At 46.0% G+C, this 140,723-nt stretch overlaps 6 protein-coding genes across 16 annotated transcripts; 1 reads left to right on the forward strand and 5 right to left on the reverse strand.

Annotated features, from left to right (window-relative positions):
* Positions 1 to 10,197: 10,197 nt before the first annotated feature.
* Positions 10,198 to 17,516, reverse strand: Mrm1 (mitochondrial rRNA methyltransferase 1). The gene is made up of 5 exons (XM_045158985.1): positions 16,901 to 17,516; positions 16,578 to 16,671; positions 11,175 to 11,307; positions 10,948 to 11,067; positions 10,198 to 10,806 (listed from the first exon to the last, which is right to left on the reverse strand). Exons 1-5 carry the CDS (start codon positions 17,440 to 17,442, stop codon positions 10,640 to 10,642), a joined length of 1,056 nt encoding a protein of 351 aa, XP_045014920.1. The 5' UTR covers positions 17,443 to 17,516; the 3' UTR covers positions 10,198 to 10,639.
* Positions 17,517 to 19,610: 2,094 nt separating this feature from the next.
* Positions 19,611 to 27,750, reverse strand: Dhrs11 (dehydrogenase/reductase 11). Its single transcript, XM_004664539.2, has 7 exons — positions 27,552 to 27,750; positions 24,752 to 24,961; positions 22,689 to 22,783; positions 21,437 to 21,566; positions 20,584 to 20,676; positions 20,328 to 20,393; positions 19,611 to 20,218 (listed from the first exon to the last, which is right to left on the reverse strand). The coding sequence occupies exons 1-7, from the start codon at positions 27,696 to 27,698 to the stop codon at positions 20,177 to 20,179; spliced, it is 783 nt and encodes a 260-aa protein (XP_004664596.1). The 5' UTR covers positions 27,699 to 27,750; the 3' UTR covers positions 19,611 to 20,176.
* Positions 27,751 to 31,241: 3,491 nt separating this feature from the next.
* On the reverse strand, positions 31,242 to 77,917 carry Ggnbp2 (gametogenetin binding protein 2). Of its 4 annotated transcripts, none has more exons than XM_004664536.2 (14): positions 77,764 to 77,917; positions 65,067 to 65,147; positions 59,758 to 60,011; positions 57,353 to 57,451; positions 55,007 to 55,132; positions 54,801 to 54,914; positions 43,636 to 43,839; positions 42,201 to 42,375; positions 39,090 to 39,284; positions 37,539 to 37,686; positions 36,038 to 36,163; positions 35,807 to 35,955; positions 33,183 to 33,431; positions 31,242 to 31,538 (listed from the first exon to the last, which is right to left on the reverse strand). In XM_004664536.2, the coding sequence occupies exons 1-14, from the start codon at positions 77,854 to 77,856 to the stop codon at positions 31,335 to 31,337; spliced, it is 2,217 nt and encodes a 738-aa protein (XP_004664593.1). In that variant the 5' UTR covers positions 77,857 to 77,917; the 3' UTR covers positions 31,242 to 31,334. The 4 variants fall into 4 exon arrangements, with proteins under 4 accessions (XP_004664593.1, XP_045014519.1, XP_004664594.1 ...); XM_045158584.1 differs by having other exon boundaries at positions 43,630 to 43,839; XM_004664537.2 differs by lacking the exon at positions 55,007 to 55,132.
* Positions 77,918 to 88,637: 10,720 nt separating this feature from the next.
* Pigw (phosphatidylinositol glycan anchor biosynthesis class W) lies at positions 88,638 to 91,349 on the reverse strand. Of its 4 annotated transcripts, none has more exons than XM_045158678.1 (2): positions 91,331 to 91,349; positions 88,638 to 90,311 (listed from the first exon to the last, which is right to left on the reverse strand). In XM_045158678.1, the coding sequence occupies exon 2, from the start codon at positions 90,301 to 90,303 to the stop codon at positions 88,795 to 88,797; it is 1,509 nt and encodes a 502-aa protein (XP_045014613.1). In that variant the 5' UTR covers positions 90,304 to 90,311; positions 91,331 to 91,349; the 3' UTR covers positions 88,638 to 88,794. The 4 variants fall into 4 exon arrangements, with proteins under 4 accessions (XP_045014613.1, XP_045014612.1, XP_045014614.1 ...); XM_045158677.1 differs by lacking the exon at positions 91,331 to 91,349 and adding an exon at positions 91,051 to 91,272; XM_045158679.1 differs by lacking the exon at positions 91,331 to 91,349 and adding an exon at positions 91,101 to 91,220.
* Positions 91,350 to 91,810: 461 nt separating this feature from the next.
* On the forward strand, positions 91,811 to 124,514 carry Myo19 (myosin XIX). 5 transcript variants are annotated; one of them, XM_045158620.1, is made up of 25 exons: positions 91,811 to 91,929; positions 94,267 to 94,395; positions 97,485 to 97,623; positions 97,952 to 98,100; positions 99,725 to 99,838; positions 105,406 to 105,538; positions 106,245 to 106,314; positions 106,997 to 107,099; positions 107,876 to 107,972; positions 108,081 to 108,157; positions 109,748 to 109,838; positions 110,594 to 110,765; positions 113,015 to 113,088; positions 113,798 to 113,919; positions 114,102 to 114,215; positions 114,847 to 115,023; positions 115,379 to 115,531; positions 116,498 to 116,605; positions 117,439 to 117,509; positions 119,146 to 119,249; positions 120,579 to 120,745; positions 120,849 to 120,978; positions 122,024 to 122,109; positions 122,516 to 122,809; positions 123,863 to 124,514. In XM_045158620.1, exons 2-25 carry the CDS (start codon positions 94,384 to 94,386, stop codon positions 123,989 to 123,991), a joined length of 2,886 nt encoding a protein of 961 aa, XP_045014555.1. In that variant the 5' UTR covers positions 91,811 to 91,929; positions 94,267 to 94,383; the 3' UTR covers positions 123,992 to 124,514. The 5 variants fall into 5 exon arrangements, 4 of the variants coding, with proteins under 4 accessions (XP_045014555.1, XP_045014557.1, XP_045014558.1 ...); XM_045158621.1 differs by lacking the exons at positions 91,811 to 91,929; positions 94,267 to 94,395 and adding an exon at positions 94,578 to 94,593; XR_006638926.1 differs by lacking the exons at positions 122,516 to 122,809; positions 123,863 to 124,514 and having other exon boundaries at positions 120,853 to 120,978.
* On the reverse strand, positions 124,366 to 133,972 carry Znhit3 (zinc finger HIT-type containing 3). Its single transcript, XM_004664534.2, has 5 exons — positions 133,845 to 133,972; positions 133,700 to 133,731; positions 132,000 to 132,083; positions 130,549 to 130,626; positions 124,366 to 124,941 (listed from the first exon to the last, which is right to left on the reverse strand). Exons 1-5 carry the CDS (start codon positions 133,928 to 133,930, stop codon positions 124,760 to 124,762), a joined length of 462 nt encoding a protein of 153 aa, XP_004664591.1. The 5' UTR covers positions 133,931 to 133,972; the 3' UTR covers positions 124,366 to 124,759.
* Positions 133,973 to 140,723: the final 6,751 nt, after the last annotated feature.

The following is a 140,723-nucleotide window of genomic DNA, read 5'->3' on the forward strand; positions in this document are numbered from 1 at the left end:
CCCCTGGGGTAAGAGAGGAGAGGAGAGGGACAGGCAGGGAGTGCAGACACTGGTCTGCCTAGAGAGGGGGCAACAACAGAGAGTCCCAGTGACCAACTAGGGCACACAGACTGGACGGAAAAAGCAGAGACAGGGGTGTGTTAGTCTCAGAGATCCCTACCCACCCCCCCTCTCTCACCACCTAACCAAAACTGGACCGAAGGTCAAGCCCATACCTCCACAGGCCTCCCCTCCACTGCGCAAGTCAGCACACCCTAAGGGCATGGGCATGAAAGTCCTCACGCCTCACCCGCCTCTCTCTCTCTCTCTCCCACCCTCTCTTCCTCTCTCTTTCCTGAAGTGTATGTTCTCTGATCTCTGTGTCTCTCTATCTCTGATCTCTGTCTGTTTGCCTCTTCTGACACATACACCTCTCATTCTCTCTCTCTTCCCTGGCTTCCAGGCTCATACTTGGCTCCCCTCTCCGGCTAAGCCACTGCTGCACATTGTTACTGTCACTTCTGGGCTGGCAGTGCCACAATCCACCCCCCAGTTTCCCCAGTTCCTTGCCCCTCCCCTGCTAAGACACACGCTCTGAGCCACGAGTAAACTCCCTGTTCCCGGGAGAAATGTCTGGTCTCAGTCCTGTGACTCCAACCCTAACCTCCCAACAGGGTGAGGAGGTGACAGCCACTGAATAAACAGGGCCATGAAGCAGCCAGGAAGGAGGCCCTGAGAAAGAGAAGAGGCCAGAAAGGAAGAAGCTGGGTGTGGTGGCACATGCCTTTAACCCCAGCACTTGGGAGGCAGAGGTAGGAGGTAGCACTGTGAGTTCAAGGCCACCCTGAGACTACAGAGCAAGTTCCAGGTCAGCCTGGGCTAAAGTGAGACCCTACCTCAAAAAACAACAAAAAGAAACAAAGAGGGAGAGGAAGGGAGAAAGGGAGGGAGCAAGGGAAGGAAGGGCTGTCCAAGCCAGACCCTGAGAGAAACTCCCACCTCACAGGTTGGAAGCTAGGCTCAGAGCTAAAGAAACTGTAGGAGCACAGCCAGGATGTGAACCCAAGTCTGGGGTCTTCAGGGTCAAGGCTCCTTGCAGCATCTCAGCTGGCCGTCACCCCTGGTCTCATAGCCTGGTGCCTTGCCCTTACTCAGCCCAGTGGAAAGCTGTGGAAGTGTCCTACCTTCTAAACTGGGAAAGCCCAGCTTAGAGTGCCTCAAGATGGTTTAGAGGGGACAAGGGGTGAGGGTTACGAGGAGGTAGGAATCACATGATGCGGCTTGGTCTCAGAAGCGGGCTCTTAACTGGTGATGGCTAGATGGTCCCTCCTCATCCCCTGCCCTCTCCCTCTCTCCTTCCCTCCCAAATCCTTTTCATTGCCACAGCACGACCTTGGACAAGTTCAGTTTCCTATCTACAAACCAAAGATGCAACAGCCGATAATCCACGGTTCTGGAAGGACTCCGTGAAAGGAGCAGGCCACCCTGTGAGCGCTGGAAAGCCTTAGTGAGAGTGTGCGCCATCAGGACCTTACCGTGCCTTGGGCTCCATGTCTCAAGGTGAGATCAGCATGGGTGTCAGGGCTCAGAGGAGAGGAGATCCAGTCCCTGGCACTAGGGTCCGCATCTCCGGGAGGGGTCCTCTGTGCAAATGGTCTCAGCAGAACCAGGGAGGGGCCCCAGGGGTCTACCGAGCTTCCTTTCAGCCCTCAATTAGCCCCCTTCCTTCAGAGAATCAAGAGCAGCTGCAGCCGGGGGATAATTTATGACTCGCCTCTTTGTCTGAAAGCAGAAGGTCAAGGCCAGCTAAAATGTGCGGAAGGACTGGCCCCTCCAACTCACTACAGAGAGGAGACGGGGAGGCAATAATTAGTATCCAACCTCAGAACTCCTTTGCTTATCCAGTCATCATTTTAAACACCCAGGATGTGCCTGTATTGGGGCCTAGAATATAAAATGAGAAGAGCTAGGTTGGGGATGTAGCTCAGTGGGGAACACTGCCTGCCTACCATGCACAAGGCCCTGACCTTTGACCCACACCACCACAAAAACTAGGTATAATGGTGCATGCCTATATAATGATCTTAGTACTTGGGCAGTGGAGGCAGGAAGATCAGAAGTTCAAGGTCATCTTTGGCCACATAAGACTGTCGCGAAAGAGAGAACTAATTCTGCCATCATTGTCTAGAGGAATGAGGTGTTTTGTGTGTTGTGGAGGCCTGTGGGAACTGATGAAGAGCTTGGAGGTCTACTTACAAGAAAGGACCAAACCTAGCGTCAGGCGTGGTGGCGCACGCCTTTAATCCCAGCACTCAGGAGGCAAAGGTAGGAGCGCCACGAGTTCAAGCCCACCATGAGACGACAGAGTGAATTCCAGGTCAGCCTGAGCTAGAGCAAGAAGACCCTACCTCGGAAAAATGAAAAAAGGACCAAACCTTACTGTCAGTTTCCTCTAAGGAAAACTAACTCATGGATAGATATTCTTTTGGAGTGGCTGATAAACTATAACAGGTACTGCTTTTCAGGGAGTCTCACTTCTGACACCCATAAATCTAACAAAATGCTGGGAGCTGGGGGGACAAGGACCTGGTTGCAGAGGCGGCAGGAGGCAGTGCTGGACCCCTACTCCAAATCCTCCCCCACCCCAGGCAAGCTGGTGAGGGTGTGAGGGAGCGGCCTCCAGCAGAGACAGGAATTCCATCAAAGTCCTTCTTGGAGTGCAGTCTGTAGTTGAGAGCAATTTTGTTCAGAAGCAGTGTCTTCCCAGTCTGGCCTCAGCTCAGGAATGGGCCCCCTTTTCCCAAACAAGGAGGAAACTGGACAAGTGTACCTGGGACGGAGCTCTCAGCCTTTCCCGCGTCTCATGATGCATTTGGTGTTCTCGGGCTCTGGCCTACTCCCCCTCCATCCACCCTGGTCCGCTAAAAGGCTCTGCATGTAAGGAGATAATTTTAGCTGGCCATTAGTCCCAGCACTCACTCGAGGCAGAGAGGTAGGAGGATCGCCATGAGTTCCAGGCCAGCCTGGGACTACAGAGTGAGTCCCCGGTCAGCCTGGGCTAGAGTGAGACCCTACCTGGCAACAAAGAAACCAAAAAAAAAAGGAGATAATTCTAAGAGCAATTTGTCCATAGTAAAATAACAACCATCGCTTCCAGTTATTGAGATGGTACAATTTATGGAATACGACTGTTCCCCTGCAAAGTAGTTTCATTCTACAAGACAAATGACAAACAACTTACAGGGGTTCAGTGGCTGGGGATCAGAGCCCAGGATCCAACCATGTTCACACCAAGGGTTCCAAAGGAAAGTACCGGGATACAGCCACCAAGTGGGGAAGGGGGCTTGAGCCTATGGATGAGTCTGAAGGGGAAGGGGAAGAACGGGCCACCCCAGGTGCCGTGCCCCTGACCAGAACCTCTCCTCGTGTAAAACCCACTCTGTGCACATCTGGAGCGCAGGACTTCCTTCAGTGAGGGGCACTGAGCTCAGGCTGGGTTGGAGGCGGTTAGAACTTTCTGGAGCGCCTCCCCCCGCAGGATGAGCCCGAAGACCACCGGGGAGGTGTTAATGAAACAGGGAAGCTGTGAACAGACCCAGGAGTGATTCCAACCTGACACCTCCACCCCACCCCCCACCAGTAATGAGCTGGGACCTGCCCTTCTCCCCCGAGAGCGGGTGAGGGGGAAGGAGGTGTGCTCTGGCCATCTCCTAGCCTTGGAAGCCTCCTGTCATCACTGCTATTCTCTTTGCAGCAGAAAGCTCACATTTACTGGGCATCTACTGTATCCTAGGCACTGTACTAAGTCTTTTTCATATAGCTGATTATTAATCCTCACCTATAACCCTTAAGCCTATATGGTAAGTGCTATTCTCCTCTCCGTTTCACAGAAAAAAGAAACTGACGCTCATTCAGGTTAAGCAATTTGGCTAAAGTAATGCCAACATTGGCACTAGAACGGTCTCTGTTCACTGGGTAGTGCACGTCTGCAATTCCAGCACTCAGGAGGGGGATAGAGAGCTCAAGGCCAGCTTGGCAATATAGTAAAAAATAAGTAAAAAAATAAGTAAAATCAATTTTAAAAAATCTGTTCTTTGTACTTTTGGGATAGTACCCCTGACAGGAAACCAGGGGAACTCACAGAGGGAGGCAGGGCTGGGTCTGTGAACAAAGGCACCATGTCCACCGCGGGCTCTTCAGAGTTCCAGAACTGGGAAGACAGAAGGGTGGGTAGTGCCCCTGCCCCATCACAAACCTAGCAGTGAGGGAGGGGAGGGGGTCCAGCTCTGCTCACAGCCTGCAGAAGTTGGGGGTGGGAGGCCTATGGAAGTGGGGAGGGGTTGCTAGGAAGACCCCCAACTCCCAACTGCAGGAAGGAGGGGGTTGAGCAACTCGTGGAGTCTTGTGTTTGTAAACACCATTAATCAGGGATTAGCAGATGGGCATGCTAATTACACCTGTGGAAGTGAGAGACCTCAAGGTTGATTACATTTACAAACTGTGGGTACCCCTGGCGCCTGGCCCTGCAGGAGCAAATGTATGGGGAGGGGGTAATCCAGTATGGGGGTCCCGACTAGGAGGGGGGAACTAAGGGGAGGAAGGTTCACAATTTAACTTTCTGCTCCTGTCCCTCCCCCCGCAAAATTCCAGCCCTGGATCTAGGAAGGGGGAGGGGCATTTAGGATGTGGCCATTCTGCAGCTGGGAAAAAATATCGAGTCAGCCTCAGCTTTTCTGAGACCATCCTTGGGCCAGAGTGAGGGGGATGACAAAAAGGGAAATTTGAAATCTCAACCCAAACCAACCCCCAATGTCTCCCTAGAGTCCCAGGGTAAATCATCATGGTATAGCTGGAAAGGACCCAGCTGGGAAGGAAACAGGCTAGACTGGCACGGTGGAGCACACCTTTAATCCCAGCATTTGGGAGGCAGAGGTAAGAGGACCAGGATCGCCATGAGTTCGAGGCCACCCTGTGACTGCCTAGTGAACTCCAGATCAGCCTGGGCTAGAGTGAAACCCTACCTAGAAAATAAAAAAAAAAAATAAAAACTGAGACCAGGCTGAAAAAGCACAGCCCAGTAAGGGATCCTCAAGGTCTGTCCCCAAGTATGGCAAGGAACAGAAAATAAACTCTGATGTTGTAATCCATTGGTTTGTGATCCTCATCCTGTAGATGATGAAAACAGAGGCTTGGAATTTATTTACGTATTCAAAATTTTTATCTTATTTATTTGCAAGCAGAGGGAGAGATAAAGAGTAGACAGACAGAGGGAGAATTGGTGTGCTAGGACCTCCAGCCACTGCAACTCCAGACACATGTGCATCTGGCTTATGTGGGTCCTGGGGAATCGAACCTGGGTCTTTTGGCTTCACAGGCAAGTGCCTTAACCACTAAGCCATCTCTTCAGCCCCAGAGGTTTACAATTACTACACTTACTCACAAGTCACACTGTTTAACAGGTACAGGCCGGCTCCTAGCCATCATTTCTCTGTCTCTGAGTCAAGGTCTCATGTAGTCCAGGCTGGATTGGCCTTGAACTCATGATCTTCCTGCTTCCACTCCCAAGTGCTGGGAGCACAGTCCTGGGCCACTTAACTTGGGTCATTAACCACTATTTTATCCCCAGACTTCATCCCAGCCAATTCCTAAACTGTGCTGGGAGAAACCTAGGCACAGTTCCCATCCAGCAAGCTGAAGAACAGGAAGACCTGATGTTTCAGGTGAACCCGAAGGCAGGAAGACTTCTCACCTGAAAGTTGGTGGGTGGTCTTTTGTTCTATGCAGGCCATTAGCTGACTTATTATAAGCCTTTACTCAGTCTGCTTTACTCATTCTACTTATTTACGTGCCAACCTCCTCCACAAGCAGCTTCACAGAAACACTCAGAGTAGTGTTGGACCAAATATCCGAGTATCCAGTGACCCAGCCAAGTTGACAATAAAATGAACCATCACACCTAGGTTTGTGTTAATATGAGCTAGTCCTGGGATACATGGTCATTTACTTTACATGACATTCTTTTTGGTTGTTTCCCTCATGCGTGGTAACAAACCCAGAGTCTCATACATGCAAGGCAAGAGCTCTATCACTGAGTTGCCTCGATATTCTCTGATTTTATGACCCCTGGCCGGGACTAGGTACTCAGAACCAGTATTAATGGCATGCTTCCCATTTCACACTTGAGACTGGGGCGCCATCTTTTTTTTTTTTTTTTTTTGGTAGAGTCTTACTCTAGTCCAGGCTGACCTGGAATTCACTCTGTAGTCTCAGGGTGGCGTCACACTCACAGCGATCCTCCTCTGCCTCCCAAGTGCTGGGATTAAAGGAATGCGCCACCACACCCAGCCCTGAGAAGCCATCTTGATATTACAAGGAGCATCTTTCAAAGACCTCCAGAGACAGAGGAAAGGTCCTCTTGGCTCAAACCTTCAGGTTTCAAAAGCACAGTGGAAGTGTGCTTCTGAATGTTTTGGGGACATAAGCAGGTGACTCAAAGGCCATGTTTTTTGTGGGCTTTTTTCTTTCTTTTTGGAAGTTTTTTGTTTGAAGTAAGGTCTTGCTATGTAGCCCTGGCTAGTCTGATATTTGCTATGGAGCACAGGTTGGCCTTGAACTCATGGTAATCCTCCAGCCTCAGCCTCTTGAGTACACGGAGTACTGACATGAACCACCCACACCCAACAGGCCTGGTGACACAATCTCAGTTCGGGAGCTTTGAGAAATGCTAAGCCATGAAGAGTCTGCTGTGGCAGCAGAAGCCTATAATCCTGGCATATGGGAGACTGAGGCAGAAGGGAAATGAGTTCCAGGCCAGCCTGGGGTCAGCAGGCATAGTGGCACTCCCTGTAAATACCATCCAGCACTTGCAAGGCTAAGACAAAAGGACTTCAAGCCAGGAGGGGCTGCACAGGAAGTTCCAGACCAGCCTGGACAACATAGGTATAACCTGTCTTTAAGAAGGAGTGGGGGGAGGGGCGCAGAGAGATGGCTCAGTAGTGAAGGCGCTTACCTGCGAAGCCTAAGGACCCAGGTTCAGTTCCTTAGTAGCCATGTAAGCCAGCTGCACAAAGGGGCCCATGCCTCTGGAGTTCATTTGCACTGGCTAGCGGCCCTGGCGAGCACATTCTATCTCCCTTCTCTAATAAATAAATAAAAATAAAAACCAAAAAAAATAAAGAGAGGCTGGAGAGATGTCTCAGTGGTTAAGACTCTTGCCTGCCAAGCCAAAGGACCCAGATTCAATTTCCCAGTATCCACATAAAGCTAGATACACCGAGTGGATCATGCGTCTGGTATTTGTTTGCAGCTGCTAAAAGCCCTGACACAAATCTCTCTTCTCTCTCTGCATGCAAATATATATAGATTTTTTTGGGACGGGGATTGGGTAGGTTCTCAAGGTAGGGTTTCACTCTAGCTCAGGCTGATCTGGAATTCGCTATGCAGTCTCAGGGTGGCCTCACACTCACAGCAATCCTCCTACCTCTGTCTCCCAATTGTTGGGATTAAAGACATGTGCCACCATGCCCAGCTTTATACACACACACACACACACACACACACACACATACATACATTTAAATTTTTGGTTTCTTGAGGTAGAGTCTTACTCTGGCCCAGGCTGACCTAGAATTTACTATGGAGTCTCAGGCTGGCTGGAACTCAGTGATCTTCCTACCTCTGCCTCCCGAGTGCTGGGATTAAAGGTATGTACCACCATATCCAGCTCTTGGAAGGAAATTTTGACTTTAAGGTAACCTTGGGTCCTATTATGGTTGAGCTTCATTGTAGACTTGACAGGATTTGGAATCACCTAGGAGATACACCTCTGGGTATGTCTGCAAGGGCATGTCCAGAGAGATTTAACTAAGAAGGGAAACCCTCCCTGAATGTATCACCATTCTATAAATTGAGGTCCTGCACTGAATGAAAAGGGGAAAAAGAAAAGTGAGCTGTGGGCTGGAGAGATGGCTCAGTGGTTAAGGCACTTGCCTGCAAAGCCTAACAACCCGGGGTTCAATTCCCCAATACACACGTAAAGCCAGATGCACAAAGTGTCACACGCATCTGGAGTTCATCTGCAGCAGCTGCAGGCCCTGGTGTGCCCATTCTCTCTCTGCTTGCAAATAAGTAAATTAAAAACAAAGGAAGAGCTAAACACCAGCATTCATCTTCTGTTTCCTGACTGTGGACACAATGTGACCACCTGCCTCTCACTCTGACCACTATACCTACCCCACAGTGATGGACTGTATTACCTCAAACTTGAGCCAAAATCAACCCTTTCTTCCTTTAGTTGCTTTCTCAGGTATTTTGTCACAGCAACAAGTAATACAGGCCCCTGGTAAACAAGTTTATATTCTTTATCAGCTGGGCACTGATATTAGCATTCCACCATATAGCCATCAGATGAATTCTAGAGAAAAGGGGGTACTATTTATTCAGATTTACTACATGTAAAACACCAAATTCCTGTTACTTTTTTTTTTTCCAAAATATTTTATTTATTTGTTGGAGGGGAGGGCAGAGAGAGAGAAAATAGGCACATCAGGGCCTCTAGCCTCTGCAAATGAACTCCAAATAAATGCTCTACCTTGTGTATCTGGCCTTATGTGGGTACTGGGGAATCAAATCCAAATTGTTAGGCTCTGCAGGGAAGCTCCTTAACTGCTGAGCTCTCCCTCCAGTACTCTGTTTCACTTAAAAAAATTTATTTTTATATCTAGGGGCTGGGCATGGTGGTACACACCTTTAATCCCAGCACTTGAGAGGCAGAGGTAGGAGGAATGCTGTGAGTTTGAGGCCACCCTGAGACTACATAGTGAATTCCAGGTCAGCCTGGGCTACAGCGAGATCCTACCTCAAAAAAAAATTTTTTTTTGTAGGGGGCAGTTTTTAAGGTAGGGTCTCACTCTAGCCCAGGCTCACCTGGATTCACTATGCAGTCTCAGGGTGGCCTTCAACTCAGGGTGATCCTCCTACCTCTGCTGGGAGTAAAGGCTAGAAATTTTTTACTTTATTTGCATGTATGGATGTGGAGGGGCCCACCAAGGGCCCTTGCCACTGCAAATGAACACTAGACACTTGCACCACTTCTTGTATCTGATTATGGCTTGGGAATTGAACACTGGCTGGAAGGTTTTATAAGCAAGCACCTTTAGCCATTGAGTCATCCTCCCAAGTATCCAGTAAGGTATGTGGGCAACTTGTTTGAAGTCATGCGGTAACCAGAATTACAACTCAGAGGTTAATATCCTCAATCCCCACGCTGGATTGTTAAATCAGACAAGATCTGGTCATATCTGGATACAGTTTGGGTTTTGTAGGTGGGGATGGCGCACAGGCTCCCGGGCATCTTGTGGATGGAAGCCAGGAATGCTCTAACAGCAAAGAACAGCCTCTCCCCCAGACACCAGACGTGAGACTGAGAAAATCTGCTTTAGGGTTCTCAGCCTGGCTGCACCTTCGGCGCATCTGGAAGCTCAAAAAAACAAAACAATCCCTACTTCACAGGCCCGAGGATACATCTTAGTTGGTAGAGGCCTTGGGTTTGATTCCGCACATAAAACCTAGCATGCCTCTCATCCCAGCATTAAGGAGGAGGAGAATCAAGAATTCAAAGCCAGCCTGGACTACTTGAGACCCTCTCTCAAAAATTAAAAAAAAAAAAAAGTATATTGGTTTGGGGAGATGGCTCAGTGACCCAGGTTCAGTTCCCCAGTACCCACATACAGCCAGATGCTCAAAGCAGTGCATGCATGTAGTTTGTCTGCAGTGGCAAAAGGCCCTAGTATGCCTATTCACACTCTCATAAATAAGTAAATTAATTCATTTCCACTACCCAGGATGCACCCACATCCACTGCGGCACTTTGGTGGCAGTGTGGGCCTCTTTAAGGTTTTCTAGATGGTTCCAATGTTTAGCCAAGGCTGAGGACATTTGCAACGACACACTGTCTCTTCTGCTCCACTTGTGGGGCCCTGAGCAGTCCAAACCTGTCTGGGTTGCATAATACACTGCAACGCTGTCCTCACCTCCTCTGACTCAAAGGCAAGAACTCTGGGTCATAGGTTCCTTCCACTGAGATGGACAGGCCAGTGGATGGGGGAGCAGTTGGCTCATTTCCTCTCTCTGGTGGGGTTACAGTGATGGGGTCCCTCCAAGGTGGCTGCAAAAGCTGTGAACCGATAACCTGTAAAACCAAAGAGCAAGGCTGCCACCTAATGGAGGAACTGGATAGAACACTCCAGTTTTATTTTATTCTCTCAACCACCTGCGAGGGGATGGATGCATAGCTGTCCACGAGCCTCCCTCTACATCCTCACCCTCACTTCCACCACAGGCAACAGCTGCTCCAGGCCTTGGACTCTGCACTGGGCTGCTCAATCCCTTTGATGCCAAGTCGTCCCCTGACTTCCACCCAGGCAGGACTGAGGATAGACACCCATGCTGTCCTATCCCACCCAGGGACATGAAGAAATTACCGACTCCAGCATGAAGAGAGGAAACTGAACTTCCTCTGGTCTGTGTTGCAAAGTCCCCTGCTCCAGGATCTACTGTGAGCAGTAAATGGGTTCTTATAGGCAGAGAACCCAGAAGTAGCAGAGCCTGGGGCTGGATATGTAACCCGCCCTGACTCTCGGGCTTATCCCTATAGGCCGCATCAGCCCCCGTCTGGTCTCTCTTTTTCTGATCCTGAGGACAGTCCTGTATGCTGAGGTTGGAGTCCTCCGGGTGTAGCTGAGGGTTCGTAAGGGATTCGGAGACGATGCCCTCTCTCTTCGGCAAGGAAGCCCTTCCTCTGGCTGCAGATGGAGTGGAGCAGAATCCCTGCAGGGGAAGGTGGGGGGCTGTGACACAGGCCAGGCTCGCCCTCGTCTCCTTCTCAGGAGGTGGCTGCACATACAGCCTAGTGAGAGGAGACCAGCCATGTCTGTGTGGTGGAATGGGAATAAGGGAAGAGATGCTCACCTGTAGCCACGGACACATTCAAGGACTCGAGTCCGGGAGGCAGCTGGCGCCCGGGCAGGATGGTCAGTAGGAGGTGGCAGGAGGCCAGCACCTCCTTGGACAGGCCAGAGCCCTCGTTCCCTGCAGAATACAGGACAGAGGGGTTAAGGTGCCCCAGCTCGATGTCCAGGTGCTGAGAACAACGGCCACTTGTGTACAAAAAAAAGAAAGCAGGGATGTCTACCTACCCAGTACAAGGAGAGTAGGCCTGTCCCAGGTAAACTCCAGGCAGCTAGTGATGGGGACTTCAGAGGACTGGGAGATCTCAGGCTCCAGGTAGCCCACTGTGCCCGCTACAAGCCAGCCCTGCTGGGCTTTAGCCTGCAAGAGGAGACACCATGTCCCAACTCATCAAATCTAGTTCTGAGCCCTGGCCACAAAAGCATTCACTCATAGACCCATTCAACTTAGTCAACAGTCAGTCAGCACCTCTACCTGGCCAGGTGCTGTTCCAGGCACCAGAGACAGGGCCAAGAACACAACAGACTAAAAATCCTAGGCCTGTGGAGGAGTGGTTGGGGAAGGCTTCCTTGAAGATGGTGAGAGCACCTAGTAGTCAGCTGAAGGAAGTTCTGGGCAGAAGATATTCAAGTGTAAAGGGACAAAGATCTTCCTTACCTGACATAACATGGCCAGTAGGGAGTCATCCAAAAAAACAAACAAAAACAAACCCCAGAATGGTGGCCAGAGAGATGGCTCAGCAGTTAGGGCGCTTGCCTAACAAACTGAGTTTGATTCCCCAGTACCCACATAAAACCGGACACACAAAGTGGCACATGCGATGCATCTGGAGTTTGCAGTGGCTAGAGGCCCTGGCATATCCATTTTTCTCTCTATCTTCACTTGTGAATAAAGTAAAATTTAAAAAACAAAAACAAGGGCTGGAGAGATGGCTCAATGGTTAAGGTCAAACCTAATAAACTGGGTTTGACTTCCCAGTACCCATAAGCCAGATACACAGGGTGGTACATGCAACTGGCATTCACTTGCACTAGTTGGTGGCCCTGGCCCGCCCACACTCTCTCCTTGCAAATAAATAAATAAATAAATAAATAGTAAGAATGAACAACCACAAAAGTAGGGCCTCAGAGGCCCCTGGGAGGATTTGGGCTTCTACTCCGAGACACAGCTTTCAAAGGAAAGCTAGGAGAGTCAGCTGGGGTTGTGGGTCAGTGTTACAGATGACTATTATCATGCAGGAACACCTGGGTTTGAGCCCTAGTACTGCCAAAAACCAACCAGCCAGGGACCATCAAGTCAAGCATTCCAGGGTGAAAGGAGAGGCCACCTGTGCCAGATGCCGTGAATTTATCAAGTCAGATAACTGACACTAGAAGCAACAAGGACAGCGATGACTTTGCCACAGGCCTCGATTCAGTGTGTGTGTGTGTGTGTGCGCGTGCGCGCGCTGGGGTGGGCGGAGGCGGGGGTGACTGTTGTGGGATGAAAAGAGAAAGGGAGGGCTGGAGAGATGGCTTAGCGGTTAAGCGCTCACCTATGAAGCCTAAGAACCCAGGTTCAAGGCTTGAGTCCCCAGGTCCCACATTAGCCAGATGCATAAGGGGGCGCACGCGTCTGGAGTTCGTTTGCAGTGGCTGGAGGCCCTGGCGCGCCCATTCTCTCTCTCTATCTGCCTCTTCCTCTGTCTGTCACTTTCAAATAAAATAAAAAATAATAAAAAAGAAAAGAGAAAGGGAGCTGGCTCAGCAGTTAAAGGTGCTTGTTTGCAGAGCCTGCCGGCCCAGGTTCAATTCCCCAGTACCCACATAAAAGACAGATGGGCAAAGTTGTGCACACATCTGGAGTTTGTTTATAGAGGTAGGAGGCCCTGGTGCATCCATTCTCTTGCAAATAAATAAAATTAAAATATTGAAAAATAAAGTGGCTTTGAGAGAGACACCAGGAAGAGAAGGTTGGCATGCTGGAGAGGTGTCTTCGCAGGCAGGAAGGGTGGGCTCCAGGGCCAGCCGCTGGCCTCCACACGGGTACCTGCAGCTCTTTCACAGAAGCAGAAGGGAAGACAGCTCTCTGGCAAAGGGCGGATGGGATTAAGTATGTGCTCTGCATGGTGTTTTTGTATTTGCAGGAGCTACTTCTCAGGGGCCAGAATTGTGGGGTGGGGGAACCCCATTTCCTGTCAAGCTTGTTCATAGTTCCTCTGAAGGGGGTTACCAGAAAATGCATGATATAGTAACCATGAGCTTTATGTGACTATTAAAACAAATGAAATGCCTAAATTGAGGTATTCTGAATACAAACTTTTTTTTGTTTTTTCAAGGTAGGGTCTTGTGCTAGCCCAGGCTAACCTGGAATTTACTATGTAGGCTTAAGGTGGCCTCGAACTCAGTGATCCACTTACCTCTGCTCCTGAGTGCTGGGATTAAAGGCATGTGCCCCAAGCCCAGGTGTATAAACATTTTTTTTTTTAAGCTGAGCGTGGTGGCACACACCTTTATGAGAGAAAACGAGAGAGAATTGGTGCACCAGGGTCTCAGCCACTGCAACCAAACTCCAGATGCATGCACCACCTTGTGTGCATGTATGACCATGCAGGCTTAGGTCACCTTGTGTGCCTAGCTTAAGTGGGAACTGGACAGTGGAACATGGGTCCTTAGGCTTCACCGGCAAGTGCCTTAACCTCTAAGCCATCTCTCCAGCCCTGTGTAAACTTTTCCTTTTTTCAAGGTAGGGTCTCGTGCTAGCCCAGGCTATCCTGGAATTCACTATGTAGTCTCAGGGTGGCCTCGAACTCACGGCAATCCTCCTACCTCTGCCTCCCAAGTGTTGGGATTAATAAAGGCATGCAACACCATGGCTGGCTTCAAATTTTTTTTTCTTTCATTAATAATATTTAAAATAGGGGTTAGGGAAATGGCACAGTAGACAGGGAGTATTTGCTAAGTATGAGGACCTAAGTCCGATCCCCAGCAACCACATTAAAAGCTGGCATGGGGCTGGAGATGGCTTAGCAGTTAAGGTGTTAGCCCTCAAAGACAAAAAGGACCCAGGTTCGATTCTCCAGGGCCCATGTAAGCCAGATGCACAAAGTAGCACATGCATCTAGAATTCGCTGGCAATATCTAGAGGCCCTGGTGCTCACACACTCTCTATCTTCCTTTCTCTCTCTCTCAAATACATACATTTTTTTTTTTTTAAATCACCATGGATACATACACTTGTAATCCAACGCTGAAGGGGGCAGAGGCAGGACGGCTGGAGCTCATTGCTCATCCAGTTTAGCTGATAGTCTGCAAGCTGCAGGCGCAGCATCAGAGGGCGTCCAATATCCTGTGCATCCGCATATCAGGTATATGCACCTGCACACGTGCTGCACACACGACACACCCACATTACAACACACATAAACAGGGCTGGAAGATCAACCACTCAGCTCATTGCCTTCCTTGCAAGAACGTGGACCTGGGTTCAATTCCAGAATGCATGTAAAAAAGCCAGGCATGGCGGTGTTTGCTTGTAATCCATGCACTCAGGAGGTAGAAACAGGAGGATCTGAAGGTCAGTCATCTTAGGTGGGCTGAAGCCAGCCTGGACTACATATGATCCTGTCTCAAATAAACAGGGCTGGGAAGAGAGCTCCCTAGGTTAAATGCTTGCCCTGAAAGCATAGGGACCTGGGCTTGGCTGGACAGTTAAAGGTGCTTGATTGCAAAGCCTGCCATCCTGGGTTCAACTCCCCAGCCGCTCACATAAAACCGGACCCTTGTGTGTGCACACACACACTGACACACAAATATATAAACAAGGACCCAAGTTTGATCCGCAGTAACCACACAGATGCTCAGTGTGGTGGTGTGCACCTGTAATCCCAGTCCTGTGGAGGTGGAGACATGCAGATCTCTGGAGTTCATTGCCAATGAGAAACCCTCTCTAAAAGGGTGAGCAGTGCCTTGAGGTTGTCCTGTGGTCTCCACATGGTTATGCTCACATACACAAAATCATATTTAAAATGAATATATGTTGAAATGGTAGTGGTTTGGATATACTGGGTAAAATAAACTGCCAAATTTCATATTTTTGCCTTTCTGAGTATTGTTTGTTTGTTGAGGGGATTAGGACAAGGTCTCACGTAGCCAGACTGGTCTCAAAAGCCTCATCCTTCAGCTTCCACCTCCCAAAAGCGCTCAGATTACAGATGTGTGCCACCATGGCCAGCTCTTTTTACTTTTCACAGAGGTCATTAAAAAAAAAAAGGAAAGGAAAGGAAAGGAAAAATCTAAAATTACGCATGTGTCTTATATATCTTTATTGGGCAAAGTTGTCCTCAATCCATCCCACTACTCTCCCAGTTCTTTTCAACAGGGTTCTCATCAGCTAGGGATGGCTCAGGGGTTAACAGCACTTGCTTACAAAGCCTGATGGCCCAGAGTTCAATACCCCAGTACCCAAGTAAAGCCAGATGCACATGGTGGTGCATCCATCTGGAATTTATTTGCAGTGGCTAGAGGCCCTGGCATTTCTATTTTCTCTCTCTCAAATAAAAATAAGAAAGAGGGCTGGAAAGATGGCTTAGCAGTTAAGACTCTTGCCTGCAAAACCTAAGGACCCAGGTTTGATTCCCCAGTAGCCACATATGCCAGATGCACAAGGTGGCACATGTGTCTGGAGTTCATTTGCAGTGGCTGGAGGCCCGAGTGCACCCATCCTCTCTCGCTATCTGCCCCTCTCTCTCATAAATTAATAGTATTTTTAAAAAATAGGAAAGAGGGCTGGAGAGATGGCTTAGCGGTTAAGCGCTTGCCTATGAAGCCTAAGGACCCCGGTTCGAGGCTCCATTCCCCAGGTCCCACGTTAGCCAGATGCACAAGGGGGCGCACGCGTCTGGAGTTCGTTTGCAGAGGCTGGAAGCCCTGGCGCGCCCATTCTCTCTCTCCCTCTATCTGTCTTTCTCTCTGTGTCTGTCCTTCTCAAATAAATAAATAAAATTTTTTAAAAAAATAGGAAAGAAAAGGGCTGGTCGTGGTGGCACACACGTTTAATCCTCAAGCACTCAAGAGGCAGAGGTAGGAGCATCACTATGAACTCGAGGCCACCCTGAAAGAGACTACATGATGAATTCCAGCTCAGCCTGGGCTACAGCAAGTGATCCTACCTCGAAAAGCCAAAAAAACAAAACACAACACTAGGGGAAATGGGCAAAGGAACTGCCAAATGTTGGGCAATGCTGCCCTCTTGTGTTCAGCCAGGAAACAGCTGGGGGCAGCCACATTTACTAAAGTTTTGCCTTTTTCTAGATATCAAAGCTATGTCTCTTTATTCAAAATGCTTCTAGGACTGTAGGGATGGCTTAGCAGTTAAGACGTTTGCCTGCGAAACCTAAGGACCCACGTAAGCCAGATGCACAAGAGGGGCACATGCGTCTGAAGTTCATTTGCAGTGGCTAGATGCCCTGGTATGCCCATTCTATCTGCCTCTCTCACACTCAAGATAGACTAAAAAAAAAAAAAAAGATAAAATAAAATATGCTACTACTTTGTCGTCCCCTCCTTTCCCCATCCACTGCTGGCTGAGTTCACTCGAGGAGGCTGAGTTAGCCTCGTTTCCTCTCCTGTCCCTTGCTGGTCCCCCATTACCTGCAAAAACCCGGCCAGGTCATGAGTGGCGAACACGTCCATCACCTCCAGAGCCCCGGCGCTGGCCTTGCTGACTACCGGAGTGAGCGGGCAGCTGCAAAGGTTTCCCATGACCCGAGTCAGCCCGGGGCAACCCTCAAGCCCGGTGCCCTTACCTCCCCGCACTCCCGGGGTTAAGGGCGAGAGCTCTGGCGATGGGGGTAGACTAGCTGAACGGGCGGGAGGAGGGTGTCAATCACCCAAAGGGCTAAGGTGCTTAGGAACTCGGTTCCGCCTCCAAGTTGGGCACATAAGGAATAAAGGGGGCGGGGGGGGACTCGTGCCTGTTTCTCCGGCTGGTGATGACTGTGTCCACTCCGAGGAAGTGAGCGGAGCGCAGCACGGCCCCGAGATTGCGGGGATCCTGGAGCCCCTCGAGGACAAGCCACAGCCGGTGGGGGTCGTCGCCCGGGCTCTCCGCCGCCGCCTCGTGGCACGGTCGGGGCCGCAGCGGGCTCACTTCCAAGCAGACGCCCTGGTGCAGCTGGTAGCGGCACAGGGCGTCCAGCTTGCTCCGCGTGGGCCGCAGGACGGGGACGGCCCGCGCCTCGGCCAGCCGCAGCAGCTCGGCCCGCGGCCCGCGCAGCCCCGCCGGGCCGGCCTGGAGCAGAAGCCGGGTCACGCGGCGGCGGGCGGCCCGCAGCGCCAGGAGGCACGGGGACAGGCCGAACAGAAGCTCCAGGCGCCGGGTGGGCGCCAGGTCGTCGAGAAGCAGGCGGCTCAATTCCTGCCCGCCGGGACGCGACGCTGCGGACAGACGGCGGGCCGCGAGGAGACCCCGGCCACAGCGGGTCGCGGTCCCCGCGACAGTCGACGGGAGTCCCATGGTCTCGGCGGTTCCACGGCCGCCCTCACCCCCGTGCCCCCGGAGAACGGTGAAGAGCCCAGCCTCCCGCTCCAAGGCGGCGAAAGGGACCGGCGGCCCCCTCCCGGGTTCCCACGTGGGTCCGCCAGCTTCCGGGTTCCAGCAGCCCCGCCCCTCCCGGTGACGCGCGGCGCACGCCCGCGCCCCTTGGCGCCCTCTAGAGGACTGGCGCGGCGGCGCGCTCGGGCGCAGGGGGAGCGCTCGGAGGCGGTGGACCCCGCTGCTGGCTGCTGCCTGGGCGGCGAGGTCCCGGGAGGTTGGGGGGCCCGCGCTCACCTAGGCAGCACCAAAGGACAACTGAAGAAGTCGGGGTAGCCCTTTCTGTTCAACCTAATCCGTCTTGGTGCCTTTCTTCCTACATGCAGGCACAGTGATGCTACAATTTGAAATTTCTCCTAAAAGCGTGCTCAGACTCTCGTCCCCAGCCAGCAGGACCTCAAGGAACGTTTGGAGCCATAGACCGCGGATACTTTTCTGGAACTACAATTCTGAGCCCGGTGTATCGCTGCTCTTGGAGCACACAGGTAATGGAGGAACACCTTTGTTTTCTGCCCAAACCCCAGTGATGTAGGCAGGACCCGCCTTTTCTTCTTCTCCCCTTTTTTCTTCTTTGTATTTTTACTTTATTTTGTTGGTGGTGGTGTTTTTTCCAAGGCAGGGTATCGCTAGCTCAGGCTGACCTGGAAACCTGGAATACAGTATGTGTCTCAGGGTGCCCTGGAATTCTCTGCGATCCTCCTACCTCTGCCTCCTGAGTGCTGAGATTAAAGGCATACGCCACCAGGGCGTGGCTTGTTTGTATGTTTGATTGGGTTGTCATGAAATCTGTGCTGGCCTCAAACTTCACATGTTAGCTGAGGCTGGCCTTGAATACTTTAAAAATATTTTTATTTACTTGCAGCGGGAGAAGAGGGCAAGAGGTTGTAATAAAATGAATGGGCCCGCTAGGGCCTCCTGCTGCTGGCTTTATCTGGTTACTATGGAACTGAACCTGGGCCTGCAGGCTTTGCAAGCAAACACTTTTAGCTGCTCAGCTATGTCCCAGCCCACACACCTTATCACCACCTCCCAAGTTCTGGGTGATAGGATCACAGGCTTCTGCCACTACACTGACCCCCTTCCCCCTTTCTTCTGTTTTTGTTTTAATTTTATTTATTTGAGAGCAAGAAAGCAGGAGACACTAGGAAGGCAGAGGTAGGAGGATCGCTGTGAGTTCAAGGCCACCCTGAGACTACATAGTGAATTCCAGGTCAGCCTGAGCCAGAGTGAGACCCTACCTCGAAAAACAAAACAAAAAAAAAAAAAAAAAAAGAAAGCAGGAGAGAAAGAGAGAATGGGCATGCCAGGGCCTCCAGCTGTTGCAAATGAATTCCAGACACATTCACCACATTGTGCATCTGGCTTATGTGGGTCTTGGGGAATTGAACCTGGGTCCTTTGGCCTTGCAGACAAGTGCCTTAACCACTAAGCAATCTCTCCAGCCCTATTTGTTTTTTGAGGCGGGGTCTCATTCTAGCCCAGGCTGACCTGGAATTTACTCTGTAGCCCAAGCTGGCCTCAACAGGGATCCTCTTACTTCAGCCCTGAGTGCTGGGATCATGAAACATGCCCAATTTATCTTTTTCTATATAAGAATTTCATTATGCTACCCAGGATGGCCTCAAGCCTAAATCCTCCTACCAGAGCCTCCCAAGCACTCAGCCCTGCCTTGCTCCTGCACCAAGTTACATAATGTCTGTCAAACCCTGCATGCTCCTGTGGGCCTCCCAACCCTGCACACCCTCTTTGCCTTCTCTGTGACAAATTCACCTTTTTTGTTGTTGCTTTTTGTTTTTTGAGGTAAGGTCTCACTCTAGCCCAGGCTGACCTGAAATTCACTCAGGGTGGCCTCAAACTCACAGTGATCCTTCTACCTCTGCCTCCCAAGTGCTGGGATTAAAGGTATGTGCCAACATGCCTGGTACAAACTCACCATTTTTAAGAACCAACCCACACTTTCCTGCTCCCACTCCAGGAGTGATTCCCCTAATCGACTCATTTCCCCACTTACCTGGACAAACTTTAGAGACAAAATCACTCTTATTTCATGGAGAAATAAAAAGAATTGAAAGACATTTCTGAAGCCAGGGTAGGTTTGTTCAATCTTTTTTTTTCTTCCCCTTTTTAATTATCACAATGAAATCTACTGGGATCCAGACTGGTATTCTGTCCCCATATCACAGTGCAGTGATGACACCCCCCCCCAAAAGGGCAAAAAGCCAAGATTGGGCAAGAGAGATGGGAGGGATAAGAAGAAAGGGGCTAAGGGGAGCCTGGAGCCCTGGGTGACCATGCAGATAGAAGGTGAGGGCCCATCTCTGCTACCCCAACTCAGAGGGGCAGAGGGCAAGGTGAAAGAGGATGGAGATGTGCCCTTTTAGCTATATCCCCTTTCCCAGGTAAAGGGAAGAGACTGAGGACAAAGGCCAAGGAGCTCAAGAAGGGGCTTCGAACAAGTTAACGGGAAACAATCAGCGACCCTGCCTTCCCTCTCTTGCCCATTTTTCACATTTGCCATGGGAATAATTTGACAATTTTTCTATTCCTTAGTGGGGTGGAAAGTAAGATCTAGGGTCCAGAAGCCAACACCTAAAATCCAGAGTCAGAAGGCAAGCCATGGAGGGTGGGAAAGGAAGGAGGAGCTCCCCACAGGACACTAGGTCACCTGCTCTGTGGGTCTCATCTGAATGTCTCCAACCTGTGGAAGGCACAGGGCTTGAGGCAGCCATCCCCTTAAGGCCTCCCTGCTGCCCTCTTCTGGGCATGGCGGGGCTACCCTGGGGTTGGACAGCCAAGGCCAGACTCACCTGGACGTGTGGGGGTGTGCTGAGGACGTAGACGACAGCCTCAGCCACATCCTCGGGTTGGAGACACTGAGAGCAGTAGGGAGGGGGATGAGACAAAGGCGGGATGGGCCCAAGTTCCTCCCCACGGCTGGAACCCTCTCTAGTACCCACATGCCCACCCCAACCCTCCAGGAGCGGTGTGACAGGCTGGCTAGAGGTGACAACCTGAAGGGACTTAGGGACTGAGTAGCTTTCCAGGCCCAAAGGGAGGCCCCACCTTTATGTGTTCATAGGTGGCAGCTGCTTTCTCAGGGTCCTTGTCGTGGAGTTTGAAGGCAAACTGTGTCTCCACCAAGCCTGGAGAGATGCACTAGTCCAACAGAGAGGGCCTGCTCAGGAGCTGGGGACCACAGAGCTCCATTTCACAGTGATGGCTGCCTAACGCCCAGAACCGTGCCCTCCCTCCAGAGTTGCCACTGAACTATCACAGTGCCCCATACTATCTGCAGAGCCTTCCTGTATGTGAAGCCAGTGCTTTACAAAACCGTGTTCCTTAGGGCTTCACAACCAAAGATAAGACCAAGGCTTGGGGAGGTTCAGTGATGTGCCCAAAGTGACACACACTTCTAGAGTTCTGGTATCCAGCCCTGATGCATAGTTTCCCATAAAGTTTTTTTTTTGTTTTTTTTTTTAAGTTTTCATTTTTTTTTTTTTTTTCGAGATAGGGTCTTGCTCTAGCCCAGGCTGGCCTGGAATTCACTATGTAGTCTCAGACTGGCCTCAAACTCATGGCAATCCTCCTACCTCTGACTCCCCAGTGCTGGGTTAATAGTGTACACCACCACGCCCGGCCTTCCCATGAAGCTTTTGCTTTCCCTTAGTTTCATCCCCTGTTCCCTCCAAGTCAGCCCTGGCCCACTCAGAGTCCAAGTCTGGTCACTGACTCCTGGATGAGTGAAATGAGGAACCTCAAGGAATGAGCAGGGCCATGCAAGGAACATCAGAGCCCAGGAGTTTTGCACTCAGGGTACCCAAGTCCAGGGTCTCTCAGTAGGCCTTCCTTGGCTGCATGTGTAGAGAGAGGACCTGGGCCCAACCGTACCCCCATCAGGGCTGGGCCATTGCCTTACCGTGGCCCGGATATGAGTCTGGGCCTCTAGAAGTTCTTGCCTCAGTCCTTCTGTCAGCGCAGTGACAGCGTACTTGGTCGCAGTGTAGAAATGGATCACAGACTGGGGTGGGACTCGGTGACCACACATGCTGGGTGGGAGAAGGAAGGGGAAAGAAGAGAGAATGAAGCGCCACAGAAACCGGCAGCACCCCTTCCATTCGAGTCAGCTTCACTACCCAGACGGCGACGGGGTAGTCATCCCCACAGCCTACTGAATGGGTCGTACTTCTGTTATCCACATGGCTCCTGAAACCTGCTCTGCCCTGGAGCTGTCCTTTTGCTGACAATGTTAGACACTCATGGTCATGCAGGATGCCTGAAGCCTCACTATTTTATCTGTGAGCTCACTGAGATGGATTTATTGGTAGATCTCTGAGAGTGGGCAGAGGCTGTGTCCTGCTCAGACAGGACAGCGCCTCTGCGCTCTGTGTGTCACAAGAGATGTTCACCTCAGGGCCTGAGGAAGAGAGGCACACAGTAGCGCCCAGTCCCAGGAGAGTTCCCAGGCTGTGACTACAGAGGGAAAGGGCTAAGCTCCCACTCAAGACAATCAAAGCCAGGCATCACAATCATGTCATCTGGGTATTAAATCCCTATTTTAGGGCTGGGGAGATGGCTCAACAGTTAAAGGCCCTTGCTTGAAAAGCCTGACTGCCTGGGTTCGATTCCCACGTGCCTACATAAAGCCAAACGTAGAATGGCATACGTGTCTGGAGTTCATTTACAGCAGCAAGAGTCTGTGGCATGCTCATATTCACTGTCTCTCTCAAATATTTTTTTAAATCCCTATTTTAAAGCCAGGCATGGTGGAGCACACCTTTAATTCTAGCACTCAGGAGGCAGAGGTAGGATCACTGTGAGCTCAATGCCACCCTGAGACTACATAGTGAATCCCAGGTCAGCCTGGTTTAGAGTGAGGCCCTACTTTAAAAAAAAAAAAATCCCTATTTTACAGCCAGGCATAATGGCACATGCCTTTAGTCCAAGCACTTGGGAAACTGAGGTAGAAGGACTGCTGTGAGTTTGAGGCCAGCCAGGGGCTACAGAGTGAGTTCCAGGTCAGCCTGGGCTACAGTGAGCCCCTGCCTTGAAAAATAAATAAATCCTATGTTACCACCAAATAAACCAGTCTACAGGTCAAGTGAGCTATAGGTCACCCTGTATGGAGGCCCAGTGGTGATCCAAACTTCCCAGCGGCCACCTAGCCTCACCTGTTGATGTTAATGATGTGCCCGTCATCCACATTCCGCTCCTTCATGGACTGATAGGCTTCTCGTGTGCAGATGCTGAGGGCCAGCACATTCACCTACGAGCCAGGGAGGCAATGGGATGTCTCCAGTTTGGGCTCAACTGGTAGGTGATGGGGACACAGAGGGGAGTGACCCAAGACAGGATTTCTGTGGGAACTGTCCCATCCCAGCTGACAGCGGCGGCAACTCCTCTCCTGGCTGAACCCCTGTATGACAGGGTCTCCCACCCAAACCCGGGGGATTCTGTCAGCCATATCTGAAAATCACAGCCTCAGAGAATCATCTCCTTTTTTCTCCAAATTGCTCACACTTCACAGGGACAGTGTCAAGTCCTGGTTCCTCCTAAATGGACTAAAATCCTTCCAAAATAGCCCAGAGCTCAGCCTGTCACTGCTTTCCTCGGCCACCCTGCTGTCTTGCCATCCCTGCCCACAGACTGCATGGATGAGGAGGGGCCCACACTCTTGCTTTCAACCTGTGTCCCAGTAGCAAGCCCCGAGGTAGGGACTCTTTGGAGGATGGAGTCACTTGACACTCCCACTCCTTTTGACAGAGGTTACCCCAAGTCCCCACCCTTCATGGAACAGAGGTCTGAAGTGCCACCTGTGCCTGCTGTGAAGCACCTGCCAGCCCTACCCTTTACCCTTGACACAGAGGGCAGCAGAGATAAAGCTTTCAGTGGGTTCCTGGCCACTCCTCTCCAGGAGAGAGACAGCTGGTAGATTAGCTATTTCTCCTTATCAGGTGTCGGCCATGCATCGGCGCAGAACACCCTCAGTGTGAACCTGCCTCCGTGCTTACAGCAACAGCAGGACAGGCGTACCCAGACACGGTTTCTTGTCCCCTTGGGTTGTGAGGCAGACAGAGGAAGGCCAGTGGAGCCCCTGAGAACACACGAAGAAATCCTCCTAAGTCTAGGGGAAGAAGGTATCTCCTAGGATGAGACTAATGGACTGAGGACATGTTCAAGCTGTGAGAGCCTCGGTTAACAGATGGGCAAGTTGAGGTACAGGTTTGGAGACAAGCTTGCTGCATGGGAGGGCTATGACTCTGATATCCAGAATGTTCTCTGAGGAGAGGGCTTGATTTTCACTGTGCACAGTTTCATTTGTAATCCTAAGCAACTATGAGATAGCAAACCATCGATGTAAAAAGGGTTGTGGCATTACTTTCAGCTTCTCAGAATACCTTCATACCCTTCTATTAATCAGCTCACGGTGCTGGCAGCCCGCGCCCTGCAGGCTGTGCTTGGCTTTCACATGCTCGACAACACGTAAGGTGTGTTACCAACATGTATTCCATTCCTTTAGTCAGCATATTCTCTGTGGAGGGCTTAGGAGTGGAGCCAGAGTGGGGGAAAACACATGAAAAGCTCTGCCCTTGCAGTGTAGTGACATTTCTGTCAAAGAAATCATAAGATCTGGCCATACTGCTGTGGAGAACATGCAGGGTTTGAGCAGTGGGCACCTCCTTTACATGGCCATGTACTCGCCCACACACTGCAGAAGGTAAGACCATACCTGGGGACACTGGACATTGGTCATATAGATGTGTTCATCCCAATTCAAGGTGACAAGACTAAATCTCAGAGACAGTAGCAAACTTGCTGAAAGCCCCAGTTACCAGTGGGGCTGGGTGAGAACATGAACTCTCATCTGTTTCTTTTTTTTTTCCTTCTCTTAAGACCACGTTCCCACCCACATAGCACAGTGCTGACACAGCAGGGACATTCAATAAACAATTCTGCCCCCTTGTACCCTTCCTTCCAGTGGGAGGAAGCCAATCTAGAGGTCAGAACTCCCCCTAAAGGCTCAAAGGTAAGGAGAGCTGAGATGTGGCCATTTATCTGCTCACTATCCTTAGAGAGCAGGAAGAAGCAAGGGGCAGATCAAGATGCCACAGCAGGACACCAAAGCCCCCTCTTCCTGGATGTCCTCTGCTTCACAGACCTGCCTCCCCGCCCCAGCTCCTGCTGTCCCCGCCCACTCCCCACCTCCAGCCTCCCCCAGGCCCCAAACCCTTACATTAAACATTTCTCTCCAACCACTGGTATTGCCTGACAGCAGGGTGTCAGGCCGGGCCAAGCCAGCGTTGTTGATGCAGATGTCCACACCGCCGTGCTGAGAGCGAACAGCAGAAAACATGGAGAGGATGTCCTCCTCATTTGACAGGTCACATCTGTAGGGGATCAAAGTCCCGGGGTAGCCTGCACTCTTACATTCAGCAGCCAGCTCCTATGAAACCCAACAGGGGTCTAACTGGGGTGAGCTGCTCACTCCAACACCTCCCAACCGAGTCAGATTTCCCTCCCCAGTCACCACTCAGAACTCTCTTCATTAGCAGCCACCTTTCTGGTCGTATAGAGTGGTTGGGACTGCCCATCCCCAAAGCCTGTCTTGTTTGACCAAAGTCCAGGGGTTGGGGACACTCCCTGAGTAAGGGAGAGGAAATACTGAGCAAATAAGTGGAGGAATCTCCCGTATACACAGCAGCCTTCCGTGACAAGGAGGGAGAAGGGAGTAGGGATCCATCCTGGAGATGGAAGGAGATTTCTTTCATGTATCTTGCCCAACAAGAGCAGCTCCTCTGCATGGAGGTAGATGTGCCTGCCCCATCCTGAGTTCTTTCCGCTAGTGCTGAGAGTCCCTGGGCTAAGTCTCTTCTCTCTAGTATTGATCAGTCCCTCCCAGAAGGGCTCGGCTCTGAACCACGGCCTGCCCCTCACAAATGGCAGTCTGAGGGACCTCAAAGGTAAGTTCTCACACAGTTTTCAATGGAGCCCAACTGCCAAATCTCCCCTCTCCCTCCCTCTAGGAAGGGTCAGTCAGAAAGTCAGGGCAGACTTCTTTTTCACTAACCTCTGATGCTCCACACCAAGGTTTCTCCCACCCACCCTCAGTCACTTCCCGCTGGAAACCCCCTGTGTAAGTTCAGGGTCCTTAGCACAATGAGGAACCCCGAGAGACCCGAGAAAGCAGTGCTACCAAGAGGCTGTGTGAGGGGAGCTGGGAGAAAGCAGGCTGCATGGCCTGGGAAACCAGTGGCTGGGCACTTGAGCCTTGTGAAGGTGACTTGTGTGTAAGTGTGGGAGGGGGAGGGTGTGCAAGCTGCCCTAGAGGAAGGCCAGTTTGGCCAGCTGCCTTGGCCTGGAGCCCCTTCCTCCTCCCAAGCCAAGCTACAAATAAAAGACTGCATCAGGTGACTGGGGAAATTCTTTCCTGCTTTAACGATCTGCGAGCTCAAAAGTTGTACCCCCTTTGGGGCTCAGAAGCCCCCTTGCACCTCATTAACTGTTCATGACCACCTTGAGGAATAAGATTGCTCTCTGTAGAAAGCCAGAGCCCAAACTCTGCTTTACTACCAGTGAGTGAATCAATAAGAGCAGTTGGTGGACAAGAAAACCTGGAATTCTCCTCAGCCAGACTCAAAGTCCCCTACAAAAAGCCAGGAGGTAGGGACTGAGAGTATACCCCTCCCTGTAACGACCTCTCTCAGTTTCCATGGGCCACCTGGACCTTCTCCATCTACCTTTCAAAACGACTGGAAGACAGAGTGAAGGGGAGAAGCCGAGTGATTAACCTGGGGAATCCTCTTGGGATTCAGGGGTCCCCTTTACTGGCTAGCCTGGGGTAGAGAAGTAGCAGAGAAGACAGAGTTAGAGAATTCTCAGACTGAAGGAATCCAAAAAAGAAAACAACTAGGGGTCCAGTTATCCATTCCCTGGCTTAATCCTCTAGGCTCCAAGACGGGCTGGGCCCCGAGCTTCTCAAAAGGGAAGAAAGGGAGGGGCAGAGTGGTGCCACAGTGGAGCATGGTGACCTTGGGATTATCTAGGAGGCTGTAAAGTGTACCTTTGGTCAGCAGGTGGGAAGGGACAGTCGTCCTTCTTGCATACCTTCTCCTGCTCCCACCCAAGGCCTCCTGACCCTTTCTCATCTACCTGGGGACTTTGGGCAATGGTGGAAATTAAGCCCAGAAGGTAAGGCCCAGCCCACACCTGAGAGTGGTCCTGCCAAAGAAAATAATTAGAATTTCTCTTATCTTTCTCCATGTTCCAAAATGGCCAATTTCATTTTTATCTGAGGTCTTGTTGTTCACAACTGTGGGGACCACCAATCCCATGTTAAGAGATAAACTAGATAATTATGGGAGTTGTCAACAAAAAAAATTAATTTTCAAAAAGAAAAACTAGGAGTTTGTGGATACACCTTACTTTGTTCCCTCGACCAAGACTTTTAAAGACCTATCTTCAGTGACTCAAATATGTCCAGGGCGGGATTACATCTATTGCGTACCAAATAGGAAAGTGGTTTGGAAATTAAGTCTAGAAGGAAATACTGTATCACTTAGACTTACTGGATATGAGTTAAGACTTAGATGTGAGTTAGAGGGAGAGCACTTCCAAAAAGCTTACACCCCCAACACCCCCACCCCCGCCCTCTTGGGCCAAACTTTCAAACACTAGCTCCTTGCTCATTGGTTGGCTTAGTGTGACTGGCTGATGTCTGGGGGCAAGAAGAAAGCAACCTAACCACCGAGGCTAGAAAGCTTTCTTTCCTTCTCTCCAGCCTTTAAGCTAGTCCCAGACCTCGGCCTTCCCTTCTCCTCCAGACTGTCCCCAGGGCAGGGTGAGGGTCAGGAGCAAAGGGGTTCTTAAAACATGGGACGAAGCAGGGAGGCAGAGCCTCTCGTACTGGACATCCACCACGCCTGCCTCCAAGTCCCTGGCGAATGTGGCAGCGAGCACAGGGTCGCAGCCGAGCTCGGGCCCTCCCCCGCCCCCGCGGAAACAACAGCGCCCCTGCTCCCCAACCGGGACCCTACCTCGATGCTGCCAACGGTGCGGGCACAACCCACCACCTTCAGTCCCTGCTGGACTAGTGCCCGGGCTACGGCCGCGCCGATGCCCCCCGAAGCTCCTGTCACCAGTGCCAGCCGGTCGCGCCACCGCTCCATGCCGGCCCTGGCCATGGTCCCGAGCCGCGCTGGGATCACGGAGCCTCGCCCGGGGTCACCGAGGCTCGGCCGGGCCGCTCCCTTGTCAGTGCTGGGACCGGCGCCGGCAGAGAACTTCCGAGCATCGCCCGGAGCCGCCCCCAGGCGGGCGGGCCTCCAGCCCGGGCTCCGCCCTTGGGTCCCCAGCGCTGGGCCACAACGTGCCGGGCGACTGCGGAGGCCCCGCCCCTTCCGGCTCCTCCCCGGCTGGGGGCGGGGCTAGGCGCGGGGGGCGGGGCCGGGCCGGAAGCGCAGCGCCTGCCAGCGAGCCGTGCGGGACGGACCAGGTTCCCTGTGGTCCTGCTTTCCCCGGTGAGCTCTTCCAAGCGAGTTTTAGCAAGGCTTCCTCCAAGCCCAAGGACGCACATACTGGAGGCCTCCTGCTCAGTCAACCTCCCTTCCTTCTTCTTAAACTCCTCAGGCCAAGACAGGGTCCTGAAGTTGACTCCAGTGCCTTCCCAAACCAGTAGGTGGGAAGGATTCATTCATCCTATCTGGTCCCTTGGACTTAACTAGCCAAGGCACACTACATGGTTGAAAATGTAAACATACGGGGTTGGGGAGATGGTTCGATGGTTTAAAAGCGTTTGCTTGCAAAAGCCTGCCAGCTCAGGTTCGCTTCCCCCAGTATCCGCGTAAAACAAGATGCACAAGTGGAACACGCATCTGGACTTTTTGCAGCGGCAAGAGGCCCTGGTGTGCTCTCACTCTTTCTCTTTGCTTGCAAATAAATAAAAATGTAAACATACTGCAACTGCCGGAGGAGGATTTTTGTCCGTACGTGTCAACTGTCCTAGTCAGTCCCCACCCCAACCTCATGCCTGGACAAATGTTTCAGGATGTATACCAAAGTTTACAGGGGCAAGAGTGTTAACTAGTGACGACTGTGCGTTCACCAATATGCATGCACAAGCTACCCTGTGAGACAGTTCCCCCAGCTTCCATGCTGGAGATCCAACGCAGGCTCTCCTCATGCTAAGGAAGGACTGATTAGTTCAAGGCCAGCCTCCATTAAATATTGAGTTCTCGGGCAGCCTGGACTACCTAAGACCCTGTCTCAAAAAACAAAACAACAAAATGGTCGAGTGTGCTAACACAGAAAGTGGCCAAAGTATGGACTGCAGACCAGTCTTAGACCAGGTGTGTGCTGAAGTATCTTCCTTCTCCTTTCTTAGGTCGTCAGTGTTCATAGTAGAGTTCACTTTTTTCTCTAGCCACTCAGGGTTTCCCACTAAAGTTTTTTAAAATACCTAATTTCTACATCCTTCCAAGACAAAGGATAGCTGGGGTTGGACATGTAGCTCGGTGATAAGGTGAAAACACTTGCCTACTGAAAAAATGGTAAGGAAAGGGGTTGGAGGGATGGCTTAGCAGTTAAGGCATTTGCCTGCAAAGCCAAAGGACCTAGGTTCGATTCCCCAGGACCCACATAAGCACAAGAGGCATACACATGTGTACACATCTGGAGTTCATTTGCAGTGGCTGGAGGCCCTGGTACGCCCATTCTCCCTCTCTCTTTCTCTGTCAAATAAATAAATAAATAGAAGTAGTAAGGAAAGGCCAGGTACATCCTGACATACTTTTGTAATGCCAGCACTGGAGAGGCTAAGGCAAGAATGCAAATTGAGGGCAGCCTGGGCTACACAGCAAGAACCTACACATAGGCCCCATCTGGGTGGGTAGGGCAAAATGAACAAAAAAAAACCCACCCTCAGAATAGACACTCAACAAGCATTCGTCTTTCTGATGGACATAAGGGCAAACATTAAAACAAAACCAGCTCTTTCTTCTTAGGGATCTCAAAAGAACAAAGCTGTTAAAATGGTAGAGAGGGATCACCACAAAAGCAAGGGCTGTGGGAGGTCCAGAATCATTTTTTATGGATTCTACTATGAAAGCCAAGGAACACCGGAATCATTATTCATTTTTTTCTCTGTCCTAATTCTGCCATCCTTCCGAAGAAAAAGGATTGCTGTAGTTGGGCATTTATCTCAGTGGCATACAACATTTACATTCTAAAGACAATTTAGAAGGCTGATGAAAGAAAAGCTACCAACTGGCTGGAGAGATAGCTCAGTGGTTAAAGCACTTGCTTGTAAAGCCAGATGGCCAGGGCATGATTGACCAGTGTAAAGCCAGATACGCAAAGTGGCACATGCTTCTGGAGTTTGTTTGCAGTGGCAATAGGCCCTGGTGTATCCATTCTCTTTTTCTAGCTCAACTTAAAAAAAAAAAAAAAAATTTACATAGTAACTTTGTCTCAAAAAACCAACACCAAAAAATGCCACCAAAGACAAAAAATTAAGTGTAAGAATCATTGCCATCCACACAAAATCTTACAAATCTAAGTGGTTAAGAAGCCCATAAAATTCACTCCATCCCCACTGCAGAGGTGCTGATGGCCTACCACCTGGTAGCTGTCTCCCAAGTCTTTAAGATGCAGACACAAAGCTCTAAGCACCTTTTAAATGGCAGTAAAATGCTACTCCTGTGGAACCATTGCATTCAGTACTCACACAGCTTGTGATAGCCATACATAGTGAGTTCAAGTTGGAAAGTAGGTAAGGTTGAACATGACTTACATAAACCACAGTATGGTTAGCTCTTCCCACCCCATCTTACACACTGAGTAATTACTTATCAGACAACACTGAAATTCTGCTGCTTTTTTTTTCTTTTCATTCTTCTAAGTCAATATGAACTTCTGAATTTAAGAGATGTCTTATGTTACCTTTTAGGGAACTTTTTATTTTTTCCAACGTGTGTATATTGTGCACCAGGGAGTCTTGCTACTGCAAATAAACACCAGACACTTGCGACACTTTCTGCATCCTGTTCAGGTGGGTGGCTTGGAAACTGAACCCAGGCCAGCAGGCTTTATACAAGTGCCTCTGACTGCTGAACAATCTTTCCATCTTCTTAGGGAAGACTTTTAAAGTTTCAGTCAGTATTTAAAGGTATTTCATCTTTGATAACAGAACTAGAAGCATCTTTCTTCAGTTGTCACCTCTGATCAAGGGAAGACCTGTCTTCAGTAATCTCTTTCCTCATTTGTTCTTCACCCTCTCTCCATCAGTACTGGTCAAGTATTGAGCTCACAAGTGGCAAATACTGAAGTACTGCCACACATTAAGTAGTAAGTAACATGTACACCAAATTCTACTATGCATATTAATAAATATTCTTTATTTTAAATTTTGCACATTGCGCTTTAACATTACATCCAAACATTTCGCAGTGGATGTCTACTTTGTAAAACCATATATTCAGCTCATTGTCATTTCTGTACAGAAGTATAAGTACAACATTACTTTTTGCCACTAAGTTGCTTTAGTAAGTCTCACAGGAAGAGAAACATGTAATGAAAAGAGATGGCTTAAATCATATGGCAGGCCTGCACAGCCACGCAACTAAAGACACAAGCCCGGAGAAAGAACAAACTCATGAGGTTACCTCCACCGTCTTCCCAAACAAGAAGGAATCACATTGATTTAAGATAAAATTTTGCCAATAAGTCACTAAATTAAGAGTTGTTTTTTTTTTTTTTTTTTAAAGAGAAGGCGCAGTAGTCATCTTGAGTGTTTCATTGAAAGACAGAGCTATTTTATTTATTTAATTTGCTCCAGCCGTTGTCAACCAGCCACTACAAATGGGCCTCTTGTGGTCATTTAAGCGGCAGTATTTATTAAATTTCTCCTTCAGGTGCTGTCGGTATTGTTCTCTATTGCTGTAGAAAGACTGGTTATTAGCCATAAATGACTGTATTTCATCTTGTGAGATAAAGATTTCCTCATCTGAAGTACATTCAGATTCATCCTGCAAATAAAGCAGCAGTTAAGACCATGGCTTAAAAAATGCAAAATATTATGCTGATCGAGAATGGCTAAAAGTAAAGTATTCCAGCCTTTCAGTTTCAATTCAATACCACAAAGCCTTTATTTAAGTAACTCTTCACAGTATAAGTACCATGTCGTCATGTTTCAGAAAGTAGTGAGATAAAAATTCAACTGAGCTTGGTTTGTAATCCTAAATCTACAATTTACCCCTAGAAGGTTCTAGGCCTACCAAGCTATCACCATACCATACTTATTCTTCCCTAAAAAAATAAAAAAAGACTCAGGATGGATGCAACTGGTATTCAAGTTACAAATAATAAAATTACCTCTATCTAGAAAACTTTTATCTCCACTAATTAATATTGCCTTTTAGTTAACTTAAAAGCATTAAACTTTACAACCATATACAAAAACAAAACAAATATCAACAGCAACAACAAAAAACCCTAGTAGTCCAAAAGATTTGGTTCCACTTGGAATGATTATTATAGAAATGAGACCAATCTTCTCTTTCCTCCTCCTCCTAAGCACTAATAGTTTATCCAGAAGTCTTAGGTGTTGGTAGCAATGTAAGATTTGCCAGACAGGTGTGATGGTGCAGCATACACCTTTAATGCCAACACTTGGGAGGCAGAGGTAGGAGGATCATTTTGAGTTGGAGGCCACCCTAAGACTACATAGTGAATTCCAGGTCAGACTGGGCTAGGGTGAGATGCTAGCCTGGGGGGAAAAAAAAGGGACTTGCCAAGGCTAGTTATGCTTTTATCCTGAGGGAAGTAACCTAGAATGCAAGCTCTGGTTCAGGTTCTTTTTTTGTTTGCTTTATTCATCCATTTGGGAAGGGGCTGTCTTGGTTTTAGAGACAAGGTCTCATGTAGTCCAGGCTGGCCTGGAACTCATTAAAGTAGCTGAAACTGGCCTTGAAGTCCTGATCTACCTGCTGAGTCAACAATGGGATTGCAAGGCATGTGCCATCACATCTAGCTGCTTTTTTTTTTTTTTTTTGGCCAGGCTGACCTCGAACTCACAGTGATCCTTCTACCTCACGCTACTAAGTGCTGGGATAAAAGACATGTGTGCACCACTATGCCCAGCTTTTAAGTGATTTCCTTTCCTTTTTTGGACATATAGCTTCTAAGTTGAGATTCTACATTCTTTCCTGGTCTGGAAGGGTGGGTACTATTGTAAACTGCTACTGAGGCAAGATTTGCTTACAACTCAAGAGAGACAGACTCCTAGACATAATGCTACCTCTCAAGTTCTCCCAACCAAGTTTCCTCTAACTTTTCTTTTGCCCTGAGGTAGGGTCTTGCTCTAGTCCAGACTGACCAAGAAATTAGCCTCAGGCTGGCCTCTAATTCATAGTGATCCTCCTACCTTTGCCTCCTGAGCGCTGGGATTACAGGTATGCACCATCATGCCCAGCTCCTCTAACTTTTGAGTTACAGGAAAACATGAAAAAATGCCTGAGAGCAGTTGCATAAACCATGAGTGGAAAAACAGAAATATAGGCACCAAAGAATAACAGAACTAACCTTCACTTCTTAACAACAATATTTCCTACCTAAAACCCTCAAACACTATCCCCTCACTCACAATAAGGCATCATACATAGACTACTTACAAGGAGTTCAACTAAGCTCTTGGCACCTTTTCCAGAATCAGGACCAAATGACGTTTCTGTGGGTTCTGCAAACTGTGGAATATTTTTCCTATGCTCAAACCAAGGCAGGGGCTGCCCACCCTTTTCAGTACTGCAACAGCTTTCAGGGTGTGCATCTTTGGTCTTGTCCCGGTGAAACACTGTGTGCATGGTATTTCCTGAGGTCTCTCGACTGCCTGGATCTGTAATACAACTTCCAAGTTTTTGGATCTGAAAGGAGAGCAAAAAATTTCCCAGATTAAAAGGGGGGCAAATAGTAGCCATTATTATCAAATAATAACTAACAAAAAATGCCCAGGAGGTTAGTAAGCTCCAGGCTAGTCTGAGCTGCATAGCAAGACATTGTCATTAACAGCAAAACAAGGTGTTAAGTCCTTAGAAGGAGAGTAAGGGGAGCCAAGGGCTTGTATAAGGCACCTACCCCACCCCAGATGCTGTACTAATCTACCATCTAAACTCACTTCATCTCCATAAAACCTAATATAAGATCTATTATGGACTGGAGAGATGGCTTTAGTGTTAAAGTGCTTGCTTGCAAAGCCTAATGACAAGGGTTCAATTCCCCAGTAGCCATGTAAAGCCAGATGCATAGAGTGGTACATGAATCTGGAATCTGTTAGCAGCAGCTGGAGGCCCTGGCATGCCCATACTCCCTCTCTGCTTGTAAAGTAATAAAAATATTTTTAAAAAGGTTTATTATCCTCACTTGGCAAATAGGAAAAAAATGCTCAAATTACATAGTCAATTAAAATTACAAGATTTTACAAGGCATGGTGGCATGTGCCTTTAAATCCCAGCACTAGGGAAGAAGAAGGAGTATCAGTGTGAGTTTGAGACTACCCTGAGACTACAGAGTGAACTCCAGGTCAGCCTGGGCTAGAATAAGACCCAATCTCAAAAAAACAAACAAAACAAAACTATGAGGTATTATGAAAAGAATGAACTGGATTTATGATTCATATGGCCTTTTGGACAAATTAACACTCCAGTCCTAATACATACACTCAAAATGAGCAACCAATGGAATTATAGAAAATACCATTTTTGCCAGGTGTGTTGGCACATGCCTTTAATTCCAGTACCTGGGGTGCAAAGGTAAGAGGATCACCATGAGTTCGAGGTCACCCTGAGACTACATAGTGAATTCCAGGACAGCTTGGGCTAGATGAGATCCTCCCTCAAAAAAATAAAAAAGAAAAGAAATGAAGTACTATCTTTTTTACCCCCATTTTTTCTTTCTCCCCCCACCCCCTTTAGTTTTGGTTTTGAGGCAGAGTCTCACTCTAGCTTAGGCTGACCTGGAACTCATTCTGTACTTAGTTCCAGGCTGGCTTTGAAATCACAGTGATACTCTGCCTCCCTAGTGCTGGAACTAAAGGTATGCGCCATCATGCCTAGTCTCCATTTTTGTTTGGTTTTCTCTTTTATTTATTTATTGTTATTATTATTATTAATTTTATTTTTTTGCTGTGATTATAGGCACCCATGCCCAGTTTATATGGTGTTGGGAAACTCAGGCTTGGTGCATGTTAGTCAAGCATGCTATCAACTGAGCCATGTCCCAACCCCTAAAATTCTTTTCTAAGAAAAGGAAAAAAAAAAATCTGATCTCTAGCCGAGCTTGGTAGAACACGCCTTTCATCCCAGCACTTGGGGCAGAGGTAGAAGGATTGCCGAGAGTTCGAGGCCACCCTGAGACTACATAGTGAATTCCGGGCCAGCTTGAGCTAGAGTGAGACCCTACCTCAGAAAACAAAACAAAAACAAAAACACAACAACAACAAAAAACTGATCTGGGAGATGACTCAGTGAGCAGTGCTTCCCTTGGAAACATGAGGACTTGAGTTCAGAGCCCCAGTACCCATGTAAAAAGATGGGCATGGCCATACAGGCCTATAATCCCAGTGCTAGAAAGGTAGAAACAAGAATAGAAACTGGGTTTTACTGGCTAGCTTTCCTTCCTTCCTCCCTTCTTCCCTCACTCCCTCCCTCCCTCCTTCCTTCCTTTCTTTTTTTTAAATTTGTTTTTGTTTTTTAAAGATAGGGTCTTGCTCTAGTTCAGGCAAACCTGGAATTCACTATGTAGTCTCAGGATGGCCTCAAAATCATAGCAATCCTATCTCAACCTTCTGAGTGCTGGAATAAAGGTGTGTGCCACCACACCTGGCAGCTGGCTAGCTTTTTCTACCAAAGTGAGTGAGCTCTGGACTCAGTGTGAGAATCTATCTCAAGAAATTAAGGTGTAAAGCTGGGCATGGTGGCACATGCTTTTAATCACAGAACTTGGAAGGCAGAGGTAGGAGAATCGCCATGAGTTCGAGGACACACTGAGTTTACATAGTGAATTCCTGGTCAGCCTGAGCTAGAGTGAGTCCCTATCCGTGAAAAAAAAAAAAAAAAAAATTAAGGTGTAGAGGGATAGATGGAGACACCAACATTGACCTCTGGCCTCTGTAAGTACACACCTGCACATGCATCTGCACATATACCACACACAAAAATCCTAGCAACTAAGCTGCACACAGCACTTCAAAGAAAGTAGATTGTTTCCAACAACATTTAAAATTGCAAATTATGACACTTACATGTTCATCACATTTCAACATCTTGCTTTTCTTTTTCTTCTTTTTATTTTTTCCTTTTGTATTATTTTCTTCAGAATTTGCCCAACATTCAACACAACTATCACCATCATCTTCTTTGTCTTCACAGTGATGAACACAGGAATCGTCACCTGCAAATCAACAATCCTCCTTATTCATGCTGCTAAGTCAACCAGGTAGAAGGAATCATTGGGAAGCTTAATCTGAACCTACCATGTTCATCATGGTTACAAATTCCTTCAGTGCAGGCAACATCTGAACCTTCTCGAGAACCTGTTTCACTCCCTTCCATGCTAGATGAATATCCACAATCACTACCATTACAGTGTGGAGACATGCCTGAGAAAACATCAAGTGAAAGTAATACGTAATGAAGGACAAAGACTGAACCATTAAGACCAGAGAAAAATATCACAATCAATAGCTTATTCAAAGTAGAAAGTAGCTGGGAATGGGAGAGGCAGAAGTAGGAGGAATGCTGTGAATTCGAGGCCAGCCTGAGGCTACAAAGTGAATTCGAGGCCAGCCTGAGGCTACAAAGTGAATTCGAGGTCAGCCTGGGCTAGAGTGAAACCCTACCTCGAAAAACCAAAACATAACAAAAAAGAAGGAAAAAAAAAAAAACAAAAACCAGAGTAGTAAGTAAATTAAGTAACAAAAATATGTGGGAAGGGGGCAAAACAGGATAACAGGTAGTAAGTATGACCAAACCACATTTATATACATGTATTAAAGTGTCATAACATGTAGCCGGGTGTGGTGGCACACGCCTTTAATCCCAGCACTCGGGAGGCAGAGGTAGGTGGATCGCCACAAGTTCAAGACCACCCTGAGATTACATAGTGAAATCCAGGTCAGCCTTGGCAAGAGTGATGAGACCCTACCTCGAAAAACAAAAACAACAACAAAAAAAAGTCATAACAAAACCTGTTGTTATAATATATGCTAATAAAAAGAAAACATGAGAAGGGAGTTATGCTTTGTTCCTTCAAACAATAAAAAAAAAATCAAAGAACAAAAGGAGAAAGGAAATATCTGACCAAACTATATGGTATTTTTGAGGCTATAAATCTGTTTTCATTTTTTGTAATTTTTTAGTTTTTTATTTAATTGAGAGAGAGAGAAAGAAGCAGAGACAAAGGAAGAGGTGCACCAGGGCCTTCATACACTGCAAACAAACTCCAGATTTATGTGCCACCTTGTGCATCTGGCTTACATGGGTCTTGGGGAGTTGAACCTGAGTCCTTTGGCTTTGCAGGCAAGTGCCTTAATTGCTTAGCCATCTCCCCAGCCCTATAAAGCTTCTGAAATTCTAGATCCAAAAATCCAAAAAGAAAGGATAGTTAAGCATAGTAGCACACGCCTTTAATCCCAGCACTTGGGAGGCAGTGATAGGAGAATCACCATGAGTTCAAGGCCACCCTGAGACTACATAGTGAATTCCAGGTCAGCCTGGGCTAGAGTAAGACCCTACTTCGAAAAACCAAAACATAAAAATATATAAACAAAACATAAAAAAAATAATAAAAAAGGATAAACTTGACGGGTGTGGTGGCAGAGGTAGGAGTATCACTGTGAGTTTGAGGCCACCCTCAGACTACATAGTGAATTCCAGTTCAGCCTGGGCCAGAGTGAGACCCTACCTTGAACCCCCCCCCCAAAAAAAAAGAGAGAAGAATAAACTCAAGAGCTAATTCTAAAATTATTTACTTACCTTTCTTTATTTTAGGAGACCCCAAAAGATTGGCACTACTAGGACAGGTACATGATGCACTCTCGCTGGTAACAATTACTTCTACACAGCTGTTACCGTCGTCAGTGCTGCCACAGGCTCGGCAGCTGTTTTCTATGAAGTCTGTTTCCTTTAAGGACCAACATTAAGAGAGAGGAAAAAGATTTACTTCATGCTTAAGCCTTCCAAGAAGTAGGATTACCCACCTGGCTATAACATGACTACTCTAATGAGATCGATAGTGATTTATTTTCATTTTTCCTTTCTTTCTCTTCCTCCCTTCCCTTCTTTCTTTCCCTCCCTCCCCTTTACTTCCTTTCTTTCTACCCTTCTTTCCTTCCTTCTCTTCTCTCTCTCTCTTTCTTTCTTGGTAAGGTCCCACTCTGAACTCCTTGAGTTCGAGGCCACCCTGAGACTACATAGTGAATCCCAGATCAGCCTGGGCTAGAGTGAGACCCTACCTTGAAAAATCACACAAAAAAGCAGGATTTGATTAACATATAGTGTGGGTTTATGATATTTAAATAGTCTAAGATTTCTATAATTTATAATACAGTAAACATGGATTAATTCACACACACAAAAGTACATTAGGGGGGTGCAGAGATGGTTTAGTGGTTAAGGTGCTGGCCCGCAAAGCCTAAGGACCCATGTTCAACTCTCTAGGTCCCATGTGAGCCAGATGTACAAGGTGACACAAGCATGTAAGGTCACACATGTGCACTAGGTGGCACATGTGTCCGGAATTCAATTATAGTGGCTGTGGTCCTGGTGTGCCAATTCTCTTCTCTCACGCATTCTAGCTCACACTTTCTCATAAAAAAAAAAAAAAGGAGTGCCCCGCGCCGTCACCGCTGCTGCTGTCGAGACCAAGATGGCCGCTAGTCTCTCCACCTTCCTCAAGAATTCATGGGGTCCTTCACCATCGCGGGTGTTGCTATACTTCTGCCCATATTCAGCCCTTATACCAAGTATGCCATCATGATCAATCAGGCCACACAATACAACTACCCAGTGTCCCTCCTAGATAATGGGAACCTACCTGACATGCCCAGTCACCCCCATGATCCCCATGCCCAGTCACCCCCAGGACCCCCAGGGCCCCAGCCTGGACTGGCTAAAGAATCTGTGAACACTTCTGATGGTGGAGGCCCTCCACCCTCTGTCCCCAATAAAAATGTGAATACAACCCCCCCCCCCAAAAAAAGACCAGTCTGTTGGACTTGCCTTAAAGAAAAAAAAGCACACTAGGTATTTTAACTTTTAAGAGGTAAGAGGATTTTGTGACCCAAATGATGAGAACTGGATAGTCTTTGTCACACACAAAGAAAATACCCATGTTTTAACTTTGATCTAAAAATTAGAGTAATAGGTATCAACACTGTCTTTATAAAACAAATACATGACACAGTCAACAGCCAATACACAAACTGCAGGAACTCCTATCTCAAAAAGCACAGTAAAAATAACAATCTACCAAAAAGTAATACTGTTATCCAAATGAGTTGATAATTAAAAAATACTGAGTACTACCTTCTCTTGGCTTACTTCCTTTTCATCCGCTGTTTGTAAGGAAGTAGGAATATCACACACACACTTATTTTTTCGTCTGTTCTTTCTTTTTTGGCGTTTCTTTTCTTGCTTGAGTTCTCTTACTCGTTCTTCCTCTGAAAATTCCTCACAAAGTTGTTCCAGGCGGCTAATACCTTGCACTTTTTCCACAGTCATCTATTATAAAAACAAAGTTGACAGTAAATATTGATCATAATTTTCTGTATTTTTCTCTAAGAATTACCATGTTAAATTTATTTTTAACTTCTTATTGATAGCTTCTATTAGTATAGACAATAAACCATGATAACTCCCATCCACTACCCTTATTTCCTCCTCCCAAATCCACCCTCCACTGAATCCCTTCCTCTTTCCAATTAGTCTCTCTTTATTTTGATGTCATCATATTTTTCCTTATGTTATGAAGGTGTTATGTAGCTAGTATAAGACACTGTAAGATCCTGAATATTGAGACTATTTTTTTTTAAGGTTTGAATTTTGTTTATTGTTGCTTTTTGACATTTTTTCTGGTTTTACTTTTTATTGGTTTTTAAATCTGTTTTTAATTTTTATTTTATCTGAGAGAGAGACAGAGGCAGATAGGTAGATATATAGAGACAGACACAGAGAGAGAGAGTGCACTAAGGCCTTCAGCCACTGTAAATGAACTCCAAATGCATGTGCCACCTTGTACATCTGGCTTATGTGGGTCCTGGGGGATTGAACTTGGGTCCTTTGGCTTTGCAAGTAAACACCTTAACCACTAAGCCATCTCTCCAGTCTTGTTTTACTTTTTAATATATGTATTACAAACACACACACCTTTACTTCCAGAGACTGAACCAAGTAGGATCTTAGAGCTATATTCCTATTCCTTTTATTATATGTTTTGTGTGTGATAAGTCTTGCTAGGTTGGTAAGTTGGCCTTGAACTTGCAATCTTCCTGTCTAACAGCTTCCCAAGTAGCTGAAGTTACATGTGTGTACTGCTGTGTTAGGCAATGTTCTATTTTTTTTTTTGGTTTCTCGAGGTAGAGTCTCTCTCTCTAGCCCAAGCTGACCTGGAATTCACTATGGAGTCTCAGGGTGGCCTCAAACTCATGGCGATCCTACCACCTCTGCCTCCCGAGTGCTGAATATTCTAGTTCTAAATGTGCGAACTTTAAGTATAACAGAATAAAGCATTTATTCCTTAGTGGGATGATCTATTCTCTGAAGATACAAACATACTAAGAGAAAAATAACTGTAAAAATCTGTTTACTGGGCTGGAGAGATGGCTTAGCACTTAAGATGCTTGCCTGCAAAGACTAAGGACTCACATTCAACTCTCCAAATCCTATGTAAGCCAGACATACAAGGTGACACAAGCATGCAAAGTTGTTCATGTGCACAAGAGAGTGCACATGTCTGGTGTTTGATTTCAGTGGCTGGAGGCCCTGACATGCAAACTCTCTCATAAAAATCTGTTTACTAAAAACTAGTATAGAGCTGGGGAGATAGCTCAGCAGGTAAAGGTGCTTTCTTGCAAAGCCTATGGCCTGGTTTAATTCCTCAGCACTCACATAAAGCTGGATATACAAAGTGTGACACATACATCTGGAATTCTTTTGCAGTGGCAGAAGGCCCTGGTCCATCCATACCTACTCTCTTTATGTCTACCTCTTTTTCTCTGTCTCTCTCTCTCTCTCTCAAACAAGTAAATAAATAAAATAAAAATTAAAATTAAAAAAAAAAAAACCTAGCTGGGGATGGTGGCAGCATGCCTTTAATCCCAGCACTTGGGAAGCAGAAGTAAGAGGATCACTGTGAGTTCAAGGCCACTCTGAGACCAGTGAATTCCAGGGTAGCCTGGGCTAGAGTGAGATCCTACCTTGAAAAACCAAAACAAACAAATAAATAAAAAAGAAAAAAAAACTAGTATAAATCTTCTTAGAGTCTCTAAAACAAGGAGCTTTTAAAGTTCATGGATAAGCTTCTGAAAAAAAGTTTCACCCCACTTTAAAAAGGACAGATAATCCAGTTAAAGAGCTACAACCATGGACTATAACTGAAAAATTGTCAGGGATAGGGAGCTAGCTCAAAAGAAAAAAAAAAAAAAAGAAAGAAAGGAATAAAGTTAAAAGGATTTATTTTTTTCTTTTCCTTTTTTAAGCAGGAGGACAAGATTCTATAATCCCAATGTGCCTATGGCAATGGGAGGCAGTCAGGAAAATCCTGAAGCTCGTGGGTCAGTCACGACAGCAAACTAGAGAAACAAGATGGAAGGGAGGATCCACACTGAAGTTAACTGACCTCCACACTCACATACACCCATGTCACACACCCCAAAAAAACAAAAAAAGGGCTAGAGAGATGGCTTAGTGGTCAAGGCACTTGCCTGCAAAGCCTAACGACCTGAGTTCAATTCCCCAGTTCCCACATTAAGCCAGATGTACAAAGTGGCATATGCTTCTGGGGTTCATTTGCAACAGCTGGAGACCCTGCTGCACCTATTCTCTCTGTTTCTCTTCTCTCTCTCTCTCTCTCTGCTTGCAAACACACACACACACGGATTACCCAATCACAAACACTTAACCCAATAAATAACAGAGTCTTCAATGTGCTTCTAAAAGCAATTCTTTTATTTTGTTTTGTTTTTGCAGTTAGAGATTAAATCCAGAATCTCTACCACAGAGATTCTACCACTGAGTCCTACTCCCAGCCCTAAAGTAGTTCTTACATTAGCAATTTAAGTTTTCTACTCTAAGAAAAATTTAAAACTACAACTGGAGTAAACAGGATTTAAAGATGAAGAAAAATCTACAAACATCTAAATCTGGTTTCCCAGTGCTCCTCCTTGACCAAAGCTGTGTGGGTCCCAGCCGTAGGAGGAACTGTTGACCTCAACATGGTGGCCCATGCCTATAATCCCAGCTCTTGAGGGGTAGAAGCAGGAGGGCCACCTCAAGTTCCTGGTCAGTCTGATCAACATAGTGAGTCTAGGCTAGCCAGGGCTATACAGCAAAAAGCAAAAGCCTCCTAAAAAAAATAAAAAAAAAGATACAGTCCTTGATTAAACAATCTTGGAGACAGACACAGCACACTGTTCTTACCTCAAAACTCTTACGTAAAGCATCAACACCAAGATAGAAGAGCATCTGCCATGTCTGTTCTTCTGCCCGTAGTTTCTGCCAGATTCGATGCAATCTTTCATAAAGATGAATTCCCAAGCAGGTCAGAACTTCTTCTTGAGCTATATCTATTGTCTTAGCATGCCTTTCTCTTCGCCTATACAAAAGAACATATCACACAGTAACTTCTAATGATCTTAGCTGAAATAGCAAAACCTGCAAGCTCAGTTTTTAATTATAATCTGCCTACCTAAAATAAGAACAGTTACATATTTACATGCAGATGTATAAGCATGCATACATGTATATAACCAATTATACATGCAAGTATACTTAATCTGAGTATTTATAGAAATAAGGTAATTCAGGAACTGGCTCTGAAGAAATAGTTTTTAGGGTCTAGAAGTCACAAAAGTTTCTACCTCATAGTAGACATGGCAGTTCCTTTTATTTTACAGTATAGCAAAAACGACTACTGCTTTTAAAAAAATTTTTGTTTATTATTTATTTGAAAGTGACAGAGAAAGCAGACAGAGAGAGAAAGAGGCAGAGAGAGAGAGAATGGGTGCGCCAGTGCCTCTAGCTACTGTAAACGAACTCCAGATGCATGCGCCCCCTTGTGCATCTGGCTAACATGGGTACCGGAGAATCGATCCTCGAACTGGGATCCTTAGGCTTCACAGGCAAGCACTTAACCGCTAAGCCATCTCTCCAGCCCAAGACTACTGCTTTTTAAAGTATGCTTGGTCAGCTGGTTTAAGGGAGAATGAAAAAAGGTAACACCTAAGTGATCACATCATAGGGCAAATTCCTTTAGGCCCAACTTAATATAAATGTTCATAATACTGGAATGATTAGAGGTCTCTGAATTCTAAAATGCCTGCCTGAAACTAGGCACTTGAAGGAATACACAGACATAAAACACAAAGGGAATATAGGTTTGATTCACTCTATGAACTATTTTTTCTAATTTAATTTTCACAACAAAGCCAGAGGTATTTTAGGTTCTTATATAATTTATTAATTATATAATATATGCAGTTCATGAATTACATTTAATAAAGCATCCCTTAACCTGTAAAGATCTCACTTCTATGCAAAACCCATCATTGTCAATGAAATCTAAATATGATAATGTATGAAGAAAAATTCTTTTTACTGATTTTCAACTGAAAATGATAATCTATAATAAAAGCCAAAGACAGGCCTGCCTCCCATCCAGTAAGAAGGCACAGAAGATTAAATCAAACACCAGGAATAGTCTTACCACATTTTCACTATTCAATTACAATATGTATAGGCACAATTAAATTATACCTATACCTTGTACTGGAGCAGAGGTGATGGACATAAACTTTCAGTAATAAAATGAAGCAAAGCGCTAGATAGCCCATTCTAGCCAACTACATACTCATACCCTCCTGCGAACTCTGGCTCAGCACGACCCAAAAGATGTGCAATGAAGTCTGTTTCACAGCAAACGTGTATGTGTCGCTCATGTGGACAGCACCGCAAGCCTTCATAAAGTGCAGCACAATAGCCCTTTTCTTTGCTGCAGTCAAGTTCACCAATAAGGATATTGTATGCTCGGAGGACTTTATTTTTGCAATCAGTGCAAAACCTGTCCAAAAGAAAAACCTCAAAATTAAGAACTGGCTATAATTATTTCATACAGCATGTAACAGTAACAATACTAGACAACAATATTACTCTTCCATCTAGAGCAAAAAACAATCTCATACATATAGATACATAGGTAAACGTGGTGGCTCATGCCTGTAGCTTCAGTTACTTGGAAGTTACTAGGAAGACTGCTTGAGCCCAGAAGTTTAAAACCAGCCTTGGCAACACAGCAACATCTTATCTCAAAAACCAAAATAAAATAAAACAAAACAAAAACATACATATGTAAAATAAACATAAATTCAGAGTTTACAAGACTAGTCTTTCATTTGTAAATTATTCTTAAATTAGAGAAAGCATATGGACTAAAAGAATAAGGCAGATACATACTTTTATTTCATAAATATATGTCTAGAAAACAGCAGTTGTTTGAGACTAGCATTTCTCTACTTTAAGAGATGTTTATTTGCACAGATCAGAAAAAAAGGGGGTAACAAATGAATGATTCTTAGCTAAGTTTCTTCTACTTCCTATCTCTGAATATATTTGATTATCTTCAGCTAGGAAATTCTGACTTAACACATTTTAACATATTTAAAACATTTGAAAGTGGGATTAAAGATGGGGGAAAATGACATAAGTGATATATATGTTTAATTTGCAGAGAGACAGACAGTGAGTGAGTATGGGCACAACCAGGACCTCCTGTCACTGCAAACAAACTTCATATACATGTGCCACTTTGCGCATATGGCTTTACGTGGGTACTGGGGAAAGGAACTCTGGTCCTTAGCCTCTACAGGTAAGTGCTTTAGCCAGTGAGCTATCTCTCCTGCCCTACTTTTAAAATATTTTTATTTTTTTAAATTTTATTTATTTGAGATAGAGAGAGAATGAGTGCGCCAGGGCCTCCAACCACTGCAGACGAATTCCAGATGTATGTGCCACCTTGTGCATCTGGCTTATGTGGATCCTGGGAAATCCAACCTAGGTCCTTTGGTTTTGCGGGCAAGTGCCTTAGTCGCAAAGTCATCTCTCTAGCCCAGTATTTTTATTAAGGTCTCACTCTAGCCCCGACTGACCTAGAACTCACTCCATAGTTCTAGACCAGCCTCAAACTCACAGCAATTCTCCTACCTCTGGAGGGATTTAAGGCCGGCTACCTGTGCTTTTTTTTTTTTTTTTTTTAAGGTAGGATTCTTTTTTTTTTTTTTTTTTTTTTGAGACAGGGTCTCATGTAACCCACACTGGCCTCCAGCTCAATATGTAACCCAGGATAACTGTAAAATCCTGACCCTCCTGTCTCTACCTCTCTAATGCTGGTACAGGTAAGTACCACCACACTTAAGCTTATACAGTACTGGGGACTGAACCCAAGACTTTGTGCATGCTAGGAAAGAACTCTTACCAACTGAACTACATCCCTAGCCCCAATCAGTGTGTTTCTGTGCTAGGGTCTTACGAGGCTAGTATACCAGGCTAGCCATGAATTTCTAACAGTTCTGCTTCAGACTCCCAAGTGCTCCAACTACAAGTATGGAACACCATAACCAACAGAAACTACTTGCTTCATTTTTTAACTCCTCAAACAAGAAGTTGTTCAGGTGAATGAGCAGGTTTACAAACATTAACTGACTGCGAAAATCAGTTTTGTTGAACAAGAAAACTTTGACTTAGAACTCATGTACTCCCATAGCTTCAGAAGATGACTCAGAATCTGTTCTTCCTGCCTAAGGGCAATGAGACAGCAGAGAGGCCCAGTAGACAACTCCTCTAACTCAATGTCCTGAAGCAACATCCCTCTCTTCCTATGTTACCTGCAAATCCTCATAAAGAACTTCATCATTCTGAGTTACCCTGGCTAAAAACCTGAGTTAATCCCATCTTCTCCCTCTATTAAGGATAGAGACACCTGTTACCAGTTTTCTTTCTTTCTTATTTTGTTTTGTTTTATTTTGGGGGGTAGGGTCTCACTCTAACTCAGCCTGACCTGGAACTCACTCTGTAGTCCCAGGCTGGCCTCAAACTCACAGCAGTTCTTCTACTTCTGCTGGGATTAAAGTTTGAGCCATCAGTAATTGTCTTTCTTACATTGCTGGCAGGTTCCTTCTTTTGCTCTAGCTTCAGTTGCCTAGACTTTTTTTTTTTTTTTAGGTGTAACACAGAAAAAAACAAAACATGAAAACAAAGAAGCTAAGGAACTTCCCCATTTCCACTCTCCCTAACACTGATACATCTCTACAAGAAGTAACCCAGGTCCCAGATGCAAAACTCTGCCCCTAATACTTGGTATACTCTCCCTACCACGAAGGCCCTAAGGGCAGACACTGTGCAACCCTCACCTTGGCAGCCAGCACCACAGTCCAAATAGACACCAAGCCATGAGGTCAGATGTCATGTGATCCCTGCTCTGACTCAGATGGCCACTCACCTTGCAGACCTTGGCTTTTGAGATAAGAGGCCACCCCTATACAAGGTGTTCCCCACCAGCCAAACTGGGATCACTTCAGCTATCCCACCCAGGAATCAACACCAACTATCTCTAGGACTGAACTTTAAGCAGTATTTAGATAAGCCAAGACCAGGTAAAGTGAGGAACACCTGAATAGATGTTCACTCAACCCAAGTATGCTAGAAACACTAGAGCAATACTCCAGATGTATAATTCCCAAGGTAAAAGCAAAAGTAACATAAAAAGCCAAGTTGGCATGCTTCCTACAAAAATTACCAATCCCCAAAATAATGATCTAAAATAAGGACTTAGAGCTGGGCGTGGTGGCATACGCCTTCAATCCCAGCACTCGCAAGGCAGAGGTAGGAGGATCACTGAATTCGAGGCTACCCTAAGACTACATAGTTAATTTCAGGTCAGCCTGGACCAGAGTGAGAACCTACCTCAAAAAACCAAAAAAATAAAAAAAGAACAATCATAAATATGTTCAGAGAATTCAAAGAAGACGTATGTAATCTCCTAAATGAATTCTGAGAGAACACAAACAGCTAAATGAAATAATGAAGTCAACTGAGGATGAAAACAGAATTAATGAAGAGATACAGCCAGGCACACCTTTAATCCCAGCACTTGGGAGGCAGAGGCAGGAGGATCACCATGAGTCCAAGGCCACCCTGAGAATTCAGAGTGAAATTGAAGGGCTGCGTGGCCTAATGGATAAGGCGTCTGATTCCAGAGTGAAATTGAGGTCAGCCTAGGCTAGAGTAAGACCCCACCTCAATAAAAAAAAAAAAAAAAAGAGAGAGAGAAAGAGAGAGAGAGAGAGAGATACAAATGCTGAAGAAAAGAAACAAACTGAAATAATTCTAGAAATGAAAAATGCAGGGGCTGGAGAGATGGTTTAGTGGTTAAGGCACTTGCCTGAAAAGCCAAAGGACCTAGATTAGATTCCCCTGGACCCACGTAAGCCAGATACAGAAGATGGTATATGCGTCTGGAGCTTATTTGCTGTGGTTACATGCCCTGGTGAACCCATTCTCTCTCTCTTCTCTCTCCCTGTCTGACTCTTGACTTTCTCAAATAAATAAAAATAAAATATTCTAAAAAAAAAAAAAAATGCAGGGCTGAGGAGATGGCTTAGTTTAAGGCACTTGCCCGTAAAGCCAAATGACTAGGTTCAATTCCCCAGGACCCACATAAGCACAAGGTGGCACATGAGTTTGGAGTTCATTTGCAGTGTCTGGAGCCCTGGTGAGCCCATTCTCTGACTGTCCGTCCCCCCCACCAAATAAATAAAAATTTTTTTAAAAAAGAAAAATGCAGTAAATCTAATAATATCTTCAGTGCAAAGGCTCATCAATAGAATGGATTATGCTAAAGACAGAATATCAAGGATTAGAGACAAGGTAGAAATAATGAACAATTCAGTAAAAGATACTAATTAAAAAAAAAACAAACACCTATGGGAGTGCTGGAAGGATGGCTTAGCAGTTAAGGTGCTTGCCTGCAAAGCCAAAGGACCCAGGTTTGATTTTCCAGCACCCACATAAGCCAGATGCACAAGGTGGCACATGCAGCTGAAGTTCATTTGCAGCAGCTAGAGGCCCTGGGGCACCTATTCTCTTATCTGCCTCTTTGTCTCAAATAAATAAATTAATTAATTAAAAAATAAATAAATTAATTAATTAATTAAATTAATTAAATTAATTAAATTAAATTAATTAATTAATTAAAAAGAACATGAGCTGGGTGTGGTGGGGCATGCCTTTAATCCCAGCTCTCGGGAGGCAGAGGTAGAAGAATTGCCATGAGTTCAAGGCCACCCTGAGACTAAGCAGTGAATTCCAGGTAAGCCTGGGCTAGAACGAAACCCTACCTTGAAAAAACAAAAACCATGGAGACTGTATTCACGCTCTCCCCTGATTAAAAAAGGGGAGGGGCTGGAGAGGATACTTACTGATTAAAGTACTTGTCCTACAAAGCCAAAAGGCCCAGGTTTGATTCCCCAGAACCCACATAAGCCAAATGCACAAGGTGGTACGTGCATCTGGAGTTTGTTTGCAGTGGCTGAAGGCCCTGGCGCACCCATTCTCTCTGTTTCTTTCTAATTAAATAAAACAAAAACAAAAAACATGCGGGTGCTGGAGAGGTGGATCAGTGGTTAAGGCATTTTCCAGCAGTCTAATGACCTGGGTTTGATTCCCCAGTACCCACATAAAGCCAGATGCACAAAGTGACACATGCATCTAGAGTTCATTGGCAGCAGCTAGAAGCCCTGACATAACCGTTCTCAATCTCTCTCTCTTTCTCACTCTACTTGCAAATATTTAATCTCAGCACTTAGAGGCAGATGTAAGAGGATTGCTATGAGTTCAACGTCAGCCTGAGACTACATAATGAATTCAGAGAAAGACCCTACCTCGAAACCAAAAACAACAACAACAAAAACACATGTGGGGACTGGAGAGATGACTCAGTGGTTAAGGTCTTGCCTACAAACCCTAACAACCAGAATTTGATCCCCAGTGCCCACATAAAAGCCAGATACACAGAGTGGCACTCACGTCTGGAGTCACTTTGCAGTGGCTCAAGGCCCTGGTGTACCCATTCTCTCTCTATGCTTGCAAATAAATAAATTTAAAAATTAAAAAACAAAAACAATGTTTGAGGGCTAGAGCGATGGCTTAGCAGTTAAGGTGCTTGCTTGCAAAGCCTGACGGCCTGGGTTCCATTCCCTAGTATCCAAGTAAAGCCAGATCTACAAAGAAGCACTGAGTTACAAAGAAAGGCTGTCCTAGGCCAGGCATAGTGGTACACACTATTAATCCCAGCACTCGAGAGGCTGAGGTGGGAGGGTCCTGGTGAGTGTGAGGACAGCCTGGGGTAGAGAGAGACCCTACCCTGAAAAAATAAATTTTTAAAAGGCTGACTTAGGCTGGACGTGGTAGTGCACCCCATTAATCCTAGCACTCGGGAGGCAGAGGTAGAAGGATCAATATGACTGCATCTCAAAACTCCAACTGTCCCTGAAACGAGAACTAAAAACTGAAAAGCAAGTGATACAGGTCTACAAATGTGACACCCGAACAGCTCTGAAGGACTTACTGTCTCAGTATAGTTCTAAGGAAGCCTTTACTATGTGTCATTCTCACAACTTACTTGGTCCTGTAGTAACTGTTGAAAAATGAAAAGCTGAGGAATAGAAATGTCAAGAACCTTGCACAGCCAGGCATGGTGGCGCATGTCTCTAACCCCAGCTCTCGGGAGGCAGCGGTAGGAGGATCGCCGTGAGTTTGAGGCCACCTGGAGACTACGTAGTGAATTCCAGGTCAACCTGGGCTAGAGTGAGACCTTGCCTTCAAAAAAAAAACAACAAAAAGAAAACTGCACAAAACTACAATAGGTAGAATGCAGATTCTATGCAACGTTTCTTTTTCTGAACATACAAACTTTCTTCTCATCCTTAAGATATTTATGAAATGAAGTGACCCACTTTCAACTTATCTGAGAACTTTCTTTTGTGGTTGTTGTTTTTTCTAGTATGTTTTTGTAAAACTTGGCAAGAGTGGTGCCATGTTACAATCCTTAAGAATAACTGAGGGCTGGAGAGATGGTTTAGCGGTTAAGCCCTTGCCTGTGAAGCCTAAGGACCCCAGTTCGAGGCTCGGTTCCCCAGGTCCCACATTAGCCAGATGCACAAGGGGGCGCACGCGTCTGGAGTTCGTTTGCAGAGGCTGGAAGCCCTGGCGCGCCCATTCTCTCTCTCCCCCTCTATCTGTCTTTCTCTCTGTGTCTGTCGCTCTCAAATAAATAAATTAATTAATTAAAAAAAAAATAAGAACAACTGAGGTCCCAAAAACCGTCTTCAGTATTGTAATGTTGAAGCATTTTCTTAAGACTTTTTAAATTTTACTCTGACTTGTCTAAGCATAATGAAACTTAATAAACTGCATGTGATAAATGATATTTATACAATGGACTTTATTGGGCTGGAAAGATGGCTTAGCAGTTAAGGCGCTTGCCTGCAAAAGCTGATGACCAGAGCTGGATTCCTATGTACCCACATAAAGCCAGATGCACAAAGTGGCGCATACATCTGGAGTTTATTTGCAGCAGCTGGAGGCCCTGGTATACCCATTCTGTCTTTTTTTTTCCTCTCTCTCTCTCTACTTGCAAATAAAAAAAAAATATTTAAAAGGTAAGGCTGGAGTGGGGAGGGAAGAAATTACCATCGTTTATTGTCTGTAATTATGGAAGTTGTCAATAAAAAATTAATTAATTTAAAAACATAGGACTGGAGAGATGGCTTAGCACTAAGGCACTTGCCTGCAAAGCCTAAGGACCCAGGTTCAGTTTCCCAGAACCCACAGAAGCCAGACACACATGGTGGTGCGTGCATCTGGAGTTCATTTGCAGTGGCTAGAGGCCCTGACCATTCTCTCTCCCTCTCTAATAAATAAAAACAAAATATTTTCAAAATATATTTAAAAGATAAAAATAAATAAAATGGACTTTATCTTCTTATGAATATGTCATTATCCCTAAATACAAGAACCATTAAAGCATTAGTAGTTTATTATACAGTCCTAACACAAAAGCTATTTTGGGGGTGGCCCCAATTCAGATTTAAAGAGGAAGGCTGCAAGTTTTATATCAGTCCTCTCCCCCCCAAATCCAAATAATCAACATACTCTCTTTAAATAAAAGAGAAAGTTTACAACAGAAAAAAGTAAGAGGGGGCTGGAGAGATGTCTTAGCAGAGAAGGTGGTTGCCTATAAAGCCAAAGGACCTCAGTTCAATTCCCCAGGACTCACGTAAGCCAGATGCACAAGGGGGCGCATGCATCTGGAGTTCATTTGCAGTGACTAGAGGCCCTGGCACTCCCATTCTCTCTCTCTCTCTCTTCTCCCCCCTCTCATACCATGTCTGCTTCTTTTCCTCTCTCACTCTCTCAAATAAATTATATAGGAAACCTAGTATGCAGATCAAGTTATTAGTTCATTGTCATTAAAAATAAAGCACCAGGGCTGGGCATGGTGGTACACGCTTTTAATCCCAGCACTCAGGAGGCAGAGGTAGGAGGATCACCATGAGTTCAAGGCCACCCTGAGACTACATAGTGAGTGACTTTCAGGTCACCTGGGCTAGAGTGAGACCCTACCTTGAAAAACAAAAATAAGTAAATAAATAAACACCAGGGCTAGAAAGATGGCTTAGAGATTAAGAGACTTGCCTGCAAAGCCTAAGGACCCAGGTTTGATTCCCCAATACCCACATAAGCCACATGTACTAGATGATGCATGCATCTGGAGTTCATTTGCAGTGGCTAAGGCCCTGTTATATCCATTCTCTCTCTCAAATAAGTAAAATTATGTTTTTAAAAAACACTAATCTTGCATGTCGGTTATGGGGGAACCAACTGCTCTCTGATTGGACTGGAGGCCTGCTCCATTGGAGGGAATACAAGCCTGGCACTGAAAAACTAGTCATGTCTACGAGTGGGAAGGTTATGAGTCCTAGGGAAGTAACTGCTTTTGTCTGGCTAAGTGCATGTATTATGTAAACCAAACTGTCCTCTTATTTTTTTGTTGTTGTTGTTGTTTATGTTGTTTTGTGACCATATAGTAATGCTACTCTTTTTTTTTTTACAAAGTAGGGTTTCACTCTAGCCCAGGCTGACCTGGTATTCATTATGTAGTCTCAGGGTGGCCTCGAACTCATGGCAATCCTCCTACCTCTGCCTCCTGAGTGATGGAATTTAAAGGTATGTGCCACCACACCCAGATCTCACTTTTTATTTATTTATTTATGTATTTATTTAGATTTTTCGAGGTAGGGTCTCACTCTAGCTCAGGCTGACCTGGAATTTATTATGTAGTCTCAGGGTGGCCTCAAACTCATAGCGATCCTCCTACCTCTGCCTCCAGAGTGCTGGGATTAAAGGCAAAAACCACCATGTCTGGCTGCAATTTTTTTTTTTTAATTTTTGTTTTATGTTTATTTATTTATTTGAAAGTGACAGACAGAGAAAGAGGCAGAGAGAGAGAGAGAGAGAGAGAGTGAGAGAGAATGGGCACGCCAGGGCCTCCAGCCACTGCAAACGAACTCCAGACACATGTGCCCCCTTGTGCATCTGGCTAACGTGGGTCCTGGGGAGTCGAGCCTCGAACCGGGGTCCTTAGGCTTCACAGGCAAGCACTTAACCGCTAAGCCATCTCTCCAGCCCTTTTTTAAATTTTTGAAAAAGAGGCAAATAGAGTGTGAATGGGCACATCAGGGCCTCCAGCCACTGCAAAGGAACTCCACATGCATGTGCCACCTTGTACACCTACCTGGCTTTATGTAGGTACTGGAGAATCGAGCTCTGGTCCTTAGGCTTTGCAGGAAACTGCCTTAATGCCTGAGCCATCTCTCCAACCCCTACTCTTAACTTTTAGTTAGAGAAACTTCTATTTTCAGATGGTGGTGACTACCAGGGTGACTCAAAAGTCACTATAGTTGCCAGGTGTGGTGGCACACGCCTTTAATCCCTGCACTCAGGAGGCAAGATGTAGGAGGATCACTGTGAGCTTAAGGCCACCCAGAGACTACATAGTGAATTCCAGGTCAGCCTGGACCAGAATGAGACCATACCTTGAAAAACAAAACAAAACAACAACAACAACAAAAAACAGTCACCATAGTGCTAAGAAGTGGTGACAGTGGAGTATTCAGTACTAAGGAAGACATCTCTATCACACCCTCCAAGGCTTAAAGTCCACTACAGAAGAGGTGGCAGAAAGAATGTAAGAGCCAAAGGAAGGAAAGAACTACATATAATGCAATCTTCCTTACACAAAATGGCCTTGATATTCATGACCTCACAGTGCCTGACAGTACCTCCGCAAGACCTTCATAAAAGGAAGAAAAAATAATGGTATCAAAAGAGAAAAGAGACTGAAAAGGATTCAATGGAGGGTAGATTTGGAAGGGAGAAAAGAGGATGGTAAATAGGAATTATCATGGTTTATAGTCTATACTTACAGAAGCTGTCAATAAAGTTTAAAAAATTAAAAAATAACCGGGAGGCAGAGGTAGGTGGATCTCTGTGAGTTCAAGGCCACCCTGAGACTGCATAGTGAGTTCCAGGTCAGCCTGGATTAAAGTGAGACCCTACCTCAAAAAATTTAAAAAAATTAAAAATTAAAAAATAAAATAACCAGGCATGGTAGCACATGCCTTTAACCCCAGAACTTGGGAGGCAGAGGTAGGAGGATCACTGTGAGTTCAAGGCCAGCCTGGGCTAGATTGAGACCCTACCTCAAAAAAAAAAAATAAAACAGTGAGCCAGGTATGGTGGAGCACGCCTTTAATCCCAGCACTTGGGAGGCAAAAGTAGGAGGATCATAGAGAGTTCAAGGCCACCCTGAGAGTACATAGTGATATCCAGGTCAGCATAGGCTAGAATGAGACCCTACCTCAAAAAACAAAAACAAACAAAAAACCCACACACCAATCTTGGTAACACTGTTTTTAGCATTTACCTATGTTTTTGTTTGTTTATTTCATTTTTTACTTTTTTGGTTTTTAGAGATAGGGTCTCACTCTAGCCCAGGCTGGCCTGGAATTCACTATATAGTCTCAGGGTGGCCTTGAACTCACAGCAATCCTCCTACCTCTGTCTCCCGAGTGCTGGGATTAAAGGCGTGCCCCACCATGCCCAGCTTATTTTTATTTTTTAAGATATATTAATTCATTTGTTTGCAAGCAGAGGAGAGAAAGAGAGAATTGGCACACCAGGCCAGAGTCTTGCCACTGTAAATGAACTTCAAGATGCATGGGTAGTGGAGAATAGAACCCAGGCTGGCAGGCTTTGCAAGCAAGTACCTTGAACCACTGAGCCATCTCTCCAGCTCAAAACAGAAATCTCTTTTGTAAAAGTAGTATTCCAAAAAGAAAAATCAAGTTACTTTTATAATACAGGGAGCACATGAATTTTTGATTTTTTTTTAATTTTTAAAATTTTATTAACATTTTCCATGATTATAAAAAAAATATATCCCATGGTAATTCCCTCCCTCCCCCTGACACTTTCCCCTTTGAAATTCCATTGAATTCTGGATTTATTTAAAGCTCTTAATAACTATAGAGTACTTAAAATTATAAAGTGAAAAGCTGCTAACTTTATTTTGAAAATGTTATCACAGAAGAGTCTCCTACAAAAACCAGGAGTGTTATAGTTTTCAAAGTAATGATTAGCTAGACTTTAGCTTAGTCAATCTGCACTTTCTGAAAGACTGGTGTGGTGCCAGCAGGTTCAAATTACAGAAGGACATAAAAGGAGATGCTAGCTAACAAGAAATCATCATCTCATCCAGAAATTCTTTATCCTGACAACCTATCTACCTAGCCCTAGGTATTAACAGGAAGGCTGGAATACTGTACACAAACAAAGCCAATGACAAGACACTCTGGGTAACTGACATCTAAAGCATCCACAATATATCACAATGATCTTTCGACTTACCTGTGTTTCCGCAGATATGTTTCTAGTGTTTCTAAAAGACAACTAGAGTCAATTAAAACTACTTCATCCCTGCATTCCTGGGACATTAGTTCCCATACATCCATCCAACAACCTCTGTAAAAAGAACAAATATTAGTGAAAAGGAGAAATACACAAAGGTAAAAGGTTTAAAAAGGAAGGCAGAATAAAGGATTGCTTGATTTTACCTGGCTGTTCCCTGGAAAGGTCCATAATGGAAAATGATCCTACACTTGCTGTCCTTCCTGTGGTCTTCACTACTTCTCTTATCTGTACTTAACTTCTCTGAACTGACACTGCTACTGCTCCCTTCACTGTAGTACAGTATAGCACAAAGCTTAGTGACACTGAGATAAGCTCAAGGAATCATTTCTATGGTCTAAGTTAAAATCATAGACTTTTAACATATTAAGATATTAGTAGGATAAATCTGCAAGTTTGTATAATGGATTACATATATTTAGCCATATAACAATACTATTTAAATGTGCATTTGTATCTTTACATAAAAGCTTCTGCTTGACTATCAAGTTTACCTGATACAATTAACAATACTTACAATTATCAAGATAGCAATTCATTTATATACTGTCTTACAACAAATAAACTTGGAATGTTCTAAAGGCAAAAGGAGTTTAAAAAACATTTTCAGCTATTAAACATGAATCAATCTTACACAAATAGAAAATTCTAAGGAATTTTGATCTATTTAATCTTTTAAGTATTTTTTTTAAAAATTCAATTTTTTATAAAGCTAGCTCATGGAAACAAAACTTATCTCCCTTTATATTTATAAGTATTTGAGAAAGATTAATCTAAATACAATATAAACTTCACATTTTCTAAAAGACAGCACTCTAAGATGGACATTTTACATAGCCTAAGTTAGCAGTAAGTACTACACAATTAAAAAAAAAAAACAACAAAAAAACCACTGTAAACTTCCCAGACTTTCCTTCCCCAACTAGTTTCAAAGTAGCATGGATCATACATGTTGCTTTGATGCAAACGTGCACTGCAAGAAAAATGCTTGTCACTATTTCATTTAATGATAATGTTCTCACTATTTCACCAATTCTCAATAAATGGCCCCTGACTGATTCCGGGTCCCACCACAGTTCCAGAAATTCAGTGCCTTTCTTGCTTGAGATGCAAAAACCTGAATCTTCATATATCTACATATTTCTAAACCTAAAATGACATTACACATACAATTCAATACCCTAATCCTAAGGAGGTTCAGCTTCCACCTATTTTTGACAACAAAAATCTCAACTCCACCTGCATAATGGGAGGGGGAAACTGATTAGATCAAAACATGAAAGAAACTAGCTGCAAAGAACAGAGTCAGTGAAGGAGACACTTGGGAGGAGCAAACAGGAAGGTGGTGGGAAAAGATTATGATCACGGTATATTGTCTATATGGAGGTTGTTAATAAAAAAAAATTTTTTAACCCTCAAAACTTCCAAAACAACAACTAAAGAACCGCAACTCCTGCTCTCTTCCATGTGAAATTCTATACTGTCATCTTGTATTTCTTCTTAAGATTATGCCCGAGTGACTTCTACTCAAATCAACACCATTACCTATAATTGTTCTAGGCCTTATGCCTTCATATGATTCCTTCAAAGATTAAACTTTCTAATGAAATCTTGTTACCTCATTATTATCCTCCTGTACTTCCCCATTCATAGCTTAACCTATTACAACATCGCAGTGCATTCACTTTTTTCTGTACTCCAATCTAGACTCTGCTTCCACTCAAACACTCGCTCTGCTCATCAAGATCAACAGTGCTGTCATTGATAAAAAAAAAATATATATATATATATCATGTAAATCAGTTGGTGACTCATGCTATAATCTCAGTATTTGGGAAGTGGAGGTTGGAATTCAAGATCATCGTTGGCTACAGAAGAAAATTTGAGGCCAGCCTGTGCTACATGAGAATCTGTCTCCACCACCCCAGCAAAAAAATGAAACAAAATGTAACAAAGACGGTGACATCAAAATAAAAGAGAGACTAACAGAGAGAGGGAGGGGATATGATGGAGAGTGGAGTTTTTAAGGGGGAGATGGGGAAGGGGAGGGAAATATCATAGTTTTATTGTCTGTTAAGTATAGAAGTTGTCAATTAAAAAAAAAAGCCGGGCATGGTGGCACAAGTCTTTAATCCCAGCACTTGAGAGGCAGAAGTAGGAGGATCACTGTGAGTTGAGAAAAAATAATTTTTACATGATGGTTATGTCAATAAGAATGATCATACTACTGAGAAAACCTTAACATTAATTATATAAAATCTTAATCTCCTTTGAAACATTTTAATGTTAAGAAATTAACTTAAAACTCAAATTTATAATTTATAGAGAACTTATACAGCTTCAATGCAAAAAGGCCCACAAAAAATCAGGGAATATATTTACTTTGACTTATGTCAGACTATAACCAATTAATGAGACTAGCAATCTTATTTAGTCTTCTTACTAAAAATGACTATCATTTACATAATGAAACATTTTGGTATTCTACTTACCCCAAAGGTTTTGGCTTGTGCGTATCTAAGGAGTGCAACTGGCATCTCTTGTTCTTCTTACTTTTTGGAATAGCATCTATCATATCATTTAGTTTGGACCTAAAAGAAAACCAACCATCAAAGATATACTTCAGCTGTGTATGATGGCACATACCTTTAATCTCAGCACTCAGGAGGATCACTAAGAGTTTGAGCCTAAAGCGTGAGTTCCAGGTCAGCCTGAGATAAAGTGAAACCTTGATTTAAAGAAAAAATTGAGGCTGGAGAGATGGCTTAGCAGTTAAGGCACTTGCCTGCAAAGCCCAAAGACCCAGGGTGATTCCTCAGAATCCACATAAGCTAGATGCACAAGGTGGCACATGTGTCTGGCGTTCATTTGCAGCAGCTGAAAGCCCTGGTGTGCCCAGTCTCATTCCTTCTCTCATTCTCAAATAAGTAAAAAAAAATTTTTTTTAATTGTTTATTGCCTTTTTGTGAGAAGTGTATTTTAAAGTGTTACCTACCCTCAAAATTTCTCCAACAAATTCCAACCTGAAAGAGTCTATTTTCCTTCTCCAGTCCCAGTCAGTCCAAATATTGAAATAAATTTGCTCTGCCCAACACACACTTTCCCTGACTGCCTCTGTCTCATTAAGTGCACCCCTGTATCTAGCAGTATGCCAGGCACTCAAATATCTGAGAATGCTGCATAACTTTTAGCTATCCACCTTTGCCCAAATTATTAGCTGAATATACAGTATCTTTGATGGGGAATTATCAACAGAATTTTTAAAAAGTATTTTATTTATTTACTTGAAAAAGAAACAGAAAGAAAAGCATACATATAGAGAGAATGGGCACACCAGGGCCTGTAGTCAATGCAAATGAACTCCGGGATGCCCACACCACCTTTTGCATCTGGCTTTGCATGGATGGGTGCTGGGGAATCTAATCTGGGTCCTTTGGCTTTGCAGGCAAGTGAATTAACCACTAAACCAACTTTCTCTAGCCCAGAAGTTTTATACAAATACAGAATTTGCAATGCTATTATATACGCCCAACATACAACCAATTGGCAAGACCTCTCAACTAACTTTGAATACATCTAAAGGCTTATCATTTATCCAGCTCACCAATCTCTAGCTCAAATAACTGCAATTTCACTACTGGTTCCATATTGCTTCATTTTGACTTTTACATTCTAAGCTTCACTCACAACTACAACAATCCTTTCAATATGTAATTTCAGGGCTGGAGAGATGGCTTAGCGGTTAAGCGCTTGCCTGTGAAGCCTAAGGACCCTGGTTCAAGGCTCGGTTCCCCAGGTCCCACGTTAGCCAGATGCACAAGGGGGCACACGCGTCTGGAGTTCGTTTGCAGTGGCTGGAAGCCCTGGCGCGCCCATTCTCTCTCTCTCCCTCTATCTGTCTTTCTCCCTGTGTCTGTCACTCTCAAATAAATAAATAAAATATGAACAGAAAACATTTTAAAAAATATGTAATTTCAGATTATGCTTGCTATTTCTTTTCTATCTCCAGACAACTATATGGTTTCCTCACTGATTTCATTCAAGTCTATACTCAATGTCATGTTATCAGAAGGGCATTCCCTGATCAACTTTTCATATTTCATTCCCTATCCACCATCTTGTTTTTTCTTTGTAACGTATACTTAACAAATGATGTATTTGCTTACTCTATACCTCTATCCACACAGGAATAGAAATAAGACGTTATTCAATAAAACTGCTGAGTTCAATCTTTGCCCTAATCCAATTTAGAGAAAAAGCCATCATTAACAAATTGTTTAAAAACTGACAGGATGCCTGATGTGGTGGTGCACACCTTTAATCCCAACACTCAGGAGACAGATAACAGGATCGCTGTGAGTTCGAGGCCAACCTGAGACTACATATACAAATCAACCTGGCCTAGAGCAAGACCCTACTACAAAAACAATCAGAAAACTGACAAGGCCGGAGAGATGGTTTAGCAGTTAAGGTGCTTTCCTGCAAAGCCTAAGGATCTAGGTTCAATTCCCTAGTACTCACATAAGCTAGATGTACAAAGTGGCACATATGTCTGGAGTTCATTTGCATTAGGTAGAGGCCCTGGCATGCCCATTCTTTTTTTTTTCTTTGAGGTAGGATTTTACTCTAGCCCAGGCTAGATAAATATAAATATAAATAAATACATATTTAGAAATTATCTAATAGCCAGATGTGGTAGCACACGCCTTTAATCCCAGCACTTGGGAGGCAGAGGCAGGAATATCACTGTGAGTTCAAGGCCACCCTGAGAATATAGACTGAATTCCTGGTCAGCCTGGGCTAGAGTGACACCCTACCTTGAAAAACAAAAATAAATAAATAAAAATAAAAACTGTTTTAAAAACCAACAAAATGTTTTTGAATTGATTATACTTACCCATGTACATAAAATAACGTATAAAGCTTCTTTGCATCAGTCATGCAGCTTCGAGTCAGAGAGAGCACTCCCTTAGGCCCTACTGTCAGGGGTTCGAGGGCAGGATTTCCAGACTCTACAAGCTGAGAAAAGAGGCGTTCCACACTGCGACGACAACCAACACATGGGACAAGCTGAGAAAGTGCACTCAAGACTTCACGTGATGTTACCACCATGGCAATACCTAGGTCTTGTTGTTTAAGCATACTATGTCGCTGAAAGAAAGGAGAAAAGAAAAATAAAAGACTCCTTAAGACATATAATCACTCTTTCATTACTGCTGGCTCCTATTCTTGTACAGTAGTAAGTACAACCTGGGCATGGCTGCCACCTCCATCTGCAACTGAGTCAAAAAGTCAAAGCTGGGCTGGAGAGATGGCTTAGCGGTTAAGCGCTTGCCTGTGAAGCCTAAGGACCCCAGTTCGAGGCTCGGTTCCCCAGGTCCCACGTTAGCCAGATGCACAAGGGGGCGCACGCGTCTGGAGTTCGTTTGCAGAGGCTGGAAGCCCTGGCGCGCCCATTCTCTCTCTCTCCCTCTATCTGTCTTTCTCTCTGTGTCTGTCGCTCTCAAATAAATAAATAAAAAATTAAAAAAAAAAAAAGTCAAAGCTGTCAGCCTTGTTCATGCTATATTGACCTTACTACAACAAAACTCCTGTTCTAGATTTTATAGAATAAAATACTTTGCTTACAATGCTATTGCTAGATAGCATGTGACCCACTGTAGCAAAATTTAAAAAAAAACGAAGTCTTACATCTGATAATTTAGGACTCCATTCAGTGAGTATTAAGCCTAGTATTCTCCTATCACTTTAAAATCAGAACACCAAGAGTGGGACTGGAGAGATGGCTTAATGGTTAAGGTGCTTGCCTATAAAGCCTAAAGACCCAGGTTCAACTCTTCAAAACCCACGTAAGCCAGATACACATGGTAGTGCATCATTTGCAGTGGCTAGAGGCCCTGGTGTGCCCATTCTCTCTCTCTCTCTCAAATAAATAAATAAATAAATATTTTAAAAAGTCAGAAAAGACCAAGTGTGCTGGCACAGGACTATCTATAATTCCAGCACTTGAGAGATGGAGGCCGAAGGATGATGCACAGTCCGAGGACAGCCTGAGTTATATGAGATGAGACACTGTCTCAAAAGGCCAAGGGGGGGGGGAATATATGTATGTATGTATGTATGTATATATAAAGTTAAAATAGCTGGGTGTGGTGGCTCACGCCCTTTAATCCCAGCACTTGGGAGGCAGAGGTAGGAGGATTGCCGTGAGTTCAAGGCCACCCTGAAACTACATAGTGAATTCCAGGTCAGCTTGGGCTAGAGTGACACCCTACCTCAAAAAAAAAAACCCAAAAAAGTTAAAAAATAGAGTAGGGCATGGTGGCACACGCCTTTAATCCCAGCACTCAGGAAGCAGAGGTAGGAGGATCGCCGTGAGATCGAGACCACCCTGAGACTACATAGTGAACTCTAGGTCAGCCTGAGCTAGAGTGAAACTGTACCTCAAAATAAATAAATAAATAACAAAAAAGTTAAAAAACAGAAGTAACAAAAGAGTCAGGCAAGGTGATGCACATCTGCAATCCTAGCACTTAGGAGCAGAGATAATACAAGTCAAGACCTGCGTAGACTATAGAGTTAAGTTCAATGCCAGTCTGGGTAACTTAGTGAAACCCTGCCCCAAAATTAAAAAAGAAAAAAAAAACTAAAGAGAAATTTTAAGGCTGTGAGGCAGGTGTGATGGTGCATAACTTTAATCCCAGCACTTGGATGGCTAAGGTAGGGAGGATCTCTGTGAGTTTGAGGCCAGCCTGGGCACAGAGAGAGTTTCAAATCAGGCAATACTAGAGTGAAACACTGCTGGAAAAAAACAGTCTAGAGACATAGCTTGGTGGCAGAGTGCTCATATGTATCATGCGAAGGCCCTGGGTTCAGTTCTCGGCACCACAAAAGAAGAAAAAAACTGTTTGAGGTCTGCCTATACTACACAGTGACCCACTTAGCGAAATATTACCTCAAAAGCAAAAAAAGCAAAACAAGGAAAACACCATGCAACAGCACATCTTTTTAATATTTGTTTTTTCGAGGTAGGGTCTCACTCTAGCTCAGGTTGACCTAGAAATCACTCTGTATTCTCAGGGTGGCCTGAGAATATATGAGTTATATGAGACACTGTCTCAAAAGGCCAAACTCATGGCAGTCCTCCTACCTCTGCCTCCTGAGTGCTGGGATTAAAGGCGTACACCACCATGCCTGGCTTTTTTTTTTTTTTAAAGACAGGGTACTGCTACGTAGCCTAGACTGTCCTTGAACTTGAGGATCCTTCTGCCTCAGCCTTCTACATGCTTGAATTACAAGTGTGTGCCACCATGGCCAGCTCAACTAAAAAAAAAAAATTACATGTTAATTTGCATGTGTCTGTGTGTATTTTGGGCTTGCCAAGGTCTCTCTCTCTCTTTTTTTTTAAAAAATTTTTATTTATTTTTTGAGAGAGAGAAACTGGGTTCACCAGGGCCTCCAGCCACTGGAAACAAACTTCAGATGCATGCACCCCCTTGTGCATCTGGCTTACGTGGGTCCTGGGAAGTTGAACGTAGGTCCTTTGGCTTTGCAAGCAAGCGCCTTAACCGCTAAGCCAGTTCTTCAGCCCACTGCCAGGGTCTCTTGCTACTGCAAACTCACACCAGATGTCTGTGCTACTCTTTTTTATCAGTTTACTTGGATGGTTTGGGAATTTAACCCAGGCAACAGGCTTTGCAAGCAAGAGTGTTTAACTGCTGACTCAGCCTCCTAGCCTATCATCTTAACAACACACCACTATGACAGCCTATGGTGATCTTGTAGAGTAGAAATTCTCAAGCTGGAGGTATGGACAGGTACATTACAAATTACTGAAAAAGAACAAGGTCTACGTTGCCTGTTTAGAAGACTGCAATGAGTGTTATTTGTTTTTAAATAGGTAGAAAATGAGTGAGAACCATAGCAGTAGGGAAATGGGGCAAAATTCTAGTCTAATAAGTAATTTCTACTTGAGGGATTTAAGTGGCACACTACAAGTAACTCCTAGATTTACCAAAAACAGATGGTATTGAAAATAAGGCAATAATTGAAGTATTTTCTTACTTTTACCATTTTCTTATTTAATTTCTATGTTTTGGCAATTTCATAGATTATATGTTATGTACTTTCATCATATTCAATCCCCATTACCCTCCATTATTCTCCTACTATCAATTTTTCATTCAATGTTTTCTCCAGAGTTGGAGAAATGGCTCAGTGGTTAAGGCACCTGACTACAAAGCCTAAAGACCTCAGTTTGACTCCCTAGTCCCAATGCAAAGCCAGATGCAAAAAATGGCGTATATATCTGAATTTTGTTTGCAGAGGCTACAGGCCCTGGCATGCCCATTCTTTCTGTCTCTCTTCTCTCTTTCCCTACTTACTAATAAATAAATAAAGTTTTCTCTAAAATTGAAAATAGGGGGTGGAAAGATGGCTCAGCAGTTAAAAGTGTTTGCTTACAAAGCCTGATGGCCTGGGTTCAATTCCCCAGTACCCACATAAAGCCAGACACACATAGATGCACTTGCAACTGGAGTTTATTTTCAGCAGCAGGAAGCCCTGGCATGCCCATTCTCTCTCATATAAATAAATGTTTTTGAAAAGTGGGGGGAAAAAAAGTTCAAAAGTAATCTACGTGTTTCCTATTTTCTTTTCTTTTTTCGAGGTAGGGTCTCACTCTAGCTCAGGGTGACCTGGAATTCATTATGTAGTCTCAAGGCGGCCTTGAACTCATGGCGATCCTCCTACCTTTGCCTCCCAAGTGCTGGGATTAAAGGCATATGCCACCACGCCTGGCAGTTTCCTACTTTTTAAATTACATTTTCTATATTAAAGTTTTTAGAAACTATATTTCTATGGATTTAAATAATAAAAACCAGAAAATTCATAGCACAGGATAATTAAAAAAAAAAAAAAAAAAAAAACTTCAGCCAAGCACGGTGGTGCATGCCTTTAACCCCAGCACTCAGGAGGTAGCGGTAGGAGGATCACCATGAGTTCAAGGCCACCCTGAGACTATATAGTGAATTCCAGGTCAGCCAGGACTAGAGTGAAACCCTACCTTGAATAAAAAACTTTTTTTAACTTTAATAAAAATAAGGAAGACAGGACTAGAAAGATAGCTTAGCAGTTAAGGTGCCTGCCTACAAAGCCAAAAGACTCAGGTTCAACTTCCCAGAACCCATGTAAGCCAGATGCACATGGCGCACACTCCTACAGTTCATTTGCAGTGCCTACAGACCCTTGCGTAGCCCCCACACTGTGTAAATAAATAAATAAATATTTTTTTAAAAGCTAAGGAAGAAACCCAACAAGTTCTTTTTTTTTAAATTATTTTTTGTAGGTAGGGTCTCATCCTAGCTCAGGCTGACGTGGAATTCACTCTATAGTCTCAGAAAAGCTAGGGATTTCAGACCTGGACACTATCTACCCCCTTTTTTTTTTGTTCAAGGTAGGGTCTCACTCTAATCCAGGCCCATCTGGAATTTACTATGTAGTCTCAGTAGTCTCAGGGTGATCTTGAACTCACCACAATCCTCCTACCTCCACCTCTCGAGTGCTGGGATCAAAGGCATGTGCCACTATGCCCAGCTCTATTTTTCTTTTCTTTTCTTTCTGTCTTTTTTTTTTTTTTTTTTTTGAGACGAAAGAGAGAAAAAAGAAAAAAGAAAAAAAAGAGAAGGGCAGCTGCTGCAAACAAACTCCAGACATATGCATCACCTTGTGCATCTGGCTTACATGAGTCCTGGGGAGTTGAACCTGGGTCCTTTGGTTTTGCTGGCAAGTGCCTTAACTGCTAAGCCATCTCTCAAGGGACCCCCCTTTTTTTGATAGGCCTTGTGCCATCCCCAGCCTCAACAAGTTCTTCATGAAAAGTTACATACCCTATCTTTAGTAACCAGGATAGATGGCTTGCTGAGATCTGAGCCTTGTGGACATGTAAAGTGTGAATATGCCATTATCAATTTTCTTTTACATGACTAGTCTGTAAATCAGTATATAACTACATTCACAACAGCAACAGCAAAAATGAAAGCAATTTCAGTACCTAGAACCCCTTGGTAAAAGGAAACTAGAAGTTATAGCTAAACTTTAAATGTTCTTTCCAATACGCGTGTGCACGTGCGTGCTTGCGCGCATACACACACACACAAACACACACACAGACACACCACTGAAAACACTGAGTTTAAAAACTATTACCTGAATAAACTGCTTTAGTTGTGCACCATTATTCTGATGCCCATCAAGATTTAACACATTGTCAGGAAATTCCATCACCATCTTAAAAGGCAAACAAAACAAAATCAAACACTTAATCCTTTAAACACATTATCCAACATATTTTATAAACTCTTAGGGCAGAAACAGACCCTTTTAGCCAGATTTATCAAAGCACACAATCCTTTTCTTTATACTGTGTATGTTACAGGGTGGGTGGCAGGTATATATGCACATGTGTGTACAGATGTGTGTACACCCAGTGCAAATGTGGGCAGAGCTGGGTATCCTCCTCTCTCTCTCTCTCCCACCTTTCTTCCCTGAGACAGGGTCTCTCCTTGCACCTGGAGCTGACTGACAAGCTTCAGTTCCTCTGTCCCCACCCACTTAAGTGCTGTGGTTACAGGTATGTGTGACTATGCTCACCTTTCTTCATGGGTGCTAAGGGCTAAAGTCAGGTCCACATGCTTGCACAGCAAGTGCTCCTACCCACTGAACCATCTTCCCAGCCCCAAAGTATATAAATTCCCAAAGCCAGAAAAGTGTAACTATCAAGATCAAAGGTACTTAAGTCAAACACAAGTTGAAATCCAGACTCTATCATTAACATCTATATCAAAACTCTGGGAAAGTTACTTAATCTACAACTTTCTATACTGATTCCTCATCTGTAAAATAAGATTAAGCAGTGATTTTTGTTGTTGTTGTTTACTTATTTGAGACAGAAAGAGGGGGAGAGGGAGAGAGAGAGAGAATAAGCATACCAGGGCCTCTAGCCACTGCAAATGAACTCCAGATACATGCACCACCACGTGCATCTGGCTTACATGGGACCTGGAGAATCGAACCTGGGTCCTTAGGCATTGCAGGCATGTGCCTTAACCACTAAGCCATCTCTCCAGCCCTAAGCAATGATTTCTAATATGTATTTCAAAGAGTAGTTCTAAGAATTAAAGTATAAAGTTTTCTTGGAAGTAGATATTAATAGCATTTACATAGATAATCTAACCTATTCAGTTAATTCCTGGTAACTGTAGAATGAAAGACTTACAAGGGCTGAGGAGAAGGCTCAGAGGTTAAGAGAATGTCCTGTGCAAGCATAAGGGCCTGGGGAGGATGAGAGCCTACAAGGACCCACATAAACCACTAGGTGTGGCCACACATCAGTAACTTCAGGCCCATAAGGAAGCAGAGACCCAATAGTCTCTGATATCACAGGGGGAAAAAAAGGCAGCTGAAATAGGAAAATATGGGCAGAAGACCCAGAGTTCTACTCTAGCCACTGCACATGAGTGCAAAGGGCACAAGGGCGCATCATACATGTGCATACATTACATACACTACATACAAACAAGCAAAAAAGAGACCAAATGTTTTTGAAGGTGTGATGGTACAGGCCGGTAGTCCCAGCACCTGGGAGGTAGAGGCAATAAGATTAGGAGTTAAAGGTCATCCTTGGCTACATAGCAATTTTGAGGCCAGCCTCAGCTACTTAAGACCCTGACTCAAGAACAATTTTATATGTCAATTATATATTGGGCTGGCAATGTAATTTAAATAGTAGAATGCTCAGGCTGGGTGTGGCAGCACACGTCTTTAATACAAGCACTCGGGAGGCAGAGGTAGGAGGATCACTGTGACTTTGAGGCCACCCTGAGACTACATAGTGAAATCCAGGTCAGCCTGGGCTAGACTGAGACCCTACCTCAAAAAAAAAATAGTACAATGCTTGTGCTAGCATACAGGAGGCCCAGTGCGAAACACACACACATGCACACACAAACAAGGCAGGATCTCACTCTGGCCTAGGCTGACTTGGAACTCATTCAGTAGCCCCAGGCTGGCCTTGAACTCATGGGTGATCAGTGCTGGGAGTAAAGGCATGCACCATCACAGCCAGCTCTCTTGTAGATTTAGTAAGGAAAGAATGTGGGAGCTGGGAGATGGCTCAGCAGTTAAACACGCTTACTCACTTCCTCCTAAGGCCTGCCACCTAGGTTCAATTCCCCAGCCACCCACAAGACACTCAAAGTAAGCAGAAAGTAGCACATATTTCTGGTGTTCATCTGCAGCAGCAAGAGGCCTGATTTGCCCATTCTCTAATAAATGAATAAATAAAAATAGTGAACCAGGTATGGTGGCATGCGCCTTTAATCCCAGCACTCAGGAGGCAGAAGTAGGAGGATCACCATGAGTCTGAGGTCACCCGGAGACTACATAGTTAATTTTAGAGCAGCCTGGGCTAAAGAAAGACCCTAGCTCAAAAAACCACAAAAAAATATTTTGGGGGTCTGGAGAGATGACTCAGCCATTAAGTTACTTGCCTACAAAGCCTAAGACAAGAGTTCAGGTCCCAGAACCCAAGTAAAGCCAGATGCACAGTGGCATTTGCAGCAGCTAAAGGCCCTAGTATGCCCATTCTTTCCCTCTCCCTCTCCACCTGACCCCCCACACACACACACTTATAAATTGGGTTTTTGAGGTAGGGTCTCATTCTAGCTCAGGCTGACTTGGAATTCACTATGTAGCCTCAGGGTGGCCTTGAACTCATGGTGATTCTCCTACCTCTGCCTCCCAAGTCCTGGGATTAAAGTTGTGTGCCACCACACCTGGCTTAAATAAAAATATTAAAAAAATATATATTTGGAGGGCTGAAGAGATGGCTTAGAGTATAAGGAACTTGCCAGTAAAGCCAAAGGGCCTGGGTTCGATTACCCAGCCCCCAGATGCACAAGGTAGCACATGTATCTGGAGTTTGTTTGCAGTGAGTTAGAGGCCCTGGTGCACTCAACACTCTCCTTTTACACTCTATCTGCCTCTTTCTCTCTCAAATAAATAAATTAATTAATAAAGTATTAAGAAAAATGTTTTGGCCAGGTGTGGAAGCACACACCTTTGATCCCAGTGCTCAGGCAGAGGTAGGAAGACTGTTGTGAGTTCAAAGCCACCCTGAGACTACATAGTGAATTCCAGGTAAGCCTGGGCTAGAACAAAACCCTACCTTGAAAAATAAAATAATTTTTAAAAAGGGATATGTGAAGTAAGCTGACAATGAATCTTAAAAGGCTAGACCATGGGCTGGAGGGCTGGTTTAGCAATTAAGGTATTTGCCTACAAAGCCAAAGGACCCAGGTTCGATTCCCCAGGACCCAAGTTAGCCAGATGCACAAGGGGGTGCACATGTCTGGAGTTCCTTTGCAATGTCTGGAGGCCCTGGCATGCCCATTCTCTCTCTCTCTCTCCCTCTTTTTCTGTCAAATAAATAAATAAAATATATTTTTTTAAAGACTAGACCATAATGTAATACCAATTTAACTATCCAGGGGATTTCAGTTTCACTAAATCAAAGACGCCATCTATTTGTTTGTGTATATTTTATCTTACAGAAAAAATAATGTGGGCTTTGTATAGACTGTGGGACAACAGGTGATCTTTTTATTTAAATGTTATCTTTTCCAAATTTATTTATTATTTACATGGGTGGGTCAGAACCTCTTGCCATTCTTTATATCCAGTTTATGTGGGTGGCTTGTGAATTGAACCAGGGCAGACAAGTTTTGCAATCAAGCGCTTTTAACTACTGAGCCCCTCTTCCCAGGCTCTTATCTTGCTTTTTTTTTTTTTTTTCCAAGACAAGGTCTCATAGAGCCAAGGCTGGCCTTAGAATTCCTAATCCTCCTGCCTCCAATTCCCAAATGCTAGGATTACAGGCATATGCCACCACACTCAGATTTCTTTTCCAAATTTATTTTAATGCACATACACCACTTATTATGAAGGGGAAGTAAGTGTGCTCTGCTTCCAATTCTATAGTCATTATATCACGTTCAGAGACATTGTTCCATTGCAATACATTTTGCTATTTCGTAAACTTCTTCCATACATATAGATGTGGCCAAATCTGTTTCAAGGATCATTTACCCATTTTTCAGGTTTATCAACTTCAATATCATGTTTCTACTTTTCTTTTCAAACTTCTCATTGCTACTTCCAAAGGGTGGTGGTAATGTACTTATTTCTACATACTTTCATATTACCCTTACCAACACTACCAAGTAAAACTGAAGTAAAATACTCTAATGCTGTGGCCCAAAGGTCTCAAGTGACTTATGCTGTAAGCATTTGCACATGACATCATCATGCTGAAATTTAAAAAGGCTGGACACTCATGCTGTAGATAATATGGTGAGAAATCACTTAAAATGCCTTATGTAAATATCTTAATCCATATTGTCCACCCTGTATAAAACATGACCTCAAATTTAAAAATATATATATCCTGGTATTAGAATCTGAGTCCAAGCTGGGAATGCTGGTGTACACTGATAATCTGAGCACACAGGAGGATAAGGCAAAAGGATTATGATTTGAGGCCAACCTAGAATACCTATCTCACAACAGCAAAAATCTTGGTCCAGGAAGCTAAAACCAAAAGTTGTTAATAGAGTTAAAGATGCTGCTCATTGATGTGAGAGCTTACTTAGCATGTACAATGTCCTAGATTTGACCCCTACCACTGAAAAGAAAAGTCAGTAGTTCAAGTAACTCACATTATGCTTTCCAGAATCATCACGGAGTTTAAGATACTAAACAAAGCCGGGCGTGGTGGCGCACGCCTTTAATCCCAGCACTCGGGAGGCAGAGGTAGGAGGATCACCGTGAGTTCGAGGCCACCCTGAGGCTACATAGTGAATTCCAGGTCAGCCTGAGCCAGAGTGAGACCCTACCTTGAAAAACCAAAAAAAAAAAAAAAAAAAGATACTAAACAACTGAGGATGAACAGATGGCTCAGCGGTTAAAGTGATTGCCTGGAAAACCTAATAACCCAAGTTCAATTCCCTAGTACCCATGTAAAGCCAGATGCACAAAGTGGCACATGCATCTGGAGTTCATTTGCAGTGGCTAGAAGTAGAAGTCCTGGTACACCCATTATCTCTGTCTCTCTCTGCTTGCAAAAATAATAATGGTGACATATGACTTTAATCCCAGCTTTTGGGAAGCTGAGGTAGGAGGATCACCATTAGTTCAAGACCACCCTGAGACTACAAAGTGAATTCCAGGTCAGCCTGGGTTTTAAAAAGATACTAAGAAATTGAACTGTCAGGGTGGGCTTATGGTCAAGCTGTACAGTGCTTGCTAAGTTTGAGCTCCAGATCACAGAAAAAGAGAAAGAGAGAGGGAGGGAGGGAGGGAGGGAGGGAGGGAAAAGAAAAGAAAAGAAAAGAAAAGAAAAGAAAAGAAAAGAAAAGAAAAGAAAAGAAAAGAAAAGAAAAGAAAAGAAAAGAAGGGAGGGAGGGAGGGGAGGGAGGGGAGGGAAGGGAAGGAAGGGAGGGAAGGGAAGGAAGGGAGGGAAGGGAGGGAAGGGAAGGGAGGGAAGGGAAGGGAGGAAGGAAAGGAAGGAAGGAAGGAAGGAAAGGAAGGAAGGAAGGAAAAAGAAAAGAAAAGAAAAGAAAAGAAAAGAAAAGAAAAGAAAAGAAAAGAAAAGAAAAGAAAAGAAAAGAAAAGAAAAGAAAAGAAAGGGGGGGGAGGTGGGAGAAAGAAAAGGATGAGGTCAAAGGATCTACCTGACACCAAGACCCAACTGACCTTTTGAATAATTATGATTAGGACTGGGGAAACTTCTCAATCAGTAAAGCCATCGCTGCACAACCATGAGAACCTGAGTTCAGATCCCAGAACTCAAGTAACTAGTGGGTGGATATGCAGTCCATCCATAACCCCAGTGCTGAGGTGGAGACATGGGAATCCCTAGAGCACGATGGCTAGCTAGACAAGGAGAACTGGCTAGCTCTGGGTTCAAATGAGCCCTTGTCTCAATAAATAAGCTGGAGTGCAAACAAGGAAGACACCCAGCATCAACCTCTAGTCTTTACGTGTACACACCTGACACCTACACACGTGGATGCACACACACTCATACACACACACATATACATGGAAGAGTTACAATTAGCTGGGATCCCAGCACTAGGGAGGCAGAGGTAGGAGAATTACCCTGAGTTTGAGACCACCTGGGACTACAGAGTGAGTGCCAGGTCAGCCTGGGCTAGAGTGACACCCTATGTCAGAGGGGGTAAAGAAGTTACAATTACCTTATGGCTAAGGAAGAGAGGCAAGAGTTGGAAATTAAAAAAAAAGAAAAAGAAAAAGAGTTCAGTGATTAGCCTGAGCCATTGAGTGAGACCCTGTCTCAAAATTAAAAACAGGATGGGAAGCCAGGCATGGTGGCACACATCTTTAATCCCAGTATTCAGGAGGCAGAGGTAGGAGGATTGCCATGAGTTCAAGGCTACCCTGAGACTTCACAGCGAATTCCAGGTCAGCCTGGACTAGAGTGAGACCCTACCTCAAGAAACCAGGGGTGGGGGGAAACGTACGTGATGGTGCACGCCTTTAATCCCAGCACTTGGAAGGCAGAGATAGGAAGATCACAATAAATTCGAGGCCACTCTGAGACTACATGGTGAATTCCAGGTCAGCCTGGACTAGAGTGAAACCCTACCTTGAAAAAAATAAAAATAAAAACAGGATGGGGCCAGATGTGGTGGTACATGCCTCTATCCCTGCATTGAGTCTGAGGTAGGATTACTGTGAGTCTGAGGCTAGCCTGGGCTAGAGTGAGACCGTACCTTGAAGAACCAAAAAGAAAAAAAATAGGATGGGCATATTCATTTAGTAGTAGAGCACTTGCCTAGAATGTGGCAGACATTAGGTTCAAACACCAGTAAACACACACACACACACACTCACACGGGAGGGAGAGAGAGAGAACGATTACAGGTATTTAATTTTCATTAACTAGTATAAATGTAAGAACCTAATCCACTACTGTCTTTCCTGGGTTGGCGAATACTAAATGCTCTCTTGAATTCTACACTATCCCATCTAGGCTGGTGACTACCCTCAATACTCTCTCTCTGTATTCTGAAGATTTAAGACAACAGCCTTTTATTTTACTGTTTCTCTAGTCAATCACTATATGTTGTTAGAGGTTTTAAAAAAATAGGAGGAAGAAGGCCAAGAGGCTAGTTATATTATCTAACTCCCCCTCCCCTTTTTTTCTTGGCTTTTCAAGGTAAGGTCTCACTCTAGCCCAGGCTGGTCTTGAACTCACGACCCTCCCGTCTCCTAAGTGCTAGGATTAAAGGTGTGTGCCACCACTCCTGGATTTATTTTTCTCTATTCTTGAACACCACACCCTTGACTTAATCTTAGATTCTAGGCTACCTAAATAAAGGCAGTTCTCTTGAGGACTTCAGGGGTGGTTTCACAGAGGAATTATTAGTGTTTAGCTGCATGATGGGGATGCCTATCCATAGCTATCCAAAAATAGAACGAGTCATTGTGCAGCAATTACTGCTTTATAAAGTTTATTGTATCCATTTCCCACTTTAGCTCTTAAGTGTCTGTCCTGGTTTCCCTTGACCACAAACAATCTGTTTCTAGACCATCCTTATGGGCTCTGACCAACAATATTAAGTTCGTATTTATCAAAATTATTGTTCATCCCACAACTATTTTTAACATGTTATCACTTCTGGTAAAATTAAGCATTAGGTTGAAAGAAAACATTATATACTAAACTTAGAACAAATGTTAAATTCTTAACCCCAAAATTGATAAGCTATCACTTATCTTTTAAGTCTAAGAAGGTTAAAAACTCTCAGCAGAGTTTCTAGTCCATTTTGATTGGTTTAAATTAAGAATGTTAACTGTTCTATTAATACTGTAACAATCTGACATGTACCAAGAACATTGTAAAATGTTCTTATGCTTCAGTAATTCTACTTCCAAAAGCCTGAGGGGAGAAAAAATTTATAATGTACAGGGTTCAATGCATTATGTACATTCTTACAGCATAATTCATAGCAAAAACTAGAGCTTCATGGAAGGATGTTATGGAATGTCATACAACTTATATTTACACAACCATCAAAACATTTGAGAGGCTGGAGAAATGGCTGAGTACATAAAGTGCTTGCAGTGTTAAGTATGAGGACTTGAGTTGGACCCTAACCTGTGTAAGATGCCAGGCATGGGACAGTGTGCCTGCAACTGGTGAGATGGAGACAGGAGAATCCTGGGGGCTTGCTAGCTAGCTTTTCTAGCCCTAATGGTGAGCTCCAGGTCCAGTGAGACAAGCTGCTTCAAAAGTGTAGTGATTGACCTGATGCTGGCCTCAGGCCTCTACACACACACACACACACACACACACACACACACACACACTCCTCTCACTCTCTCAAAACAACAAAGTTTAAGGAATGGCAAAAAGCAGTCGTGCACATTTATGCCAGCACTTGAGAGGTAACTGGAAACCAGCAAAAGCCTCTTCTTAAGAAAAAAAAAAATTAAAAGGGCTAGAGAGATGGCTTAGCCAGTAAGCACTTGCCTGTGAAGCCTAAGGACCCTGGTTTGAGGCTCGATTCCCCAGAACCCACGTTAGCCAGATGCACAAAGGAGTGCATGAGTCTGGAGTTCATTTGCAGCGGCTGGAGGCCCTGGTGCACCCATTCTCTCTCTATCTGCCTTTCTCACTGTCACCCTCAAATAAATAAATAAATAAATAAATGAACAAAAAAAAGAAAGAAAGAAAAGAACAGGGGCTGGAAAGAAGGCTCAGAGGTTGAGGCGTTTGCTTGCAATGCTTGACAGCCCAGGTTCGATTCCCCAGTGCCCATGTAAAGCCAGATGCACAAAGTGGTACATGTGTCTGGAGTTCATTTGCAGTGGCTAGAGGCCCTAGTGTATCCATTTTTTCTGTCTCCCTCCTTCCCTTTCTGTATTTGCAAATAAATAGAAAGTGGAAAAAAAATAAATAGAAATGGGGCTGGAGAGATGATGGTGTAGTGGTTAAGGTACTTGTCTGTTAAGCCTAAGGACCCAGATTCAATTCCTCAGTACCCACATAAGGCAGATGCACACGGCAGCACATACATGTGATGTCTGTTTGGAGTGGCTGGAGGCCATGGCATGCCCATTCTCTCTATCTGCCTCTTTTTCTCTCACATAAATTAAATATTTTTTTTAAAATGCCAAAGAGAGAAAATGTTCACAATATTACATTTAGTGGGAAAAAAGCAGGGTATAAAATGATAAAGAATACAATATGTATCAATATCCATGTGTGTGGTTATAACTAGAATTAAACCAAATAATGCTTATTTCTGAGAAACAGGATTAACAGTAATTTGTTTTCTCTGTCTTGTGGTAGTTTACCAGATTTTGCTAAAGACTATCAATTTTGATTCAATTTGTCTTTTTAAAACTACTTGTGGGCTGGAGCTTAGCAGTTAAGGTACTTGCCTGGGAAGCCTAAGGACCCAGGTTCAATTTCCCAGTACCCATGTAAGTCATATGCACAAAATGACTCATGTGTCTGGAGTTCATTTGCAGTGTTTAGAGGCCCAGAAGTGCTCATTCTCTCTCACTCTGTATCTGCCTCTCTCTCTCTCAAACAAATGAATAAATAAATAAAGTATTAGAAAAAACTACTTACTACTTTGGTTCCTCTTCAGGTCATATAATACTTTAAAAAAAAATTTTTTTTTAATTTGACAGAAAAAGGGGAGGAGAGAATGGGTACGCCAGGGCCTCCAGCCACTGCAAATGAACTCCAGATGCATGCGCCCCTTGTGCATCTGACTAACATGGGTCCTGGAGAATCGAACCTAGGTCCTTTGGCTTTGCCTTAACCACTAAGCCATCCCTCCAGCCCAGATTGCATCACTCTTTCACCTTTAAAAAAAATACTACTTGCTGAAAAAAATTCTAATTCTTCACAGATATCTCTAAAAATCTCCAATCTTGCTATCAGCTGTCTTATAATTCTAATATTGAGGCAACTTGGCTGAACACATTTCTAAACAATAATAATGTTATTACAATATATATCATAATATTATTTGGGGGGGTTCGAGGTAGGGTCTCGCTCTAGCCCAGGCTGACCTGGAATTCACTATGTAGTCTCAGGGTGGCCTCAAAGTTACTGAAATTCTCCTTCCTACCTCTGCTGCCTTTGTGCTGGGATTAAAGGTGTGCACCACCACTCCCGGCTTTTCCTAAATTTTCTTCCAACTGGCATGTGTACTTACTTGGGACTTTTCTCAAACATCTATATTCGTACTATCCTTAAGTGGTCACAACAACTAAACTGCCATAGGAATTGTTTAAATACGGATATACTGTGAAACAAAGAGGAGGCTCTTCATTTCATTTTACAAATCTAAGTTAAAATAGGCAGTTTTAACTGTGGCTAAAAGTTCCAACAGGTTAGTGCAATGATAAGGCTTGTAAACATTGTAACTAATATAACATCTAGCTGCAGACAAGATTCTAAAACTACGTACTCAAAGATCACCAAGTTTCTTCAGGGCATCACCTCTAGATCCTGGGAACAAAGCTCAAACCCAAAGTTAACTTCAGGCACACACTGTCATCAAACATCAGTGAGCTAGTGTAGACCATGAACTCAGGAACCTTAGATTTCTCGTCCCCTTTCCTCCCAGCAAGTGCTTCGCTCTGCATTCCCCTTTTAATTGATATTTAGCAAAATGGGCCTGATAGTAGCTTGTTTCCTTAAATATGGTACAGCCTTGACATGACCTTTCACAAACATTCACTAATAGCATTCCATGACTGTGCAGAAGTTTCCAAGACCAAGCAACAAAATGTCTCACTCATTCCTTAGTGATAAAAATCCATTCTGAATCAAAGAAAAATTATACCTTCTCTTGAATTAAATGTTATTTGGGATGGCTAAGCTTAAGTTTTGTCTTGGTCACAAGTCTATAATAAAAGCAAAAGTCAATCATCCAGCAAAACGCAAAAATGTAACATTAAACCATAGTGCAGGGCTACAACTTGTTCTATGAAAGTTTGGAAAGTCACATCATCATCAAGAGTGTAACAGAATAGTTTTTTTAAAAGAAGTGTAACACAAATTAGTCATTTAAAAGCGCTATGTGCAAAACGTATGTTAAGTGTTACATCCACATTAAGGGTGGTTCTCTAAGTGTAAGTGTCTTAAAATTTTGTAAATACTCAAATTTATGTTGGTTTTCCCTGCTTTCATATTATATACTCAAGAGTAATCATATTCAAACCCAGAGGATTTTTTTTTTCAGTTCAAGCCATTTTGAGACCAAAAAAATATCTAAAAGGTTGATAGCAAATTATGTGTTGTAGAGGTTTTATGTTGGAGAGATTGAGAAGGAAAATAACAAATGAATTACTACCAAGCGTTGTCACATTGAGCAAGGAATCATTTAATTTGATCAGCGTTCTAGTTTTGGGTTTTTTAAAAAAACTAATTTAAATACAAATCCATTATAATTCTGTTGCAAAATATACAGAAATCATAACCAGGATATACAAGTAATTTCTAAAGCATCAACACAAATTCTACTTTATGTCAAATCAAATCATTTCTACCTTTTATCATCCAAAGAAAAAAAAAGCATGTTTTCACTTAAGAAGTCAAATCATTCAATAGCTCTTCTAATCCTTTTAAAGTACTGCAGCTCAATCAAGTCTTGAGACTGGCCAAAAGAAAGGCATAGACTGGCATCTCTACAATGACTTGCATTTTATATAAATGTTAAAAAACCTTCAATGGATATTTGCAGGGAAAAAAAAGAAATTAAGAAACCTGATCTGCCTTTGAATGGCAAAAAGGCCAAAGCTGTCAAGAGGAATAGCTTTATCTACATCTGAACACAAGGGGCAAGTGTATAATCCGAGAGCTTCCTCAGCATCATCAAGCTGCCCATTACAAAAGATGTTCCGAAAAGGTTCATTTCATTTCATAAGAAATAGTGGCAAGCAACTGCACTCGTTTCCTGTTCAGATTCAATTCAAATTTCTGCCATTTCCTTTTAAAGGAAATAGTACAGCAACACAGAGGTAGAGGGGTTGGCAAAGCTATACCAACTCTTTAAAAATAAAAAAGCTACCTGAGCAATCAGCTTTTTATACTACTTTTACATGTTCAATTATTTGGTGGAAAAAAAGGGGGGGGGCTACTTGTAAACGAAATAACAACAACTAATGCCAAGAAAACTCGTTTTGAAGAGTCATGGCCTAGCAACACGATCACTTCAGGAATGTGAATGCACTAAGGCAATGCCAAGACAACCTCCAGCGAAATCGAATCATTCCGGTGGAATCTGTACTGTGCAAGAGCATGTCACTGTGCCCCCAGTCATCACGCTTGTGTAGTGAGAGCTACAATGTTAAAACAGAAAACACACAGGTAGCAATGCCGCTGCGACATCTCCAGATAATTAAGCCTTCCCGGAGGATAGGTGCTTTCAAATGTGGGGGTGGGGTGGTGGTGGTGGGGGGAGGCAGGCCCTAAATGCCCAAGCTCCTTCAACCCCTCTCTCTCAGGCGCGTGCTTGGGCAGCAGCAGCGTCTCTTCCAAGGGAAAGAAGGGGGTGAAAGGCAAAAGGGTGAAAAATGCTGGGGAGAGAGAGGGGCTCAGGGAATCCCCGCCAAAGCTATCGATGGAGCCACTGCAAAGGCGAGTTTGTGGGGCCTGCCGGAGAGAAGGAGGCCTCGCCTAGGAGTTGCAACACACTCTTTCTCCAGTGCGCAGCGCTCGGCCTGGGGGAGGGGGAGGAGGGGAAACAGCTGCCAAGGGGAGCGCAGCGGGCCCAGCCCGGCCCGGCCCGCTCACCGTGAGGGTGTCGTCTATGTAGAGGGGAATCTGCCTCCTGTCGAAGGGGAACTCCTCCTCCCCGTCCCTGCACACTGCCACCAGTCGCGCCATCGTCCCCGACGCTGCCGTTGCCACCGTCACCGCCTCCTCCCAGCTGCCGCCGCCGCCGCTGCTGCCGCCGCCGCCGCTGCCGCTGCCGCCGCCGCCGCCGCCGCCGCCGCTGCTCCTGCCGCTGTCGCCTCCTCCTCCTCCCAGCTCCTGCCTGCAACAGCCAAACCCCGCGAGCGTAAGCACCCGCCGCCGCGCAGCACATTCGCCACGGGAGGAGTGGGGGCGGGGGGCAAGGTTCGGAACCGGAGTGGACGCCGGAGCCGCGCAGCGTTTCCCATCACCCGATTCCACACGCGCTCAGCCAATCAGCGCCGGGCGGCGCCGGGACCCGCCCCCTCGCCCCCTCCCGCGCCGCTCGGCCCGCCGGCCTCCCCTCCCCGGTCCCTCCGCTGCCCCGCCCGCCGGCCTCCGCCAGTAGGGTCCAAAGGAGAAGCGGAAAAAAATAAAAGAAAAAAGAAAAAAAGGACCTGCTGGCCCCGGGGCTTCCCCGCGTCCGTCCCGGGAGTCCTGGTCTCCGACCCTTCGGCCTCGGGTTTCACAGCCGTACCTCCCAGCTTCCAGCTGCCCGGGTCTCTCTCCCCTCACCCGCTTTCCCCCCCCCCCACCCCACCCCCGCCACCCCACCAACCCACCCCCGCCGCCGGGTGCCCTCAGCTTACCAGCTGACCCCTTCACGGTGCGCCCCGCCCAGTCGGTCCCCCGGGGCTGCAGCTGCCCAGCTCCACCCCGCCCGTGGGAGGGGTCGACCCCGCCTCGGCTCTGCAGAGTTCGGGGGAGGACAGTGGGGTGGGGCGGGGCGGGGCGGGGTAGGGTGGAGGGGGCAGGCTCAGATCCGATCCTCACCCGCGACGGAGGAGGGAGGTGGGTTCTCGGTTCTGACCTTCACCGTTTGCGCGGACGCTGCCCTGACCCCCACCTCTGCTCCCCGTTACCGGCTGGCGAGGCCCGCGTCAGGGCCGGCCTGGGCGGGAGCGCGGCTGCGAAGGCCGTTCGTTTCCTCTCCAGGCTCGGTCCAGCCGCTCGCGCCGCGGGGAGTGTGGGAGGGAGGGAGGGAGGAGGGAGGAAGAGGGGGGGACGTGGGGAGGGTGGGGCAGGGAGGGACCGAGAACTCCGGGCGCGCGCGGCCCCCCTCCCCCGGCCTCTTCTCGCGAGACTCGGGCAATCCCTTTTTTTCCGGGGGAGGGGGGGTCGGGGAGAGAGATCCAGGTTTTGGAGACCTTCGTGGACGTGGTGGAGAGGTGGTACTCCCTGGCCGTCCCGCGCTCTGACACCCCACCCACCCCCGCACCCCGAGTTGACCGAGATAAACCCGAGTTAGGGCTGGCCGGAGGACGGACCTCGGCGGCCCGCCGCGGAGGGCTGGGCACCGCGGTCTCCGAGGGGTGCAGGGAGGCGAGCGGAGCGGAGCCCCCGGCCGCACCCCCGGTTCCTGGCCCAGGGAGGACTTTGGTTAAGTGGTGAGAGGAGCTGAGGCTCCCGAGGTCAGGGAGAGCGGACGGTGTGGGAAAGGAGCCTATGCACCCCCCCCCCCCGTACACACCCAGAGAGCCAGCGGGGCCCCGGTTCCCAGCACTTGGTGCGACTTAAGTCGGCCTTCCACGACTGGAAGGCTGGTGGAGGAAGGGGCCCTGCCACCCCGGTGCACCCGGAGCCTTACTGCTTCTCCATCTGAGCCCGCGTCGAGATCCCTCCCTCCGAGAGGATGGAAAATACGTGCTTGGGGTTATTTTGTTGTTAACACTACAGACAAACAGAAAATCGGACAGCGGCTTATGTGCGGATCCTGGCCAAAGGAACTTCTTGGACTGAGTTAATATTAACTTAGGGACTCCCTTTGGGCAAAGTACTAGATGTGACCAAAGGCCCTTCCATCTGACCATCTCCCGAAATGCAGAATTGCTGTAAGGACAATTCCTCTACACTCTCTCGGCTGCCATGTTCTCAGGTTCTACTTAGAAGAGGCCTGTGGTAAAGCCAAAATTCTGAGATTGACTTTGGCTTGATGATTTTAAGGATAAGTTCATTTGCCACTCTTATAATTGGCTAATCTTAAAGAAATCTGTATTCCCTGGTAGAAGCGACTAGAAGTGTTTTACTGACCTTTAAAAAGTGTTTTGGTCATCACATGAAGTCTTAGAAATTCACAACAACAACGAAAAAAAACCCATAGTGCATCCTTAGCCATGTTGACTTAGAACACTGTGTGGTCACTGTGAGGGTAGGTGACATAATAAACTAGCAGAACCATTGTTCAATCCCAAAGGTGTGATTCTCTAGGAAGTATGTCTTTGGGCCATTGAGAGCAAACGTAGCCACAGGATATACATGCAGCTTGATAGGTTAGAGTGAAAAGTCATGTTTTATGTAAAAACAGTTAAGACAGACTACTGAGGCTTTTAGAGACTACAGTTTATGTACCCGGCCTAAGCCATTTAAATCTTGATAACAAAGAGCTCAATGTGTGGCTGTTAATACTTCCACTGCTGCACACACACTAGGCACTAGGAAAGAAAAGAGAGCCACAAAGAAAATAAATGGGCACATGTACAGAGTTAATTCCAGGTCAGCCTGGACCAGAGTGAGACCCTACCTCGAAAAACCAAAAAAAAAAAAGAAAAGAAAATAAATGGGTAGTTGGTTAGACTGCCTGTAGAAAAATCAGAGATAAAATGGTACTTAAGTTAGTTCGAATCTGAGAGTCGGTCAGTTAGGTTTTCTTTTTCATGATCTGACACTGGGAAATTCTGTGTTATCAACTAAAAATAGAGACACAAGCCCAGTGTGGAGTACCTGTAATCCCAGCACTTGGGAGACTAAGGCCAGGTGGTTTACTGTAAATTCAAGACCTGCCTGGGCTACACAAACCTCAAGTAAGTAGGTCTTTTTAAAGAAAGATATATTAAAAATTTAAGATCCTTAAAGGCAGAGACTCTCATTTTCTGTTTATACCACTAGCACCTGTACCTAATATGTTACAGGTCAGTAAATCATTACCTTTTTTTTAATTTTTTTAAAATTATTTATTTGAGAGCGACAGACACAGAGAGACAGACAGATAGAGGGAGAGAGAGAATGGGCGCGCCAGGGCTTCCAGCCTCTGCAAACGAACTCCAGACGCGTGCGCCCCCTTGTGTATCTGGCTAACGTGGGACCTGGGGAACCGAGCCTTGAACCGGGGTCCCTAGGCTTCACAGGCAAGCACTTAACCAATAAGTCATCTCTCCAGCCCTTTTTTATAAATATTTTTTTGTTCATTTTTTATTTATTTATTTGAGAGCGACAGACACAGAGAGAAAGACAAATAGAGGGAAAGAGAGAATGGGCACGCCAGGGCTTCCAGCCACTGCAAATGAACTCCAGACGTGTGTGCCCCCTTGTACATCTGGCTAACGTGGGACCTGGGGAACCGAGCCTCGAACCGGGGTCCATAGGCTTCACAGGCAAGCGCTTAACCGCTAAGCCATCTCTCTAGCCCAGTCATTACCTTTCTTAAAACTGGCATCTGAGTGTATTTTGCATACTAATTCTGGGTTTTTAAAATATTTTTATTTATTTGCAAGCAAGCAAAGAGAGAGAAGAAAGAGAGAATGGGCATGCCAGGGCCTCCAGCCACTGCAAACAAATTCCATATGCATGTGCCACTTTGTGTGTCTGGCTTACGTGGGTACTGGGGAATCGAACTCTGGTCATTAGGCTCTGAAGGCAAGTGCCTTAACAGCTGAGCCATCTCTCTAGCACCAGATGCATCTGGCTTGCATGGGTTCTGGGGAGTCAAACTGGGTTCTTTGGTTTTGCAGGCAAGCCCCCCCCTTTTTTTTTTGGCAAGCAGAGAGAGAGAGAGGAGACAGATAGGGAGAATAGGTGTACCAGGGCCTCTAGCCACTGCAAACAAATTCCAGATGCATGCGTCCCCTTAGGCATCTTGCTTATGTAGGTACTGGGGAATGGAACATGGGTCCTTTGGCTTCGCAGGCAAGTACCTTAACCCCTAAGCCATCTCTCCAGCCCTCTTCTGTTTTCTGTTGTTTTGTTTTTTGGTTTTCCAAGGTAGGGTTTCATTGTAGCCCAGGCTGACCTGGAATTCACTATGTTGTCTCAGGGTGGCCTCAAACTCTTGGCGATCCTCCTACCTCTGCCTCCCAAGTTCTGGGATTAAAGGCATGCGCCACCACACCCGGCTGTTTTGTGTTTTTTTTTATAATGTAACTTTTAAAAAAGACTTTATTTTCATTTATTAGAGATAGGGGGTGGGGAGGAAGAATGGGCGCGCCAGGGCCTCTAGCCACTGCAAACAAACTCCAAATGTATGCTCCACCATGTACATCTGGCTTACAGGGGACCTGGAGAATCAAACGTGGATCCATAGGCATCACAGGCATGCACCTTAACCGCTAAACCATCTTTCCAGTGCCTCTTCTGTTTGTTTGTTTGTTTTCTTTTTTAATGAATGTTTTTTTTTTTTTTTCATTAGCTTCCTCTTAACGTGGCTTTCAGAATTGGAAGATAGAAAAAAAATGAAGGGCATTTTGTCCTTTCATGATTCGGTATCTGTAACTATCAAAACATAAACTTACCAGATATGGTGGTGCAATCCTTTAACCCAGCACTCTGAAGGAAGAGGTAGGATCACTGCGAGTTCAAGGCCACCCTGAGACTACATAGTGAATTACAGGTCAGCCTGGGCTAAAGCAAGACCCTACCTCAAAAATAAATAAATAAATAAACGTACTGAGAGGCACTACAGATCTAGAAAGGTATAAAGGGCTAAGGGTATAGCTCAGTGGTGGAGCACTTACCTAGGCTCGAGGACTTAGATTCAACCCTCGTACCACAATTAAATTTAAAAAGTATTAAAGAGCAGTTAGTGACAAAAACAACTCAATTAGACAGCATGCTTAAGTCACCAGATAACTTACTTTCTTTAAATGAAAGAAATGTGGTTGAACTGTTCTGCTCTCTTTTGAGTGCTTGAACAGATAAATTACCCTGGCACTGACACAGCAGAAAAGCCAATTTTTCTTAGTCATGCTTAGTTTACATACTGTAATCTCATTGGTTAAATTTCAAAAGTTTTTAATTAAAAAATAAAATTGATGTAATTGATTGCAGTTAGCAAATAGCATCACCTTAATGCCAAATTAGCAACCAAGTTAACTGGTTAAAGTAAATTAGTAAAATACATTTAACAATATATTCTTAATAAAAGACAAAATTGAGGGTCAGGAGTATGGCTCAGTGGTAGAGTTCTTGCCCAGCATGTATGAGACACTGGATTCATTCCACAGCCCCACATAAAATAAATTTTATAATTTGAAGAACGTGAACTCAAACAGCAAATCAATATCAGGAGGTTCCACCTTTTCTATATCACAAATTCTAGATTCCTACTAAGTATTGGGCATTGTTAGCTATTTCTGACATTTAGTTCTTGAACATGGAACTAAAGACAATTTTTCTTGATGTATTGCTCCCTTTATTTTATTTTACATGAGGTAAGCCTTGTATATCCCAGGCTGGCCTCAAACTATGTAGGTGAGGATGACCTTGAACTGCTCCTGTTCTCCAACTTCTAAGTGCTGAGAGTACAGGCTTGGACCACTGTGCCTGCCAATATTTTGTTCACTTTAAATGATAACAAATTGAACATTAGAAATAGAAAATATTTTGTGTGTTTAGTTTTTAGGTTTTGAACAATTTCACAAATCTACTTGAGCTTTTTATTTATTTTTAATTATTATTATTTTTGTTGTTTTGTTTTTTCAAGGTAGGGTTTCATGCTAGCTCAGGCTGACCTGGAAATCACTATGTAGTCTCAGGGTGGCCTTGAAGAACTCATGTTGATCCTTCTACCTCTGCCTCTTGAGTGCTGGGATTAAAGGTATGTGCCACCACGCCCAACTGCTTGAACTTTTTAAAAATGATTCCAGGACGAGGGATGGCTTAGCAGTTAAGGTGTTTGTCTGCAAAGCCAAAGGACCCAGGTTTGATTCCCCAGGATTCATGTAAGCCAGATGCACAAGGGGCGCATGCATCTAGAGTTTGTTTGCAGTGGCTGGAGTCCTGGTGCACCCATTCTCTTTCTTCCTCTTTCTCTCTGTCAAATACATAAAAATAAAATATTTAAAAATGATCTCAGCTCAGGACAACAGCAAGCCTTCATATAGACCTCGTTTCACTAAATTAGGCTTGATACTTGAAGATTTTCACCATTCTCACTGATGCCCGACTCACTAAATTAATGAGGCCTGCCTGATCTGGTCTTTGCCTCCCTTTCTAGCCTACTGCCCACACCCTCCCTTTTTCTCAGTAAGCCTTCTTTCAATTGTAAGATGTGCTAGGTTCCTTCCCAACTTAGAATTGTTGCAGACAGATTTATCCTACCAGGAATACTCTGCTGTTTACCTTTCCATCTTACACACACACACAGACACACACACATTTGTACCCATCAGCTTTGGTTCAAAAATATACCAACTATGGAGAAAACTTTTAACTCTTTCCTAGATCTGTTCTTAGTCTGACACTTACACAATCTTTATTCCTACCCCCCCTTTGAGCTGTTTATAATAGTTTAATGTATTTTTCTCACAATACAGTGGATGACTTGATCTTTTTTAATTTTTTTTTTTAAGAGAGAGAAATAGAGAGAGGGAGAGAATAGGCACGCCACGGTCTCCATCCACTGCAAATGAACTCCAGATGCATGTGCATCTGGCTTTTGTGGGTCCTGGAGAGTCAAACTGGGATCCTTTGGGAGGCAAGCACCTTGACCACTAAGCCATCTCTCCAGCCCTTTTTTTTTTTTTTTTTTTTTTTGGTTTTTCAAGGTAGGCTGACCTGGAATTCACTCTAGTCTCAGGGTGGCCTCAAACTCATGACGATCCTCCCACCTCTGCCTCCCAAGTGCTGGGATTAAAGGCTGCGCCACCACGCCCATCTTGGTTTTTCAAGGTAACATAGGGTTACACTCTAGCCCAGCCTGACCTGAAATTCAGTCTGTATTCTCAGGGTGGCCTCGAACTCACTGTGATCCTTCTACCTCTGCCTCCTGAGTGCTGGGATTAAAGGCGTGCCCCACCACACCCGGTTTTGCACTGTTGAAAAAAAAAATACACACACATTATTTGAGAGAGAAAGAATGGGCCTACCAGGGCCTGTAGCCACTGCAAATGAACTTCAGATGCATGTACCACCTTGTGCATCTGGGTTTACGTGGGTACTAGAGAACTGAAACCTGGGTCCTTAGGCTTTACAGGCAAGCATCTTAGTGACTAAGCCAGCTCTCCAGCCTAATTTAAAAAAAATTTTTTTTTGAGGTAGGATCTCACTTTGGCCGAGGTTGACCTGAAATTCACTATGTAGTCTCAGGGTGGTCTCACTCATGGTGATCCTCCTCCCTCTGACTCCCAAGTGCTGAGATTAAAGGTGTACACCAGAATGCGTGGGTTTAAAAATTTTTTTAATATTTTTTATTTTATTTGCATGTGTATATGGACACTCCAGGGCTTCTTGCCACATGCAAATGCATGGTGGTACACACCTTTAATCCCAGCACTTAAAATGCCAAGATAGGAGGATCAGGATCTCTCTTAGGTCAAGGCCACCCTGAGACTAAATTCTAGGTCAGCCTGGGCTAGAGTGAGACCCTACCTTGAAAAATAGACCCGGGCATGGTGGTGCACGCCTTTAATCCCAGCACACTCGGGAGGCTGAGGTAGGAGGATCACTGTGAGTTTGAGGCCACCCTGAGACTACATAGTGAATTCCAGGTGAAACCCTTCCTCAAAAAAGAAAAGAAAAGCCGGGCGTGGTGGCGCATGCCTTTAATCCTAGCACTCGGGAGGCAGAGGTAGGAGGATCGCCATGAGTTCAAGGCCACCCTGAGACTACAGAGTTAATTCCAGGTCAGCCTGGACCAGAGTGAGACCCTACCTCGAAAAACCAAAAAAAAAAAAAAGAAAAGAAAAGCCAGCATGGTGGGACACGCCTTTAATCCCAGCACTTGTGAGGCAGAGGTAGGAGGATCCCCATGAGTTAAGAGGCCACCCTGAGACTGTATAGTTAATTTTAGGTCAGCCTGGACAGAGAGAAACCCTTCCTCGGGAATTTTTTTTTAAATCAAAATAAAATAAAATGTACCTAGCTAGGTGTGGTGCCATATGCCTTTAATCCCAGCATTTAGGAGGCTGAGGTATGAGGATAGTGTGAGTTCAAGGCCAGCCTGAGACTACTTAGTGAATTCCAGGTCAGCCTGGGCTAGAGTGAGACCCTACCTCAAAAAGAAAGAAAGAGAGAGAAAGAGGGAGGGAGGGAGGAAAGAGGAAGGAAGGGAGGGAAAGAAAGGGAAAGAAGAAAGGAAGAAAAAATAGGTTCCTAAAAAATATTCCATTATTATATAATCATCCAATTTAGTCTATTTGTATCATTTAACTGTTTCTGACTTCAAAAGTATTTGGTTTCAAATGTTTGTTCCATATATATGTATTTGCAAGCAGAAAGAGATAGGAGAGAGAGAGAGAATGGGCATGCCAGGGCCTCTAGCCACCACAAACTCCAGAAGCTTGTGCCACTTTGTGCATCTGGCTTACATGGGTACTGGGAAGTCAAAACTCGGTCCTTAGATTTGCAGGCAAGTGCTTTAACTGCTGAGCCATCGCTTCAGCCCTTGTTTCTTAAAAAATATTTTATTTGTTTATTTAAGAGAGAGTAAAAAGGAAGGGATAGAGAACACACCAGGGCCTCCAGACACTGCAAACTCCATATGCGTGCACCACCTTGTGCATCTGGCTTTATGTGGGTACTGGGAAATCAAACCTGGGTCTTTGGCTTTGTCTGCAAGTGCCTTAACTACTAAGCTATCTCTCCAGCCCCCAAATACTTGTTTCTTATTGGTAGGCTTTATTAAAAGAAGTTGAGCAGTAGAGAAGTACTGAAAATCCACAATTCATACTGAAATGTCTTTTTTTTTTCAAATTTTTTATTAACAACTTCCATGATTATAAAAAATATTCCATGGTAATACCCCCCCCCCGCACTTTCCCCTTTGAAACTCCATTCTCCATCATATCCCCTCCCCATCTCAATCAGTCTCTCTCTTAATGTCATGATCTTTTCATCCTATTACGATGGTCTTGTGTAGGTAGTGTCAGGCACTGTGAGGTCATGGATATCCAGGCCATTTTGTGTCTGGGGGGGGAACACTTGTAAGGAGTCCTACCCTTCCTTTGGCTCTTACATTCTTTTGCCACCTCTTCCACAATGGACCCTGAGCCTTGGAAGGTGTGATAAAGATATTACAGTACTGAGCACTCCAGTCACTTCTTTCTAGCACCATACCTTCTGAGTCATCCCAAGGTCACTGCCATCTGAAAAAAGAAGATTCTCTACCAAAAGTGAGAGTAGCATTCATATAAGGGTATGAACATTAAGAGAAGTGCCTACTGGGCAGTTTTATAAGCATAGTATATACATTTAGCCAGACAGCAGCAGATGTTATACTCCCAGGACTCATGACTACCCCTGTTTTAAGTTTTCAGTATCAGGGATGTATTCCCTCCCATGGAGCAGGCCTCCAGTCCAGTTAGAGGGCAGTTTGTTTCCCCCATGATAGATGTGCCACTATTGCACCCATTGGCTCATTAGGCCTGGCTGGCCAAATATAAGGCTTGCAGTGTCCACTGTTGAGTATCTTCACTGGTGATTTCTCTTTCTCCCATTGAACTGCATGCAGAATGGCTTCTTCCAGCTTTCTGTCAGCTGGTCTACATGGAGGAGGTTATCAGCTCCATACTGAAATGTCTTAATATAAACATGTCAGGTAATGCAAACATTACAAAATACAATTAAAAAAACAGACTGACATAAGTTGATATAAGATGAAAAGTAACCTCCCCCTTCTCACACACTCTACTGTCAAAGCGATGAACAGGCAAGCTGGGTATGGTGGATCACACCTGTAATCTAAGCCCTCAGGGGGCAAGAGGGTCTCTCTGAGTTTGAGTCCTTCCTGGACTACAGAGTGAGACCCTGCCTCAAACAAAAACTGAACATTTTTTTTTTAATACTGGCATCTCATAAATTCTAACGAGTCATAATGCACTGTCTCTTAATCAATTTTCTACATAATGATGTAATGTACTAAGCATATACAGGCACTGGCAAAGAGCCTTTCTCAAGAAGGAAAACAGTTGAGTGTGGTGACTCTCACTCTCACCCCAGCACTCAAGGGGCTGAGTTAGAAGTTCAAGGCCAGCCTGACAGAATAAGACCCTGCTTCATTCTGTTATAGAGGATTGAAACTAGTTTTTTCTTTTCTTTTTTTTTTTTAATTTTTATTAACATTTTCCATGATTATAAAATATATCCCATGGTAATTCCCTCCCTCCCCACCCCCACACTGAAACTAGTTTTATAATAAAATATGGTTAAGACTGAGTTGCTAAAACCACATTTCTGGATTGGAGAGATGGCTCAGTGGTTAAGGGGCTTGCCTTCAGATAGCCTAAGGTCCCGAGTTTGATTCCCCAGTATCCACAGAAAGCCAGATGCACAAAGTGACACATATATTTGTAGTTTGTCTGCAGTGGCTGGAGGCCCTGGCACATATATTCTCTTTGTCTTATTTTTAAGTTAATTTTATTTTTTTATTTACTTGACAGAGAAAGAGGGAGAGAGAGAGAATGGGCACACCAGAGCCTCCAACTACTGCAAATGAACTCCAGGCAATGCACCCCCTTGTGCATCTGGCTGACATGGGTCCTGGGGAATCAAACCTGGGTTCTTTGGCTTTGCAGGCAAATGCCTTAACCACTAGGCCATCCCTCCAGCCCTCTGTCTTCTCTCTCTGCTTGCAAATAGATAATAAATATTTTTTAAAACACCACATTTCCTTCACATTTATTTATTCCCCACTCAGTGTTGTTCAGCTCCTACCACTGATCAAAATTTTATAATTTTCCCTTGCAAATAAAGTATATATATAACCAAACAGTTAATAAACATATAAAAACCAAGGATAAGTAAGGCCCACAAGGTACTACTGTGTAATGTATCCACTGTCAAGTTGATGAGGCCAGTTGTTATATTTGACAGCAAGAAAAAAAGTAGCTGGTTTCTGTTCAGAGCTGTAATTAAACAAAGACAGAGTTCCCTTTTTTCAGCTTCTAGCACTAGAGATCCAGAATGCTTTGTATTTGTAGCAGGCAACTGGCTAAGTTTCCAAGAACATGGTACTAGAGCCCCTTTAATTAGAAATTTGGCAAAACTCAAAATTATATCACTTAGTAATAAACAACTAAGAAGCATCAGGCTAGAAGCAGTTATCCACATACAAAAGGCTAAGTTGGCCATTCTTCGAGATACCACCTCAACATTCACTTGAACTACATGAAGAGCTATGAAGAAGCTGACAGCTACTAGTAAAAGACCAGACGCTACTTTCATCCAGTCTCGGATATGTGTTCTCTTCTTCAGCACACACAGCCCTGTTTGTACACCAGCCATGTGTATTGCCACATACCCCAGCGTCGAGATTATTCCTTCTCGGTTGGCATTTAAGAAACCGACCCTTGTGCCACTGCCATCAGTGCCATACAAAATTAACCTCTTGAGTGGGGTAAGGTCAAGGGCTAGCTGGTATAACACAGCAATGCTGATGGCCACGATCCAGGATTTATCCAAGGGGAAAATGATCAATAGCAGTGATGTCACCAATTTCACAACTATGATGGTAAAGAAAAAGTTCCAGTGAACTCCATACTCAGTCACATGTTCCTGATAATCTATGGATTTTGTAAGAACTAACCGTCCCACTCCGAGGACGACTAATGGCCAAACAGAGTATAATGATTTTCTAAAATAATTCAATCTGAACCCATCTATATGTTTTCTTCTGACCTCTGGACAAACCATGGCAGTCCCAAAAATAAATCCACCTACTCCAAAATCCATTGCCCCGGTCCCATAAAGCTCAGTTTTGGCAAGTCTTCTGGGGAAAAGTGGGAAGTCCACAGCCAAAATGGCAATTGCAGTAAATACACTGTTAATGACACGGTAGCAGGTGATGACTGGATTGTGATCTGATTCTAGGCTGATTGTCAAGAATTTTTCAAGGATTTTCTGAACAGGCACTCTGGCATAGCAAGTCCTCCTCTGGTATATCTGATAGAACAGCCACGCCCCACAGGCAAGTATAGTGAGATGCTCAATGAGGACAAATGAAGACAATATGGTCAAGGTGGTCACCAGGGGGACAATGAGAACAACAAAGTCAAGGAAGAATCTCGTTCTCCAGGTGTGTGAAAAAGAACACAAGTGCTGCGAGAAAATGATCAGGAGGCCTCTGCACAGGATGCAGAACGCAGGGAAGCACAAGCCCTGCGTGACTTCCAGTACGCTAGTTCCATTGAGGTTACTGACAAAAGCTTCTTTCACCTGCTTTTGATACATTTTTCTTCCTGTGAAAACAGTAAAGGAACAGATTTGTGGAAAGCAACATTCTTGTGAAACTGGTATATACCTATGTAACTAGCTGGATTTTACTCATTTCTAGGTTTCAGAGCAGACCTTGAGGCCCTAGGGGTTATAATTCAGGGACAGAATTTCTGTCCTCTGATTCTCCTAGAATTGTGGAGGAAAGCTGACATTGATGCATTAGACAACGCCAGGGGAAGTTACAAAATTACTGACAGCTTTATTTGTCAGTATATAAAGGCAGGCTCAAAAGTAAATTTGAAAGCCAAATGTACCCCACACCTGTAATCCCAGTACTAGGGAAGGGGAGGCAGATCAGGAGTTAAAGGTCATACTCCTTGGCTACATAGTGACTTACAGACCAGCACACCTCCCCCCCGAAAAAAAACTAAGAAAATAAACTTGGAATATAATCCAAATGGTGTCACAGCTAGGAATTTCTACTATAAAGCATAATGTAGCATATATTGTGAAATCTTTAATGAAAGATGAGTACATACTGACTAAAATCCTACAGCGGAAGAGAGAAGTTTTGACTTACTTTGGACTCAGTGTTCTTGGATTTCTTTTCAGAGCCTCTCTGAACCTACAACACAGGGGGACAAACTGCCAAGAGCCGAGCCCCGAGTCTAGCTGGTACCCTACGGCATGGGCACGTTTCCCTCATTTTCAGACGAAGGTGCAAGTTAGCAGAACGAACGAATACCACACACAGCACATTACCAGAGTTGGTAGTTTTCTTCCTATGGGCTACGAGATACTCTGCCACGCACCAGTGTCTGAAAAGTGGCACGCTGGGAGCGCACACCCGTTGGCAAGACATGGAGCCCCGCACACGGCGTACCACCCCAGGAAGCAGCACGTGCGGCCGGCTCGGGCCCCGCTCAGGTATCCGCTCCAGGCCGGTCACGGCCGGGCCCGGCTCCTTCCCCACATCGCCGCCTCAAGCGGAACAGGCCGCGGGGGTCCCCGTGCGCCCGGGGGGACGCGGTTCCCACCGCACCTGCGGGACGCGGCCGCTTCCGCCTCGCCAGCGGCGCTTCCGGCCCGGGCGGCGCAGCCTGCTCTTCCGGGCCGGCAGATTCCGCGCGGCCGCGCGCGCCGCCTCCTTTCTTGCCCCGCGCGTTGGGCTCGCGCGCGGCACGCCCGGGTCGTGGCCATGGGCCGGCCCGCGAGCGCGGCAGCCCCTGCGGGGGAGGCCAGGGCCCGTGGGGCAGAGCGCGCCCCCACGGCCCTGCGAGCGCCCCGGGGGGGGGGGTCCCGCGAGGCCGTGCGCTCCCCCGCCCCGGAACGCGGGAGGCCACCCGAGTCCCGACCCATCCCACCACCACCCCCGCCCGGGGAGGAGGAGCCCAGCCGGCCTCCCTGGCCAGCCCACGTGCGCCCGGCAGGCCCGCCCCAGGGGAGGAGCCCGGCCGGCGCCGGGCCACTCAGCCCGAGCGGCCGCCAGCCCGGGGGCGACCGGCTCCCTCCTCCTCCTCCTCCTCCTCCTCCTCCTCCTCCTCCCCCGGTCTCTTCCCGCCGCCTCCGCCGGCAGAACCGCGCTTCCAGTCGGCCCGGGCAGGGGGGACTGCATGCTCGGAGGCTCGGGCCGAGGGACCGGTGAGTGCCACCCCACGCCCCAAACCCAAGCCGGAGCTCTCCACGGCCCGGAGCGGGTGGGGGGCCAGCTTGCCCCGTAAGTGGTGTTGGAAGGTAGCATTTCCCCCGCCCCGTCTCTAAATCTGCATTCCTCTCCCCTCTTCTGCTGACCCTCTCGTGTCCCAGGGAAAGGTAGCCTAGCTAGCCCCAAACAAGGACCTTTCACGGTCACTTTCCCGCTCACCGGCACTGGCGGGGGGGGCTTCCGAGCGATCGCACCCGGTTGACAGTCTGGGTCCGGACATCCGTCCCTCTCGCTGTCGGACCCAGGGACCATAGCAGGCTTTAGGGGAGCCGTTCCCTTGACTTTAGGGTCCTATCCACTCTTCCCCGCTGTCGGGTGCTTCTTTCTGGAGAACAGAATCCCTGCTCTAGGCACCACAGGCACATGTCGGTACCCGAAGTCCTGGTTCCCGCCAGGAACCTGTGGCCAGGCGGTGATTGGCTTCCCGGACCCCAGTCCAGCTCTTCCCCACGTCTGCCCTCCCTTTGTCCTTCAAGCCCCAAAAGAAACTGAGGCCCGGCGAGCTGGAGCTGATGATCAGGTTGCCACTTGATTTGATTCGGTGTGTTCCACCTATCATTACTCGCGTCTGCCCACTGTGGTCACGCCCTTTCCAGAAATTCTTGGTGGTAACCGCCTAAGGAGGGAGAACTGGAGGAAACTGCTCTGATCCCACTTGACTCCAGCTGGAAGCAGATGCTGCGTGGTAATAAGTAGGAGTTTCTAAGGTCTCTCACTTGGTGCTTACCCATATTCATTTCCGCCCTGTGAGATCTGAGTACTATTACTCCGTATGTATAATGAGGTTTAGGGAGCTGTGATGAGCCCCAGGAAGATTTTTGAGCTTTGAATGTTAACCCTCCACCCTGTTGTATGCAATGGACCACATTCAGAAGATGAGCTTCCAGTTAAGGGAATTTTGTTCTCCTTCAGTGTCCTCTATTTGGATGACCCAAGGAGTCCAGAGGGAAGGTGTCCAGCACAGTCCTGAAATTAACCCTTTTCTGCTTAACTTTTCCCTTTTCCAGTTTCCATGGATGCTCCTGTCCCTGGGTTCCTTAAAGATTCAGTGTGTTCAGAGCCTCAATAAATCTCTACCTGGGTTACTCCATTACAGATGCCCTTCATCTCTCTTTGCTGGGGGAAGGATTTAGGCTGACTGAGGGTCACTTGCCATTTTTCAGAGACTGGCTTGATCCTAGTCTCATAACACCACCTCAGATGGACTCCCTTCCTTGAATCTCAGCATTTTTTATTTATTTGAAACAAGGTCTCCTAGTGTAGCCTAGGCAGGCCTCAAACTGAGATCCTATGACCTCGGCCTCTTGAGTGCTGGACATCACAGATGGGTGCCACCACTCCATTTGAATCCCACCTTCCTTTTTTTTTTAAAAAAAATTTTTACTTATATACTTGAGAGTGGCAGACAGAAAGAAAGAGGCAGATAGAGGATGGGTGTGCCAGGGCCTCCACCCACTGCAAACGAACTCCAGACACATGCACCCCCCCTTGTGCATCTGGCTAACATGGGCCCTGGGGAATCGAGCCTCAAAACAGGTTCCTTAGGCTTCATAGGCAAGTGCTTAACTGTTAAGCCATCTCTCCAGCCCGAATCTCAGCTTCTTGACACTGGACCACTCCACCTGACGAGCGTTCCCAGATGGGTTATCCACCTTCGCTGTAATGCTAACACTCACCCTCAGTGATACTCAGATTTGTATTTTGTGCCGGGCTTTGAGGCTTTGAAACCATGATCTCACTGACCTTTTACTACCACTCCCTGTGAAGTATGTTTAACTACCCCATTTTCAAGGTGAAGTTTGAGGTTGGTGATAGTGTTTCCCCAAGGCCACACACCCATCTGATAGCTGAACCACAATTTCCTACTCATAAAACAGCTTACCTGGCACATCAGAAACTGACTTCAGGCCTGCTGGCTACACTTAAGTAGGACATTTCTGTCTAATAGAGAAGAGAGTTCAGAAGACTGTCTATCCAGAGTCCCATCTTCCACAATATACCCAGATTTGTAGTCCCACCCCAACCTTAACCTTAAAGCTAATAAAACTAGCCTTTGACTTGTGCTATAAAAGTAGCCCAGGGAATCTCTGGAGGCGCTCATCAAAGTTTGCCCTGTTCCTAATTGGCACGGGAAAGGACAGACTCTCACTCTCTGCCCAGACCTGCCCTGGTTCTCATTTTGGTTCCTCCTGCTTGGTAGGAGGAGTAGGAATGAGTCACCCTGGAGAAGCCCTCACCTGTGTATGGCTTTTGTCTTCTGTCTCATGGTACAGGCTTGGGGGTGACTATGAGATTGCTTCAGATCTGAGCCCTCTACTGGAGCCATGGCCTCATGATCCCACTTGTGCCCGTGATCCAGAACAACCCTGGCTGACCACACTTAATGCAGGATGCTCCAGCAGGTAACCCTCAGCCTGACAGAGTCCAGGCCTCAAGCACCAGCGTTTTGCTTATCATACTGAAGAACCCAGTGTTCTTACTTGGAAGGACAGGAAAGCCCCCATTTGTTCTTTCCTTGTCAGGTAGTCACTCCAGTGCTCTTCCGGATACCTAATTTGAATGTCTCCTGCTGTGGCTCTTTGTTCTTTTCCTTGTAACTGGTAAGGTGAAGAGGGAAAGGAATCTAGGGCACTTTGATGACCAGAGCAGAGGGAATCCTGACAGGTGCCTGCCAGGCTGTTTGGTTGAAGCACCGGGAGTGTTCATTGAAGCTGAGCTTTAAGGAACAAGAAGGAATTAGTCAAGCGGAAAAGGAAATCATGCAGCTTAGGCAAACAGGTCAGCCTGTACAGAAATGCCAGAGAAGGTGACCTGTGTGGGATTCTAATGAATGGCTCACAGGCACCATGAAACCTGCCCTTCCACCAGACCTCTGCCCCTCTAAAAGGGTATTGTCCTTGGTCTGTAGGATGTGAAGCCATGCTTCACTGTGGAGCACTATCTCATACACGTATCACCCTTCATACCCATAGCTCCTGGTCCACAGCACACTGAAATCCTACTTAACTGTCACCCCACTCTAGGGTATTCAATGTGAGGCGTGCCCTCAAGATGTTTGCGGTTAAGTGAGATTCAGGGGGATAACCAAGTGTGGGACTAGCAGCCTCAGAGAAGCCGCGGTAGATTTGCTAGTTGAACTGCTTTCCATTTGTCACGTGAAACAAGTTTTGGAGACTAGAGAAGTAGGACAGTTGTCTACTCTGGGCTTGGTATTAGTTGTAAGTTTTTCTTGCTGTAAGAGTAGCAATGTTTACTATAACCACACCAGTGGCTGCTCTGTGCGGAGCCCTTCTCATCTAGTAGTCGCCACGCTTGTGCAATTCTGTTTAATCTTCACAACCTCCGTGAGAAAGACAAAGCAGTGGCAGCTGCGGAGATAGTTCAGCAGAGAAGAACAGCTACTGTGCAAATCGGAGGGCCTGTGTGCAGTCCCCACGCCCATGTCAAACTGGGCATGGCCCTGCACACCTGTACCCCAATTCTGAGGGAGGCAGCTACAGGAAAATTGCTGGGGCTCATTGGTCAGTCAGTGTGACTGAAAATGGCAGTACCAGATTCAGTGTCTCAAAGGAATTTCCCAATGTTCTGCTCTGGCCACTGCATGCATGTGCACTGGGCGTGTGTATCTGCACACAAGTGCATAACACTGTACACATCCCCCACCCCAAACAGAAAGATCTAGTATTATATACGATACAGTGCCATTACGTCCCCCTTTTGGAAGTAAAGTTTAAAAGGTTAAATGACTGACTAAAGGTCATATTCATTATCAGGAATTTGGAAAAAAAAATTGAAAACTCAAATTATCCATAATCCAAAAAAACATTTTAGAGAATATATTAGTTCCCTTCCCTCCCTCCCTCTTTGTTGTCGCTGTTTTTTTTTTTGGGGGGGGGTTCCGAGGTAGGGTCTCACTCTAGCCCAGGCTGACCTGGAATTCACTATGGAGTCTCAGGGTAGCCTTGAACTCATGGCAATCCCCCTACCTCTGCTTCCCAAATGCTGGGATTAACAGCATGCACCACCATTCCCAGCTGTTGTTGCTGTATTGAGACAAGGTCTTGCTGTGCAGCTGTGGATGGCCTGGTACTTGCCTAGATGGTCTTGAATTCCTAGTAGTTCTGTCTCAGCCTCCCAAGTGCTAGGGGATCATGTCCAGCAATAACTGCTACTTCTTTTGGCATATTCCTCATGCCTTTCTAAACCCTTTATATATATATGCTTTTGTGTATCTGTGAGACAGGAACACTCACATTCCCATTTTAGAGATGACGAAAAGAGGTTAAGATACATAAGATTATACAGCTGATTTATGGTGGACTCGGGCTTCAAACCCAGGCAATCCAGCTTTCATTTTTCTTTTATTGTCAGTACTGGGGATTGGACCTGGGGCCTCACCCATGCTAGGTCAGCACCATGCCATTTAACTATGTCCCCAAGCTGCTTTTTTTTTTTTTTTTTTTTTTTTTTTTCGAGGTAAGGTCTCACTCTAGCCCAGCCTGACCTGGAATGCACTCCTTAGTCTCAGGCTAGCCTTGAACTCACAGTGATCTTCCTACCTCTGCCTCCCAAGTGCTGGGATTAAAGGCATGTGTCATCACGCCTGGCTCTTTTCGCTTTTTTGTTTCGAGGCAAAGGTCTCACTAAATTGCCCAGGATGTGCTTAAACTTAATACTCTTGCTTCAGCCTCCTGAGTAGCTGCTATCAACAGGTCTGTGGCAAGCTCGGTAGCCTTGCTTTCACATCCAGGCTCTTGAGCATTAGATTCAGCTCAGCTGCCTCTGGTTAGATAAAGATTCCATGAATTGTAGCTGGGTTGGTGAGTAGGTTCTTACTCTCCCCACCCTCCCCTTTCTTTTATTTCTTCACCTTCCTCCCTCGCTGCATTTAGTTTTGCTAGTTACTCTAGAGAACAAGAGCCTGCCTTGTGTTTTCTGGTGGGCCTGAGGCACCTTTGGAATAGACTCATCGCTGTGTCATTCAAGTGAAACTTGCCACCTTGGCTTGTTTCCTGGGATTTGAGCTATTGGAATTTACCATACCTATTGGAAACTTACACATGTGTTCTCAGAGACCTCAGCCGTCACAAGCAGAGTTCAGCCAGGTGCCTGTCTTCTCCTCCTCTTGGGAACAACAGCCCCTCCTTTTTGGGTCCTGTAAGTCTGTTAGCCTATAACCTGAAAGCTGACTTGGCTGGAGCTCATGACAGAAGAGATGGTAAGGCATATATGTACACAGTTTGCAAGGCCCTGACCAAGTGCTTTGTATGTTTCTTCTTCCCAGTATCCCTGTAAGCTGGGTTTATTTTCCTTTATTTATAAATTAACATGCCGTAGCTCAGAGAGGTGAAGTGAATTGCCCAGGCTCTCAAGACTAGTAAGTAGCAGAGCTGAAATGTGAGACCTGTTCCTTGTCCTCTGCTGGCTCTGCCCTTGTTAGCTGTCAGCTATCCTGAGTGCCATCTCTCACAGCCCCTGTGTTCTGCTCCAGGTACATGGACACAGTTCAGGCTCTGATGCCCAAAGCAGGGCATCCCTCAGAGGAGACCTGCAGGACTTCTTGGGTGGGGAGGCCCCGCTGCACCAGCTGGAAGATCTCACCAAGGTGAATCCTGTGACACTGGAGACAGGTATGGGCCCTCCACTCCTAGAGTGCCATTCCAGGAGGGTGGACGGGCAATGAAGGTATCCAGCTCAGCTGCCCCAGTTCAGACCAGGCATCCAGACACCTGACCTGGCCTCTGCCCCAGGGAGCACAGCAGCTGCTCCTGGGTTCCCTAGGGCAGGCTGTGCTCCAGATTTGGAGTTTGTCTTAATTAGACCTTGTATCTATTCATCAGGGAGCTATGGGGATCTAATGGCACTTTGCTAATTACAGAGAGAGTACTGCTCCACAGATACGTGCCTGTGTTTTGCCTATATTTGAGCCAGACTTTACTAACGGCATCTTTGCCTCAGTCCTCAGGTGCCTGCAGGCCCGGTACATGGCAGACATATTCTACACCAATGCTGGCTGCACCCTGGTAGCTCTGAACCCCTTCAAGCCCATCCCTGAGCTCTATACACCTGAGCTGATGCAAGAGTACCATGTTGCACCTCAACCACAGGTAAGGCTGGATTGCTTCTTGTAGCCTCAGGTCTCCCTAGCCTCCACCTAAGCTTCCCTGTCCTTGCCCATCTATTTCCCAGTCATACAGTTCTTCAAAGCCTGCTGATACACTAGCCCTGTCTGACAGGAACGCTCAAAAATTTGGACACATAACTGATTTAAGGGCAGAAGGTACAAAGTAGAGGACAAACAAATATTTATTTAATTGAGATCGGAATATAAAATAGAAACATATAGAACAAGGGTTTTCTTAACTAGGTATAGTAGTGGTATAGGAATTCCAGAGGTATATTTCTTTTTTTTTTTGTTTGTTTTTTTGTTTTTTTGTTTTTATAGAGTCTCACACTAACCAAAGCTGATCCAGAACTCACTGTAGTCCCAGGCTGGTCCCGAACTCACAGCAGTCCTCCTACCTCTGCCTCCCAAATGTTGAGATTAAAGGCATGTGCCACCATGCCCGACTACAGAGGTATATTTATAGATTTAACTATGCTTTTATGAGACTGGCACACTAGCCACTGCACTAATGAAGCACCTTATGTTTTTAGAAAAGGATTGTCCTTGAATGTTCAGCACATATTTATCTGTAGTAAGAATAAATTATTCTTGTACTGAGAATAGAATAAATTGGGGGATGGGAAGAGGTGTAGGCAGGGAATGTTAGAGTGTTTCATGTGTTTCAGGGGAAGCAAGAGAATGCTTGGTAGCAAGAGGGAGGCTAGGGAAAAGAAGCAGTGCATGAGGATAGGAAGATGAACCCACCACAGCAGTTTGTGAGGGGCCAAAACAACATAGCAGGCAGAGTCTGCATACTGCCTCATTCAAATGGAGGTGAGCCTGGGAGCAAAGCCCCTGGAGAAGTGATGAGAGTGAAGGAGGCAGAAAGAATACTTCGGAGCTTTTTAACCAGTCCAGATGAAAGTGGGCTGGGGTAAGGACAAGCAGAGAGAGGGGCAGCACTGACAACATCCTGAGTGGGTGCCTGTGCCCTTGGAAAGCTGTATGTGACCATTGCTGATTAGGCTGGTGAGGTACAGTATAGATGGCCTAGCCCTTCAGAAATTTACTCATGGGAAGTATAAAGTGGAATCCACGGATATCTGTCCTGAGGCTGCATCAGACCCACTGTCTGCCCTCTCCTCAAAATCAAAAGCCAAATCATGGTCCCCTCCCTTTCCCCAAACCACATTTGATGCCAGCACCTTGAGGATAGCATGGCTTTGGGATTCACCTCACATGCATATACTTACTGAAGACCTTAGCAGGTTGTTATTAACCCTCTTTTAAGTGTAGCTACCTAACATAGACTTCTTAAGTGGTAACATTTTTTTGCAAATTGTACAGTACAATAACAAAATAATAAGTAGCATAATAAAACCACTGAAGAAAATAAAATGAGAGCCCAAGGTGTTGATGTCATACAGTGCTCAGCACCAGCACTGCTTCCGGGCTGGGAACATAAATGAGTAGATCCACCATAGCAGTTCCACAGTTGGGCCTCACACTGGCACCCAGGAAAGCTTTCTAGATGAAAAGATGCTGTTGGCAGCCTCTCATCTGAGCTGTCATTGGATCAACCACTCTTTGAAAATAGATTTTCACACGACCTTCCACTGTTTCAGACACTCAAGCCCCATATCTTCACTGTGGGTGAGCAGACCTACAGGAATGTGAAGAGCCTGATTGAGCCAGTCAACCAGTCCATCGTGGTCAGTGGAGAAAGTGGTGCTGGAAAGGTAGGAGTGTTACTTTCCCATCCTGACAGGTCATACCCAGGGTGGCCAGAAAGGCAGGGGTGGAGCTACCTGTCATTCACAAATAGGCTGCCCAAAGCAGGGAGCCAGTCAATGTGCCATGATGGGCAAGCACTTTGCCAGAAGTCTACTGCTAGCTCTGCTGCCCTCCTGGGAGATAACTTTCTCTCTATGCCTTTTCTTTCTCATTGAAGGTCTCTGCCAACTCTAGCACCTCTAGAAACAGCAATTAGCTGTTGGGGATTCCAACATAGTCATTAAGGGCATACCAGAATGATACTTAGTGTCTGCAAACCTCTCACTTGTAAAATGAGAGGTCCGAATGGAGGACCAACACCTGACTCATAGAGCCTCTGTGAGAGTTAAGTGTTGTCTGATGTGATGGTGCAGTGTGTACCTGGAATCCCAGGACTCAGAAGGCTGACGTAGGATTGTAAACCAGCCTGGGCTACGTAGTTAGACCCTATCAACAAATATAAATAACATAAAGGAACCAGCACACAGAGCACTTGGCACATAGCAGTGCTCCTCTAAAGCTGTCTGCTGTGACTATGGAAAAGAGATTCTTCGAGTGTACTGTCAGACCGCTGTGGTTGTCAGTGGTAGCAAGAACAGTGCATTGGACCAGATGTGTCAGAGGCCCCGAAGCTTCTGGTATGGCTATGAGGCCTGAGATAGCAGAACCACAGCAGGTGAGACACACTGTTGCATAAGGATAAACGAGGAGTTTTGCAGCTAGTCAGAGGAGGTTCACCACCTGCTTGCCAAGTCTTACCCTCTGCCTCACCCTTTCTACTGCACTTCTACTTCACGAGGGATTCTTTGGAACATAAACTATATTTGCCTACACTTGTATGCACACACTGCTGCATGCTGAGCACCTGGCCCAAGATGCATGCATCCAGAGCTCAGTAACCTGTGAGTAGCCACTGTTGCCATAGACTGAGTCTTTCTTTCTCCCTCCCTCCCTCCCTCCTTCCCTCCCTCCCTCCTTTCCTTCCTTCCTCCCTCCCTCTCTCTTTCTCTCTCTCTTCCTTTCTTTTTTTCTTCCCCTAGTCTTTGTAATATGGAGGAGTAAACCCAGAACCTTACTGTACAAATGCTAACAGTGAGCTACATCCCTCAGTCTTTAGTTTTTTAAATTTTGAGATAGTCTCAATAAGTTGACTGGTCTGGCCTTGAACTCATTACATAGCTCAGGAAGATCCCAAACTTTTAAAACTTTTAACTTATTTTTAATATATGCTAAGTAAGTACATAGTTTTAGAAAATCAAGCAACATTGCAAGAATTAAATTTTTCTGGGCTGGGGAGATGGCTTAACAGTTAAGCACTTGCCTGTGAAGCTTAAGTACCCCAGTTCAAGGCTCGACTCCCCAGGACCCACATTAGCCAGATGCACAAGGGGGCGCATGCAACTGGAGTTTGCAGTGGCTAGAAGCCCTGGTGTGCCCACTCTCCCCCCCCCTCTCTCTCTCTCTCTCTGCCTCTTTTTCTCTCTGTCTGTTGCTCTCAAATAAATAAATAAAAATAAAAAGCAAAAAAAGAAAAAAGAAAAAAAAGAAATTTTTCTGTTCTTTTTTTTTTTTTCAAGGTAGGGTCTCATTCTAACCCAGATTGACCTGGAATTCAATATGTAGTCTCAGGCTGGCCTCAAATTCACAGCAGACCTCCTACCTATGCCTCCCAGTGTTAGAATTAAAGGCATGCACCAAAAGGAGAAAGAAAATCAGATGGCCCATATTTCTCAACTCTCAATTTATTTGGGTGTTTACATCTGTGTTTACAAACCCCATGTTTTTATTATTACTGACTTAAGTTTTGGTCCTTATCTTTTCACTTCCTACTTAAGTAAGGGTTTAGTATTTCCCTCTTTCATTCCTCAAGGCAGGGTGTCATGTAACCCGACTTGACTTCCTGATTCACCTGGCTCCACTTCCCAAATGTTGGGATTACGGGTGTGTGCCACCCTGTCCAGCTTACATTTCTTTCTCTTCCTTAATTTTCTTTTCCCTCTTCTTAATATTTGTCCCATTTATTTTATTTTATTTTATTTATTTGAGGGAGGGGGGACAAATAGAGAGAGAGAATGGGCACACCAGGGCCTCTAGCCACTGCAAGTAAACTCCAGACACACACACCACCTTGTGCATCTGGCAAATGTGGGTACTGGGAAATTGGACCTGGGTCCTTAGGCTTTGCAGGCAAGCACCTTAACCACTAAGCAATCTCTCCAGCCCCCATTTTTTTTAATTACTTAGTATTACCTACTATTAATTTATTATCAGACTTGTCACCAAAGCTAGAACCTATCTAACAAACTGGCAAACAAATCAAATGCTTTTTATCCCCCTGGATACAGCCCTTGGATTCCTTGCTCTTGTCACCCTGCTAACTGCCTAGGCCTCCTTCTGCAAGGAGCTTCTCTGCTTCACACTGGGGGTGCCCAGGTTCTCTAGCCTGTGACAAATCCTCTGTTCCTGGAGTCCGTGGCTTCTTCGTTTGTTGCCTTGTTGTTGTTTTTTTTTTTTTTGGTTGTTGTTGTTTGGTTGGTTTTGTTTTTTTCAACGCAGGATCTCACTCTAGCCCAGGCTGACCTGAAATTCACTCTGTAGTCTCAGGGTGGCCTCGAGCTCATGGAGATCCTCCTTCCTTTGCCTCCCGAGTGCTGGGATTAAAGGCGTGCGCCACCATGCCCGGCTTGCTGCCTTAGTTTTATATAACACATTCTTCAGTGGCTTCCTGAAAAAGTTACCTGGCATACAAATTCTTGAATGGTTGCACATCTGAAAATGTTCACTATGCTTCAAGTTTGCTGTTTTATCTGGGCTTTTGTAATTACAGACTGCAAATTATTTTCTTTCCAAATTTAGTTTTATTCTTACATGTTCTTTGTGTGTTCTTGAGAGCCCTAGTCTGTTATAGTGATTTGTTCTTTTCGTGCTCTAGAATCTCTTAGTGTGATCCTTCTTATGCACAAAAAACAAAACTAATAGTTCTGTGTCTTTACGTGGTATTTTTTCACTAACTGTGCTGGGTGCTTTGTGAAGTTTTTTTTTTATATATTATTTTATTTTGAGGCGTGATACTGGAAATTGAACTTAGGATCTCACACATAATAAGCAAGCATTGTACCACTGAGTTATAGCCCCAACCCTCTTTACTTTTTCACCCAAGGTCCCACAAAGTTGACCAGGCTGGCAGTGAACGTGCTAGATTCCTGTTTTGGCCTCCTGAATAGCTAAGGTTATAGGCTTGCATTACCAGACCATGTTTATGAGGATCTGTTTTAGCTAGAAACTCATGTATTTTTGTTGAGGGTAATTTTCACCCCCACCCCCTCACAGGTAGGGTCTCACTCTAGCCCAGTCTGACCCAGAACTCACTTTAGACCCAGACTAGTTATCCTCTTATCTCATCCTCCTGTATACTGGAACTAAAGGTGTGTACCAACATACCTGGCCATATTTTTGTATTATCTAATACGTCTTTCCATTTTCTCTTTCTGGAATTTTACCAGTGGAAAATTTGATTGTCTTAATTTTGCTTGTCTCTCTTGTTTTCCCACTTCTTAATATTTCTTTTTAAAATATTTCTGTGTGTATATATAATCTTTTTTTGGTCCAAATTTCTATTCTTTTGCATTTTAAATTATATTTATTTAGAGATAGGATCTCACACAGTTCAGGCTGACCTGGAAAATTCTATGTACCTGAAAATCAACTTCTGATCCTAGTATTGGGATACAGGTACGCATGTGGTGGTGCTAGGGCTCAGACCCAGGCCTTCCTGCATGCTATGCAAGCTGTCTACCAACTGGACTATAACCCAGTGCCTTGATTTTTTTTTTTTTGGCAAGGAGAAAGAGAGACAGAGAGAGAGGAAATGGGTGCACCAGGACCTCTTGCTACAGCAAGTGAACCCCAGGTGCAAGTGTCACCTTGTGCATCTGGCTTTACATGGATACTGGGGAATTGAACCTGGGCTGTCAGGCTTTGCTAAGAAATGCCTTTAACCACTAAACCATTTCTCCAGCCCCTCTTGAAGTTTAATTTCCCCCAGAATCTGAATTTTTAGTGCTCTTTCATATTCTCTATATGTTATTTCCCTCCAGCACATCCGATTTTCATTTCAGAGATTTAATATCCTCTCTGCTTTGAGGCAGGGTCTTATGTGGCCAAGGCTGTCTTTGAACCCCTGATCTCCTGCCTCCGCCTCCTAAGTGCTGGGATTACAGGTGTGCACCATTATGCCCAGCTCTTCTGTTCCTTTTTTTTTTTTGGTTTATTTTTATTTACTTGAGAGTGACAGAGAAAGAGGCAGAGAGAGAGAATGGGCACGCCAGGGCCTCCAGCCACTGCAAACGAATTCCAGATGTGTGTGCCCCTTTGTGCATCTGGCTAATGTGGGACCTGGGGAATCGAGCCTCGAACCGGGGTCCTTAGGCTTCACAGGCAAGTGCTTAACCGCTAAGCCATCTCTCCAGCCCTTCTGTTCCTTTTTTAAGAATGTTTTATGTTTTTATTTGCAAGCAGAGAGAGAGAGTATGTGTATGCAAGGGTCTCTAGCCAATGAAAATAAACTCCAGATGCATGTGTTACCTTGTGTATCTGGCTTACAGGGAATCAAACCCAGGTCCTTTAGGCTTTACAAGCAAGCGCCTTAACTGCTGAGCCATCGCTCCAGCCATCTTCTCTTATTTTTGAGTATATTCTATGATTTTTTCACTTGTCGTCTTATTGCATTGGCTCTGTTTCCAATTCCCTTTCTTTTGTTATGATATTTGTAAAAGTTTATCAGGTAACTAATACTCCTTGAATGTCTCTTCATATCTAAAAATAAAGCATTAAAATTGATTAGGTTCTATTCCCCAGAACCCACATAAGCCAGATGTACAAGGTGGGACATGCATCTGGAGTCCATTTGCAATGGCTGGATGCCCTGGCACACCCATTGTCTCTCTTTCTCTCTCTCATAAATATTTTTTAAAAATAGCTGTATAAGCCAAGCATGGTGGCACACGCCTTTAATCCCAGCACTTGGGAGGCAGCGGTAGGAGGATCACCATGAATTTGAGGCCACCCTGAGACTACATAGTGAATTACAGGTCAGCCTGAGCTAGAGTGAGACCCTGCCTCAAAAAACCAAAAAATAAAAATAAAAATAGCTGTCTAATTATGTCTGCATCTCTAGGGTTTGTAAAATACTTAGGATTTGTAAGAAAGCCTCCCATGGAGTAATCAGTATTAGCTGTGAAGCCTCAGAGATGCAGAATGATCAGCCCAGGTCAAGGGAATTGTCCCTTTTCTACTTCAGCCCCCAGCCCTCCTTTATTCTTGGTACATTCTCTGGAGCTGAGAGTAGAGGTGGATACCCCCATTTCACGGTTGGGGAGTGCCTTGCCCAAGGCCACAGTTAAATTTGTCATTCATGTAGTTGGTTGGCAACACATACGATATAAGAAAGAGCTCTTCTAGAGGGGGTCACTCCCTCAGGCTCGTTAGTGGGGGGGACATGTGCACATCTCCCACAGGGCTATTTTTGTTGCAGACATGGACATCCCGCTGCCTAATGAAGTTCTACGCAGTGGTGGCGGCCTCACCCACTTCCTGGGAGAGCCACAGGATCTCAGAGAGGATTGAACAACGGATCCTGAACTCCAACCCTGTCATGGAAGCATTCGGTAAGCTCAGCCTCGTCTACACAGTACTCCAGTCCCACTTCCTCTGGGATTTGCCACTCTCAGGGAGAGGGCAGTGCTTTATTACCTTGACCCCACACTCCTCCTCCCAGATCCTCCTCAGCTTCCTTCTACTAGAACTGCTGTCAGGCTGGGCATGGACCTCAATACTGGGGCACTTGCTTTGCAAGGTTGGGTGCCAAAAGTGAACAATACAGGTGATGCCATTTGGCCATCTCCTTCCCTCCAGCCTAGGCACATGGAACAGTGATCTGGAGAGGACCTAGGGCTCATCTACTCCAAATCTCGTCTTTCCATTCTTTTCCTGATGCCCCAGAGAAGGTCTGTCTGCCTAAGGAGGTGCAGCAATTAGTGTCCATGTTGGGACTAGAGCCCAGATATTGTGTCTTATATCTAAAGCCAATAGTAACATCCTATTTATCACCTCTTCCTGTTGAATAAAGTCCTGACTACCTAGGCTTGCTCATCCAAGTTCCCTTGCCAGAAAGTTCTGCTAGCTTTCCTGAACCCCACTTGCTGAAGCCTGAGTGACCTTTCCCTAGTTCTAAGCCTATGATTTGGAAACTGACAAAAGGTCCTTTAAGTAACTGGAGGACAGGGACCTGGTCCCAGTAGACTTGCAGCCACCATGGCCTGTGGGAACTCTGCAAAGCTAGGGGACTGGAATAAACACAGGTGTGATCTCTAGGGAATGCGTGTACCCTGAGGAATAACAACAGCAGTCGCTTTGGGAAGTTCATCCAGCTCCAGCTAAACAGGTAATAACTACTGCCACCCAGCCATCACATGAGAGGGTACAGCTAGGATTGAAATTTCCTTGAGCAGTCACCAGCCTGGGCTGCTGTCATGGGGAAAACTCCATTGCTAACATGTATGTGTATAGGGCTCTTCAGCTCGTGAACCCCGCACTGGATCTTTCAACTAGAGAGCTATAGCTACTGCAGCCAGTGCTCTTGTCATGGCCCTTATGCGCCTTCTGGCTTCCAGCCTTACCCAGGAGCTTTTTGTTAAATTGCTACCTCTTTGAGGTATAACCTTGAGCTTGAAACTAGGGCATCTGCTACTGCCTTGAAATGAGACAGAAGTGATATACAGACGCCTTGGCCATGCCCACCTGAACTAGATGCAGGAGAATGTCCCAGAATACCCGAGGACATTCTGAGATTTTCTTGTGGTTGCTTGGTTGGTTGGTTGAATTTGTTCATTTATTTATGATGTAGCCCAGGCTGACCTAGAACTTGCTATGCAGCTGAGGATGACATTGATTTTATGGTCCTCATACCTCAATCCCAAGTGCTTCAGATATAGGCATTCATTCATCACACACCCAAGGTGGTTTGTCTTGGTGGGAGTGCTAGGTGGTAGTCTGGTGTCCAGTTAATGCTTATAAATGACTATAGAATGAAGGGATAATAATGGGCTCCTGCCTTGGTGTGCCAGAGCGCAGCAGATGACGGGAGCTGCAGTCCAGACCTACCTCCTAGAGAAAACACGTGTGACCTGCCAGGCCTCCAGCGAAAGGAACTTCCACATCTTCTACCAGGTCTGTGTCAGGCACAACGTTCTGTGTCAAGATGCAGAGTAGGGGCCTCTTAACTCCCTGGAAGTTTTGGCCTACAGTTGTGTTTTACCTCCTGTCAAACCAAAATGTCATTGAAGCTGGGACTCCATCTCTCCCCCCAACCCCTCTCTTTAATGAGAGAAAGGGGCAGGGAGGGAGGGAGAGAATTGGCACACCAGGGCCCCCAGCCACTGCAATTGAACTCCAGTTGCATGCATATCCTTGTGTGCATGTGCGACATTACAAGCTTGCTTCACTGCGTCTGGCTAATGTGGGACCTAGAGAGTTGAACATGAGTCCTTAGGCTTCACAGGCAAGTGCCTAAACCACTAAGCCATCTCTTCAGCCCAGGACTTCATCTCTTAATGGAAGCTGCATCACCCTCATCAGAGTGAACACTCTTCTAGAATGGAACTAACAGCATGGGGGCTGCCCAGTACGTGTGCCGCTTCCTCAGACTAGGTTTCTCCACTGTAAGGATAGCAGGTTTCCCTTGCTTTCAGACTGGAAGTGTCTTTGGGCAAGCGGCTATGCCTCTTCAGTCAAAAGAACTCTCCAGATTGGAGTTGTGATTTCGGATCAGCCTGCAGGCCTCCCCTACAGGGTTTGTTGGTTCGGTTGGAGACGTCAGGACCATGCTGCTTCCTTTGCCCTGGGCTTGCCCCAGCTTCTCTGCAGGGACCTTGTACTGCCATTTCTCATTCTTTCCAACCCCAGACCTAAAGAGGCTTGGGCTTTTCTCCCACCCCTCCCCACAGATCTGCAAAGGAGCCACCAAGGACGAGCGGCTCCAGTGGCACCTCCCTGAGGATGCTACCTTTTCCTGGCTGCCCAACTCACAGAGGACTTTGGAAGGTAGGAGGCACCTCTCCAGTGCCCCAGACTGCCCAACAGCTCCACCTGTTCTGCCCAAGACTTGCCCCTGCTGACCACTGGGCTATGTATGACATGGATTCTTTTCAGAGGATTGTTTCGAGGTGACCAGAGAGGCCATGCTTCATTTGGGCATCGACACCCCAACCCAGAACAACATCTTTAAGGTCAGAATAAAATCCATACCACTTACACCTGCAGGAAGATAGACAGCCCTCAGCCCTTTTATGGTCATTCCTGGACTTGGGATTGTCTTTCCATCAGCATCTAGGACTTCAGACCCCCTGTACCATCTCCAGTGAGCTGGTCACCCCTCTGCAGGGAGCCTAGAAACAAGTATTGAGCCATGGGGACAGAGATACAGTACACAGTACTCAGGTACAGAGCACAACACAGTGGCCCACAGAACCAGAGAGCAAGGATCGTAGGTCAGTTTTTACTGCAGTAACAAAAATAATACCCCCTTCACATGTTTATTTCATACTTTACTATTTAAAAACTATGTTTGAACCTCTTAGCTCACTTAATTTTATTAACAGTCTAGTGTGTTGAGATGATTTCCATTTTATGTTTGAGAAAATCAAATGTAAACTTCACAAGGTTAGACACCACTCAGTGACAAAGGAAGTTTGTTCCAGGTACAGTCATTCTAAATGCTTCCCCCTCTTCCTCCTCTTCCTCCACCTTTTTCCCTGCCTCTTCTTCTTGGAGCCCAGTGAACTCCTCTCATCCCCATTGGTGTTCTCCTTTCTGCCTTTGCTGACAGACAACTCCCTCCTTGCTCTTCACTTCCTCACCACCACCACCACTACCCCCCCCCCAGAACAACAGGAAGGGATAAGCAGGATAGGCTGGCAGCAGGGGTGGAGAAGCCACTTCAGGGAGATGGCAGTACAGTGAGAATTAATGCCCCCAGAGGGAGGCTGCTCAAGAAGGTAGGGTGTCATACCCAGAATGGATGGTGCCAGGTAATATACCATGTAAAGCCATGATACTATATGGAAACAAGCCCAGGATAAGTGAACAGCACTACAAGTGCTATTTTGCGGGTGAAATAGCCTTAGCCACACTTCTTACTGGGCACAGCTGCCCTCTTCTGTGGTAGGTGTGGCAAGACAGCAGTGCCAGAGGGATCTTGTTCTCTTAGTATGAAGCCCAGGCTTTGTCAAGTTGCTGGACAAGTTAGGGATCCTTCTTTCCATAGCCCCTGGGGTCTTAACCTTACTGATCATTGAAGGTAAGGCAGAAGGGTGGCACTTGCTGCATAGAGACCAGGATTACAGCTCCTCCAAGCTGGGCCATCCTAAGCCCAGCAGTGCTGCAAAAGGGGCCCTGGAATTCAGAGTCAACCCCCCTAGCAAACACAGAAATAGCTCTTGCCCACAGCCAACAGGAACAGAATGCTACATGGTCAGTTCTTGAGAGTCAGGGGTAGGGGATAGATGGCAGATGGACATAAGACTCACTGGCTCCTGAGAGGTGCCTGAAGTCTGGTCACTTGGGCTCCCATCCTGCCTCTCCACCAGCTTTGGATTGACCTACCCCATCTCTGTCATGGGCATCTTCATGGCAAGTGCCTCACAGTGTGTTGAGATTAAATGATGGGATGCTATGACTTGTGTGGAATCCTGTCTGGCAGATAGACACAATGGGGCAATATCAGGAGCTGCTCTTCTTCCTCTGTTGTCATGACTGTTCAGCAGGAGGGCTCAGCTGTTTCCGGTCTCATCTTCCTCACCATCCCTTCTGCCCCTCAGGTCCTAGCTGGACTGCTACACCTTGGCAATATCCAGTTTGCTACCTCAGAGGACGAAGCCCAGCCCTGCCAACTGATGAACGATGCCAAGTGTGAGAGGCAGGAGTAAGGGAGTAGGGTGGCTCTGTCAGGAAAGTAGCTGATGGTGGAATGAGGTGGGAGTTTGGAGGGCAAAATGTTGAGTCTGCCATCTTGAATTAAGTCATCTGTTGTAGGGCCTGGCCTGCATTATTTACTCCTGATGCCTCTCTGCTGAGGGAGACACTATTGTCTCCATCTTACAAATGAGAAGATTGAGGGTCAGAGGGTTCATAAAGTGATGCACACCCCACATAGTATGTGGGTTCGAGTCTTACTCAAGCCAGTTAGGGAGACTGCTTCAGTTACCTTCTTGTTGCTGACACAAAGCACCTGACCAAAAGCACCGATGGGAGGAAAATGTTTATTTTGGCATACAGACTCAAGGGGAAGCTCCAATGATGGCAGGGGAAAAGTGGCATGAGCAGAGGGTGGACCTCACCCATGGCCAACATTAGGTTGATAACAGCAGCAGGGGAGTGTGTCAAACACTCAAGGGGAAGCTGGCTATAACATCCCTATCAGCACTAACTCCTCCAAGAGTCTCCAGTTCTCAAATTGCCACCAGCTGGGGACCAAGCATTCAGAGTACATGAGTTTATGAAGAACACCTAGTTCAAACAATCACAGAGGCCTTAAGCAAGTCTGTGGCCATTAGAACCTAGGTTTCCTGTGTCCAGTTAGGCGAATCATGGTTCTACTGTGACATGCCTCATGAGGAGGACTGTAAGATGGAGGGCACTTGCCTGAGGACAACATGCCCTCCCAGTCTCTGTCAGGACATCAGCCTGGCTGCTGCAGCTCCCAGAGGACATGCTGGTGAAGACACTACAGATTCGAACCATCAGAGCAGGCAGGCAACAGCAAGTGTTCCAGAAGCCCTGCTCCCAAGCTGAGTGTGACACCCGCAGAGACTGTCTGGCCAAAGTCGTCTATGCACAGTGAGTGTTTCCTCTGGATGCTACCCTCCCCACGGGTTCTTGGATTTTTCTGGGGTTGGACCAGACACAGATGTTGATGCAGGACCAGGGGGAGGCCAGATAAAGCAGACCAGTTGCTAACACCCTTGAGGACACCAGGTCAGGGCTCCCAGATTTGCTCTGAACAGTGCCCTTGGCCTCTGGTCCTGTATTGAGTGGAGGAGTTGCCACATTCCTGACCTAGATTCAGCTCATTATTCAAGTACAGGAGACTGTTTTGACCTTGGCAATGGGTAAGGAAAACCTGTTTGGCTCTCCACTAGCAAAGCAGGTCCCAAAGGTGATCTGGCATCTCTGCAGTTCCAGGTTCAGTCCATTGGGTATACAAATTGCTCTGTCTCCCTGCACCCTGGTATAAAAGGCCTTAGATTACTCACCTGGGGAGGTGAACAGACAGTGGTGGAGCCAGAGGCTGAGCCCATAGTCATCAGCAACACAGCATGCAGCAAGTGGGAGTCCAGCAAAGCAGGGAATGTGGGGCCTGGCCTTTCTGGGACATTACATGGGCACCTCCACCCTCGGCCACATGGCCAAGGATGGTCTCACCTTGAGGTCTGAGAACCTTTTGGAATACTGTATAAAGGCTGTCAGGCCCAGAATCATGTGAGATTATAGGTGATCACTGAATGTATATATGCATTTGGGACCTCAGACAGCCTTGTTTAGAGCCAAGAGCCCAAGAAGCCCTGTTGAAGAGCCCCGAGCAGCTGGGCCCCGCCTGAGCCTATGTTAACCAGAGACTGCTGCCTCAAAGCAAATTTTAAGTCAGAAGTTTTTTTTATTTGGTTTTGGTTTTCCAAGGTAGGGTCTTGCTCTAGCTAAGGCTGACTTTGAATTCACTATGTAGTCTCAGACTAGCCTTGAACTCACAGCTATCCCTCTACCTCTGCCTCCCAAGTGCTGGGATTAAAGGTGTGCTTTTTTTTTTTTCCACTTTTGAAAACATTTATTTGAGAGAAAGAGGCAGATAGAGAAAGAGAATGGACACACCAGGGCATCTAGCCACTGCAAACGAACTCCAGACACATGTACCACCATGTGCATCTGGCTTACATGGGTTCTGGATAATCAAACCTGGATCCTTAGGTTTCGCAGGCAACTGCGTTAACCACTGAGCAATCTCTCCAGCCCCAGGTTAAAAGGTTTTAAAAGCTGGGCATAGTAGCACATGCCATCCCAGCACTTGGGAGGCAGAGATAGGTGGGTTGTCATGAGTTTGAGGCCACCATGACACAACATAGTGAATTCCAGGTCAGCCTGGGCTAGAGTGAGCCCCTACCTAAAAAAAAAAAAAAAAAAAAAAAAAAAAAAAAAAAGTTTTTTTAAAAGCATTTGCCTATAAGGTACTGCAGAATAGAAGAGAAAATATGATAGTCACAGATAGAATAAGCTTCTAGTCATAGAACTTTTTACACATGGAAACAATCAGTAATTGTGACACTAGCTCATTCATTTTTTGTATCTCACATAGGTTTTGAAACCCCTTTTGAACAACAACAAAAAGCATGTTTTTCAAATTGATAAAACAGTTTCAGAATAATTACTTAAAGAAAAAAACGTGCTCCACATGGTGGTGCGGTGCACACCTATAATCACAGCACTCTATATTGAAGCAGGGTTGTCTGTGCGAGTTCCATATGAGCTACATAGTTAAGGCTCTGTCTCAAAAAGGGGAGTGGGGTGATGGGGAGAAGTACGGGAAGGAGGGAGGAAAGGGATTAATCCCTGAACAATTCAGTACCTGTTGTCACCTTGTATAGTAGCCTCATCTCTCAGTTAGTTACAGTTCAAGAGTGGAGGACACCATTGTTCTTGTGAGTTGGGGCCCACTTGTGCAGGATTCAGTTGGGATGTAGCAGAGCCTTGAGCCTTTTGCCTGGGAGTATACTGAATAGAATTCTGTACAAACCAGGCCCTGCCAACAACCCCATCTAGTCACCACACTGGCTGGAGTTGGGGAATATGATTAATGCTGACCCATGCCCTGCCTGACCCAGGACAGGCCAAGTCTGTACTCAGGAGAACGTACTCCCAGAGCCCACATCTGTAATAAGTCAAGACTAGATGAGCCAGAAAGAGGATGTAGCCTTTGGCCTGGGAGGCTTGAATGCATTGTCTTACTGCATGTGGTGCTCCAGCTGGGAGAGTAGTTTGCTACCCAAGTCCCTGGATCATTTCACTCCATCTCACTTTTTTTTTACCACCAACAGGCTGTTCGACTGGCTGGTGTCAGTGATCAACAGCAGCATCTATGTGGACTGTGACTCATGGACCACTTTCATAGGTAGCACAGGCTCACCCTACCAGGAACCCTCCAAAACAAACACTTGAGCCCTGATGTGAGGCAGGAGCTCTGGGTAGCCTGTGTAATTGGACAGCCAGCTCCTTTCCCTTCTGTGCCTGCCTCTCCCACCCATGTACCAGTGTTTGGGTGAGACTTCTATGTTTCCAACCTGTCCATGGCTCCCCAGAGAGTCTCAGATGGTACCTTGTCCCTAAAGGCCTCCTTTCTCTTAGACATCCAGCTGTAGTCCCCAGATGGTAGTGGGGGATGAGTAAAAGAAAAAAATGGACATTGTGGGGGTGAACATTGTTAGAACCTTGGGTGGAACTGTCAGGTAGTGGGAGGGAGTCAGAGGCACCAGCAGTTTGCTTATGGAATGGCAAAATTTTAGACACTGGTGAGGCTGAGGCCCTATAAACTAGATTTGACTTAGAAAATGTTCCCTGGGGACCTGGTGTCCTCAAGGAGGAGTACATTAGGATCAGAGGATTCAGACTCAGAAGTGGGTGGGTGTCATGGGGTGCAGGTGGGAACCACCCTGAATGAGGCAGGGGTAGGGCTCACCCTATTACTTGGCATCATATTCACCCAAACTCATTCCCAGGCTGCCAAGTATGTGCCTCAGCAAAGGCCCAGCCACCCTGTGCACCTGCAGTCCCCCTGCCCGCCCACCCTGCAACGGCTCCATGGTTCTCACTCATCTTAACAGGCCTGTTGGATGTATACGGGTTTGAGTCATTCCCAGACAACAGTCTGGAACAGTTGTGCATCAACTATGCCAATGAGAAGCTGCAACAGCACTTCGTGTCCCAGTACCTAAAGGCACAGCAGGTGAGGGGTGGGCAAGGCAACATCATCCTTTGGCATCCAGTCTAGTTCTGATTAGAAATCTTTGCTCCTTATTTTATTAACTAGTAACTATTTATGAGGCATAATGTGATGTTTTGCTGTACTTTTGTTCCGTTGTTACTATGCTGGAACGTGCCTTTTCCCCAACCTGCCTCTACCCCTAGGAAGAATATGCAGTTGAGGGCCTGGAGTGGTCATTTGTCAAGTACCAGGACAACCAGACCTGTTTGGATCTTATTGAGGGGAGCCCCATCAGCATTTGCTCCCTCATAAATGAGGTAGGACAGAATTGGACTCCAGACCTTTCTGGGACTTTGATAACTCTTCTATGCTTTCTTTTAAAATATAAAAAAAAAAGATTTTTTATCTATTTATTTATTTGTGGGGAGGGGAGCAGATGGAGAGAGAATAGACTTGCTAGGGCCTCTAACCACTGCAGATGAACTCCAGCTGTATGTGCCCCTTGTGCATCTGGCTTTACATGGGTCCTGAGAAATCAACCCCTTAACTGCTGAGCCATCTCTCCAGCCCCTGTGCTTTCTTTTTTACAATTTTTAAAAATTTTTAAAAATCTATTTGAGAGGGAGAGAATATGGATGTACCAGGGCCTCTTGCCACTACAAATAAACAGCAGATGCATATGACATGTTGTGCATCTTGTTTTACATGGGTGCTGGGAAGTCAAACCCAGGCCAGCAGGTTTTGCCATCTCCCCAGCCCTGTGCTTTCTTTTCTCTCTCTCCCTCCACCTGCAAAATGGGATAACTAATCCCAATATAATCCCTGTATGGGTCACTATAATACCTATGTGGCAACTCTGCTGTCTGGGGGTCCAGTCAGTAGGGACATCGATGATTGTGGTAAGACCCTCTCAATTACTGAGGCTGATTGCTCTCTCCTATCCAATAGGAATGCCGTCTTAATCGGCCAAGCAGTGCAGCCCAGCTCCAAACACGCATTGAGAGTGCCTTGGCAGGCAGGCCTTGTCTGGGCCCCAATAAGCTCAGCCGGGAGCCCAGCTTTGTTGTGGTGCATTTCGCAGGACCTGTACGATACCACACAGCAGGCCTGGTTGAGAAAAACAAGGTAGGGCCTGGGCAGTGGTGTATGGGAGCCTGGGTGAAACAGTTGAGTCACTCCTGTATGCACATAGTAGTTGCCATCAGGCGTCTTTTTTTCCCTCTGAACATCCTCTCAGAATTCAGAACCACCTAAGTCTGCCTGAGGTCTCTGCTTTTCAGCCTAGCCTGCCTGGACATGACCTGTGTTAAACTGTGACTGGGTCTCCAGTTGCCAGCAGACCCCTCATTCCTGGGACTCCAGCCCTTCCCTCCCTGGAAGCCCTGTGTTAAGCAGCTCGCATGGGTTGAAGTGGCAGGTCCATAAGCAACACTGGGAAGCAGCCCACTGCCCTTACCTGCCACCTTGCCTTTCTGAATAGGACCCTGTTCCCCCTGAGCTGACAGGGCTCCTGCAGCAATCCCAGGACCCCCTGCTTATGATGCTATTTCCTGATAACCCCAAAGAGAAGACCCAGGAGGAGCCCTCTGGCCAGAGCAGGGCCCCTGCATTGACTGTGATGTCTAAGTTCAAGGTAGGTCTGGTGGTATTCAGTTTACTCACTCATCAAACTCACAAATGTTTATCAAAGACCTCTCAGGAGTGGAACTGTTTGCTGGGAACCAATGTTATGTTAAGCAGAAATGGTCTTGGACTCTGGTATTTATGCTTCAGCATAGAAGAGAGAGACAAATAGACCATGTGGATTAATAGTTAGATGGAAAGGTGGAGCCATGTGGGAGGCTGTAGGCTTTCATCTCTGCTGGTAGGGGAGCCACAGAGGAGGAGTACCAGGACCTGCTCAAATCAAGTCCTCAGCTGAAGCAGACTTGGCACTTTCTTCAAATTATCCGCTTTTCTGCTACCTCAACACTTGCATGTACTGCTTGCCTTTGTGGCACCTCTTAACCACTGTCCTTCAACTTCCCTCACTCCCACCCTCTTTTGCTGCTCCTTAGTTTGTTATTACCCATCAACTTCAGCTATACCGTCAGCCTGAGGTAGCACCTTGGCAACTCAGGTTGATCACTGGTGGGCACTCTGTAGTTGCAGCCTCACACACCACTAATATTGCCTGTCCAACACGCTGAGCTCAGGCAATAGACTGCCCAAGTCACAGCCCTCCAGCACACACGGTGGGCTTACTCGTAGGAGCTTTGCCTGAATGAACAGCAGAGGGTGGTGTGAGACTGTTCCCATCTAGCAAGATTGCCCTAGGGAGGAAAGGGAAGGGACAGGCTGAGACCAGATACAGGGAGATCTATCCAGTGAGAGTCCCTGGTCCAGAAGGGGCCCTAGAGGAGGGAAAAGGGGTAGCCAGAGGGAAGATATGCTTTGAGCATGCTTCTTGAGAGCCTCTAGTAGTCCCCAAGGCATATGAGCATCCTGGTCTCAGGGCTAAGAGGCCCCTGGAGGCATTTGATGCAGACACTAACCAAGGTTCAGTTCATGACCCTGAGTTGCCCCAATCCTGTCTAACCCCAGCTTTCTCCATCTGCAGGCCTCACTGGAGCAGCTCCTACAGGTCCTACACAGCACCACACCCCACTACATCCGCTGCATCAAGCCCAACAGCCAGGGCCAGCCACAGACCTTCCTCCAGGAGGAGGTAATTAAGCCTGGGCCAGAGCTGCTTGGCATTGAGCCCATCTAGCCAAAGTCTGAAATGACCACCATCAGTCTCTCACATTGGGCCTGGCATTAAGAAGGGTTTATTTCCCCTGCCCTGGCAGGACAGGTTGTGTGCTATGCACTGTACCATGGACTAGTCAAGGAGGCACGTAGGAAGCTCCAATGCATCTTGCTTTCTACTCACCAAGTCATATACCCTGGCAAGAGACTGAAGTACCCAGAGGAATGGGTGTTCTGTCATTTACTGAAAGTCTGGATAGTCTGTACTGTACATGTGGCCATCTCTGAACTGGAGTATCAATTTTCCTAATTTGCATAGAAGCATTCTGTAGCCAGCTGCTGCACTATCCTCAAAGTATCAGGCTCTGAGAGGATGTGGGTGAGGCTTGAGTGCAGGACAGCACGGAGGAATGTCCCGCACTCACCTGGTAAATGTGGCTGTACAGGAAAGACCTAGGGTCAGCTGGAAGAAGAATCTTCCCCATAGAGCCTTCACCACCCTCAGCTTGAGCTACTTAAATGTGAAACATAGGCAGTCCTTACTTGTGAGGCGCTGGGTCTGCCCCAGGGAAGTGAGGACGCAGCCAGCAGTGTTGTGGCCTCAGCTCTATCAGCAGCCAGATGTCAGGCCTTAGGACCTCCAGGACCCTTTCTCACAAGTTTTCTAGGGCTTCTTAGTTTCTCATGGCCCTACATAGACAACCCCATTAGCAATCCTTGGGAGAGCCTGCTACTCCTAGAATGCCAAGGACAGGAGTAGCATTTTTAGGTAATTGCAGTTAACCATACCTTGTCTCCTCATCCTTGCAGGTCCTGAACCAGTTGGAGGCCTGTGGCCTCGTGGAGACCATCCACATCAGTGCTGCCGGCTTTCCCATCCGGTGAGTGAGCACACTGCTGCAGTGCTGGGCTGAGCTCCTCGCTGCCCTTGTGGGGCATGTAAGGAGGAGCTGGGGGTGGAGGCACACACCTGAGGTTGCAGCACTTGGGAGGCTGGGGCAGGAGGAACACCCTAAGTCTAGGGTGACATAATGGGTTCAAGACCACCTTGGGCTACTTAGTGAGACCTGCTCTCAAAAATCAGAGAGGCTGGGCATGGTGGCGTACACCGTTAATCCCAGCACTAGGAGGCAGAAGCAGGAGGATCACCAAGAGTTGAAGGCCACCCTGAGAATACCGAGTGAATTCCAGGTCAGCCTGGACTAGAGTGAGACCCTACCTCAAAAAAAAAAAAAAAAAAAAAAAATTGGAGGAGTACAAAGTGTAACTAGTGCTTGGACTGCAACCTGCTATCAGACAAACAGGGCAGGGATTCTTGAGGTGGTGAAGCAGGGGCCCCTCTTAGTCCTGCAAGCCCAAGGAAGGGAGGGAGCCAGCCCAGAAGGATTTGGGGAGCAGAGGCCTACCTGAAGCTGTCAGGTTAGGAAGTGAGAGGCAGTAGTAAGGGATTGGATGACACGGGTAGCAGTGGGGAGCATGTAGGCAGCAGCCAAACCCATGTGGCCTTGTGCAGCCTTGGCAGTTGTCTTAAGTGTAATGGCCTCTTGTTATCATTGTGCTGCTGTGGGGGCTGGATACAGGGTCAGTGGAGAAGGGAGATAAAGTGAGGAGGCTGTTGCCCATGTCAGAAGAGGGGAGCAACTGTGAAGAGTGAGGAGCAATGGACCAAACTAGGGTATGGCTTGAACCAAAAGTGTGGGGTGCTTGGAGTAGTCAGCTCCCTGGTTGCAGAAGCTTTTAGCTGGTTTCTTACAGTGATGAACATGTCAGGACAGTTTGCCAAAATGAGTTGGTCTGGGGGAGGCCCAAATTGGAGGGTGGGGAGAAAAAGGAGGTGAGGACAAGAATTCTGCGGCCTTGTCAGGTTGAAGAGGGCTCTGTGACAGGGCTCTACAGAGCTTAAAACTAAAGAGGCGCAGGAGGTCTGTCCTTTGGGTTTAGCACCGCCAGCAAGGAGGAAGTCAGAAGGGACCTGGGACCTTTCCCTGAAGATGCCCATATTTAGAGGTGGCTAACTTGGGAGTCCTGAGCAAAGGAGGCTAAGAGAATGGTGTGCTAGAGAGTGGTGAGCTGCTGAGCACTGGCCACTGGGTTTGGTGGCATGAGTTTGCTGGTGGCTGTGACAGGAGCCACACTAACACAGTGTTGGTGACAGAAGGCAGACTCAGCCTAGGAGAACTAGGTCTTCCCAGCAGAAAGCAGGTATCGTCAGCTGTGTAAAGTGCTGCTGTATGAGAAGCCAAGAGGAAGTAGGAGGCTGCGGGTTCAAGGGTCAGATAGGGGCCAGCCAAAGATGAGACAACCACAAATCTCCTGTGGGATGAGAGATGAGCTGCCTCAGGCAGCAGGAAAGTCAGATTTAATTTAACCTGGTCTCTGTAGGCTTCTCACTGAGCGTCTCTAGTCATCTCTGAAACGCGTCCTCTCTCCAGCAGAGGTGGTCAGGGCAGCAGCGCTGGCTGGCTGGTACCTGGCTCACAGATGAAGTCATTTCTTTCTGCCTGCTTTGGCTTCCAGGGTCTCTCACCAGAGCTTTGTGGAACGATATGAGTTACTGAGAAGGCTCCGTCCTCACACATCCTCTGGCCTCCATGGCCTGTATCCTTCCAAAGGGCCCTTTGGTGAGTGGGGCTTACTTGCTAGTCATTTCTTCAAATTGTGCCCTCTCAGGGCTAAGAACAAATTGAATTAGTTGGGTAACGAGAGATAATTTGAACAGACACTTCCAGGGATGAGATAGCATTGTGGTTATGAGGAACTCCAGCCATGCTGGTTCATCAAGACAGTGGCTCCAAAGTGAGGTGAAGCCTACTCAAGAAGCCTGAACTTTATTGCCTGGGCAGATAAGGTAGCACTACAGAGGAGGGAGCCAGTGACTCCACCAGCCCCCGGCTTTCTGAAGACCACTGCAGAAGCCTTGTGGAAGGTCTTGAGAGTGAGGAGCTGGTAGCTACTCACCAGTAGCTGCCCTAGTCAAGAAGCCAGAGGTAGGGGCAGTTGGTAGGTACATAACTCAAGGCTGAGGGAAAGAAAAGGAGAAAGTTAACTTGACCCTGTAGTAGGAAGAACAGGAAGTGGGTCTAGGGACACTGAAGAGCCAGCCTTGTGTGGCCAACCTGAACTCCAGGTCCCAAGAGGCATGGAGTGCAGACATCTTCAAGGCACTTGGGCAAAGGTCTGGTCTGTGTTGGTGCTGCAGAGGTAGTTGGCCATGCAGGTATTTGTAACGAAGGCTGTGGGGTAATGAGGCCCAGGCACAGACAGGCCAGCCCCACCACGACTGTTCCTTACCACTCACCTCACCCTGCCACCGGTTTTCTCCCATTGGGTAGTTGTGTCACTGTCCTTTTCCTTCTTCTCTTTCTCCTGTCTTCATGGTTTGCTCTCCTGTCTGTCTCTTGCCAAGCCCCTCTGGGCCCTGGTTGATCTTGCGGATGTCTCATCTCCAGTATCTGCTTTGGTAGCCTCTGACTCCAGAGAGGTGCTGAGCAGCTAAAGGTGGTCAGAGCCCTCAGGTAAACCCTCTTGCACAGGAGCCAGCCCTGTGAAACATGGTGGGGGGGAACAGGTGGGAGACCCACCAGGCCTTCACACAGTTGGGACTTATTCTCCCTTTTACTATTATTAGCAGATAGCAAGGGGTCAGGGACTGGGGCCCATTTGCCCTGCTTGGCCCTCAGGATCCTGAGAAGTATTCTCCCAGACATCCAATACCAAGGAGAGATGGCATGGAGGCTGCAGGACACTCCTGAACAGCCAGGACACAGAGGGACTGCTTAGGGCCTCCCTCCAAAAGGGAGGAAGAAATAGCTAGATACTCCAAAGCAATAATCTCAAAGAGCTGTGGGAAAGTGGCTTGGAGAGTGCTGGGGAGACTACAGCCAGGGTCATGAGCTACAGGCACATGTGGTGATGGCCCAAGCACTGATGGGTCTGTCGCCCACCCACAGAGCAGCCTCTATGTGCCAAGGAAGCCACTCTCCCAGCTGTACTCCGGGACATTCTTTATACTCTGCCAGCTTCAATTGGGACAGTAGCCACCCCTGGTGACCCAGCTGAGGCCACACCAGCCCCACTGTATTGTGGCAGAACCAAGGTCTTCATGACTGACTCCATGGTAAGTTGCTGGAAGACGAGCTTACAGCACCAGCTAAAAGGGACAGAGGATGGGTCCTCAGGGAGGAGAGGCTGAGGACCTCAGTGGGTACCCTTTCTCCCAGCTAGAGCTTCTGGAGCGTGGGCGTGCCCGGGTGCTAGAGCAGTGTGCCCGCTGCATCCAGTGTGGCTGGAGGAGACACCAGCACAGAAAGCAGGAGAGACAGAGGCGGGCTGCTGTGCTCATCCAGGCAGGTAGGTGGGCTGCGCTGCCTGTAGTGAGTGCGCACTCCCCACTGTCGGTTTCCCTTTGAATCTCTGCTGGGGGTCCATCCACTGAAGCTCAAAAGGTGAAGTGGCATGTCTGTATGGTGCCCTGAGATTCATATTCCCCATTCTAGTTCAGTGGAGACCAAGTTATTCCACAGGGGTGCTCTAGTACTTTCTCAGACCTTGATAGCTCTAGGGCCTGGGTGAAAGTAAGTGATGGCCTGATTCATCCAAGGAAGAGATGCATGAGCCAACACATTCGTGGCAATCTGATTTTGAAAAATAAAAACATTAGAAACAACTCAGGTCCAAATGTGATGGTGCAAATTAATCCCAGTCACCAGGAGGCTGAGACAAGAGGATCAGGAGTTTGAGGCCAGCCTGTGTTACATAACAAGGCCCTGTCTTGGGGCAGGGGAGGGGTTCTTTTTGTGATGCTGTGGATCAACCCAGGGCTGTACCCATGTTAGGCAAGTGCTGTATCACTAGCCACATACCCAGCCAAAGACAAATAATTTTAAGTGGTACAGACAACCCAGACCTCTCCTGTTTCCTGGGCATTGCTGAGGACTGAGCCTGAGATAGATGGTGTCCCTACTAGGCTCTTGCCAGTCACAGTTCCCAGGTATTCCTTTGACATATATGTCTGAGAGGGAAGATTTTTATTACTTTTTTTAATTTTTAATTTTATTTGAGAGAGGCATAGAGAATGGGTGCCCCAGGGCCTCCAGCCACTGCAAACAAACTCCAGACGCGTGCACCACCTTGTGCATCTGGCTTACGTGGGTCCTGGGAGATTGACCTGAGGTCCTTTGGCTTTGCAGGCAAGCGCCTTGACCGCTAAGCCATCTCTCCAGCCAAGTGGGAAGAGTTTTAAAGTTCATTTTTCCTTCCATATTGAATTCTAGCTTACTTTTATAATAACATGATAGCTGATCACTGGGAAAAAAAATATATCTTTCATACTTTCCAGCAACTCTGCTCTAATAACCATTGTGTTCTCTTTGCTCTTTCCTGACAAATCTCTCAGCCTTTCGGGCCTGGTTAACTCGGAAACACCTCAGAAGGTTGCATACTGCTGCTACCATCATCAAGCGTGCATGGCTTAAGTGGAGAGTGAGTACGGCTCTCTCAGGGCGGGCAGTGCGTGGACATTTAGCATCAGACGGACCGGCAAGGGAATGCTGCCTCTGCCTGTGTGATGGCGCCCAAAGCAGCCCTGCCACGGATGGTTGTGAAGTTAGTTACTGTGACATGAGCAATTCTGGAAACAAATTACCCATGGAATTGTGCACTTTAAAAGGCTAAGCTATATTGTATCTCAAAGTAGCACAGGTAAGGCTTATGCACAGCTGCCTTATGTGTGGCCTCAGGGAGCCAGTCTAATTCAGGGCATCTAGCTATTCACAGCCAGAGGCCTTCAATTCACTTTATCAAGCTGATTAAATATACTTTTGGTTTCCATTTTCTAGTAGAAGGTCTAGTCACATCTAAAGCCATAAATGAATCTTTTCTCTTTAAGATCAGAATGGCCTTCCTTGCTTCTAAAGAACTGGACGGAATGGAAGAGAGACCTGAGTCTCAGGCTCCCAGCCCCTTGAGCTCCTTGCTGCCCCCAGCACAGACTCGGCTGCTGGGAGCAATCATCCGTCTCTGGCCCCTGGGATTGGTGCTAGCCAACTCGGCTGTGGGTGTGCAAGGCTTTCAGAGGAAACAGGTGGTCTATGCCTGCCTGCAGCTTCCCTCGGGCAGCCCCAACATCCAGACACTACAACAAGACCAGGCTGGCATCACCTCCATTCGAGCACTGCCTCAGGTATGTTGTGCGATGGAGCGGCTGTCCTGTCCCATGGCAGCTGACATCTCCCTGGGGAAGGCAGGACAGGCATGCTGAGTAAGCCAGAAACAAGTGCATTGCCATTGTTGAGACTGAGAACTGTGGATCTTCCAGAGCTCTTTATTCGCCTGGTGTTTTCACTGTGGCCACAGCAACCCAGGAGCTCCAGCAGGTGTGCAGCCCTTCAGTCTAGGGCATGAGCAGCACCCTGCAGGGCACTTGTAAAGATGTGGTTAACTTGAGCTACATGTACATTTCATCAGTCCCACTTTGGAAAAGTGAGTGTGGCTGGTTTGTCACCTTAGGTGACCCTGCATTTGGTGCTATGTTTTCCTCAGATGTTATCACTTTCCAGCTGAGAAAAGAACAAGCAGTTAGGTCAGTGTTCTCAGTCCTTGGTGTGTTTATAATCTGAGCAGCCAAACCAGGCGAGAGCCAGCACACTCAATCTCAGTGCTGCTTAGAGCGTTGTAAAGGTTTGCTCCAGCAAGCCTGGCCGCAGAAAGAGAAGAAGGGTGACAGAGCAGTGCGTTTTAAAGCAGAACCGTGCATCCTGGGTCGTGGCTCAGCCCCATTCACAGGATGACCTCAGTAACATCTCAGAGCCTCCATTCTTTTCCTCTATGAAATGGGCTAATACTCAACCTAATACATGAGCCATAGCAAGGAGGATGTGACATTTACAAGGCAGAATTACTGTAAGTAGGCAGTCTTTCTGAAAATTCACAGGCCAGTATTGCAAAGAGAAATGTGTGTTCCGATCTTCCAGTTGTACGCAGTCACAGGAACATGATAGGTAATACTCCCAGCAGGAGAGACTCCTTCCTGTTTCCTGTCTCACGCTAAAAATGGATGTGAAATTCTGTATTTTAATACTATTTTGTCACCCACCAGTTTTAGAAGGAGAAAACACTGAGTAATCCTGTTACTGCTCTTGCTTTCAGTCCACTAACTGCATGTCTCACATTTCTAGCTGTCTCTCTGTGAGGTGTCTGTAGGCCCTGACACTCATGGCCACCTCTCTCTCTCTAGGGCTCGATAAAGTTTCACTGCAGAAAGTCTCCACTTCGGTATGCTGACATTTGCCCCGAACCTTCAACTGACAGTGTTACTGGTTTTAATCAGATTCTGCTAGAAAGACACAGGCCAATCCACGTGTGACCTCCTCTCACCCTCTGCTGCCACCTGGCTGGGTGATCTTTGGTGCCTTTGTTTTTACAAGGTCTTTTCCTGCCAGCTGCCTTGCCAAAGACATTTGATCAACACACAACAGCCAAACTATTCCCACGGCAACTCCACTGGCACGTGCAAGAAAGTGTTCTGCCCTGCCAGCCAGGGCTTTCGCCTCAACACTGGCAGGTGTCAGGTTTGATGGTTACCAAGCCAGGATTAAGCCACAGAACTCCCCACTCAGTACCTTTGTTGTCAGGGGGCTGTCCACCCTAGAGGGTCATCTGTCACCGCGGGATACTCAGCACTTTAGAAGAAAGGGGGCAAGGTTCTCCTAAAATTAGCCCTAGAATTTTGGCTGGGAAAACTTTGCATATAGTTCCATAAAGGAACAGCCTTTATTTAAGAAGTTGTTGATTTATTTAATGTAATTTCAAACATTAGAAGACAAGGACAATGCAATGTATAACAGGAACCTATCTTGATTTTAGTAATATTGGTCATTTTTAACTCAAATGGGTATAAAATGTGATATTTATGATTTATATCTCAACTGTACCAAAAATAAAATATTTAATGCAACCATATGAGTCTCTTCATAAATGATCTGCACCACGTGCCTCCCAGTGTGTAGGAGGAGATGACCTCCATGTCCTACAGCAGCCAGTCCGCCTCTGGGAAGCCACCTCCCTTCATCAAGGAGGGCACGATACTTCTGGGAGGAGCAGCGGCCAAGTCCAGGGAGCACAACAGTCCACGTTAAGAATCCTCATTCTGGGACGGCTCCACGATTTGTAAACAGCAGTCTGCAAACTCCACGAACAAGGGCTCCTGCATGCAGGCTCTCATCAATTTTGCTTTGTTATCCCCCTGATCCAGGCTGATCATCAACTGCCTGAGATGTGGATTGAGCAATAAGTTTCTTAAAGTTGCAGATTTACCTTAAAAATAAAGCCAGTCTTAAGTTCAAGTGGGAACCCCTAGCAATGGATGAAAGCTAAATACTTGTATCAACTGTGAAGCTTACATGCTCATAACCATCATACAAGACCCCATTTCCCCACACCAGTAGCACACCAAAAGTCATTTGTTTTTTCTGTTTTATTTGCAGAGAGAGGGAGAAAGAATGGGCATGCCAGGGCCTCCAGCCACTGCAAAAGAACTCCAGCTGTATGTGCCACTTTGCATCTGGCTTATGTGGGTACTGGGAAACTGAACTTGGGTCATTAGGTTTTGTAGGCAAGCGCTTACCACTGAGCCATCTCTCCAGTCCTGTTTTGTTTTTAAAGTTAAAGTCTCACTCTAGCCCATGCTGATCCAGAACTCACCCTGGACTCCAAGTTGGCCTCAAACATATGTAGATGCTAACTCAACTTCCCCAGTGCCAGGATTAAAAGCATACACTGGGGCTGGAGAGATGGCTTAGTGGTTAAGGTGTTTGCCTGCAAAGCCTAAGGACCCATGTTCAATTCTCCAGATCCCACATAAACCAGATGCACAAAGGAGGGGCAAGTGCAAGATTGCACATGCCCACTAGGTGACACAAGCATCAAGTTCAATTACAGTAGCTGAGGCCTGGCATGCCAATTCTCTCTCCCTCTAAAATAATTTAAAAACACACACACACACACTGGTCCATCAGGGAAATGCAAATTATAACTTTGAAATTCCATCTCACTCCTGTCAGACTGACTATCATCAAGAAAACAAATGCAACCAGGTGTGGTGGCACACACCTCTGATCCCAGCACTCAGGAGGCAGAGGTAGGAGGATCACCGTGAGTTGGAGGCCACCCTGAGACTACATAGTGAATTCCAGGTCAGCCTGAGCTACAGTGGGACCCTACTTTGGGGAAAAAAAAAAAGAGAAATGACAATAAATGTTGATCTGGATGTGGAAAAACAGGAACTTTCTACACAGTCTGTGGGAATGTAAACTGGTACAACCATTGTGGAAATCAGTGTGCAGGTTCCTGAGAGACAGCTAAAAATAGACTTATCATATGACCCAGCTATAGCACTTGTAGGTATATATCCTAAAGACTCTTCTTACTACCTTAGAGATATTTGCTTATCCATGTTTATTGCTGCTCTACTCATAATAGCCAGGAAATGGTCTAGATGTCCCTCAACTGATAAATGGATGAAGATGTGGTACATTTATACAATAGTGTTCTATTCAGTGGCAAAAGAAAGAGATTTGCAGGGAAATGGATGGATCTGGAAAGGATCATACTAAGTGAAGTAACTCAGGCCAAACACCGCATGTTCTCTCTCATGTGGATCCTGGCTACAAATGTTTAGACTTGTGTGTGAGTTGGAGTAAAAATGAATAGCAGAGACCGGTGAACTACAAAGGAGTTATAAGGGAGGGAGAAGAGGGTGTTGTATATATGTAAGTAGGTGAACACATTACTAGTGGTGCACTGGCTTAGGGGAGGTCAGGGGAAGGGCTTGAGTAAAGAAAGTGGAGGAGAGCTAATCAAAGTTTAAGATGTTATGAATAAGCCATATTGAAACCTATTTTTTTGGATGACACACACAGAAGTCACAGATTGTTACTAGAAAAATTTCAGTACCAGGGATGGGATACATTCCAGTGGAGTTGTTGGACAGGGAGTTCCCTGATGCCCCCAAAACATTACAGGCCATTGCCAAGGCTGTTTCCCACCAGAAATAGGTGGTAAGACCCTACAACTGAAGACTCCAAATGCAGGGGCTGAAAGGTCACTGAGAAATGAAGCTAGAGCTAAGCTGAAAACTTCCTCCCTGTCAACCAGCTAACAGAAATCTGGAAAAAGCTGAGCTGCATGTGGCCCTCTGAGAGAGAAAAGTCATCAACAGTGGACAATGCAAGACTTTAAGCTTGGCCATCGAGATGAAATGAACCAACAGGTGCAATAGTGGCACGTCTTTTATGGGGGCTCTCTAATTGGACTGGAGGCTTGCTCCATGGAAGGTGGTGGAAAGAATGTATGAGCCAAAGGAAGGATAGGACTTCTTACAATGCAATCTTCCAGACAAACGCTTGGATATCCATGACTTCACAGTGCCTGCAAAAGACCCTTATAATAGGAGGAAAAGATGATGACATCAAAATAGAGATAAATTCAAAATCTAAGAATTCATATGGAATCCTACTTTTTTGGATGATGGAAGATACAGGAGCTGTAGATTGTGCTAGAAAACTTTCAGTGCCAGGGATGGGATACCTTCCAGTGAGTTGTTGGTCAAGGAGGTCCCTGATGCCCTCAAAACATTATACGCCATTGCTGAGGCCCTTGGTTTCCCACCAGGAATACATGGTAAGACCCTATTGCTGAAGACTCCACATACTTGGGCTGCAAGGCCACTGAGAAATCCTGCTGGAACTGAGCTCAGAACCTCCTCCATGTAACCAGCTGACAGAAAGCTGGAAGAAGCCATTCTACATGTAGTTCAAAGGGAGAAAGAGATTCCACCAGTGAAGATACTCAATAGTAGACACTGAAAGCCTTATATTTGGCCAGCCAGGCCAAATGAGCCAATGGGTGCAATAGTGGCACATCTATTGTAGTGGAAACCAACTGCCCTCTAATCGGACTGGAGGCCTGCTCCATGGGAGGGAATACATCCTCGATACTGAAAACTTAAAACAGAGGTAGTCATGAGCACTAGGGGTGTAACGTCCACTGCTGTCTGGCTAAATATAAATATAAATATAAATATAAATATACTATGCTTATCAAACTGCCCAGTAAGCACTTCTCTTAATGTTCATACCCTTATATTAATGCTACTGTCACTTTTGGCAGAGAATCTTCTCTTTTCAGATGGCAGACCTTGGAACAACTCAAAAGGTATCATGGTGCTGGAAAGAAGTGACCAGAGTACTCAGTACTGAAATACCTCTATCACACCTTCCAAGGCTCAGGGTCTAATGCAGAAGAGGTGGCAGAAAGAATATAAGAGCCAAAGGAAGGGTAGGACTCCTTACAATGTGCTCCCTCCAGACAAAATGGCCTTGGTTTCCAAAACCTCACAATGCCTGACACTACCTACACAAGACCATCATAATAGGAGGAAAAGATCATGACATCAAAATAAAAGAGAGACTAATTAAGATGGGAAGGGGATATTATGGAGAATGGAATTTCAAAGGGGAAAGTGGGGGGAGGGAGGATATTACCATGGGATATTTTTTATAATCATGGAAGATGTTAATAAAAATTTGAAAAAAAATAACCCAAAAGATAAAATATATTATTAAGCCCAAGGCTCAGGGTCTATTGTAGAAGAGGTGGCAGAATGTTAAGAGCCAAAGGAAGGGTAGGACTCCTTAGAACAGGCACAAAATGGCCTGGATATCCATGACCTCATAGTGCCTGACACTACCTACACAAGACCATCGTAAGAGGAGGAAAAGATCATGACATCAACGTAAAAGAGACTGATTGAGAGGGAGAGGAAACATGATGGAGAGTGGAGTTTAAAAGGGGAAAGTGGGGGGAGGGAGGGCATTACCATGGGATAGTGTTTACAACCATGTATGTTGTTAATAAAAAATAATAAGAGAAAAAATAGAGATTAATTGGGCTGGAGTAATGGCTTAGCAGATAAGGCACTGGCCTATGAAGCCAAAGGACCCAGGTTCAATTCTGCAGGACACAGTTAAGCCACATACACAAGTTGGTGCATGCTTCTGAGTTTGTCTGCAGCAGCTGCATGCTCTTTGTGTTCTCTCTTTCTCAAATAAAGTTAAAATAAAATAGAGACTAATTGAGAGGGGCAGAGGACATGATGGCAGGTGTATTTGTGAAGGGGAAAGGCAAAGGAATTATCATAGTTCATTGTCTATAATTATGGAAGTTGTCTTTTTGTTTTGTTTTTCAAGGTAGGGTCTCACTCTAGCCCACGCTAACCTGGAATTCACTATGTAGTCTCAGGCTGGCCTTGAACTCATGGCGATCTTCCTACCTCAGCCTCCTTGAGCGCTGGGTTAAAGGTGTGCACCACACACCTGGCTTAATTATGGAAGGTATCAATTTAAGGAGGGAAAAAGCATACAATAGGGACTACTACCAAATATGCACATTTTTCCTTAACATTTACATGTTAAGCATTTACACTGAATTAGGTATTATAAATAACCTAGAGATGACTTAAAGCGTATTAGTAGATTATATGGAAACACTATGCTATTTTATAAAAGGGTCTTAGGCATCCCTGGAGAACTGTCCAGGAACCAAGACACCATGGACACCAACTCAAATTAACCCCAATGCACACATAAATAAGATCAGCCTATCAAATGTTTTCCAAGTTAAATTCAGTTGACAGACTGACAATCTTGGATCTCTATAAATATTATAGTTTTGTGTCATTTCTCCTAAGAAAAACAGCACAAATACACAAGACAGTCCCACACTGAAGGCTTGTTTTATGCGGTACTAGGGACTGAATGCAGGGCCTTCAGCATGCTAGGCAAGTGCTCTATATTAGTCAGCTATATCCTCAGCACTTTATTTTGAGACGAGGTTCCCACAAAGATGCCCATGCTGGCCTGGAACCTCACTATGTAGGCCAAGCTGGTCTTTGGCTCACAATTTTCCTGCCTTTGGCCCGAAATGGCTCGGATTACAGGTCTGGCTTTTCTGTATTTCTAGATAAAAGGTTCTCAGTGGTAAGGAACAGTTACAGCAAACACGGTCTAAGCCTGCTATGCACCATGCTGTTAATGGACACTCAAACCATACATGGGGTTTTACACTGTATGTCGTTTCTCACACCTCAGTGGAACCACCATACTACAAAGCAGAACCTCTCAGCCTGACCTTGTGGCATGGCAAGAGGATAATGGCAGTCTTCTGGAAGTACATACCTACATAAAAGAATTATTGGGGCTGGAGAGATGGTTCAATGGCTAAGAGCACTTGCTTGCAAAGCCTAATAGCACAGATTTGATTTCCTAGCACCCACATAAGCCTGATGCATAAGGTGGTGCAAGTGTCTGTAGTGACTGGAGACCCTGTTGCACCCATACTCTCTCCGCACTTTCTCTCTCAAATAAATAAAATGTAAACAAACAAAGAAAAGGGGGAGTTGTGGAGAAGGCTTAGTGGTTAAAGGTGCTTGTTTGAAAAGCCTTCCAGCCTGGGTTTAATTCCCCAGTAACCATGTAAAGTCAGACACACAAAGTAGCACAAGAATCTACAGTTTGTTTATAGTAGCAAGAGGCCCTGCTTCTCAGCCTCTCAAACAAAGAAGATATTTTTTAAAAAAGAAAAAGTACTGGGGATGGTGGCACATGCCTGTGTAATCCCAGCACTTGTGAGGCAGAGGCAGAGGCAGGAAGATCATGGCAAACTGGAGGCCAGGATAGCCAGGGCTACAATTCGTAGTGATAATTAGTAGGGAACCTAGTGCTGCGTTTGTTGATCAGTGGTGGAGCACTTACTTGTCTACTAAGCGTCTGGGCTATAGCCCAGCTCCATGCCAAAATAAAATAAAACCACATTCCCTACAAAGTAAAGGTCCCTCAGCAGTAAACAAGCACAGCACAGACTTACCTAAATTCTTTAAGTCCTGCAAAGAAACTCTGTCTTCTTCCTCATCACTGTCAAGAAAATCAGCTATGGAGTCATCATCTGAGGAATGGAAAGCACAACTGCTCAGGACACCCGTTTAATTACTCAGACAAGGCACATGCACACCTGTGTGACAGTGATGGGGCGTGCGAGGGGTTCTATACAAAAACCAAAGTGGACACCTCTGGATTTCAGTCACACTGACGCTCCCCTCGCGCAACAGGGAACGCGAGAGAAAGCACCGGCAACCTCACTTGAACCAGCTCATTTTGCTGCCCACACTTCCTTGTGCCTCCCTGTGGTCTTCGGGTGGGAGTCTGCTTTTCTACTTACCACCCCACCTCCCCTCATCATGGCTCCAGCCCTGTGGGGGGCCAGTGAACTAGGGATTCTGTAGAGACCTGCCAAGCAGAATCCCCATGCTTTCAACAGGAGTATTGGCCAACAGCGCCCAAACCACCCTGGAACTTTCTCCGGAGACAGGTGGCCCAACCCCTTTGCTGTGAATCAGGATCTCTGATGGCAACAGAGGATTTCTGCAGAGCCTGACACAGCAGGACACTCAGGAGATATTATGGGAAGGTAGATGTATGGACAGATGGATGGATGGGTGACAACCCAGTACTGCACTAAGCTCCAAGGAGTTTAGCAGCAGGAAGGTGACCTTGTTCAGCCATGCCCAGAAGACTAGCACAGCCCACCCCAAACCCTAGACCACTGCCTCCTGCCCGCAATTCCTTCCCTGAACCAGGGTTTAGGGTGCTCAACACCACCTGTGATAACCCATGCCCCATCCCTTGGGACCAGCATTGCTGATCCCTAATGAGGCCATCCTTTTATACCATGCTCAGCCATCTCTTCTCTCTCCTTTCCATTCACTCACTTTTATTCTTATTTTATTTATTTAGTTTGGTTTCTCAGACTGGCCTTGAACACACAGTGATCCTCTTACCTCTGCCTCCCAAGTGCTGGGATTAAAGGCATGGGCCACCATGCCCAGCTTCACTGTTATTTATTGAGAGAGAGAATGAATATGTGTGTGTGTATGGGCATGTCAGGGCCTCAGTGCAGTGTGCTCTAGAGACACAGCTTCCGTGAGTTGGCAGCTGTGCTGAGGTAGCTTTCTGGTGATGCAGCTGCCTTTGAGTCCAAGCAGCCATGGGGAGGCCGTCGTCCAGATGAAACTTCTCATGGTGCAGCTGCCTTTGAGTCATCTACTGCTCTTGTAAGTAACCCAATAAACTCAATGGTTTTGGTGTAATCATTCTCTGGTCTGTCTGTGCCCTAACTGGGAAGAAAATGTGTATTCACGTCACCCCAAGGAAAGGTTTTCCTGCAACACATGGGTGGTCAGGCTTTGCAAGAAAGCACCTTTAGCGGCTGAGCCATCTCCCCAACTGCTAGGCTTTCTTGTTTGAAATCAGCCAACCCACCTTTGTTTTCCTCTGGATTTGTAGTTTTCACAGATGCAGCTATTCTTTTTTTCTCAACAGGGCGAGTTTCAGGGTTGCACTGCTCTGAAAAAGACACAAAATCTCAGGTACACATCCACCCCACTCCAGCAAAAGGGTGCAGCTTCCCACCAAGCCCAGGGGAAACATGTGTATTAGCTGGAGATGGATGCAGAGTGATAAGTCAAAGCAAGCAACAGGACAAGGAAAAACAGGAGTAACAGACAGGCTGAGGAACTGGGACAGTGTGCCAAAGAGCTTCGCCCCATCCTCCCTGCTCTGCCCGATCTCGCTCGGCTCTCACGGATTCAAACATATGGCCTTCAAAGAGGACCACCATCATCTCTGCAGTCTCAGACACCACATTTGTATGCACCATGTGCCACTGGGAATCCACAGATGAACATCACCACTCCCACCTTGGAAGGTTTAATCATGGGTAACAACTAGAGATAGACAAGGTAAAAAGGGTCTTCTCAAGCTGGATAGATGGCTCAGTGTTAAGGACACTTCTTTGCAAAACTGACAGCCTGGGTTTGATTCCCAGTACCCACGTAAAGCCAGAAGCATCAAGTGGTACATGCGTCTGAAGTTCCTTTGCAGTGGCAGGAGGCCCTACCTAGTGGGTACATACTTTCTCCCAAGACCCTCTCTCAAATTAATTAAAAACTAATTAAAAAGAAAAAGGTGTGGTGGCACACGCCTTTAATCCCAGCACTATGGAGGCAGAAGTAGGAGGATTGCCATGAGTTTGAGGCCACCCTGAGACTCCATAGTGAATTCCAGGTCAGCCTGAGCTAGAGTGATACCTACCTTGAAAAACCAAACTAAAATAATACAAAGGTCTGGTAGTCACGTGACAGAGGTAGATGGATCACTGTGAGTTCAAGGCCAGCCTGAGATTACACAGTGAGTTCCAGGTCAGCATGGATTACACCAAAACCCTACCTCAAAAGCAAACAAAAGGGCTGGAGGGATGGCATAGCAGTTAAGGTGTTTGCCTGCAAACCCAAAGGACTCAGGTTCCATTCCCCAGAACCCACGTTAGCCAGATTCACAAGGAGGAGCACACGTTTGTAGTTCATTCGTTTGCAGTGGCTAGAGGCCCTGGCTCGCCCATTCATATTCTCTCTCTGTGTCAAATAAATAAATAAAAATAAATTTAAAAGTGTAAAAAATTATCTTGATGCTTTCTCATTGTTTTGGTTTAGATTTGTGTTTTTGAGACATAGTCTCAACTTTTAGTCCAGGCTGGTCTCGAACCAGCAGCAACCCTCCTGCCCCTGCCTGCCTAAAACCGCTAGGATTACAAGCGTGCGTCCGTCTCCCGGCTTATTTAGGTTTGGAAGAGTTAAACCAATCAACACTCGGGAGTCACAGCAGAACCAGTTTAGAGTATTTAAAAAAAAAAAAAAAAAAAGCAGGATCCAGCCGGAGATGGTGGCGCACGCCCTGAATCCCAGCACTCAGGCGGCAGAGGTAGGAGAATCGCCATGAGTTCGAGGCCACCCTGAGACTACATAGTAAACTGTAGGTCAGCATGGGCTAGAGTGAGACCCTACCTCGAAAAATAAATAAAATTATTTTTTTTAAAAAAAGGTCCCAGAGGAGGAAGACCAGCGAAGCCCGAGACCCATCGCCCTTGCACGGTGGCAAGAGGACGGACGCCCGGGCCTCCTTACCTTTGTGCTTCTGGAAGCAGGTCACCGAGCAGCTGTAAGAGACAACCGGAGTGTCAGCGCGAGGCCGCGCAGTCCCCGCCGCTCCCCCGGCCTCCCGCCCCGGCCGCCGCTCGCGAACCCCCACCCCCGAGAGCCCCGGGCTCACTAGGGCACGCGGCAGGCCGGGCAGCGGTACTTTGGCTTCTCCAAGCAGATCACGCAGACCAAAGTGCCGCAGCGCAGCGAAGCCATGGCCCGCACCCCCACGAGTCCACCGCGCCACAGCTCCGCGCACGCCCTTCCTACGTGCTCCAGTCCACCAATCACAGCGCTCCGCTCCTACTGGCAGTCAAAAGCAGTGGATGGATCCCGCTCGCCCCTCCAGTCTTCATGAGTAGAGCGCCGAGACATTCGATGCCCTTTCCTCTGATGGATCTCGTGGTCAAAAACCCGGTAGTTTTCAAGCAAGGTCGCGCACGCCTTTAATCCTAGCACTTGGGAAGCTAAGATAGGACGATTATTGTGAATTCCAGGCCAGCCTGAGACTAATTCCAGATCAGCCTGGGCTAGAGAGAGACTCTACCTCGAAAAACCAATTAAAAAGAGTGGGGGCGGGAGGACGGGCGCTGGAGAGATATCTCAGCGGTTAAGGCGCTTGCCTGCAAAACCAGACAACCACTTATTAGCCAGATGCAAAGTGGCGCATGCACCTGGATGAAGTCGGTTTGCAGCGGCTGGAGGATCTGGTGCGTCCATTTTCAACCCCCTCCATCCATCCCTCCCTCCTTCCTTCTCTTCTCTCTCTCCTTGAAAATAAATAAATAAATAATATATTTTTAAAAACAGGTAATCTTGTGCTTGTCCTTACTCTCAATTGTGTGACTTGGAGCAAGTCATCACCACTAGGTTTCTTGCAGCTTCTGGTGGGTGGCACAGCACACCCTTTAATCCCAGCACTCGGGAGGGTGAGGTAGGAGGATTGATGTGAGCTCGAGGTCAGCCTGACACTACATAGTAAATTCCAGGTCAGCCTGTGCTAGAGCGAGACCCTACCTCGAAAAATATGCATGGAGTTAGGGAGATGGCTCAACATCAAAAACTCTTGCTTGCAAAGCCTAACAGCCTGGGTTCGATTTCCCAGTACCCACGTAAAGCCATATGCACAAAGTGGAGCATAAATCTGAAGTTTGTTTACAGTGGCAGGAGGTCCTGACATACGCATTCTCATTCACTCTCTTTCCCTCTGCGCACACATGCATCCACGTGCGTGCGTGTGGTGTGTGTTTGCAAATACATACATACATACACACATACATACATACATACATACATACATGCATACATATATAATATTTGGGTTTGGGGATAGGGTTTTGCTCTATCCCAGGCTGATCTGGAATTCACTATGTAGTCTGGCATCAAATTCACAATTCTCCTATCTCTGCCTCCTGAGTGCTGGAACTAAACCCTTACCTTCTGGCTAGGGCTTGCAGAACACTGAGTTCTCCTGCCCATCTTATTGTCTTATCTCTTAGCAAATATTCAGACATTGGACAAACCAGAATCAGCTGAATCACGTGGCATATATATTTTGTTTATTTTTATTTATTTATTTGAAAGCGACACACAGTGAGAGAGAATGGGTGCACCAGGGCTTCCAGCAAATGAATCCCAGGAGCCACCTTGTGCATCTGGCTAACGTGGGTTCTGGAGAATCAAGCCTCGAACCAGAGTCCTTAGGCTTCACAGGGCAAGCGCTTAGCCACTAAACCATCTCTCCAGCCCCCATGTGGCATATATGATTATTAATTTTATTATTTATTTAAGGGAGAGAAAAATGGGCAAGCCAGGTCCTCTAGTCACTGCAAATGAACTTGAGACACGTGTGCCACCTTGTGTATCTGGCTTATGTGGGTACTGAGGAATCGAACCTGGGTCCTTAGGCTTTGCAGGCAAGCACCTTAACTACCAAGCCATCTCTCCAGCCCTAAAATATGTGTTTCTTTTTTGTTGTTGTTGTTGTTTTATATTTCAAGGTAGAGTCTCACTGTAGCCCAGAGTGACCTGGAATTCACTATGTAGTAACAGGGTGGCCTTGAACTCACAATGACCCTTCTATCTTTGCCTCCCCATTGCTGGGATTAAAGATGTGCATCCCATGCCTGGCCAAAAGAAGTTTCCCACTGACAAACACTTATTGAACTCCAGCTATGAGTCCTGCACTACCCATGCACTGGGGACCTCAGAGGGGTTAGAAATGGCCTGTGTTCCTTAGGATCTTAAGTCTTGAGGTAAAGACAGAATACAATGAAGAAACTCATCCTTAGGACCATGCTGGCCCAACCTGTATTTGCACGACCCTGAGAATGAATATCCTTGGATACTGCTACCAGCACCTCTCCCTCACCCCAGCCCCAGTCCTGGTTGGGTAGATGACCACAGAGCAGATCAGTGGTTTCTGGACTAAAAGCAGATGAGTCTGGACTCGACTGCCTGCACTAAGCCTCTTCATCTATTAGAGTGAATAATTCTTGAGCTGTTGCAAAGCAAAGAACCCCCATGTAAAAGTTTTGTATAGGGGCTGGAGAGATGGCTTAGCGGTTAAGCGCTTGCCTGTGAAGCCTAAGGACCCCGGTTTGAGGCTCGGTTCCCCAGGTCCCACGTTAGCCAGATGCACAAGGGGCGCACGCGTCTGGAGTTCGTTTGCAGAGGCTGGAAGCCCTGGCGCGCCCATTCTCTCTCTCTCCCTCTATCTGTCTTTCTCTCTGTGTCTGTCGCTCTCAAATAAATAAATAAAAAATTTAAAAAAAAAGTTTTGTATAGCTGGAGAGATTGCTTAGTGGTTAAGGTGTTTGCCTTTAAAGCCTAAGGACCCAGGTTCGATTCCCCAGTGCCCATGTAAGCCAGATGCCTAAGGTGGTCTGGAGACTTTTTGCAATGGCTACAGGCCCTGGTGTACCCATTCATACTCTCTCTCTCTCTCTCAAATAAATAACTAAATAAATATTTTAAAAGAGTATTGTAGGAGGAGGGCTAGGGAGATGGCTTAGCTATTAAAGTGCTTGCCTGCAAAGCCAAAAGACCTAGGTTCGATTCCCCAGGACCCACATAAGCCAGATGCACAAAGTGGCACATGTGTCTGTTGTTCGTTTGCACCAGCTGGAGGCCTTTGTATACCTATTCTCTCTGTGTGTTGTCTCTCTCACCCTCTGCTTCTCTCTCTCTCAAATAAAAATAAAAAGTAGGGGTCTGGAGAGATGGCTTAGTGGTTAAGGCATATGCCTGTGAAGCCTAAGGACCTAGGTTCAATTCTCCAGGTCCCATGTAAGCCAGACAAATATGGTGGCACATGCATCTGGAGTTCGTTTGCAGTTGCTAGAGGCCCTGGCGTGGCCATTCTCACTCACTTTCTATCTCTCTCTCCCTCTCTCTGTCTCTAATCAATAAATAAATAAAAACTTACTGAAAAAAATAAACATAAAAAATATTTTTTTAAAAGTGCCAGGCGTAGTGGTACGTGCCTTTATTCCCAGCACTTGAGAGGCAGAGGTAAGAGGATCACTGTGAGTTTGAGGCCACCCTGAGACTACATAGTGAATTTCAGGTCAGCCTGGGCCAGAGTGAAACCCTACCTCAAAAAACCAAAAAATAAAAGAAAATAAAAAGAGTGTGGTAGGGCTAGATAAGATGGCTTAGCAGTTAAGGCATTTGCCTGCAAAGCCAAAGGACTCCAGTTCAATTCCCCAGGACTCACATAAGCCACATGCACAAAGTAGCACATGTGTCAGGAGTTCGTTTGCAGCAGCTAGAGGCCCTAGCATGCTCGTTCTCTCTGTTTCTCTTCTATCTCTAGAGAGATTGCTCAGCAGTTAAAGCACTTGCCTGTAAAGCTTAACCACCCAAGTTTGATTCCCCAGGTCCCATGCAAAGCCAGATGCACAAAGTAGCACACGCATTTGGAGTTCATTTGTGGTAGCTGGAGCCCTTGGTGTACCCATTCTCTTTCTCTTTCCCTCTCTCCCTTTCTCTCTCTCCTGGGCATGGAGCCTCATTCCAGCACTCAGAAGGCCAAGGGTGAAGATCACTGTGAGTTCAAGGCTGGTCTGAGACTACATAGTCAATTCCAGGTCAGCTTGGGCTAGAGTGAGACCCGACCTCAAAAAACAAAAATCAAAAAGGAAAGTGAGGACTGACATTTGAGTCCTCTGGCTGCCATACATATATGTGACATAGGCATGTCCACACACACATAAACACACATACATTTAAGAAAAAACTCTGTTATAGGGCTGGAGAGATGGCTCAGCAGTTAAGGCGCTTGCCTGTGAAAACAAAGCACCCAGGTTCAATTCCCCAGTACCCATGTAAGCCAGATGCACATGGTGGCACATGCATTTGTTCATTTGCAGTGGCTAGAGGCCCTGGTGTATCCATTCTCTCTCTCCTTTCCTCTATCTATCTGCCTCTTCCTCTCTGAAATAAATAAAAAAAATATTTTAAAAAAAAAGAAAAAGAAAAAACTCTGTTATAATCTGAAGCACCACAGAGTTCTTGGATGCCTGTAAAGAGTCTGACCTCTTGGATCTTCAATGCGGACCCGATGAGTACAGGCTTCAGACCCCAATCTACTTGGCTTCCCAAGCTCAGACCCCTCGGGAGCAATTCTTCCGCCTGCCTTTGCAGAAGTGTGTGTGGAGAATGCGCAGGCGTCCATCCTTTCCCACCTTGGAACCACCGGGACGCTGTCCAGCCCCAAGTGCTGAAGCGGCTGGTTCCTCTGGCTGCCTACCCTTGCTTGCCTCCGCCTCCGCCCAGGGCCCGCCCACAACGCAAGCCAAGTCCAATGACCCCAGCATTCCTCTTCTTGTTGTACCTCTGCTGGTTTGAGCCTGAAGCATTCCAGAAGGTCCAAGCCTATGTGGGACAGCCAGAGAAGGCCAGTGACTTGTTCATGGCTGAATGTGACTCCTATGTCCCGTGTGGCACCAATAAAAATTGCCACTGAGCCCAGCGTGGTGGCACACGCCTTTAATCCCAGCACTCAGGAGGCAGAGATAGGAGGATCACTGTGAGTTTGAGGCCACCCTGGACTACACAGTGAATTCCAGGTCAACCTGGACTGGAGCGAGACCCTATCTGGAAACAAACAAACAAACAAAAAATGTTCACTGACCACTTCAGATTTGTACTGTGAGTTCTGAAGAAAGGCCGTGGCCAGAGAGTCTCCAAAAATTTCAGGGCCTCCATCTCACCCACTACAACTAAACCATCTGTCAACTGGCTTGACAGATGAGCTCTAGTGAGAGAGAGAGAACATTCTTAGTATTCCTCCATCCCATGCACACCTTACACCCCTCCTTCCACTCTGGATGTCCCCAACTTTCACAACCACCTGCAAGCAGCCCTTCTCCAATGTTCAGGAAAGGAAGTGGGCTCAGCCGTAATGAGGGTGAGTTTTGGGGTTATCAAGAACTGTCTCTAGAGCTAGGTGAGGTGGCGCACGCCTTTAATCCCAGTACTCAGGAGGCAGAGGTAGGAGGATCACTGTGAGTTCAAGGCCAGCCAGAGGATATATAGTAAATTCCAGGTTAGCCTGGGCTAGAGTGAGACCCTACATCAAAAAAAAAATTGTCTCTTATAGTGCTCAGTGCCAAAAGACTGGTATGTATCCAGACCCACCATCTAGATGTCCACATTCGTGATCACCCATGCGACCACCCTAGCTGTCTCTACATCCCTCCTAGGCCCATCTTAAACGGCACACAGCCACTCCTTAGCGTCAGCCTAAGGCTCAATACAGGACTAGGAGAGAGGCAAGATAATAACGGAGGTTTTCAGAGCTCCACCGCCTAGGTGCTCAGTGCATCCCAGGCCAGCCAAGTCCTGAGTCAAGCCTGAAGCCAGGAGGTGGGGCCCACTGTGCTGCAGGCCTGAGAAGGCACCGCCAGAGGGCGCTGCAGGTCGAGATTGGCGATGAGATGAGCGCCCAAACCAGATAGCAGCGCCCTCGCACCCCACCCGGGCGGTGGACTGAACCCCACCGCATGCAAGACCAAGTCGAGGCGCTGGCCCGCCACGGGATACAGGGGGTGTCTGCTGGAAGAAAGCCCAGCATGCGCCCGCCTAGGGCTCCAAAAGAGCAGGGCCGTGCAGGAGCAGTTCCCGGTGGTGCCCCATCGCCATGACCTCTTGGATGGTCCCAGGCGGAGTGGCGGTCCCCTGGTTACTCATGTCAGCCCAGTGAAAGCTTAGCTGCACTTTGGGAGTTCTTGGGTTACTAGCTAGGACACGACCCACTATCATATGCACGCATTTCTGGGCTCCGCTGATGGGACGTGCAGATTGCAAACTCCATGTGCAATACGTGCGCCCTCACCAGCGGTCTGAGGTTGGCAGGAGCCCTGCTAAATCTCAGCTCCTCGCAGAAGCTCGAGCCCCAAGGCACAGGGGTTCCAGGGCCAGTCCTGGAAGTGGGCACGATGGGTACTGTTGCCACCTTTTCACCTGCTCCTCTGTTTTCCATTCCGTTATATAAAAGAAAATAGTTGTTCACATGCTGAAGTTCAGTGAGAATACTGGTGAAAGAACTGAGATTCTGGTGAGGTGGACTCAAGTCAACTGGTTTCCAAATCGGCATAGGTTTTTTTGTTTGTTTGTTTGTTTTGTTTTGTTTTTTCGAGGTAGGGTCTCGCTCTAGCCCAGGCTGACCTGGAATACACGATGTAGTCTCAGGGTGGCCTCGAACTCACAGCGATCCACCTACCTCTGCCTCCCTAGTGCTGGGATTAAAGGCGTGCCCCACGACGCGCAGCCGCACATAATTTTATAGCGATGAAATTATGCGTATCTTCCAACTCCAGAGTATGATCTAAGTTAGATTTCAGAGAGAAGTTAGAGAGTAAGTACATCCTCCACCGCCCCAGAGCAGGTGAAGAAACAGGGACAAGAGGTTGGCCACCACTGTTTCCTAGACATCTTCATTATCTCCAGCTTAAAACCTACACTGCTCTCCCCCTTATCTCCCCTAGGACACAGAGATCAGAGG

The sequence above is a fragment of the Jaculus jaculus genome, chromosome 9 (assembly GCF_020740685.1).
Source record: "Jaculus jaculus isolate mJacJac1 chromosome 9, mJacJac1.mat.Y.cur, whole genome shotgun sequence".
NCBI lineage: Eukaryota > Metazoa > Chordata > Mammalia > Rodentia > Dipodidae > Jaculus > Jaculus jaculus.

Coding starts and splice junctions, on each gene's coding strand:
- Mrm1 (XM_045158985.1), bottom strand. CDS start 17,442: ATGGGACTCCCGTCGACTGTCGCGGGGACCGCGACCCGCTGTGGCCGG. Junction 11,308..16,577: donor ACCTGGCCGGGTTTTTGCAG/GTAATGGGGGAC, acceptor CTCCTCTTGCAG/GCTAAAGCCCAGCAGGGCTG. Junction 10,807..10,947: donor GAATGTGTCCGTGGCTACAG/GTGAGCATCTCT, acceptor CTTCCCCTGCAG/GGATTCTGCTCCACTCCATC.
- Dhrs11 (XM_004664539.2), bottom strand. CDS start 27,698: ATGGCCAGGGCCGGCATGGAGCGGTGGCGCGACCGGCTGGCACTGGTG. Junction 24,962..27,551: donor GCACCGTTGGCAGCATCGAG/GTAGGGTCCCGG, acceptor TGGGTTTCATAG/GAGCTGGCTGCTGAATGTAA. Junction 22,784..24,751: donor GTTGGAGAGAAATGTTTAAT/GTAAGGGTTTGG, acceptor CCTGGCTCGTAG/GTGAATGTGCTGGCCCTCAG.
- Ggnbp2 (XM_045158584.1), bottom strand. CDS start 77,856: ATGGCGCGACTGGTGGCAGTGTGCAGGGACGGGGAGGAGGAGTTCCCC. Junction 60,012..65,066: donor AACTAAAGCAGTTTATTCAG/GTAATAGTTTTT, acceptor CCTTTCTTTCAG/CGACATAGTATGCTTAAACA. Junction 55,133..57,352: donor CACAAGCCAAAACCTTTGGG/GTAAGTAGAATA, acceptor ACTGTACTACAG/TGAAGGGAGCAGTAGCAGTG.
- Pigw (XM_045158677.1), bottom strand. CDS start 91,150: ATGTCTTGCCAACGGGTGTGCGCTCCCAGCGTGCCACTTTTCAGACAC. Junction 90,312..91,050: donor GAAGAAAACTACCAACTCTG/GTAATGTGCTGT, acceptor CTGTTTTCACAG/GAAGAAAAATGTATCAAAAG.
- Myo19 (XM_045158620.1), top strand. Junction 115,532..116,497: donor CTGTGATGTCTAAGTTCAAG/GTAGGTCTGGTG, acceptor CTCCATCTGCAG/GCCTCACTGGAGCAGCTCCT. Junction 116,606..117,438: donor AGACCTTCCTCCAGGAGGAG/GTAATTAAGCCT, acceptor TCATCCTTGCAG/GTCCTGAACCAGTTGGAGGC.
- Znhit3 (XM_004664534.2), bottom strand. CDS start 133,930: ATGGCTTCGCTGCGCTGCGGCACTTTGGTCTGCGTGATCTGCTTGGAG. Junction 130,627..131,999: donor AAATCCAGAGGAAAACAAAG/GTGGGTTGGCTG, acceptor TCCATTCCTCAG/ATGATGACTCCATAGCTGAT. Junction 124,942..130,548: donor GCAGGACTTAAAGAATTTAG/GTAAGTCTGTGC, acceptor TTTATTTTTAAG/GTAAATCTGCAACTTTAAGA.